The sequence below is a fragment of the Bufo bufo genome, chromosome 9 (assembly GCF_905171765.1).
Source record: "Bufo bufo chromosome 9, aBufBuf1.1, whole genome shotgun sequence".
NCBI classification, from domain to species: Eukaryota; Metazoa; Chordata; class Amphibia; order Anura; family Bufonidae; genus Bufo; species Bufo bufo.
In genome coordinates, this window is record NC_053397.1 from 33,863,601 (window position 1) to 33,996,308 (window position 132,708).

The 132,708-nt window shown below is 44.4% G+C and overlaps 2 protein-coding genes across 3 annotated transcripts; both read left to right on the top strand.

Moving 5' to 3' along the window:
* Positions 1 to 6,316: 6,316 nt before the first annotated feature.
* On the top strand, positions 6,317 to 60,219 carry LOC120978977 (interferon-induced very large GTPase 1-like). The gene is made up of 4 exons (XM_040407453.1): positions 6,317 to 6,479; positions 30,441 to 30,546; positions 52,203 to 52,311; positions 54,108 to 60,219. Exons 3-4 carry the CDS (start codon positions 52,220 to 52,222, stop codon positions 57,973 to 57,975), a joined length of 3,960 nt encoding a protein of 1,319 aa, XP_040263387.1. The 5' UTR covers positions 6,317 to 6,479; positions 30,441 to 30,546; positions 52,203 to 52,219; the 3' UTR covers positions 57,976 to 60,219.
* Positions 60,220 to 75,670: 15,451 nt separating this feature from the next.
* Positions 75,671 to 98,128, top strand: LOC120978978 (ficolin-1-B-like). Of its 2 annotated transcripts, XR_005774218.1 has the most exons (10): positions 75,671 to 75,812; positions 78,176 to 78,289; positions 78,591 to 78,635; positions 79,661 to 79,696; positions 80,379 to 80,417; positions 85,003 to 85,130; positions 95,896 to 96,025; positions 96,219 to 96,353; positions 97,307 to 97,648; positions 97,863 to 98,128. XR_005774218.1 is itself a non-coding variant. In XM_040407454.1 (9 exons), the coding sequence occupies exons 1-9, from the start codon at positions 75,725 to 75,727 to the stop codon at positions 97,552 to 97,554; spliced, it is 963 nt and encodes a 320-aa protein (XP_040263388.1). In that variant the 5' UTR covers positions 75,671 to 75,724; the 3' UTR covers positions 97,555 to 98,128. The 2 variants fall into 2 exon arrangements, 1 of the variants encoding a protein (XP_040263388.1); XM_040407454.1 differs by having other exon boundaries at positions 97,307 to 98,128.
* The last annotated feature ends 34,580 nt before the right edge of the window (positions 98,129 to 132,708 follow it).

The following is a 132,708-nucleotide window of genomic DNA, read 5'->3' on the forward strand; positions in this document are numbered from 1 at the left end:
GTTTTTCTTCTTTTAAATATGCTCTCCTCCTTTACCGAGTTGATTCCCTTTATGTATTTAAAAGTTTCTATCATATCCCCTCTGTCTCTTCTTTCTTCCAAGCTATATATGTTAAGGTCCTTTAACCTTTCCTGGTAAGTTTTATCCTGCAATCCATGTACCAGTTTAGTAGCTCTTCTCTGAACTCTCTCTAGAGTATCTATATCCTTCTGGAGATATGGCCTCCAGTACTGCGCACAATACTCCAAGTGAGGTCTCACCAGTGTTCTGTACAGCGGCATAAGCACTTCACTCTTTCTACTGCTTATACCTCTCCCTATACATCCAAGCATTCTGCTGGCATTTCGTGCTGCTCTATTACATTGTCTTCCCACCTTTAAGTCTTCTGAAATAATTACTCCTAAATCCCTTTCCTCAGATACTGAGGTCAGGACTGTGTCAAATATTCTATATTCTGCCCTTGGGTTTTTACGCCCTAGGTGCATTATCTTGCACTTATCCACATTAAATTTCAGTTGCCAGAGTTCTGACCATTCTTCTAGTTTTCCTAAATCCTTTTCCATTTGGCGTTTCCCTCCAGGAACATCAACCCTGTTACATATCTCTCATATACATGAGAGAGCAGAAGATAAATTCCTGCTAACCATTGCCAATACCTGCTGGGACTTCAGACTAAAGCTGTATCTTGCTTGGATGAAAGTTACCATCAGTAAAGACAAGTTTGAATGTTGCCAAGGGTCTGGATCTCAATTACTGCTGCAAAATCCCTCTATTACTCCTACTAGCACTACACTCAATTTTTTGCAAGTGAGACAGGATCCAGGAGTCCAGCCGTACCCAGGTAGGAGACACCGTTGACACCATTACCACTACCATACAGAGACATTACATTACTCATTCCTAACCTGGTGCGTGAATTACAACACCTTAAAAGGCCCTGCGACAGTACCCTGCGCACGCTGCAATTGACATCACAAACAAAACTATAGACTGTTATACCCATATCCTGACCCACTGCATAATTTGGTCGTCCGTGTAACCGTACCATGGTCCTGCTCTATTGCACCTGCCCCTCACAGCAATCATCTTCCATCACAGCCCCCTCCCTCCCCTCCTCCCCTTCACATCAGGTCTAGTATCCCCCTCAACCGTCCACACGGGATGGTGAGAGTTTTTGGGGTAGTCGCAGACACTCTTCACACTTATGGAGCCCAGCAAACAGAGCCTGCTACTCACAGCAATCATCCTCCATCATAGCCTCCTACCTCCGCCTGTGCCCGGTGTACATGAGTGCAGGGCCACACACCAGCCAGCCCACGGCTGCATCCAGGTGCTTGCTCCCCTCCTGCACAGTCCTGTACTCATTAACCTCAGCACTGCCAGATGGGGCGTTGCTAGGGTCTCAAAAGATCCGGGGCCCAAGCCCCAATGAATATAGCCCAGTTCTCTAAGTCGACCTCCCTCCCCCCACACACCGAATTTTGCTGCACTTGCTATACAGCAGCACATACCTGTCACATCCAGTGCCTCCAGGTGAAGTCTCCTCTGATGTAGATCTTCTCTGTCATCATCTTCTTCATTTGGTCCATACAACTTCTTTCAGCCGTGGCTCGTTCTCTTAGCTTCCTCACATTTCTATCATCATCCCCCAGTGTTATCCTGCTGCTCACTGTGCTCCCCAATACCCCCAAATACTATCCTGAAGAAATATTAGTGCCCCATAGTAATAGTGCTCCTCCAAGTCCCACCAATAGTAATTCCCTTCTAGAATGCCCTCATTAGTAATAAAGCCCCTACGGTGCCCCCAACCGTGATAACGTTCCCCAAGAAGAGCCCTCCAGTATTAATAATACCCTCACAGAGTCCCCAGTAGAAATAAGGACCCTTATTATTCCCCCAGTGGTAATAAAGCTATCTACAGACCCCTCAGTAGTAATAACCCCCCCATAGTGCTCTTAGTAGAAATAAGCCGAATCTATAAGTCCAATATACAGCCCCATGCAAATAGCATCCCTCTCTATCTACAGCCCCCTCTAAATTACAGTCCCATGTAAATAACATCATCTCCTCCCCAGCCGCTTCCAACATGCAATCCCATATAAGCATCACCCCTTCAACATTCAGTCCCATATAAATAACATCATTCCCCCCACCAGCCACCTTCAACATACAGTCCCATATAAATAACATCACTCACTTTTTCAGACCTCTGTAACATTCAGTCCCATGTAAATAACATCACTCCCTTCCACAGCCGCCATCAACATACAGTCTCATGTAAATAACATCACTGCCTCCCCCAGCCCCCTCCGACATGCAGTCCCATGTAAATAACATCACTCCCTCCCACAGCCGCCTTCAGCATACCAGCCCCATGTAAATAACATCACCCAGCCCCCACCAACATTCGGTCCCATGTAAATAGCATCACTCCCTCCCACAGCCTCCATCAACATACAGTCCCATGTAAATATCATCACTTCCTCCCTCAGCCCCCTCCAACATACAGTCCCATTTAAATACCATCACTCCCTTCAGCCCTAACATACAGTCAAATAAACCACAACTCCCAGCATTGCTCTGCCTCTCCATTCACTTACCTCTCCTCATGTACAGACTTCACCACAGCTTCTTCCCCCAGGACTTCTCCTCTTCTCTGCCGTCCTCTCCTGCAGTGGTCACATGATGGTGACATCATCGCAGGTCCTTCTCAACCACTGCCTGTTTTACTGGTCACATGACCTGTGATTTCATCAAAGGTCCTTCAGCTCTTCCAGTGCATTAGATTCAATTGTTCGGAAAAACTGCTGTATCTAGCTGACAGGCAGGACATTCGAGGCCTGGGACAAAATATCAGGGTCCCAAGCCCCGAATGTTTTAACTTAGCAACGCCCCTGCTGCCAGCAATAGGTCTGAGGCAGCAGCACGTTACAGAGCCTCTTCTATAGGAAGTCCCATCCTAAGGACAGAAGTGGGTCTGACAGTTGTCACGCATGTCACCAGTTCTCTCTGTATACGGATCCCCATGTTAGCCCACCACATGTGCATCTCAGCACTGTTAAGGGTCCATTCACACATCCGTGTGTGTTTTGCGATCCACGGATCTGCGGATCTGCAAAACATGCCCATCTTTACTTCATTATTTAGACTATTTCTTTTTCATAGGCCCAGTAGGTACGGATGTAACATTACATTTGTAAAACACCTTCCATTGCATGCTCAACTATTTCGGAGTCCCTATTGCTGAAGAAAAAACAGAGGGTCCACTATTTGTCCCTACATTCTTAGGCATCGAAATCGATGCAGATAGGATGGTATTCCGCTTCCCCAACAAAAAATTGGCCGACTTAAAAGGCCTCTTGTCCCAAGTCCTGTCTTCCAAACTGGTTACCTCTACTAGGACATCTCACATTTGCCAGCAGGGTGCTTCCTATGGGCAGAGCATTTTGCCACAGGCTGTCCCTCGCTACTAAGGGTATAAAGGAGAGGCACCGTTTTACCTTTCAGTGTGGCCACTCCTTTCTGTCAAAATTTAATGGCTCCTCTTGCTGGCAGGAGCCTGATATTCTAAATACCCGTTTGGAACTCTTTACAGATGCAGTGGGCAGCACAGTCATGGGGGGGCTACTTTCATGGTAAATGTTTTTGCTACAGCATAGCCACAGTCGTTGGAAGGGTCACCGTTGCTCCATAATCTGACATGCTCTATCCCATAGTTGCAGCAGTTAAGGTTTGGGGTAAGGAGATGAGAAAAAGACAGACAATATTAGCGTGGTATACGTCCCGGTGCCCGCATATTGCAGACCCAGGCCACGGCCGTGTGCATGAGGCCTAAGGCAAAACAAGTTCCCGGGGTACGCAATGATATAGCAGACTCTCGTTGACCCCCTTCCAGATGACCAAGTTCCGCAGTCCGGCTCCACATGCGAAGCAGTCAGCAACTGCAGTGTCACCCTGCTTATGGGACATCGTTTTCAGAGAATTGTTGAACCTGGTGAAGCAATCCATAGCTCCTACCACCTTCTGATCCTATTACAGCACCTGGCTCTGATGGCTCGATGTGACAAGCAAGGGACGGAGAATACGGGATCCGCACTAGCTTACCTGTGTCAATGAATGGAATGGGAAGGGAGTACATTCCCATTTCTTGGATAAGATAATTGTTTAGGGCCAAAAAAAAAAAAGTTAAAATAAAAGAAATAAATAAAATAGTTAAGCTTATAAATCCTGCAAAAATACTGACAAACGCAGACCAATTTCCCCTGGCATTTTAAATCAGCTACTACTAGCCCTTCAAGGTGCGTGTGCTGGTTCTTTCGAAACACTCCTTTTATTTTTCAGGCGCTTTTCACATTAATGAATTAATATCACAACGGATCGACTTAAAAGGCAGTTTACAAAAAGTTGGCTGTTGAAATCCAAAACGGATCAGCAGGGAAATGGCTGCATTGTCCCATTGTACGCTCAGCTCTTTCGTTATATGAATTCCCCCACATTCTAGCAGCCTGTTGTAGCCGGGCAGAGCTGTCAAAATGCCTTTTCACTGCACATTCTTTTTGGATAGGAGCTGACAACCACGGCTTTTCTACACAGTTTGTCTGAAGTAGAGATCGAAAAAAATAAGTGGTGGGAGATCTAACCGATACAAAAGCCATATTCGTCCCAACATGGAACATAGCCAGTTCGGGTGTGGATCATAGGACATTCTTTCGTATACTGGGCCTTAAGCGAGCAGCTGTGAGTCCTTAGTATTCCCCTCTGTCGCAGGTACAGGTGACATAGAGGGGCATCAGGGTTTTTTGTTGGTCTCAGTTTTACTAAGAAGTAGCCCACATACGGAATCTCTGTCCTTGCCCCTTCATTCTTATTATACATAACGGGGGGGAATGAAATGGACTCTCAAAAGAACCAAAACAGCAGATTTAGCCAGATGTTGTGCCCTAGTCATAGGCGTTTTACTGGTTTGGTCAGAAATACTTTCCAGATCTTCCTGGTCTGCAGCTAAAACTGAAAACTGAATATGGCTTTTGTCCACTGCATGGGTATTTCCATTGGACATAGGGAGATTGAGAGTGGTGGTAATTACCTGAAAAGACTGGATGTTGTCCACAAACCCAAAAGGCCTAGATATATTGAATATGGATTTTCGGAATGGTATTGACTGGGTTCTGGCCTCGTGGGGCCGTCTCTCAGGTTAGGTTTAACCCTTAAGACGTTGGCGGGGTTATGAGGCCAGAACTTATGGAGTTTGGGGAGTTAATACTGAGACCTGGTACCCCACGGGTTCATCTCTCAGTTGGAGACTCTTGGAAGTTGGGTTATAATATTGTGCCCACAGCGGCTCGCTCTGGCAGGTATACCATTTTCACGAGTTATGTGTTGTTATAATTCAATAAAGCTGTGGCCAGTTTAAATCCCAAATGGTGTGTCCGCTTGTTCTTTCGGTTGCACCACAGCTTCAGTAAAATCTAGTAGGACATATAAGTATTGGTTATGGTAGTGCCTATTTGAGATGCATCCAATTCGGCGGTCATGAAACTGGGACATCTGGTGCAGCTCCTGTGTCCACTTCAACTGGGTCCTGTTCTCCGACCTCCCATTTGGATTCCCCAGACACTGGCGCTGCAGACCAGTGGCACTTCTGCCTGCCAGTAACAAAGTTCTTCTGCCTTAGTGCTACCTCATAGTCTGCACTGCGGTGGCCGCCTCTGAGGTAATCATGTCAGGCTGGCAGGCGGTACATCCTCATACGCTGGACCAGTCAGCTGCTGGTTGTCCATCTGGGTCTGTATCAATGTGGCTCCTCCCTTCCAAATTCCCACCACCGATGCAGGCATCTAATCCTCCTGCCCACTTCCACCAGCACCAAACCAAGGAGGGTGGACGGTAAAAATGATTATGCCCATGTGCAAACCATGTCAGAGAAAATTACCAGCAGTTATAATTGCCAGTAAAAATAAAATACCGGCACCGACCTTCTGGATGAAATACTGGTTAGGCCGATTGTTTACCCGTCAGGTGGCAAACCTAGTTGTATGCCATGCTGTATTTTCTGCTGTGTGTGTCTGAAGAACTGTGCCCAAAATATGAAGGGTAGAAGAGATCCCTGTTTTCCCCTGTGGCTCTGACTCTGTGTAGCTTTTATAAAACTGCATTATGTTTTCTGTTATTACTGTGACTTGTTATTTTGATGTTAATAGTTAACGTTGGAAATTATTTCAGGTTTTCCTCCTGTTTATGTGCTTGGTATAGGAGTTATTATTATAATGTGCTTGCTCCTGGTCGTGAACAGACTGGTCGTGACTGGAAATCTAAGAGCAATTCCACAGCACAATGCAGAAGGTCAAAGACCAGAAAACTCAGATCGAAAGTGAAACCCGGGTCTGTCCTGTATAAATAGGAGACGATTTCCTTTCTATCCCAGAGCTCTGCAGAAGATCACAAACCTCTGCATCCTGCTTGAAGGACTCCAGAGAAAGGTAAATCACGTTAGGAACTAAAAGGTCATTTGTTCTTTTTTTTTTTTCTCCTTTTCGCTCTTCCTTTCTTCTGTTGCTCTTATTTCTCTGTTTATAAAATCCTGGCTGCAGCATTTTATGTTATTGATAAAACATTAAGGGTGTCATTTACTAAGCTGAAATATGCCTAAATTAGGACTATTTCAGGCGCAGATAGCGGCGCAACAGTTAAGGCTACTTTCACACTTGCGTTCAGAATGGATCCGTCTGCATTATATTGTTAAAAAAATTTCTAAGTGTGAAAGTAGCCTGAACGGATCCGTCCAGACTTTACATTGAAAGTCAATGGGGGACGGATCCGTTTGAAGATTGAGCCATATGGTGTCATCTTCAAACGGATCCGTCCCCATTGTAAGTCTGGACGGATCCGCACGCCTCCGCACGGCCAGGCGGACACCCGAACGCTGCAAGCAGCGTTCAGGTGTCCGCCTGCTGAGCGGAGCGGAGGCTGAACGCTGCCAGACTGATGCATTCTGAGCGGATCCGCGTCCACTCAGAATGCATTAGTGCTGGACGGATGCGTTCGGGGCCGCTTGTGAGACCCTTCAAACGGAGCTCACCAGCGGACACCCGAACGCTAGTGTGAAAGTAGCCTAAGCCTCATTCACATGTCAGTGTTTTCCCATCAGTGATTGTGAGCCAAAACCAGGATTGGAGCCTCCACAGACATAAGGTATAAGGGAAAGATCTGCACCTGTCCTGTATTTAGAGCCGCACCTTGTTTTGGCTCAAAATCACTGATGGAAATCACTGACCGAACACTGACGTGTGAATAAGGCTTTAGTCAGGTCTAACATTGTGAGTGTGGCATGGAAGGGACCATGCCAAGAGGACTATTTAGAAGTGACGGAATGTTAGGGATGGGATGTAGGTGGTTTGGTGGGTATTTACCGAGGCAGCACCCTAAAGCAAAATACACCTATACCTGCTCCTCCCCCTCCGAGATCGCTTGTCAGATGGTATAAACTTTCCTCCACATCCCAAATGATGGTAGTCAGGGTTCCAAATGGAGAGTTTTTTATTGCATAAATGAATAAAAGCTCAACGCGTTTCGGGATATCTTCCCCTTTCTCAAGAGCAGTGTGGGTTAAAAACACATAACCATGGTAGGTGTATTTTGCTTATCCTATATCTGCCTCCCTGGTGAAGTAAGTCACCTTCCGTTTCTTTCTCATATAATTCTTTTAACATTATTTATTATTATCCATATTATTTATTATCTTTTAAATACCCGCACAGTGATACATGTGTCGCCATATATCGATACTGTAAAATAGAATCAATATAACAAAATATAAAGAGACACAGTGATATATAGGCTTTCCATATACTGAGACTGTGAAATAGAACCACTAACTATATAGACACAGTGATATATATGCCTTTGCAATATATCGATACTGTGAAGCAGAAGCACAAATCCAACTAGCAAAGTAGTAACCTTCCATAGACTTACTACACCGCCCTTATCTGTTTTCGCTTCACCTTGGCGCCCCTGTGCTACTGCCCACTACCCTCCCCGGTCCACTATCCTTGGGCAAGCCCCCCAGCACTTTTTTAAATTTCATCTCCATATTATCTTGCAGTGCACTGACGTACACTGCTTTAGGGTGCTGCCTCGGTGAATACCCACCAAACCACCTACATCCCATCCCTAACATTTCTTCACTTCTAAATAGTCCTCTTGGCGCTCCAGAGAATACTTTTCCTTTTTCCCTTTTTACTGCATTTAATCCCCCTTCTTTTTTTCTCTTCTTCTTCAACATATTAGACAGACGGTAGGGATATGTATCTTGTGTAGTTTGGGTATCAGGGTGAGTAAGGGGTATATATCTAGTGCTGATACACGTGTAGGTGAAGAGCCGCTCGGACATAATTCGTCATAATTTAGCTCTCCTTATATATAATTTACTTACAGTTCTGGAGACTCAGGGGTGCTGGGAGACTTGGCCTCAGGGGTGCTTTGCAGGCTTGGCCTCAGGGGTGCTTTGCAGGCTTGGCCTCAGGGGTGCTTTCCAGGCTTGGCCTCAGGGGTGCATTGCAGGCTCGGCCTCAGGGGTGCTTTGCAGGCTCGGCCTCATGGGTGCTGGCTGGCTTGGCCTCAGGGGTGCTGGCTGGCTTGGCCTCAGGGGTGCTGGCAGGCTTGGCCTCAGGGGTGCTGGCAGGCTTGGCTGGGCAGAAGCGGTAGGGGAGACTGTGAGGGATTTTTTCTCAAAGCTGCTCCGAAAAAAAAAAATTTTTCATTACACCTCAGGTCAGACCACCAATCAGACCCCCAATGTTAATCAGACCTCAGCTAACAACCCCAATAAGATCCCCAATGTTAATAAGACCCCAATAAGACCTCAGATAACACCTCAGCTCAGACCCCAATATGAATGACCGCCAATCAGACCTCAGATAAGAGCCATATGCCTCATAGCAGCCCCCAGTAGCATTATAGAATCCCCCAGTAGCCTTATAGCAGCCCCCAGTAGCCTCATAGCAGCCCCCATTGCCTCTCACCAGCCCCCAGTGCCTCTCACCAGCCCCCAGTGCCTCTCCATCAGCCCCCAGAACCTCTCACTAGCCCCCAGTGCCTCTTCATCAGCCCCCAGTGCCTCTCACCAGCCACCAGTGCCCCTCCATCAGCCCCAGTGCTTCTCACCAGCCCCCAGTGCCTTCCACCAGCCACCAGAGCCTCTCCATCAGCCCCCAGAGCCTCTCCATCATCCCCCAGTGCCTCTCCATCAGCCCCCAGTGCCCTCTCCTTTATCCCCCAGTGCCTCTCACCAGCCAACAGTACCCTCTCCATCAGCCCCCAGTGCGCCCTCCCCGGTATTAAAATCATTGGTGGGCAGTGCACCCTCCCCCCCTCGGTATTAAAATCATTGGTGGGCAGTGCACCCTCTCCCCCCCCCCCCCGGTATTAAAATCATTGGTGGACAGTGCGCCCCCCCTCATAATAAAATCATTGGTGGGCAGTGCGGACCCCCAACCTCCCCCCCATCATTGGTGGCAGCAGCAGTTCCGATTGGAGTCTTAGCAGTGTTATGCTGGGGCTCCGAGCGGTTACCATAGCAGCCAGGACGCTACTGAAGTCCTTTCTGCCATGGCCAGTTACTCTGCAGCATACTTACATGCGCTGTGGCTGCCTTGAGCTCCTTCTTCTTGTAATACACAGATCTGTGCGGCCCATTTCTTATGCTTATAGCAATGCGCCGTACAGACCTGTGACGAGTTACAAGAAGGAGGAGCGCCCGGTGGCCACAGCGCATGTAAGTATGCTACAGAGTAACTGACCATGGCAGCCAGGACTTCAGTAGCGTCCTGGCTGCCATGGTAACCGATCGGAGCCCCAGCATTACACTGCTGGGACTACGATCAGAACTGCAGCTGCCACTGCCACCAATGGGGGGGGCCCTATCCCACCGCCACTTGAATTAGAATTTTTTTTTAAATCCTCAGCCGGCAGCCCGGGCCCCCAGTGGCGTAGGGCCCCATAGCCATTGCTATGGCTGCTATGGCGATCCCTACGCCACTTTAACCAGGAATGTTACATGTAATACAATGTTATAAAGGCACAATATCAGAGGACCTAGAATCAAATACACAGATGACATTTGTTAGCCATTAGAGACAGTAGTAAGGTGTAAGAATGGTAGTGCCCCCTCTGGGGTACTACAGATCTTCCCTCCTCATCCTGCACACACAGAGCTGACAGATTAGAGGAGTTCTGCAGAGCATTGCACAAAAACATGTAGGGGGAAGATCCTGAGTGTATCAGCAATGTCATTGTACAGCTGGGACTTGTAGTCCTACACATACAACATGATGCGGAGTCTCCCAGCAGTCAGACATGTCACTCAGGGCAGCTCTGTTATTCACTACCTTTGCAGAGCAGGGTTTGCAGAGATTGTTGTTATTGCAGGTAAATAGAGGCCAGAAGAGAATGAGGGAAATGAGGATATATATATATATTTTGCCTAAAACTTGCTTAGATTATGTATATATTGCAGACCATAAGATTTACAGTGCTATATTGTTTTTGACATAACTCGGACAACTCCTTTAAGCATACATAATGGCATACATAGACAGAAGGGTGCCCATTACAATGATTAGAACAGCATGTTCTGCAACACGCCAGACCTGCAGGGTATAGCGAAGTGAGGTCACGGTTATGGGCAATCGAGGGTTGCTCACTGTATTGGAGAACCCTGGGCAGGCGCGTGGCAGTGAAGGAGAGGTAGACACGGTTCCTCTGGGGCACACTCTGTATGTAGGGACCAGGCCTGATCAGGGCCGTCTTTAATATTGATTGGATCCTGGGCAAGAATTTACTTGGGCCCCCTGGATCCCGCCTTCCCACACCTTAAAAAAAAGCGAAAATCTTATACTCACCTGTGTCCTTTCACTGGTGCTCACTAGCTGCTGGTACGACGAGGGATGGTGCAACACAGACGCGCACACCTCACCGCGTCCTGGCACAGGCGGGCGTGATGACATCATCACGCCTGCCTGCGCTGGGATTTCACTACCAAATAGACCTCAGGCCTGTAGCCTATGACAAGTCTTGTTACCATCTGCAAATTTTAAGGCGCATTGGCGACCATTTTGCTCGCCATCTGGAGCGCTGTATTGCATCAGTGACATGAACACTCTCCACATATAATGTTATATTACATCAGTGACATCACCGCTCTCCACATATAATGTTATATTACATCAGTGACATCACCGCTGTCCACATATAAGTGATATTTTACATCAGTGACATCACCGCTGTCCACATATATGTGATGGGCGGTGATGTCACTGATGTAATATATTACTTATGTGTGGAGAGTGGTGATGTCACTGATGTAATAGATCACTTATAAGTAATATATTACATCTGTGACATCACCGCTCTCCACATATAAGAGGCATATTACATCAGTGACGTCATCCCTTGTCGCTGGGGTGCGCGGCCAGGGCCAGCCTTAGGTGTTCAGGCGCCCTGTGTGAGCTAACCTTGTGGTAGTGTTACCTGCAGTCCTATGTAAAACCACAGATAACACTAGTGCTAAATAATGTAGTAGTGTTACCTGCAGTCCTATGTAAAACCACAGATAACACTAGTGTAGATCATGTGGAAGTGTTACCTTCGTCCTTAGTGTGCCTCCCTGTGTCTATCGCACGGACTCCATGCTGGCGCTGCCTCCTCTTCCATCTTCTTCCTCTTGCCCCGCACAGAACGTTCTGAAGCAGCTGCGTCAAGACATAGGAACACTGTGGGCATGGTGATACACACAGGGAGAGACACACACAAAGGGACAGGGACACACACAGGGACGGACACACACACACACAAAGGGACAGACACACACACAAAGGGACAGACACACACACACACACAAAGGGACAGACACACACACACACAAAGGGACAGACACACACACACACAAAGGGACAGACACACACACACACAAAGGGACAGACACACACACACACACACACACACAAAGGGACAGACACACACACACACAGGGACAGACACACACACACAGGGACAGACACACACACACACAAAGGGACAGACACACACACACACAAAGGGACAGACACACACACACAAAGGGACAGACACACACACACACAAAGGGACAGACACACACACACACACAAAGGGACAGACACACACACAAAGGGACAGACACACACACAAAGGGACAGACACACACACAAAGGGACAGACACACACACAAAGGGACAGACACACACACACACACAAAGGGACAGACACACACACACAAAGGGACAGACACACACACACACACACAAAGGGACAGACACACACACACACACACAAAGGGACAGACACACACACAAAGGGACAGACACACACACAAAGGGACAGACACACACACACACACAAAGGGACAGACACACACACACACAAAGGGACAGACACACACACACAAAGGGACAGACACACACACACAGGGACAGACACACACAAAGGGACAGACACACACACACAAAGGGACAGACACACACACACAAAGGGACAGACACACACACACACACAAAGGGAAAGACACACACACACACACACAAAGGGACAGACACACACACACACAAAGGGACAGACACACACACACACAAAGGGACAGACACACACAAACACACACGGACAGACACACACACACACACAAAGGGACAGACACACACACACACACACAAAGGGACAGACACACACACACACACACAAAGGGACAGACACACACACACACAAAGGGACAGACACACACACACACAAAGGGACAGACACACACACACACAAAGGGACAGACACACACACAAAGGGACAGACACACACACACACAGGGACAGACACACACACAGGGACGCCCCCTTCCCCCCCCCGGGCTACCAAATACCTGTAAGTTCTGTCAGTTGCTTGGCTGGCTCAGGCTGTGTGTTGGGGCTGCTGGCTCGGGCTCCGCCTCCTTCCTCTCTCTCTGCCTGTGCGGCAGCTCAGCTGCGTCACGCTCCAGCAGCCACTGGTCTGCTCTGTTAAAGAGACAGGAGGCCAGGCAGCAGAGCGGAGCGCAGAGCGGCCGCGGCCCCCACGCCCCCTCCTCACTCTGTCACTCAGTCTATTTCTGTAGACCGGACCGTGACTTTGTGCTGTTAGATGGCCGGCGGGCGGCGGCGGCAACAAAATATAGGGGGCCCAAGTAAAATCCAAGTAAAATGCTGCTTGGCCCCCCAGGAGCAACTGGGCCCGGGGCAGCTGCCCCTTTTGCCCTGCGGTAAAGACGGCCCTGGGCCTGATGGTGGATGAGGTGCCCTGGATGTTACAGGTATTTTGTGTGCCTGGGGCAAGGTCCCTTTTGGATTCGTGACGCCAGTGCCTTTGACGGTGGCACACCGGTTGGTAGTTGGAATGAGGGAGGCACACAGATGGAATAGTGAACCAAACGTTTCTTTACTTAACAGTCCAACTTTGTACATGCAGGTGGTACACAGTCTCTTAAATCACAGCTTCACAAGTAGGCTTATTCACAAGATGGCAGGTATTGATTATGCAAGATACTCAGAGGGTAAATCCACAAATGCTCTCAGAATCAGGTTGTACCTTTCCTCAGAAATAGCGTACACTTGTTCTTTCTAGAACTCCCGTCTGGCTTTCTATCCCAAGGCCCAGATGCCAAAAGGGTGGCTTAAATCCTTGGTAATTATATCTTCCTCTGGTATTAATTAAATCCTTGCTCTACTTTCTACTGCATCTGCCCATCAGAGTTACTTATCTTTCCCTGGGATTTCCTTACTTGTTTGGTGGATGACTGTGGGTTTCTCCCAGGAGGTTCTGTCCTGCAACTGGGGTATCTTCAGAGCTAATTAAGGCTCTCTTGGCTTCAGGCAGGCTAGGTCTCCTCACTAGCCTCCTGGTCATAGCTAGCAGCCAGGGCTATCAAGCTGCATGTCAGGAGGAGGCTTTCTAACCTCTGTCTTCTCAGACCCCTGACTCTGCACTAGCTCTCCCTGTCTGGGCCTGGACATTTATTGCAGCGTACTCAAGTTGTGTGTAGTAGGTGTTTCTGGGTGATGTAGTGCAATATACACTAACCTGGTACAGCTGACTCTCTGCAAGGGCAGGTATAGGTAAGGAATAGTTCGTGACGCCAGTGCCAAGTAAACGGTGGCACGCCGTTTGCGGATGCAGGAATAAATCGAGGAAACGTAGTCTTAAAACAGAACTCCAACTTTAGTAGTTTTCCAAGCAGAGACAATATAGGAAATGCAGTTCCTAAGCATACAGTTGATTTTGCAATTCGGTCGATGCAGGCAATTCAGTTATAGCAGGGTAATTACAGAGTGTTGAACACAGGACTTGCAGCACAGGAGCTTGCACTCTAATTCTGTCTGATCCTGGAATACAGCAATTCTTCACCAAGGCCCATTAACCTAGTTCTGGCTTTATATCCTTGGCTATGGCTTCTATAAGTACCTCCTCTGTCTTTCTGAGTACCTCTGGCTTTCCTGATCTTTGCCTCTGTCTCTCTCAGCTTCTGGACACTTCCTCAGGCTCTAGAAACTTCTGAGCTGTGGTCTAGACTGACTTCTGCACTCCACACTAGATCAGGTTACACTGACTTTCCCTTCCTTGTCTGGCCCTTATATAAACTAGGGCTCCCTAGCTCCCTCTAATGCCTAAGAGCTGGAATGACACCCCTAGCCGGCCTGTACTTGCAAGTTTCATAGCAACAGGGAAATACATGCATTACATTACATGACATTTTATAAAACTGACATATACCAACTTCTCCATAATTAAGGAGGGACGACAGCACACCAAGTGACCTTTTGGTAGTGACGGGTATTACAGTTCCCGTACACTACATACCCCACTGCTTTAAGCTGAGTACGACCTCGTACTCCATCATGGGTCGCCCAACTGGAATCTCTACCGGAAATAGAAAATAGAGACATGCAGGCATACATACATGTAATTCATCTGCATTTACATTTACATCAGGTCCAATTGGCAAAAGTGAAGTGTGGTGACAAGGGGCGTCGTTCTCTTCTCTCAGGATAGTGAATGGAACGGGGGCGCTGACCTGGCACAGCGTAACATTATAACCAGGATAGTCCATGACAATGAATAAGTCCATGATAGAACAGCAAAATGGATAAAACAGTATAAAACGGTATAAAAGTTCTTGGAGGCTCAAATAACAAACATGAGTCCGTACCCAGGCTATTTCTTATTAAATCACAGAGGCTCTCATGCAGTGGAGTCCATCTCTGGGCACATTACTTTTAAAAGAGTAAGAATCTCAGAGGCTCAGGTACTTTTGAGTCTGTCTCCGGGCACGGTTCCTTAGTATGAAGTTGCACAATAACGGACGGCAAGAAAAGTGCTGTAAAACCCCTGATCAACCTGAAAAGGGGGTCCTCTGATGGACCGTGCCGGCCCTGGCATGATCACTGCAGGGTGTGACGTGCTTGGCACCACCGCAGCAAGCGGTCCGGTGCTCGGGGTGCAGCAATTTACGGCAATCGCGGGTCCGGTCTGGGGCACTGACGGAGCGGTGGCTACAGAAGGCGGTCGGCGGGTGGTGACAGGCACCCTTACCTCATCCTTCCTCGGCGGTGTCTGGATCCTGGCGGTGTATGTCTTGCGCAACTCCCGCAACTTCTCCTCCAGCCGGACGATCTGCTCACCGATGCTGTCTGTGTCGGAGTCGCTGTCCTCTGCTGGCGCCGCCGGCGCAGGTACAGTCACCGATGACGCGGACTCGGCCTCTGCAGGTTCTGGCGATGCGTCTGGTCTCCGTCCCATCCGGATGTTCTGGAAGGTAGCACTAAGTCCTTTTAACTGCTCCAGCTCAGATATCGTCTTCTCCCGACGAGGCAGCTCGGGGGAAGGGTAAGGGCTCACCCATTTTTCCAACACGGTTGGCTGCCAGAAGACGTTTGGCCCAATGAAGGAGCTCCGCTCCTGAAAGGCGTGATGGGCCGGCTCTGGAGAGCGTTCCGGTTCTCGCTCGCAGCCAGAGTAGTCTTCTCTTTCTTCTGCCTCCCAGTCCTCAGGTGCTCGCTTGGGACGGGTCACAGCAGTCGCATAAGGGCCTCGCAGGCCCTCGGCAGGGGTGTACTCCACTTCCTCTCCCTCGCGGAGGCTGTGCTGGTACGAAGGGAGGTAGTCTCTTTTGACAGACCTTCGATTAACATAGAGGTCTCTGCCAGTTAGATAGTCCTGAATAAACCCGTAGCCACGGGGTTTGTCAAACGACAGCACCACTCCCTTTCTCCTTTCCAGGCGGGGTTGGGTGTGCGTATGTTTCTCATGTATGGTCTTGGTTAGTTCCTCATAGACGATTTTAGTCCTTGTGTTCCGCTTTATAGCGGCCTCTCGGATCTCCGCCATCAGGGAGGACCATTTAAAAGATGGTTGGAAAAAGTCCCTCCACGAGCCATAGCAGGGCTCGGGTTCTTTCTCCCTTGGGCGGCAGGCGGGTTGCTCCGGTCCCGGAGCGTAGGCCGGTGGAGCCTCCTCTGGCTCTACACCAACATTAGACATCTGTGTAATTTCAGGTGCGGACATTGCAGCAACGCTCTGTTCACAATCCAACATGCTCGATCCTTCTGAGGAGAGCGATAGGGTCGCGTCAATTAGAGTAGCCAGCTCCTCCCATTGCATTGGGGAGCCGCCCCCCAGGTATTCCAGTATATGGAAGGCGGTGTCCATGCTGGCAGACATGCAAATGTCCAGATAAGCCGTGGCGCCTGCCCTTGACCTTCTTCCCGCTTTTTCCTCAGAAAGGCGCCAATTTTTCCCGCCTTTTCGGGATGAAGGTGACGCAGCAGTAAATTCAGCAAGCTCAGCGGCCATCTTTAGGTACAAACGCTGTCTATTCACTGACAGCAAGCAGGATTGTAAAAAGTCCACAAAACCACACTCCAATGCGGCGGTTTTCTTCCTCTGTGTAGCGCAACACTGCACAGCGCTTTTTGGAGGTTTTTGGTACACTTTGGGTATGATTTTCAGTCCACAAAGTCCACTTGCAATAAACAGGCAAATTGTCACTTTGGTCACAGGGCAACTGTATAAGGCACAAAGTTCACGCTTCTTGCACTAGAAAGCGTGCGTATCCTGTTCGTGACGCCAAAAGAGATGTGCAGCGTACTCAAGTTGTGTGTAGTAGGTGTTTCTGGGTGATGTAGTGCAATATACACTAACCTGGTACAGCTGACTCTCTGCAAGGGCAGGTATAGGTAAGGAATAGTTCGTGACGCCAGTGCCAAGTAAACGGTGGCACGCCGTTTGCGGATGCAGGAATAAATCGAGGAAACGTAGTCTTAAAACAGAACTCCAACTTTAGTAGTTTTCCAAGCAGAGACAATATAGGAAATGCAGTTCCTAAGCATACAGTTGATTTTGCAATTCGGTCGATGCAGGCAATTCAGTTATAGCAGGGTAATTACAGAGTGTTGAACACAGGACTTGCAGCACAGGAGCTTGCACTCTAATTCTGTCTGATCCTGGAATACAGCAATTCTTCACCAAGGCCCATTAACCTAGTTCTGGCTTTATATCCTTGGCTATGGCTTCTATAAGTACCTCCTCTGTCTTTCTGAGTACCTCTGGCTTTCCTGATCTTTGCCTCTGTCTCTCTCAGCTTCTGGACACTTCCTCAGGCTCTAGAAACTTCTGAGCTGTGGTCTAGACTGACTTCTGCACTCCACACTAGATCAGGTTACACTGACTTTCCCTTCCTTGTCTGGCCCTTATATAAACTAGGGCTCCCTAGCTCCCTCTAATGCCTAAGAGCTGGAATGACACCCCTAGCCGGCCTGTACTTGCAAGTTTCATAGCAACAGGGAAATACATGCATTACATTACATGACATTTTATAAAACTGACATATACCAACTTCTCCATAATTAAGGAGGGACGACAGCACACCAAGTGACCTTTTGGTAGTGACGGGTATTACAGTTCCCGTACACTACATTATACTAGGGGCTCCCTATCTCCCTCTAGTGTCTGGGATGTCTAACTACACCCAACTAGGCCTGCTATTGCATCATACAGGGGAACTTTGCATATGAAAACACATTAGAAAATACATTAAATGCACAATTAAATATAACATTTCTGTCCCTTGTGAGTAGGAGTAACGCGCACACCAATTGAACCTTGTGTAGTGCCCACCCCTACCTAGTGGGACACTACATACCCCACCTGATACTGGATACTGCACCTGAAAAAGAGAAAATAATGCAAAGCAGGAAAATTTCATCTACATTTGCAAAAAATACATTATATTTATATATCAGGCAGTTCCACTGGCCAAGGAACAAGTAATGGTGAAAAGGGGCGTCGTTCTCTTCTCTCAGGATAATGTGAGGGAACAGGGGCGCTGACCTGGTGCAGCGTATCAGTGATACCAGGATAGTCCATAAGTGCAAATTGTCCATAATAGAACAGTTGTAGTCCATAGAAAATGTAAAACATTAAATAACAATTCTTGGAGGCTCAAAGGATATAAAATGAGTCCGTACCCAGGTTCTTTTCTCTTCACCAGTAAGGATTTCACAGACAGCAAAGCAATAGGAATAGGATCACAGAGGCTCGCATATGGTGGAGGCCATCTCTGGGCACATTTCTTTAAAATAGTAGCAAAATCTCAGAGGCTCATGTGCATTTGAGTCTATCCCTGGGCCCATTCTTTTCAATTGGAGTTGCATAACAAAATGACAGCACATAAAATAGTCCACATTATTTAAATGGCATACATATAAAAGTAAGTGCTGTAGTACCCTTAATCAACCTGAAAAGGGGGTGAAAGGGTTAAAGGTGCAACTTATCAATAGGCACAACTGGTCTCAAATATTGCAGAAGCAGGCAGGAGGTCCTGTAAACAATATGGCCTTGCTGCACGTGGTATTTCAGTGGTTTGCCGCCTCCACTGAGCCGTGGGTAACTGGCAGCAGCAACAGAGGGCCAAAACAACGAAGGACTCCTGTCATGAAAGGGTTAAATCTTCTTTATAGGATCCCTTGGCAAAAAAAATCAAACATCAAGGGCCTAGCAGGCCAATTCACAGGGGCAAGTCATATCCACTAGGCATCTCAGTGGTGCTCCCTGGCTCCATTTGTAGACTGGGCCTGTATTGAGGATCAACAGACGGATGTGCCCACAACACTGTATTGGGGGGCAACTGCAGCATAAACGGACCCCTAATAGGTATAGGCCCCATAGGCCTAGGGGTGATCAAAGTTGCTGACCGCACCGGTGCAGGCATGACGATAGTGGGCTGCTGCACTGGCCTGGGTACCGCTGCTGCAAGCGGTCCGGTGGGTTCTTGGACGACTGGCTCTGTGCGCCGGTGCACAGCGTAGGAAGACCTCACCGCAGGTGCCGATACTAAGGAGGGCCGGCTGGAAGGGACAGGTACTCTAACCTTAGACCCGGAGACGTCCGAGTCCTTACGTCCACTTTCTTTTAGGTCAGGTGGAGTCTGGATCCTGGCGGAGGCAATCTGGCGTAGCTCCCGTAGTTTCATCTCCAGCCGCACGATCTGGTCGTCCAGGCTTTCGGAGTCGGGATCGCTGTTCTCCGCTGTCGCCGTCGGCACTTGTAAGGTGGGTGGCACGTCCTGAGCAGCCGCTGCAGGCTCAGGTGAGGCGTCCGCTTTTCTCCCCCTTCGGATATTCTCCAGGGTAGCTCGGAATTTTTCTGCATCTTGTAGTTCACGTACAGTTTTCTCCCTGCGAGGCAGCTCAGGTGAGGGCCATGGGCTTACCCTCTTTTCCACCACTGTTGGTTGCCAAAATACATTCGGGCCAATGAAGGAGCCCCGTTCTTGGAAGGCATGATGGGCCGGTTCTGGAGAGCACACAGGTTCGCGCTCGCAGCCAGAGTGGTCCTCACCAAAGTCCCAGTCCTCCGTCTTCTTTTTAGGACGGGACACGGCAGTGGCGTAGGGGCCTCGCAGGCCCTCAGCAGGGGTGAACTCGACCTCCTCTCCCTCGCGGAGGTTATGCAAATGCTCTGGGAGGTAGCTCCGCTTGACGGACCTCCGATTAACATACAAGTCTCTTCCAGTAAGATAGTCCTTTATGAAACCGAAGCCTCGGTCCTTGTCAAAGGCCACAACCAACCCCATTCTCCTTTCTAGGCGGGGTTGGGTGTCAGTGTGGCACTCATGAACGGTCTTTGCCAGTTCTTCGTAGTAGATTTTAGTTTTAGTAGTCTTCTTTATTGCGGCCTCCCGAATCTCTGCCATCAACGCTGACCACTTGAATGAGGGCTGGAAGAAGTCTCTCCAGGAGCCATAGTAGGTCTCCGGTTGCGTCCTCGGTGGCGGGCAGGCGGGTCTCTCCGGTCCCGGAGAGTAGGCCGGTGGAGCGTCCTCTTGCTCTACACCAACAAGGTTCATGGTTAACAAATCAGGCGCAGACATCTCAGCAGAGCAGTCCTCACTCCTCAACATGCTCGATCCTTCTCTGGAGAGCGACAGGGTGGCACCAACAATTTCAGACAGATCCTCCCATTGCACTGGGAGGCCGCCCCCCAGGTACTCCAGTATGGGGGAGGCGGAGTCCATTACAGCAGACATGCAAACGTCCAGACAGGGCGGTGGCGCCAGCATATAGCCTTCCCGCACTTTTCAGCAGAAGGCGCCAATTTTTACCGCCAATTAAGTATGAAGATGACGCAGCAAACAAATCCAATCAAGCTAAGCGGCCATCTTTTGTGCAAAATCGCTGTCTATTCACTGACAGCAAGCGGTGGCTTAAATAAGCAGAGAACAGTCCATACAATACAATCTTCACACCGCAATTATCACAGTTCACTTTGGCCCAGCAATTTTCAATAAAACAATTAGGGCTTGTCACTTTAAGGCAATTTACAGCACACAGTTTTTGTATCTGGAATGGCGCAGGAATGTTCGTATCCTGTTCGTGACGCCAATTTATGCAACACGCCAGACCTGCAGGGTATAGCGAAGTGAGGTCACGGTTATGGGCAATCGAGGGTTGCTCACTGTATTGGAGAACCCTGGGCAGGCGCGTGGCAGTGAAGGAGAGGTAGACACGGTTCCTCTGGGGCACACTCTGTATGTAGGGACCAGGCCTGATGGTGGATGAGGTGCCCTGGATGTTACAGGTATTTTGTGTGCCTGGGGCAAGGTCCCTTTTGGATTCGTGACGCCAGTGCCTTTGACGGTGGCACACCGGTTGGTAGTTGGAATGAGGGAGGCACACAGATGGAATAGTGAACCAAACGTTTCTTTACTGAACAGTCCAACTTTGTACATGCAGGTGGTACACAGTCTCTTAAATCACAGCTTCACAAGTAGGCTTATTCACAAGATGGCAGGTATTAATTATGCAAGATACTCAGAGGGTAAATCCACAAATGCTCTCAGAATCAGGTTGTACCTTTCCTCAGAAATAGCGTACACTTGTTCTTTCTAGAACTCCCGTCTGGCTTTCTATCCCAAGGCCCGGATGCCTAAAGGGTGGCTTAAATCCTTGGTAATTATATCTTCCTCTGGTATTAATTAAATCCTTGCTCTACTTTCTACTGCATCTGCCCATCAGGGTTACTTATCTTTCCCTGGGATTTCCTTACTTGTTTGGTGGATGACTGTGGGTTTCTCCCAGGAGGTTCTGTCCTGCAACTGGGGTGTCTTCAGAGCTAACTAAGGCTCTCTTGGCTTCAGGCAGGCTAGGTCTCCTCACTAGCCTCCTGGTCATAGCTAGCAGCCAGGTCTATCAAGCTGCATGTCAGGAGGAGGCTTTCTAACCTCTGTCTTCTCAGACCCCTGACTCTGCACTAACTCTCCCTGTATGGGCCTGGACATTTATACTAGGGGCTCCCTATCTCCCTCTAGTGTCTGGGATGTCTAACTACACCCAACTAGGCCTGCTATTGCATCATACAGGGGAACATTGCATATGAAAACACATTAGAAAATACATTAAATGCACAATTAAATATAACATTTCTGTTCCTTGTGAGTAGGAGTAACGCGCACACCAATTGAACCTTGTGTAGTGCCCACCCCTACCTAGTGTGACACTACAGTTCGATATTCTGCGTTTCTCACGCTGCCCTAGTCCCATAGAAGAGAATAGGGCATTATTGAAAAACGCATTGCATCCAGAAGCAAGTGCGAATGCAATGCGTTTTTCACTGATGGTTGCTAAGAGATGTTGTTTGTAAACCTTCAGTTTTTTATCATGCAAGTGAAAAACGCATCAAAATGCATTGCACCCACGCCGAAAAAACTAAACAACTGAACGCAATCGCATTCGTGTAAATGAGGCCTTAGGAGACACAGCTGAAAAATATTAACTAATTGTAACTGTATTGTTTATGTGGTCTTCATTGTTAACAGCTGCGCAGTAAGGGGACTGTGCTTTGGATGCAGCCAAAAACGACATCCACATGCGGTTTTTGCAGCAACATAACTGCGGTTATGGTGCTTTTCTTCCAGCAAGGAAAAACACACAGCAGACTTTAATTACATTAAAGGGGTATTCCCATATCAGACAATGGCGGCATACCTCTGGGGCCCTCACCTACACCTAGAATGTGGTGGCCGGAGGACCCCAGGTTTTCCAGGGTCTGTCCACCGCCAAGCGCTCTCCCCATGAAGGTGAATGGGAAGGCACCACACTTGCGCAGCCACAGCTCCCATTTATTTCTATGGGGCTGATGGAAATAGTCCAGCCAGTGCTCGGCTATTTTTGCCAGCACCATAGAAATGAATGAAGGGCGGCTGTGCATGCGTAGTGCGCTCCTATTCACCTTTATGGGGAGAGCGCTTGGCGGTGGCCAGACCCCGGAAAACTTGGGGTCTCCAGACCACCACAACTTTCAGGGCTCCGTTCTCGGTGTAGGTGCGGGTCCCAGAAGAGGGACCTGCACCTATCAGACAATGGGGGCATATCCTAGCGATATGCCCCCATTGTCTGAGATGGGAATAGCCCTTTAAAGAGGATCTTTCATCTGTTTAACCGTAGTCTAATTGGGGTCTTACCTTATAGGGCAGGTCCCACTGATGTCATTGCACTTTTTTTTTTTTCAAAGACTCCACCGTTCGTCCGCTGTTGTCCCCCGTTGATTTCGTCGCCTTATATTCCAATTAGCTGACTTGGTTATACTAGGCGGAGACTGGAGCGTTTCTCTTCTCCCTGGCTGTGAGCACATCCAATCAGAGCGCACCACTCATAGCCAGGGAGGAGCAGCCAACAAATGTGTGGGGAGGCCAAACACCGCCATTTGCCGAGCAGATTCTCGAGTCAAAATGGTGCTCGCCCAACACTTCTAAGAACCTTTAACTCTGCCCTCCACCTCGCCAAACCTACTTCTAATCTCCTAATCTCCTCACTGTCTAACAACCCAAGAACTCACATTTTTCAATCCCTCCTCAGTCCTAAAGTGCAGACGCCTATCACAGACCTCTGTCCTGAAGATCTGGCCGCCTACTTCACAGAGAAAATAAAAAACATCCGACATGAAATCAGCTCCCAGCCACTAAGTGTAATTAATCCCCTTCCCCTCTGCATCTCTTCTGGCTCATAGTCCACGTTTGAACTAGTCATGAAAGAAGAACTTTCCAGGCTCTTCTCTTCCTACCACTGCACTTTTGACCTCATTCCCTCACAGCTACTCCAGTTTCTCTCTCCAGCTGTCACCACTCCCATAACAAAAATCTTCAACCTCTCTCGCTCTCTCTTGTGATATCTTCCCCATCTCTTTCAAACACTCTCCATTATTTAAAAAAAAAAACTTCTCTTGACCCTACAGACTAGTCTCCAATCTTCCCTTTATCTTTAAACTCCTGGAGCAGCTGGTCAACTCTTGCCTCATCTGCTGTCTCTCTGCTCACTCTCTCCTTTATCCATTACAATCTGGTTTTCATACCCTACATTCTACAGAAACTGCCCTCACCAAAGTGACAAATGACCTCTTCACAGCAAAATGCAATGTTGACTACTCTCTTCTCATTCTCCTTGACCTTTCTGCAGCTTCTGACACTGTAGACCACCATCTCCTATTCAGCATGCTCTAATCTATCAGCCTAAAGGACACTGCCCTCTCCTGGTTTTCTTCATATCTCACTGATCATTCTTTCAGTGTATCATTCGCTGGCTCCACTTTTCTCCTCTCCCTCTTGCTGTTGGGGGTTCCTCAGGGTTCAGTCCTAGGCCCTCTCTTCTTCTCTCTCTACACAGTCCCATTTGGGCAGACCATCAGTAGATTTGGTTTCCAGTACCATCTCCATGCTGATGACACACAACTATACACTTCATCCACCTGCTAAATTACTGAACAACAGTGACTGTCTGCCATCTCTAACATCATCTCCTCTTCTATCTACTAACCGACCTAAACCATATATCTCCATCTTAGTGTGTGGCACTACCATCATGCTTAGGCAGCACACACATCCACTATAATACGAACCTCTCATTCCCGGCTACGAGACTTCTCCCGAGCTGCACCAGTTCTCTGGAATGCCATTCCCCAAGAAATTAGGTTAAATCGCAATATGCACAGTTTTACACGCTCCCTAAAACAAATCTTTTTAGGGTGACCTTTCACATCTCCTGATCTGACTCCTCTCCATATATAGACCATCTATCATAAGTTCCTGAACGTGATTCTCCGCCAAACTCTCCACCGCACCCATGCACCCAAAAGCACTACACTATCTGCTGGTTACTGGCTCGTGCAGCTTTATATCTACTCCACTATTTTCCCAAGATGGCTGGACCATTGTACAAAACTAGCACTGTTACCTTTTGTGTCACCCCTTTCCCCTCATAGATTGTAATCTCTTGCGAGCAGGGCCCTCATTCCTCTTGTTCTAATTATTGACTTGTCTGTTGCTATGTTATCTATCACTGTTTGCACATGAACCCCTGAATTGTAAAGTGCTGCGAAATATGTTGGCGCTATATAAATAAAGATTATTATTATATTACTAGCAGAAGGATCCGGCTTCGCACGGGTATGTTTCATCTATTTCATTTCATGTTTGTGTGTGTCGTTAAGATATCAACAGTATCCACTATAACAGTGACCTCCACAGCGGCCTGCCCCCTTAACAGAGACCTCCACAGCGCCCACCCCTTTAACAGTGACCTTAACAGCATTCTGCCCCCTTAACAGTGACCACCACAGCATCCTGCCCCCTTAACAGTGACCACCACAGCATCCTGCCCCCTTAACAGTGACCACCACAGCATCCTGCCCCCTTAACAGTGACCACCACAGCATCCTGCCCCCTTAACAGTGACCACCACAGCATCCTGCCCCCTTAACAGTGACCTCCACAGCAGCCCGCCCCTTTAACCGTTCCCTACACAGCGGCCGCCCCTTAATTAGTGACCTCCACAGTACCCCATCTCCTTAAGGCCTCATGCACACGGGCGTTGGTCGGCAATCCACGGCCGCCGGCCGTGTGCACCCCGCATCACCCTGATGCGGACCCATTCACTTGAATAGGTCCGCAATTCCGGAGATGTGGAACGGAGTAACGGAACAGAACACCGGAAGCACTACGGAGTGCTTCCGTGGTGTTTCTTTCTGTGGTTCTGCACCGCAAAAAAATATGACATGTCATATTTTTTTGCGCTGAGGACTTACCTCGGACTCATTCAAGTTGAATGGGTCCGGCCCGCTGCACGGATGTTGCACAGTGCATTGGGGGCCGTGTGCATGAGGCCTAACAGTGATTTCCAAAACACCCCTTCCCATAACAGTGGCCTCTACAGCAATCTGCCCCTTAACACTGACCTCCATAGTGGACCGTCCCCTTAACTGTGACATGCACAGCAGCCTGCCCCTAGGGTGGCCAGAGGTCCGGTTTTAGGCTGGACAGTCCGGCTTTCTGACTCCCTGTCCTCTGTCCGGCCCAGGGCCTGGACGGACACAGGGATGTCCTTTTGAACAGCTCACTCTCAGACAGCAGCACTGTAAAGTCACCCTCCCTTCCACCCCTGCAGCTGACAGAAGTTGATTTTTACCTTCATTTTTTCAATCCCCGTCGGCTGTGAAATGGGATGGGGCGTGGTCTATCCAGGTCAGAGGCGTGACTTGGTAGGACCTGGGGGTGGGGGCTTTAAGTCTGTCTTTTGAGGGTGGCCTGAATGGCCACCCTACCTGCCCCCTGAACTGTGACCTCCACAGCACTCCGCACTCTTAAAGGGGTTATCCCGTCTTAGACTATATCCAGAACGGAGCCCCAAAAGTGAATGGGAGCGCTCTGCGCATGCGCGGACACCGAACCTATTCATTTCTATGGAGCCGACGGACATAACCGAGCCATCGCTCGGCTATTTTCGGCAGCTCCATAGAAATTAATGGAGGGCGGCTGCGCATGCCCGGTGCGCTCCAATTCAATTCTATGGGGGAGCTGCGCCTGGTGGTGGCCGGAGCCCGGGAAACCTGGGGTCGTTCAGGCGAAACTCTCCCCGCTCCGTTCTCCTTGTAGGTACGGGTCCCAGAGGTGGGACCTGCACCTATCAGAAAATGGGGGGAATATCCTAGCGATATGCCCCCATTGTCTAAGATGGGATAACCCCTTAACAGTGTCATCCACAGCGCCCTACCCCTCTTAAGGAAATCTGTCACCAGGATAATCGCTATTAAAGTAAAGCCATGGCCTAATAGCACTTATTACCTTATTTCTAGATGTGCCTTTGTTTTAGCAATAGATGTTTTCTATCTTCTGAAAATCCAGTTTACTGGGTATGCAAATGAGCCAGTAAGGTGCCCAGAGGGGCGTCACTCTTGCAGGAAGGAGCCCAGGCACGCCCTCTGCTAGTGCCCAAGCCTGCCCTCATGCTGGGAACAGGGAAAAGGGGGGCAGAGTTATGGCTTGGATGTGATGTAGGAGGGGTGGGTGGACACATTGTGGCAGAAGGCGTGCCTGGGCTCCTTCCTGCAAGAATGACGCCCCTCTGGGCACCTTACTGGCTCATTTGCATACCAAATAAACAGGATTTTCAGAGGATAAAAAACATCTATTGCTGGAACAAAGGCACTTCTGGAAATAAGGTACTAAGTGCCGTTTGGCTAAGGCTTTACTTCAATAGCGATCATGTGGAGACTAAGGGCCTGCGAGCTTCTATTGGCTGATATGGGTCTTGTGACCAGGCTTCTATTGGCTAATGCATTTTTTGGGAATATCTCAGGAACGGTATGTGCTAGAGAGCTGAGGCCCGGTCTAAAACCTTCCCGGACACCTGATGTGCCAAATTTTCTGATTGTAAATGAGACGGTGCAGATTCCTTTAGCGGACATGCATACACACATACATACACTCAGCTTTATATATTAGATAACAAATTTCCCTCGCCGGAGCCCATACATTTGAATGGTATATGGATCCAAACCTCGCTTTGCTCAACGCTAGTCGTAACCCCTTGATACGAGCAGTGTATATGTGATGGAAAAATGAATCAAGCCAGCAAAGGAAACAATATGTACAATCACAATACATTAGTAAGCAGCTTGTATTTACTTTCTCCTTACCTTTTATGTAATTCAGGGTTCCTGTGTGCTCCATTTGCTAGAAGAAATTGCACCATAAATACATGTATGATTGCAAACACTACATGAGGGGGGTTTTTATGCACCAAAAATGTAGCACAGCCAAATGTTTTTTAGGGTGGTTACACACTTAGGAGGACATTTATCAAAGAATGGCTTTTTACCCCAGACTATGATTCCCTCTGTGCTGGAGGAGAAAGTGTCTAATTAATGATGAAAAGCAGGCCTAGTCATAAATTAGGCACACCTCCGGCAGTCTGTGTGCCTGGTGCAAAAACGAATCCAGCCCCTGACTGGAATAGTTTTTACTCCTTTTTTACACCAGGTGTAAATGTTATTAAAAACATGTACGGAGGAAGTTGTTCCAAAAAGCAGAGGACCAGGGCTAATGTCTGCGATCGGAGAAAGCATCTAATATGACCACAGCATCTGAAGGCTAAAAACGCAGAAGTACTGCATTTACAGGCCTAAAACTCCTACCCTGGTTGGTGAACAGGAGAGCCATGTATTAGCTCGGATGTACTGGGTTTCTCTGAAGAAACCCAGTTTATTAGTGCTGTAGCCCGTATGCAGGCCTGCAGGAGGCAGGGCTCCATAGGATAACAGCAAATAGGGATAACCATGCAGTGCTAATGCCATGCAATGTAAGCTAAAAGCAATCTGAAGATCGTATATGTAACGGATCTCCTGGCACCCCAACCAGGTAACTCCGTCGATAGATGCTCCTAGTGCTTTCCGAGGACTCCAAGCACTCCACTTGACACCGTACGCACTGCAGACCCCACGAACCGCCGCAGCTTGGTTGGGGTCTCACCGTCCTCCACCCACGCTGGACCCAAGACCGGGCTTCAGCTTCCAGTGGGTGAACCTCTCCTACATCTAGAGAGCAGGAGCCATGAACAAGCTCTTACAAGAGCTTATACTCAGGGGAGTATTGTAATATAGTAATCCCCAAGAGTGTAGTTATCGCATTCCCCAAACATGAGCCAAAACTTCATGAAGGTATAAAGCAGCCTCTTTATTTTAACACACAAGCATTTTATACACATCTTCCAACAAGGTTACCACCCACAGGGTTTTGTAAAAACAGCCAATAACCACATACAATACACTCAGACACTCCCACACAAAATCTTCCCCTCTGCCCGTGATAGAATTACCTCACACTGGGTTGATGCAATCATCACAGGCAGGAGAATACACAATATCCTCTGTCCTGGAGACAACCGAGAAGTAATTCAAATATCTCTCAGGACAAAGGACATCGCCAATACACACAGAGAGACAATGGAACAGACCTCACTACTCAACGTATACAATGTCCCACCCTTTTCAATACACATAGACATTTAACATCCCAAAATGGCACGAATTAGACCAGGGGTTCAAGTTAGTCCAAGTCCTTTGTGAACAAAGGAGGCCTGGCTGATGAGAGGGCCCATAATCCTGGGGCAAGAGGCTAGTAGCCAGGCCCCTCCAAAACCCAGTGGCGAGGTTGGTTTCGCCAAGGTATATTCTAGCCTCCCAAGGGGGGTAAAAAAAAAAATTAAAAAAAGTTTTCAAAAATATTCAAAAAATATAAAAATTCAAATCATCCCCCTTTCTTCAGTATTAAAATAAAACGTAACAAAAAAAAAAGCATGAACATCATAGGCAATGCTGTGTCCCCAAAAGTCAAACTAACAAATCATAAATCTACTATATATTTCGCTCCATAAGACACACTTTTTTCCTTCAAAAGTGGGAGACATGTGGCAGTGCATCTTATGGAGTGAATACTAGTGAGCTCTTCCATTATGAAAGTTTTAACTAGTACTCAGTACTCAAGACCGGGGAGCGGTGAATACAGCAATCCTAGTTGCGTTTTATGGTCCAATGCATCTTATAGAGCGAAACATACAGTATGTTGAAAAATTATGTACCGTAGTGTGGAAAATTTTTGACCCTCGTATTTCCTATAGACTTCCATGTAACATCTGGAGTTCTGCAAAAATGCCAAAAAGGCAAGTATTTTAGACAAGGAGTATATCATTTGCAATAATATAATATCATAGTAAATGGGATAAAGAATGGATATGCGCAAAGAACTTCCAATTTTCATATAGTAAGTATAGCAGTGATGCAGCTTACATTTATTCATGTTTTCAGTGTTTGCATGTGTCTTTGTGCATAAAGCAGTGTGCTGCTACGTGTAGTTCTTAAAGGTTTAAAGTTGGCCATACACATGATAACCGAACAACTATTCTTCCTGACTCCACTTTGAACATGGTCACGTGGTCAGCTTAAAGGGGTTTTCCAATTAGCATCAACATCCTCTAAAATAATTTATGAAGATAGCTGTAATTTTGTAATGTATTTCATTTACATTTTACCTATTGCTCCTATCTTCAGTTCTGGTCTGTGGACACATGACCACGTCCATGTAACTCTTTCCTGTGATGTTCATGGGCGTGTCAAAGAAGCAACAGGGGCAGTGATAGGGGAGTGTCTATGTAACTAGCTAAGGGAGGAGCTATAAACTAGCTGGGCGTTGTTAGGGGTGGTGCCAGAGCTGCGGCAGAGAAAGGAGAAGTGCATCATGGGTTTGGTTGGATACAGGAACAGGAAGTGCTACATACAGGATAGAAACAAACCAGAGGGATTGGTTTACATGGTAAAAATGGGTCGGGAAAGTTCAAACTGAAAAATAAAGTCAGGGAGAAGATGTATATGAGCAACTACATGAGCATGTAGTAATCCCAGATAACCCCTTTAAGTTAAAGTGCAGCTGTTGAATTGCAAATAAGCATTCTGTGCATTGTAGGACTGAAGTACATAAAAAGGTAACCAGATTTTAACCTGAAAAAATGTACACTTTTTATTTACAGATGCTGATTATAACGACTTAAAAAATAATCCTGCTGGAAACCAAATCTTTCTCTGCTGCATTGGCGTCATCTACTTGCCGCCCTGGTATTACAGACTTTACTTGCAGTAAGTAAATAGGTTACTACTTACTACTTCTTCATTACTTTTTGAAACTAAAAGATTTATGGCACATCGCATGGTTGGTCATAGACTATGGAACCTCTGAAAGACGCTGAGTAGAAATAGGATCGGTATTGACCATTCCAATTATTTTGAGGACAACTTGAAAGGGAATCAGGCTCTGCTTATCTGAGTCAGGTCCGGTCTGCCATCCTAGCTACTGTATTGTGACTTTGTATGAACCTTTCACAATATACTCTTCTTTTTAGGAATTGTTATGGATCAAGATGAGTAGAAATATCTGATCCGATGCTGGCGCTGTGATCGGGGAGAAGGAGGAATTCATTCCAGTGTATGTCTAATAAAAGACTTCATTGGACTTGTATTAACAACACATTTCAAGGGTGAATTTCCCTCTTCCTGAGATCACTGTACAATGTTTTTTCTCCTTCTTTGGAAGGCCTAGAACATAGAAATATGACGTCCACCCCAATCCTCTTTGGCTATAGGACATATACGTAACATATGGCCAGAGGGGATAGTATCGTTGTTGATGTGGGAATGGAAAACCTAAAACATGTTTTTTAGATCATTTGATATATTAATGGCTGTGAAAATCCTGTTTATAGAAACCTGTTTAACATTTGTTTATTAAGTGTATAAGACCCTCTAGAACCAACTGGAGAGAACCTTCTTGTTAGAAAGAATCCTCAATGATAAAAGTACCTCATTGCTGGGACCCTCATCCATATGCTGCATCAATGGGGGAACTTGGCAGCAAGTGTTTAATTCCCTTGCAGCACCTTTTCCAGTTAAATAATGCATCTGACCAGTGTCAGACTGATGTTCCTTGGGCCCAGCAGAGGAAATGGCCCACCCTCTGTGTATATAGGACCTTAAGGGCCCTGTTTTATGAGGGGTCCATTGTTGTCAGATCCTGGGCCTGACGGAGAGGAGAGAGTAGTTAATGGCATAGCCACTTCTCCATTATTTTTATGCCTGGTCACCTCATGGCATTGGATGGGGGATTCTGCAGATAGGTGCGGGTCCCAGAGGTAGAAACTGCCTCTATCTGACATTTAGGCTACATTCACTAGTCAGTATTTTCCTATATCCCGATTTTCGGTCCGTTTTTTGCGGATCCGTTGTTCCTGAAAATGTTTCCGTATGTCATCCGTTTTTTGCGGATCCGCAAAAACGGAAACATATATAAATTTCAATAATCAAATAAAGTTGTTTGGATTTCTTTGAAAAAAAATAAAAATAAAAAAAATGTAAAAAAATTTGTTATATGTTTCCAGGAACGGATTCCGCATAAAACGGATGACATACGGAATGACATCCGAATGTCTTCCGTTTTTTGCGGATCCATTGACTTTGTATTGTACCAGGATCCGAATTTTGCGGAAAAGAATAGGGCATGTTTTATATTTAAACGGACATGCGGAACGGAACAACGGAAACGGACAGCACACATTGTGCTGTCCGATTTTTTCCAGGACCCATTGAAAATGAATGGGTCCAGATCTGGTCCTGATCTGTTCCGCAAAAAACGGAACAGATCAGGAAAGAAAAAACAGACGTGTGAATGGACCCTTATGGCGTAACCTGTGAGTATGCCATGCTGAAAGTGTTCAAGAATATGCCATAACTTACTGAATATAGGGTTTCACAAGTTATGACCTGCCCCTCTAATTCCCGAAATGGTCAGGAGTAGTGCTGTGTAATTAACCCCTTAAAGCATAATCACATACATGTATTGCACGACATTAGCGGTAAGGGGATGTATGAAATGAATGTACATGCTGAGTTTGCATCATATAATACAACCAGCACCTGGCAGCAACGACTCGGGTCAAATATGATGCAGAACCGGGTCTTTGAACCCCCCTTAGATGCTGCTGTCAATACCAGCTGTGGCATATGTGGGGTTAGGCAGAGAGAGGAGGCTCCTTCTGCCTTCCAACTGGAGCTCCCATGGAGAAATAACTGGGTTCCCAGGCCTGTCATGGCTAACTGCCTGTAGCTGCCTGAAAAGCCGTGCCCAAGGCATGGCTCAGCAGGCAGTCTCTCAGAAGCCCATAGACTGTAATAGTATTCAATTGCAGTCTATGGGACAAGCGATCAAAAGATAGAAAGTTTAAGTTCACTAAGGAGACTAAAAGTTACTGTATAAAAAGTAAATAAACAGGAAAAGAACAAACATAATAAGTATTGCCAAATCCCAAAATGCCCAAACTTATAATACACGGTAAAAATATTTTTCCTGCATAGTTTCCTGGACCTTGTCCTAAAGGGCTTAAACAATCAAAGTGGCCTTGGAGATTTAGTAGTATTGTAGCCAACTTATCCAAACAGTTGGACACACTAGTCAGCAATTCATAGTACATCCTAGCCCCCGGGTCTTGTGGAGAGCGGGGGCTTGACAGAGGCGGTCTCCTGCTCTAGCGGTCAAGATGGGAAGAAGCACCTATTCGGACCATTTAACCCCTTAGACGTTGCAGTCAATAGCAACCACAGCTTGTAAGTGGTTTAGAGGGAGGCGCTACCTCTGTCTCCCATCAGCACTCTAAAAAATTAGATCTCTGGATGCTGATGTATTTGCATTGCAGCCTGGTTCATAATGAAGGCCACAGGACTGCCTGCAGTAAATCCGGATCAGGGTGCGCCTCTCTGGCGCAGCATGCTGGTGAAGATCAGTATTGCACTGACTATAATACCCTGTACTGCATAAGCAGTAAAGTATAATAGAAGCAATCAGAAGTTGAATAAACTTTTATTACATTTTTAAAAAAATCTGCAATTATAAAAAAATTAACAATTTGCAAAAATAAAATCCCCACCACATATTTGGTATTGACCTGTTTTTTGCTTATTTGCCACCAAAACAGAAACAGAATAAAAAGCGATCACAAAGTGTTCTGTACCCAAAAATGATACCTAAAACTACAAAAAAAAAAAGTTATGAAATAAAGAGTTTTTTTAGTGCAAAACTAGTAAAACGTAAAAAAAAAAAAAAGGTTAGTGTTGCTGTAATCATACTGACTCAGATTAAAATCATAATGTTATTTATGCCTGAAAAATAAACGCCTCAAAAATGATTATGTAAAATTCAGTGGCTGTATTTCAGTCTTTTTCCCATCCCCCCAAAAAATAGGTTGATAAAAGTTTATCAGAAAGTTATGTGTATCCTCCAAAATGGTGCCATTAAAAACTACAACTTGTCCCGCAAGAAACAAGCCTTCATACTGCTTTATCTATAGAGAAAAAAAAAAAAGTTATAGCTCTTGGAATGCGACAATGAAAAAATAAAAATGCCTGGTCACTAAGGCCCAAAACATGCTGGCCACTAAGGGTTTAAATCATGTTTATTTTACAGCTTATTCCCATTTGCTTTTATTATTTTTATACTTCGCACCTCTATGCATTGACTTATGCACCACTAGGGGGAGCTTACTGCATATCAATGCATCATCATTATGATCATAGGATAATAAAGCTTAGAGTGTATGGGCTCACAGGAGATTTATCAAACTGGTGTAAAGTAGAACTGGCTTAGTTGCCCATAGAAAACAATCAGATTCCATCTTTCATTCTTGACAGCTCTTTTGGAAAATGAAAGGTGGAATCTGATTGTTTTCTATGGGCAACTAAGCCAGTTCTAGTTTACACCAGTTTGATAAATGACCCCATTAGTTCCTGCGAGGAGATCCGATGACGATGAGACAGGAGGTAGTAAAAAGTAGTGTTTTGGAAAGCGGTAATTTTGCAATGTCTGTGGGACTTTTTAAAAGGAGTTTTGTGTGGGGTTTTTTGCACGTTATTCACCTGACCATGTACACAACTAACCCCCCCCCCCACTGAGGTGAATATATGAAACTGGAGATAGAAATGATATGTCATGGAGCCTGACAGATATAAAGCTGAGGTAATTTAACATCTTCATTTTATCAGAACCCCATTATTCACACCTTCCAATCATCCCGGATCCGGCAGAAAGTCCTGATTTGCAGTGGCGGTCCTGCAGTATGTCCCTCTCTCAGCTGTCTCAGTTCTCGATTTGTTCAAAAACTTATGTTTTTAATGCTTTTTCCGTACAGCATTAGGGCACATGCACACAAACGTATTTTCTTTCCGTGTCGGCTCCGTTTTTTGCGCACTGTATACGGAACCATTCATTTTAATGGGTCCGCAAAAAAACGGAAGTTACTCCGTTTACATTCCGTTTCCGTATGTCTGCATGTCCGTTCTGCAAAAAAATAGAACATGTCTTATTATTGTCCGCATTATAGACAAGGATAGTGCTGTTCTATTAGGGGCCAGCTGGCTAGTTCAGCAAAATACGGAATGCACACGGACACGGTCATCCATATTTTTTGCAGATCTGTTTTTTGCAGACCGCAAAATACATACAGTCGTGTACATAAGCCCTTAAAATGTATTGACTCCGTGTAGGCAAACTTCGTATTGCCCGAATTTGCACGAGACTTCGGTGAATAACTACGGTATTCCTATCTGCATATTTAATTTTAAAAAAATATAGGAATCCGAAGTGGGCTTTGGTACTGGCTGGTAACCTCGGTAAGAACACTTCAGATTCCTATTTTAAAATGTTTTTATAGATGCAGATAGGAATAACGTAGTAATTCACCGAAGTCTCGCACAACTTCAGGCGATACGAAGTTTGCCTACAAGAAGCCAATCCATTTTAATGCTGTATGGATGAATCGTCTTCGGATCTATGATCCAAGTTTTTGAATGAATCGTCTTCGGATCTATGATCCGAAGCTCCATTTGCTCAAGCCTAATTGTAATGGTGAAGTCGGGGGCCATCCGCTCCCTGCTTCAAGATTCAGCTGCCGGTGCTCCCCACAGCATCACGCTGCTGGTCTGTGTAGGAGAAGAGTGCTGGTCGGGAATCAGCTTCTGCTCCTCCTACAGAGCAAGCATGATTTGTGACAGCATCCTTCTACTGCTGAGGAATGCTGGCAGCTGAGCTGTGATCATCAGGGGAACCAGGTGAGTATTTACTGGTTTATTTATTTTTTACTTCTTGTGAAGGGGGCAGATACCTGAGCATAACTACTGTCAAGGGGCACACCTTGGCATAACTACTGTGAGGGGGCATATCTGGGTGTAACTACTGTGACAGGGGCACATTCCTGGGCATAACTACTGTGAAGTAGGGAACATCTAGGCATAACTACTGTGAGGGGGCATATCTGGGTATAACTACTGTGATGGGGGCACATAACTTGGCATAACTACTGTGAAGGGGCATATATGGGCATATCTACTGTAAGGGGCATAATGTGGGCATAACTACTGTGAAGGGGGCACAGTGTGGGCATCACTACTGTGTGGTGGCACAAAGGGGGAATAATTACTATGTGGGGGGCATTAAAGGGACTAGATGTGCATAGTGTAGTGGAAAGGTTTGGGGTGGTCCCAATGGTAGGCTGGGTACCTTGGACACCATCGAGGTGTCACCATGTGTTGCTGCTCTCCGGAAGGGATGGTATAATGTGGTGCAGCCCAATTGGAAATAAGTCCATAGAGTCAGCAGGGGCGTACATAGAAATCACTGGGCCCCATAGCAAGAATATGAATTGGGCCCCCTAACCCCACCCACTACCCATGCCTGGCCCATCCCACCTCCTGTCCTGGCTCCTCCCCCGCCACACCCCCATTTGCCAATAAAGAAATGTATACATACGTTCGTACGTATTCGTACTGACCCAGAGAATGAAGGGCACAGGTCAGTTTTGCGGTAAAGGGAATGCCGTAGGAACAAAACCCTGTGGTATCTGAATCTATGGGACTTCTGTGGATATTCCATAAAAGTTTTATCTGCAGTCCTATGTAACACTACAAATAACACAGTGATAACTATCTAAGTACTGATAATGTAGTAGATGTCACCTGTAGTCCTATGTAACAGCACAAATAACACAGTGATAGCTCTCTGAATACAGATAACACAGTGATGGCTCTCTGATTACCTAAAATGTAGTAGTATTACCTGCAGTCCTATGTAACACCACAGATAATACTAGTGTAGATAATGTGGTAGTGTTACCTGCAGTCCTATGTAAAACCACAGATAACACTAGTGTAGATAATGTGGTAGTGTTACTTACGCCCTTAGTGTGCCTCCCTGTGTCTCTCCCACGGGACTCTATGTTGGCGGCGCTGCCTCCTCTTCCATCTTCTTCTTCTTCTTGCCCCGCACAGAACGTCCTGATGCACCTGTGTCAAGACATAGGAACACTATGGGCATAGTGATGGATGGTGACACACAGGGACAGAAACACACATACAGGGACAGACACACACACACACACACAGGGACAGACACACACACACACACATACATAAAATAAATATGATCACATCACACATCGCTGCTCCTGCCTGTCTGCTTTGGTAAAGCCGGGCATAGATGGGCTATGTTAGGATTTCGCAGAGTGGGCACAGGACAGTGGATACAGGGCACGATATGTATGTGAGCACAGCTGAGCGAGTGCAGGGTAGGAGCACGCATACATATCGCTCCTCCTGTCTGTGTCATAACCCTCCCCCGGGCATTTTGGGGGGCATTAGAGGTTGGATAACCCCTTCAACTCTTTGCTGCTGATGCTAAGTGTGCCCAAAGCCACCAATCATATCCCCCATCAGCGTCAAGGAGTTAAAACCCCTATAATGCCCCCCGAAATGCCCAGGGGTGGGGGGGGGGTGAGGAGTAGGAGGAAAGCACACTGGAGCACACTGTCCTCCTGAATCCTCTATTAGCCTACAGACCCCCCCCCCTTAAAAAAACACACACAAAAAACCACTGCTTGCTGCTGCTGCCCTCCCCCATCAAGAATACCCTTATGATCCAAGCACATTGTCCTCCTGACTAAGTAATCTCTACGAGCCTACAGGGCCCCCCTCCCCCTCTTACTGTGGCACAGGCACACTAGACAACAGTGTGTTTATGTGCACTGTTCACTGTCCGGACGGAGCGATCCTTCAGTCTAGCAGCAGGAGGGGGGGGGGGGGGGGTCGGGACTGCAGTTGAACTTACTGTGATGAATTGAGGCAGACATGAGCGGAGCAGAAGGATACTACTCTGGCTGCACGCCTCTGTCTGTGCTTCAGCGGCGCCTGCTCCTGCTGCCTGGCCAATCAGCAGCAGGATCTTTGCTCTGCTAAACGGCCAGTGTAAAATGCAGGGAACGAGCGAGCCCGCAGCCCGGATCATGGAGCGGTCGGGGGAGGGGGGAGCTGGACGTCCGGACCCGAGGGAAAACAACTTTGTGAATAAACTGTGCAGAGTAGACAAAGGGGGCGGAGCCTTCCATGCGCTCCGGGCCCCCTTGTGCAACGGGCCCCATAGCAACGGCGTGGTCTGCCTATATTGGCGGTACGCCACTGAGAGTCAGGGTCTGCAGTAAACCAGTATGCTTTTGTACTGGAGGAATTCAAGTGCAAAACAATACAGGCAAGGCACAGAGCTGGCTTCTGATTTAGCTGTCCCTATCTCTCTCTCTCTAAGAAGCCTGGTACCCTGGACAAAGGCTGGTTATACAGGGTCTGTGGCTCAGCATCCCCATCTCAGAGGCTTTTTCTGGTCATGCAGTCTGGAAGAGTCTCTTCTTCTATACACTGATCCCTAACGGCAGAACACTAGGGGCTCTGACTGTTCTCCTTATACATAGTTTCTGGCTGAACTAGAACCTTCTAGTGGGAGAGGTGGAGTGGAGAAACACAACCCAAACAAATACAATGTTACAATTCTAGTCTCTCAAAGAACTGGATTTGAACTTCAATAATACCTAATGACAGTATTTTTTTTCCAGACAAAAACAAGTCTTTAGACATAATAACATAGCTAAACCAGACATCCAAAAAGTCAGTCTGTCTGGTTTAGCTTTTTACCTCTAAAACATGCTCTGCATTAAACCTTATGGTAACTATGGAAAATTACCAGCTTCTCATTATTAGGTAGAAAGTCTCTCAGTATTCATTAACCCTTCCACAGTGCTGTGCAAATTTAGTGCAAATGAACAGGATATATATCACAAAATACCGTACATATAAAATGCATTTATACGGTATTAAACAGTATAAGTCAGTGCAAGTTAACCCTTTAATGTGAAATAAAGTAAGAAGCTGATGACTTGGTAAAGAGAAAACGGGGGCAAATGTCCACAAATGTCCAAACTTCAAAGTATCCCTGCTCCAGGGCACTACAATAGTTATGCTATTAGAGGCGTGGCCTAGTATGAAAAAAAAAATATGTGCACCGCACATGTTGTCCCTCACATCCTGCTGCTGGGAAGTGTAGTTGGAGCATGCAGGCCCGGGAAAAAGTACTGCATGTCGTAGTTTTAGTCCGGCTGCCCGTCGCCAGGCCCTGCTGTGGTGCCGCCGGAACTCTGCCACCTCCCTGATTATAGTCAATGGGGACGGAGCGGCAGTCTGGGGGCACACGTGAACTAGCGGCAGGACGGATTCACTCGCTAGAACAGCCTGCCGGACACCCCTTCTGCTAATGTGAAAGTACCCTTAGACCAATGAGGCAGGCAATTGGCTGCAGTGGTGTATGAGACATCACCACTGCAGCCAAAGTAATATGTCACTGGCTGCAGCCTGGGAGAGAGGAATTTCTTGAAAGGGAGAAGGTGAAGATTTATCAAAAATGGTGTAAAGGAAAAATTTCTTAGTTGCCCATAGCAACCAATGAGATTTGACCTGTCTATTTTTCAAGGATCCTTTGGAAAATGAAAGGTGGAATCTCAATGGTTACTATGGGCAACTAGGCCAGTTTTCCTTTATACCAGTTTTGATAAATCTCACCGCTACGTGCCTTTATTATTTTATCAGGCTCCCAGCAGTTCCCTATAATAAGAACATATCTTGGATAACGCCTTTGAAGGAGTATTCCAGTTTCATGACACTGATGACATATCTTCAGGATACATAATCAACATTGGATTGGTGGGCTTCCAATTCATGGCACCCCCACTGATCAGCTGTTTGAAGGGGCGCAGCGCTCGTGCTTTTCATTGTTTACCAGCACAGTCTGCACCCTAGTGCCAGTGCAGTGGAATTACAGCTTTATTTTCATTATATATTTTTTTATTTGAAAAATACATTGGAAATACATTACAATATGCTTGTGCACATCACATAACGGAAAAGTTTCATATGTAGAGGACTGGCGAACATTGTATAGTTACTTCTAATATATCCCCTCAATATTGTTATATATCAGAGGAACACTGTTCGCCAGACTACCCTCAACTTAATACATTCCATTTAGTTTTCCAGGTTTATACCCTTGCTCCCACCCTATAGCCCATCACCCATCTACCCATGATCACCTCAAGAGCCCATGAGCTAAACTTTAAACATTTGTATATGATTTCCCCCTTTTCCAATGGATCCAATCCGACGTGTACATCGCCACTCATATGTCGCTAAGTCCAATTTGCCCAGATTGTTTCCCACTGTCTAAGCCGTTGTTTACCCTCATATAGGACCCCTTCATAACTCATTATCTTGTTCATTAACCCTTTCCATTTATCAAATTTGGGGCATTTATCCGATCCTCAATTCTGAACGATTACTACTCTAGCAATCATCAAACCTTAAAGCCATAGGCTATTCATCTTCTTGCCCGAAGTTTCAGGAACAAACTGTCCAAATATTGCTAATTCTATTCCTGGGGGGATTTTTAGGGAGGTCCTTGTGCCCATTTCCTCAAAAATCTTAACCCAGTACCGTTGTATTATAAGGCAAGTCCAGATCAGGTGTATAAAGTCTGCTTGCTCACTCTGGCACTTTAACCACTTCAACCCCCCCTAGCTGAAACCCCCTTAATGACCAGGCCACTTTTTACACTTCTGCACTACACTACTTTCACGGTTTATTGCTCGGTCATGCAACTTACCACCCAAATGAATTTTACCTCCTTTTCTTCTCACTAAAAGAGCTTTCATTTGGTGGTATTTCATTGCTGCTGACTTTTTTACTTTTTTTGTTATTAATCGAAATTTAACGATTTTTTTGCAAAAAATGACATTTTACACTTTCAGTTGTAAAATTTTGCAAAAAAAAACGACATCCATATGTAAATTTTTCGCTAAATTTATTATTCTACATGTCTTTGATAAAAAAAAATGTTTGGTTAAAAAAAAAATGGTTTGGGTAAAAGTTATAGTGTTTACAATCTATGGTACAAAAATGTGAATTTCCGCTTTTTGAAGCAGCTCTGACTTTCTGAGCACCTGTCATGTTTCCTGAGGTTCTACAATGCCCAGACAGTACAAACACCCCACAAATGACCCCATTTCCGAAAGTAGACACCCTAAGGTATTCACTGATGGGCATAGTGAGTTCATAGAACTTTTTATTTTTTGTCACAAGTTAGCGGAAAATGATGATTTATTTTTATTTTATTTTTTTTCTTACAAAGTCTCATATCCCACTAACTTGTGACAAAAAAAAAAGCTTCCATGAACTAACTATGCCCATCACAAAATACCTTGGGGTGTCTTCTTTCCAAAATGGGGTCACTTGTGGGGTAGTTATACTGCCCTGGCATTTTAGGGGCCCAGATGCGTGAGAAGTAGTTTGAAATCAAAATCTGTAAAAAATGACCTGTGAAATCCTAAAGGTGCTCTTTGGAATGTGGGCCCCTTTGACCACCTAGGCGTCAAAAAAGTGTCACACATGTGGTATCGCCGTACTCAGGAGAAGTTGGGGAATGTGTTTTGGGGTGTCATTTTACATATACCCATGCTGGGTGAGAGAAATATCTTGGCAAAAGACAACTTTTCCCATTGTTTTATACAAAGTTGGCATTTGACCAAGATATTTATCTCACCCAGCATGGGTATATGTAAAATGACACCCAAAACACATTCCCCAACTTCTCCTGAGTACGGCGATACCACATGTGTGACACTTTTTTGCAGCCTAGATGCGCAAAGCAGCCCAAATTCCTTTTAGGAGGGCATTTTTAGACATTTGGATCCCAGACTTCTTCTCACGCTTTCGGGCCCCTAAAATTCCAGGGCAGTATAAATACCCCACATGTGACCCCATTTTGGAAATAAGACACCCCAAGGTATTTAATGAGGGGCATAGCGAGTTCATCGAATTTTTTTTTTTGTCACAAGTTAGCGGAAATTGATTTTTTTTGTATTTTCTCACAAAGTCTCCCTTTCCGCTAACTAACAAAAATTTCAATCTTTCATGGACTCAATATGCCCCTCACGGAATACCTTGGGGTGTCTTCTTTCCGAAATGGGGTCACATGTGGGGTATTTATACTGCCCTGGCATTTTAGGGGCCCGAAAGCGTGAGAAGAAGTCTGGAATATAAATGTCTAAAAAATGTTATGCATTTGGATTCCGTGAGGGGTATGGTGAGTTCATGTGAGATTTTATTTTTTGACACAAGTTAGTGGAATATGAGACTTTGTTAGAAAAATAAAATAAAAATAAAATATCTATTTCCGCTAACTTGTGACAAAAAAAATGTCTAAATGGAGCCTTACAGGGGGTGATCAATGACAGGGGGGTGATCAGGGAGTCTGTATGGGGTGATCACCCCCCTGTCATTGATCACCCCCCTGTAAGGCTCCATTCAGACGTCCGTATGTGTTTTGCTGATCTGATCCATGTATCCGTGGATCCGTAAAACACATACGGACGTCTGAATGGAGCCTTACAGGGGGGTGATCAATGACAGGGGGGTGATCAATGACGGGGGGGTGATCAGGGAGTCTATATGGGTGATCACCCCCCTGTCATTGATCACCCCCCTGTAAGGCTCCATTCAGACGTCCGTATGTGTTTTGCGGATCCGATACATGTATCCGTGGATCCGTAAAAATCATACGGACGTCTGAATGGAGCCTGACAGGGGGGTGATCAATGACAGGTGGGTGATCAGGGAGTCTATATGGGGTGATCAGGGGTTCATAAGGGGTTAATAAGTGACAGGTGGGGGGTGTAGTGTAGTGTAGTGGTGTTTACTTTACTTAGCTACCTGTGTCCTCTGGTGGTCGATCCAAACAAAAGGGACCACCAGAGGACCAGGTAGCAGGTATATTAGACGCTGTTATCAAAACAGCATCTAATATCCCTGTTAGGGGTTAAAAAAAATCGCATCTCCAGCCTACCAGCGAACGATCGCCGCTGGCAGGCTGGAGATCCTGTCTCTTACCTTCTGTTCCTGTGAACGCACGCGCCTGTGTTCACAGGAAGTCACGGCTCTCGCGAGATGACGCGTATATGCGTCACTCTGCGCAGAGCTACCGCCTCCGGACCGCAGATCTGCGTTAGGCGGTCCGGGGGCGGTTAAACATCTGTAATCCGACTTTCTATATATCCTAGAGAGAAGTAGGGGAGTGTAATATAAGTAGTGAACTATTCTATATTGAATAAGCCTGTAAATACTGGATATTGATGCCCTTTTAATTTTCCTACACCCCCCCCCCCCCAATTAGGTACAATATCGTGCCTAAGCTCTGCTTGCCATTTATATTCGCTCTTGAATTTAGTCACCTTCCCCAAGCCTAACTTTATTCTCTTATATAATTGTCATAAAGTGACCCTAGTATCTTTAAAATTATAACAAAAGTTAGTAAATTCCTCCTCTTTAATCAAAGTGTAATCTTTATTTTTTAACTAGCTAAGAGCGTGTTTTAATTGTGTGTATCTAAACTTTGTTACTGTGTTTATCTCGCTATCTACCCAAATTTCCTCCAGAGGTTTGGTACTTTGGTACATTAATAATTTGTGATAATTGAGCAATACTCTTCTTTTCCCAAAATTTATAATCTAAAAACCTAAGCTCCCTTAGGCGATAATTGTGCCATAGTGGAGTAAAACTTAAGCCATTTTAAATACCCTTGATTTTCTTCCAAACCATGTGAAGCATACTACTAATTGTACATTGTTTTCCAACCACGCCTAAATATCCAGATTCTAGTGCACTAAATATATCTCGTGAAGAACCCTCAAAGTCCCGTAAAAGATATTGAACAGGGGAGGTAAGCCCCTGTCCCATACAGAATTGGATTTGGGCCGCTAGGAAGTATCCCTGTATAAATGGGAGGGATAACCCCCATTGCTCTTCTGCGAGCCAAAGACATTTCTGTTTAATTCGGACTCTCTTTCTTCCCCATATTAAGTCGTTTATGATCTGCTAGAGTAGATTAAAAAAAAGAAGCCTTGATCCAAATTGGGCATGTGGTAAGTGTATATAAAATCTGCGGAAGGAGAAACATTTTCACCAAAGTCAATCTATCAGATTGATTTAGTGTTAACTTTTGCCATACTCTTATTTTACCCTTAATTTTCTCCGATAATGGTGCGAGATTCAATTTATCAAATCCCGGTAATCTACCTCTGATCTTGTTCTTGTTACAATCCCGGCAATGGGGGTATCTGCCCAATTCACTTTTTTATTTTAATAGAGAGAAATAACGGTTTACCAAAGTAATCTGTATAAAGTCACTTTAAGAGGCAAAGTTAAGACTCGGGCAGTCACAACAGCACCCGGTTATATATAGAGCATGTGGTGAAAATGACATTAAAGAGATTTCCCAGCAGTCCAGCATCGATGTTCAACCAGAAACTCTGTCTTCAGGAATTTTTTGCATCCAGTTAGTATGTGGTAAGCAGAATAGAATATGGGCCAGTTCAAACTAGAAGTAACACTTGTGCATAATACCCAGGACTTAAACTGGGGCTGAATAAAATACTTTATAGCACGAGGCGAATGACACGTAACCAGCAAAGCATGGGGACTCAGTTTTTACACATATCACATATTTCCTCCTTATAACCAGGAATAAGAAGTCGCCTGCGTGCTACTTAACCCAATATATGGTAACTCCACCACTCTCCGTCTCAGACACCCGACTGACCTGCAGCTACAATCTTCTCCCTTCTCAGGATCACTGTGTGGCAGTAAGACCGTAGCAAGGGGCTTGTGGAGGGCATAAGACAGATAAGTTACTCACGCCCCAGAGTACTGCCATGTACTGTCCTCGTCCCTTTAAAATTGGGCTTGTCACACGCAGTGCAATAATTCCTGCCAGTACGCTCCTTAGACCGGCAAATTAAAGCTGAGGGAAACCCAGGATATCGTGTGTGATTATACGACATTTACCAGTACTCACGATACCCAGTCCCGTTCTTGTGTCTGGCAGGGTCTTTAATGGCTTATTTCATCGAATTTCCTTCCTGGGATTCTATGGGCTCTATGAGGATATAGAAGAATAGAAATTCATGCGCCCCAGGCGTTCGGCGCGGCGGAGATAAACAGGGGCACACACAGTATCATGTGCAGGCTGGTCTTCCCCACTATCAAGTGCCCCTGGTCCTCAACGCTTTTACCGCCGACAAGTTCTTTTCCCACTCCGAATCAACTTGTCCGATAGGCTCAGGTCCGGGTGTATAGGTGAGACGGTGGCCAGATGGAGGCAATCTTCCTTCAGCGTGGAGGACGGCGGTCCCCATACCGCACGCATTGTCGGAGCGGCGGGGAGGGGGAAGGGGAAGAGGGAGGGATTGCGGCACGCCTATGTCTTACGTCATGCCACTACGCTCCTTTTATTCTATTTACTTGATAGGTCATGAGTATCATGAAAACGAAATACCACTTTTACCCAATGCCTTTTCATTCTCCCTACCAGTTGCTGATTGAAGTAGGCACCTGTTCACTACAATTCAAGACTTTAACTACATATGTAACAGGCACCTACTTCACTGTAGTGCAGAGGAAGGTGCTCATTAGCACCAACAAAAAATATAACTGGCTGCTAAGATACATTGCTGAGCGACTCCAGACAAAATGTTGTTACCGACAACGGGTGTGGAACCACTGTGTCAATCAATAAGTTTGACTTTGTACTAAACCTAAGAGTGTTAGCCTGGCAGTCCCCTGGTATTCTCGCTTTAACTCTTATACAGGGATCTGGACTTATGGAGTAGCCCCTGTGTTGTTAACAGCTCACCCATGGAGGGGTCAGAGACACTGCTGTAAAGCACTGAAGTATTGTCACAGGTTATGGGGAAGGGAAAACACCAAATTCACACAACAACAAATAGACAACAATCTAGGCCTCAAAAGCTGAGGAAGAGGGGTGTGACCTCCTAGTAATCCCTAGGCCTTTCCCTGACTCCTGCAAGTATGAGCAGATCCTGATGGTGAAAATACTCATACGCTGGATACCTAAATGCCTGCTAAAACCGACAAGCCCTAGGCTAGGTAGCAGGAGATGAGACAGCTGGTTCCTTCTCAGATGAAGGAACCTGCATCTCCCTGAGGCCTAGAAACAACTCACACCAGACAATAACAAACAGCGAAGGCAGCAAGTACAAGCAGGAGATCCAAGACAAACCAGCTCTAGCAACTCTAAGCAGAAACTTTCAACCTTTCATGGTCAGCAGTGTGAGGCGGATCTAAATAGAACCTCATCACTGATAACGAGCAGCACTTGAGGAGAGATGAGCTCCTGCAAAACAACATACATAGAGGAAAACAGAGAGAACTGTCAGATAGCCTCACGTGCAGCAAGTCTATCCGATCGTCTCACCTCTCTCACAGGAGGGACTGTGACAGGTATCAGGCAAAATCATAGTCTGGGACATTCCAAGTTAAGGGCAAGTGGAGTACATGCAAATCCAAGAAAAGGTCAATACAGTGATGAGGCACTGATTGGATCAGGCAGAGGTGAATCATACTCAGAGGTTAGTATAAGGGCAGACTAAGGGAACAGAACACCTTTGCCCAGAACAGGGACTAGCAAGATACAAGCACCTATTGCTCAGGCACCCTCACATAGAGGGAGGTGCCTTAAAAACTTAGGGATGGGGAACCTAAGGCTGGTAAAAACATTAGAGGGGGTGGTGTCCCTTTAAAAGGCAAAGGAAGTATGTGCTCCCTAGAGACAGGATGGAGAGTCCTATGCTGGCAGGAGACAGGCAGAAGCTTGCAAGAAAGAGGAACAAAGGACCCGCTGCAGGAGGGCAGTAGAGGACTAGCACCTAAACTGCAGCAGTGTAAGTAGAGCTGCGCTGTGACTGCCCGCTATTAAAAAGGTTGTCCAGCTTTAATAAAAAAATCTTAAAGTCTTAACAGAGTGAAAAATATAAGGCCTTTAAGTCGTATTTGCCAGCTTACAGTAGTTGATCTCCAGGAGGAAATCGATTGCGGTGTATGACGCACACCACCTAATTCTTTCATGACATGCACTGTCCCCTTTTCTGAGGCTCTATCCCTCTCTGGGAAAGTAATTACCTTTTTTGTAACATATCAAGCCATCTCAGAGCATGTACCGTATGGGCACCAGGACTATATCTAATGAGGTAGCATCCTGGTACCACATACAGTTAGAGCTCAGGAAGCGCATAAGTTATGAGGGAGATTTGACAGCTCCTCTGGGAGTCCAGGATGTCTTACCTTTTTCCAGTAGCCTGCTAGATGTTCTAGGAGAGTTGGGAAGAATTCTATAAATGTTTAAATTGTGCCTTCTCAAACCTGAGGTTTCATGGCGCCCACAAAGGGTGCCTACACTACCTACCCCATGTCCCAGCCTTGCTTGTCTGCCTCTTGATGGTTTTAAAAAGACAGCCACATTCTCCTGATAAAGAGACCAATCATTAGATGGCTGGTCTTTTTTTGGACTCCTGCAAAATCAGAGGAGCACCCAGGAAGTTAACTAGGGAATTGCAATGATCCCTGAGCGGGCAGATTTTCAGTTCCTCCTTTTACAACATGGCGGCCATCCTCAGTAGCCATGGTTTGTCCATCTCTTATTTAATAAGATGTGAAGGCTGAAGATGAGAGACAAGAGTGTAGAGGTGGAATTCAAACGTTTAACAACAGGTTTCCTACTTTATCGACAAAGGTATACGTGTGGGTAGCACACTGCGGAAAAATATTTGTACTTTCATTTTAACTAAAAAAATTAATTGAAATACTCAAAAGTCACAGTATAGTAATGTGGACTCTAAATAATATTATATAAATAATATTATGGTACATAATGTAACGGATCTCCTAGCACCCCGACCGGGTACCTCCGTCGATAGTTGCTCCTAGTGCTTTCCGAGGACTCCAAGCACTCCACTTGACACCGTACGCCCTGCAGACCCCACGAACCGCCGCAGCTTGGTTGGGGTCTCACCGTTCTCCACCCACGCTGGACCTACGACAAGGCTCCAGGCTCCAGTGGGTGAACCTCTCCTACAGCCAGAGAGCAGGAACAGCTCTTACAAGAGCTAGTAGTTATGCCAGGGGAGTATAGCAAATCGTCAGCGTATAGCAATCCCCCAGTTTGATCAGTTATCCAAACACCAGTCTCAACATGATGAAGGATAAAACAGGAACACTTTATTGAGGGCTACCCGCCCGTATTTATGCAGGTCCCCATCTGGTGGACATGCCCCCAGGGGACCAGAATGGAGACTGCGACACACCGAACAGAACAACACATCCCCACAATGCATCATGGTTTCCTCCTCTCTGCCCCAGAGACAACCGAGGAATAATCCAATTATCTCTCAGGACAAAGGGGAGATCGCCAATACACATGTGGAGACAACAGGACAGACATCACCATTTAAACACACAATGTCACACCCTCCCAGCAACCACAGACATTTAACATATTCCCAGATAGCTCAAGTCTGAGTGCATATCATTAGGCGAATGGCACTCAGACCACACGAATACAATTAAACTAGCCATCTGGGTACCCTCACATAACAAAATACAATTCCAAAGACAGATTTAAGCTGTGCGGCCGGCCTGTCTTCTTTAAAGTTAGTATGGGCCATAATCCTGAGGCAGGAGGCTGGCAACCAGCCCCCTCCAAAACACCGTGGCGAGGTTGGTTTCGTCACACATCTCCCCCTTCCAGGGAAGACTAACCAGATACCTGACCTCACGGTCAGTACCTGAGTTAGTCTGGCAGTCCAACCACAACCCCATACTGGACCTGTTGAATTTTGGGGCCTGGCTCTGTTCTGTATGTCCCCAGCTGTTGAGTGGGCATCTGCGACTCCTTGCTGCCTTGTGGTTCTCCAGCTTGGAGCTGTAGGTACTTGGTGGGCAGAGGCCGACTGCGCTCTGCCCAGATGCCAGCTCTTCCGCGGGGGTAGCCTGTGGAAAGTCCGGCTCTGAAGAAGAGGGTAGGGGAGGGCAGAGGCCGACTGCGCTCTGCCCAGATGCCAACTCTTCCGCTGGGGTAGCCTGTGGGATGTCCGGCTCTGGAGAAGAGGATAGAGGAGGGCAGAGGCCGACTGCGCTCTGCCCTGATGCCAGCTCTTCCGCTGGGAAGAAATCAGTGGGTAGCGCAGGCTCATCCCCTGCCCCCAGAACTCTGTTGGGAAGTAGCTGGGAAGGGGAGGGCTCGCTTACCTCCTCCTCCTGGTATCCCTGCGGAGATGGATGGGGATCTGGACCGACTGTTCAGCATCCCTGTAGGACTGGCACCGAGCCCGCGGTCTCATCTGCGCCCATGCAGAGGGGCTTGTGTTCCCCTTTTCCCGGTATCTCCGGCTGCTGGTGGAAGGTGAGGCCGGTTGCCTCTCCTCCCCAGGACTCTGGTTGCTGTAAGGCAGAGGGACCCCGCATCTCCTCCCCCTGGAACTCAGGTTGCCGCTGGGGAGAGAGACCGGTTGTCTCCTCTCCCTGTGATATGCACTGCTGCTGGAGATCTGGGCAGGCGGCCTAGCATCCCTGTAGGGCCAGTAGAGAGACCTCGGTCCCATCTCCACCTGCCATCTGTGGGTCATCCCAGGACCAGTCTGTGAGGTCCCTCAACATTTGCGAGTCTGGATCACCTGCGTCCACACCTGCCAACTCCGGCTGCTGCTGAGGGTCTGGGCCAGCATCCCAGCATCCCGGTGGAGAGCCCTCGGTCCCGTCTCCACCTGCCTGTTGTGGTTCCTCACAGGACCAGTCTATGAGGACCCCTACCTCTGTAGCTGGTACTGAAGCAGGGGATACTTCAGTCGGGTCTTCCCAGCTGTAGGGTTGTAGGTCTGGGACTGCCACCCAGCTCTCTGGCAGTGTATATTGGGACCGAATTGAGCTGAAGAAGTATTGGTAGTCCTGCTCCAGCTCCCACTCCTTTGTCACTAGAGATGCCAGGTCTTGTCTCACCTCTCTCGCTGTAGCCCAATCATGCATAGCCTCTCTGTAGTCATAGATATCCCAGAACCGGGACCCTCCAGCATCTTCGAACTCCGGTTCTGCGAAGGCCTCAAACAACAGGCCAGGGCCATCATAATCCTCACCCTCGGGTCTGTCGTGCTCAGCCATCCAGGGAGAGTGCCGAATCACATACCACCAGAGTGCCTGGTAGGCGTCATCTAGCCAAAGCTCCTTCCATACCAGGCTCTCCAGTTCTGTCACCCACTCATTCAGGGGCTCCTCTCCCAGAAGGGGCATTCGCAGGGCCACTCGCATCCGCAACTGCTGCTCCTCACTGGGGAGACACTCGCCCCGCCGACGCTGTACATCTTCCAGGGCCTCGTGCCAGACGCCTTTCCGGACTGCATCCCTCCAGTCCGGGTCATCATCCTCCTCGTAGTGGAACGCTGTTCGAAGACTAGCCGATTCCATCCTGCTGTAGCCAGGGGCGCTGTACGGATACTAGCGTTGCCCTCAATATACTCCACGAACGGTGTCTCCGAGCTGCTTCTCCTCACACTAGGACGCCATCCCACTGCTTGCCACCAATGTAACGGATCTCCTAGCACCCCGACCGGGTACCTCCGTCGATAGATGCTCCTAGTGCTTTCCGAGGACTCCAAGCACTCCACTTGACACCGTACGCCCTGCAGACCCCACGAACCGCCGCAGCTTGGTTGGGGTCTCACCGTCCTCCACCCACGCTGGACCTACGACAAGGCTCCAGGCTCCAGTGGGTGAACCTCTCCTACAGCCAGAGAGCAGGAACAGCTCTTACAAGAGCTAGTAGTTATGCCAGGGGAGTATAGCAAATCGTCAGCGTATAGCAATCCCCCAGTTTGATCAGTTATCCAAACACCAGTCTCAACATGATGAAGGATAAAACAGGAACACTTTATTGAGGGCTACCCGCCCGTATTTATGCAGGTCCCCATCTGGTGGACACGCCCCCAGGGGACAAGAATGGAGACTGCGACACACCGAACAGAACAACACATCCCCACAATGCATCATGGTTTCCTCCTCTCTGCCCCAGAGACAACCGAGGAATAATCCAATTATCTCTCAGGACAAAGGGGAGATCGCCAATACACATGTGGAGACAACAGGACAGACATCACCATTTAAACACACAATGTCACACCCTCCCAGCAACCACAGACATTTAACATATTCCCAGATAGCTCAAGTCTGAGTGCATATCATTAGGCGAATGTCACTCAGACCACACAAATACAATTAAACTAGCCATCTGGGTACCCTCACATAACAAAATATAATTCCAAAGACAGATTTAAGCTGTGCGGCCGGCCTGTCTTCCTTAAAGTTAGTATGGGCCATAATCCTGAGGCTGGCAACCAGCCCCCTCCAAAACACCGTGGCGAGGTTGGTTTCGTCACACATAACTAATCTATATATATAAAAAAGGACATATATATGTGTATATGTATGTTCCGTGATCACTCAAAAACACAACCATCGCTTTCAACGGAACTTGGTATACACATCCCTTGCTACCTGGAAAGAAATCTTGTGGGGGTCACAGCTCTCTAGGGCATACCGTTCCTGAGATATTCCCCAAAAATGACCTGCATTAGCCAATAGAAGCCTGCAAGTGTTTCTCTTCATATCCCAACTGCACATGGTCACATGACCCTTATCAGCCAATAGAAGCTCGCAGGCCCTTAGTCCCCACATACACACAGTTTTACTCCAGGTTTCCATAACAACCCAGCCATTTTTCTTCATTGCTGTAGGTCAGCTTTAAAGGGGCAGGGCACTGTGGATGACACTGTTGAGGGAGCTGAGTGCTGTGGAGGTCATAGTTCAGGGAGCAGGTAGGGTGGCCATTCAGGCCAGCCTCAACAAAAGATGGACTTGAAAACCCTGTTTCCAGGTCCCCTGATCCGGTTAGGCCATGCCCCCTCCCACTCCACAGCCGACAGGGATTAAAAAAAATGAGGGTAAAAATCAACTTCTGTTAGCTGCAGGGGTGGGAAGGAGGGTGACTTATATACTAATAAAAGTATATACTCAATTCTGGTCCTGGATGCCATATACATGGAGTTTGTATGATCAACCTAAGTTTGTGTGGATTATGAGATATTGTTGTTTGATCTATTCCTTACAGGGTACAATTACATGAATAGTGACACTGTAAGTACTAGGATCACAGTTTCTATTCTTATTTCCAAGGTCGTTTACATAAATACTCACACTTGCAGGACTAGGAACACAGGTTCCATTCTGACCATGGAAAATATCTACATAGAGTTTGTATGTTTAACCTGTGTTTGCTTTAGTTTCCAGATAAGGGGTTGTTTAATTGACTACTGATACTTATGCTTATATTAATTTTATGTTCTACATTCTACAAGAACAATACATTTATTTGCTCACTGATGTGTCTTTTGCGTGTACTTTTACACAAATCTTTTTGGACTCTTTTACAGATTTTATTGTTACAAAAATGCCTAGAAGAAAACGTAAGGCAATTGCTCAAGTGCCATCAAAAGCTAAAAAGATAAAACAACAACGTACAGAAGAAACTGATGAACAGAGGTATATAAGACTTGACAAACTGCGCCAGAATGCTGCTACATCTAGAGCTTCAGAGACAGTACAGCAGCGTGCTGCCCGACTACAGGCTATGAAAGAGTCAGCTGCTACAACCTATAAAAAATATTTATTTCATTTACCACTATATCTTCATTTCATTCCTATTCATGTATAATATAAGATTGCAATAAATAAATATCCAAGCAACGTTGGGTCATCAGCTAGTTTCCTATGAATTATTCAAACTTGGGTCCACCCTCCACCATGAATACATACCCCTTCATGCAGGGGCAGACTGGGAACTTAAAGTGGCCCTGGAAAAAATACTAAAAGTGGCCCTGTTTTGTAGTCAGGTCCAAATTGATGGAAGGCAGGGCCAGCAATACCATATTGTTGCACATTATACCACCCCAACAGAGGCAAATACCGCAGTCAATCACAAAATAACTTCCACTGACCGGCCATGAGGAGGGCTCAGGCAGCCCCCTGGGCATCAGCCCACCTGGAAATTTCCCTGTAAGGTCTATGGCCAGTCCGCCCCTACTTATTACATAAATAAAACACAAGACCCAAGTTCATAACATATATACAGCACCAGAACCAAACTCAGTACATACATAGAGCCCCAAAATCTGGGTCAGTTCATAAATACAGAACCATGTTCATAACAGTAATACAACACCAGAACCAAGTTCATAAATACAGCACCAGAAGCAAATGGCCCTCACAACTAAATAAAAAATATGATCTATATTGTGCCCCTGAAAAAAATATATTCTCCACAAAGTGCCCCTGAATAAACATATATCCCACATTGTATCCCCCCCAAAAAAATATGCCTCACACTGTACCCTTGAATAAAAAAAATGTCCAACTCTATGTGCTACTGCATAGTCAGTTTAACCCGCTGCCATACTGCAAGGCTACTTTCACATATGCAATTTCCTGTTTTGAGATCTAAGATGCACTTGGCAGCTGAAGGCATCCATGTTGGTCCCATGTTCATATGGTGCTCGAATTGCTGAGAAAAATTATATACAATTGAGCCTCTAGGAGCAACGTGGGTGTAGCTGTTACACCTAGAGGCGCTGCTCTCTCCGCAACTGCCGCACCCTCTGCACTTTGATGAATAGGACCAGGCAGTGTAAATGTGATTACGCCTGCCTGGCCCTGTCAATCAAATTGCAGAGGGCATGGTAGTTGGAGAGAGAGAGCTGAGCCTCTAGGTGTAACAGCGACACCCACGTTGCTCCTAGAGGCTCATTTGCATATATTAAAACAACATTTTTCTTAGCAATATGGGCACATATGAACATGGGACAAACACAGATGCATTTAGCTGCCAAGTGCACATGTAACAGGTCAGCCGGTGTCATAGGGACAAATCTGCTGACAGATGCCCTTTATAACAAGAAAATAACAGAAATGGATATGCTGATGTTGGGCATGGCTCCTCCACACACAGGTCAGGGACTGTGCCCCTGAAGATAGATGCTTATATGAGTTTTGATTAATGCATTTTTTAATTAGGTCATAAAAGCATCCTAGGTTTAAAAAATAAAACATTCTCATGATCTAGATCCACAGTGGGGCACAGGTATTCAGTAAGGAAGACATAACATTATCGTGCCTACACTTTAAAATCTGCTATAGATAGACTATTGTAAGAAGAACATATTTATCTCTTGTGGTGAAAACAAATTTTAATTATTATTTTAAATTACTTTTTGATCTCATATCCTTATAAAACATTTTGGGAATTCTCATTATCGTAACCTTTTTCATTATTTCCTTTTTAGCTCAGATGAAATTGCGAAGGAGATTGACAGCAGCAACATGGACAAAGACTTTTTGCAATTGTTAAAGAGGCTTGATCTTGTAAACTATTATCCACAAAAAATGAAAACGGCTGATTTTCATAAGATATGTAGATCTTCTATGTCTAAAACCCTGACTTTAGGAGAACGTCAACTTTCCATCCATTATCTACAAAAGTTGCTCATGTTGGACTATCGTGCTAGAGATACACAGTACAAAAGTGCTAATGATCTCGCTCAAAAGAATATAGTGACCATAAATGATAAAGTTGATAAAAATGACATATCAGAAGATTTCTTAGATCATTTCCTTGATGACAGCAAGGAGGAATTTGAAAGCCAAAGTGCAAACCAAGAGCAACCTATTCACCCTATGGATGTGCAGATGGCAATTTTTCATTGTGCTAATGACTTTATGAGACAGTATATTTACACAAAACTTTCACTTTGTCAGTTTGCTGTACCAATGTTGGTAAGAAATCCCAGCACAAAGCTCATTGAGTTTCCTCTTTGGTCTTTTCAAGAAGTTAAAAAGAAATGGAAAGCAAAAAGTGGCGCGAACAGGGATGATACATCCAGCAACAAATTTGTTACTGAAGCTGAAACTCCTATTGTATCTTTCATTCGCTTTGGTCCATCAGCTTCTTCTAAGTCACAAATAATCAACTGGCTGATCAGTAAACAAAGACATGACATCTTCTATCACCGCCATTGCAAGGGAAGTACAAAGAACTCTTTGCTAATGAATGGCATTACAGAAATTGCTTGGTATTGCCCAGGTGGGAAGGATGATGATGCATTTGATGACTGCATTGCCTTTACCAATCTACATGGTGATGCTAGAGACCATGACAAACAAGTACAATTTTTAGAGCAGATTTCCTCAGTCATTGTAGTTTTGTTCAATGATAGAGATGCAAGGGAAGGACATGGTAAAATAGTTTTGCAGCGATTAGTGAACTCTCCCACACCATTAATCTGTCTTATTGCAGACAAGGAATGTCCTCCACCAAAACCTGGTACTAAATTAAAAATAGGTTTAAGAGACAGAAATGAAGCAGATATGGTAGACATAGTAGCTACTACAATACATTCATTATTGACCCGTTCAAATCAAAGACACTCTCTTAACAAATGTGCAAGCATTGCCAGAAGTCATGGATTTATAGTGGATGTGGACAAAGAGCAGTGCAAGCAAGGAAGAGATGACGCAGATCGTCTACTGTCCCTACTAAAAGAAAAAAAACTCTCAGCTATAAAGGAGGCATTTCTGCCATTGCAAGGTGATCTGTGGCATAATTGGTGCACAAAAGATAAGGAACTCACTAGACTTAAGGGAAAAAATAATTTGAGCATTGAGGAACAGCGGAGTAACATTGAGTCTGAAAAACAAGCGCTAAGAAACAGTCAAATACAAAAAGCTTTTCCTTTAAATGACTTTATGAGATCTCTCCTAAATATTCTACACTCAAATGCTCAGGGCTCAAAATTATATTTTCTGCAGTGGTTTAAAATGTTTTTGGATGATTTGTCTTCAGAAACATTATCAACTCTCTATCATGAATATCAAAATGTTTGGTCAGATTTAACAGTGGAAAAGCAAAAGTGCAAAAATAAGCGTAAAATACAAAAACTTGAAAACAAACTGGAAGAACTATCAACCAAGATCAACGGCTCAACATTTGGGCTTGAACATATTCTCAGAGAACTTGGACAAATTTATGAAGCATTAGAAACATCCCCTGAAAAAGATCAAAGCTTTTTAACTTTGCCTAAAATTGCAGCACATCTTATGGTTTCAGGGTATCCAGTAGAGCTTATGGATGGCGACGCTGCACATGTACCATTGAAGTGGATAGGAGCAGTTCTGGATGAATTGATAGGACTGTTAGGAGATAAAAAGCTGTATGTCCTTTCTGTACTAGGTATTCAGAGTACAGGTAAATCCACTTTACTCAATGCTATGTTTGGCCTCCAGCCTGCAGTGAGTGCTGGTAGATGTACACGAGGAGCGTTTATGCAACTTATTAAGGTTGATGAAGAACTTAAACAAGAACTAAAATTTGAATACGTGCTTGTTGTAGACACCGAAGGATTAAGAGCTGTAGAACTATCAAAGAAGAATTCAGTGAACCATGATAATGAATTGGCTACATTTGTAATTGGCCTGGGTAACATCACTATAATTAATATTTTTGGTGAAAATCCTTCCGAAATGCAAGACATTCTACAGATTGCTGTTCAAGCATTTCTCAGAATGAAACAAGTGAACTTAAGACCAAGCTGTTTATTTGTTCATCAAAATGTTGGTGAGATCACAGCCAAAGAAAAAAACATGGAGGGAAGAAGAAGATTGCAAGAGAAACTGGATGAAATGACATTGTGTGCAGCGCAGCAGGAGCAGTGTGGTGTCACTTGTTTCAATGATGTCATTCAGTTTGATGTCAACACTCATATTCACTATTTTGCCCATTTGTGGGAAGGTGACCCACCTATGGCCCCTCCAAATCCAAGTTACAGTGAAAATGTCCAAGAGTTAAAGAAGATCATACTCCAGTCAGGGAAACAGGAAGACCATGCAAATATTTTGAGCATTTCAATGTTTAAAGCACGTGTTAATGATCTATGGAATGCGCTGCTTAACGAAAACTTTGTTTTTAGTTTTAAGAATTCTCTTGAAATTGCTGCTTATAACAAACTGGAAACTAAATACAGTCAATTGGCATGGTCTTTAAGAGAGCACATGCTGACGCTTCAAAGCAAAATCAACAACCAAATTCACAACGATGTGATAAAATCTGTAAATGTCGGTTCGCTAACCAAGGAATTTAAACCGAAATACAAAACTATTCAGGAAGAGCTGAATACATTTTTTACAGAAGAAAGAGATAGTGAAATGTTAGTGCAATGGAGAGCAAAGACTGAAATTAGACTCTCTACTCTTAAAAGTGATATCATAGAAGAGATGAAGAAAAAAACTGATGAACTATTGACAGCAAAAAATAATAGTGCAAAAATGAACTCTTTTAAGGAAAAATATGAAGATGAAATGTTTAAGAAAAGCAAAAACCTGGCCTTGACTTTGAAAGGAAGAAACCTTAATGATGAGGAATTGCAGGAAAAATTTAATGACATGTGGAATGCCTTGATTACTAAAGTAACTAAAACAATAAACATGCCTGAGCGTCCTGAGATCCACCTAGACTTAGAAAATGTTTTCCTAGAACGCTTCAAAACAGAAAACAATCTTGTTGATACAATTCGTGATTCTTATAATTGGAAGGATTTTCTTCCAGCGTTCTCCAAGTATATTGAGGGTAAACGAGGATTTATGTCAAAGGTGTTTTTCTCTGGAACACTCAGCCATAATGATCAATACAAGATAAAACATACAACATATGCTCTAGAGAAGCGAGTTAATGAATATATTGAAAAAAAAGAGCAAGAGATAATGGATTATCAGTGTATCTATTTTCATGAAATTTTGAATACGATTAACAAGGAAATATACACCATGCTGGATAAAAAGTTTAAATATTTGACAGAATATAAGCTGTATGTGTCACTGTTCTTGTGTCAAATTGCCGCCAGAAGATTTATCCGCATTTCAGATGCTTTTAGAGAAGCTAACAATCCTCTTGTTTACTTGGAAGGTAAAAAGGATCAATTCTGGCAGAGTTTTAAAATCTCCTGCAAAGAAAAAACTGAAACAGCATTGCTAGCTGATTTATTGTGTAATACATTAAAAGGGTCCATCCAACAAGAAGTGACAGAAAAGGCTGCACTTGAGTTAGCTGGGGACATGAAATGCAATGATCCTTCTTTAAATGGGGGAACAGATCGAAACTAGACTACTGTTTACTTAAGTCACTGGCAGAAAAGGAATGTTTCCAGGATTACATTAACTACATCAAAGATCCGAAATCAGCAGTTCAGGCCTTTATCAAAGAACGTGTTCACGTGATTTGTAAAGAAAATGCAAAGATTTCAGAGATTTTCAATATTAAAGTGGATTTTTTTAGACGACTTGTATCAAAAGCTATCGATAAGTCAACTGCTGAGGTTACAGACAAGTGTGGAAATGTTAAATCCTGGCTGGAAAGATTCTGCCAAAAGCTTCAGAATGAAATGAAGCTGTCCTCAAATGACCTGAAAATTGTTCAATATCAGGACATAACCGACTTAGGATTCCTTAAGGAGGCAATGACAAAGGCTTTACAGATAGTAGTGAAATCCCTCAAAGAGGAGTTATCTGTATGTGATCCATAATTCCTTGAAAAAAAGATCTTCACCAATTTATTTGACCAGTTTTCCGGATGCTGGAAAATGTGTCCATTTTGTGATGCTGTTTGTACACATACTACAAGTACACATGATGGAGACCACAGCATGAAGTTCCATCGTCCTAGAGGTTTAACAGGCGGCTCTTGGCATAATACCAGAAATTTTAGCACAAATATATGCACTTCTCTTGTAGGAAGTGATCTGATCTGTGTAGTAAATGATGACAAACGCTTTCCCTTCCAAAACTATAAAAATGAAGGATCCCCTTACAGTGAGTGGTCTATTACTCCCGACAACTCTGCCTTATCCTACTGGAAATGGGTGACCTGCCGTTTTGAATCTGATTTAGAAAAATATTATAATTTAAAATTTGAAGATAAAGGAAAGATCCCTTTACAATGGAGAAATATAACCAAGCAGGATGCCATTAGAGAGATAGAGAAACTGATGTAGTCAATTAAAAAATCTAATAATATATTAATAAAGAGGTTTTCCCATTATGACAACTTATCTCCTACCCATAGAATGGTGGACAAGTTGCGGACCGGCGGGGGGATGACTTCTAGGGCCCCTACTAATCACTAGAATAAGGACCAGTGCTCACAGTTTGATTGCATCGGCAGATATGAATGCATGCTGCCACTTCATTCAACTCTATGGATCTGCCAGAGATACAGTAGCTGAGTGCTATCTCTGGGAGCCCCATAGAGTTGAATGGAGAGTAGGAAACACATGCGTATCTGCCACTTCTAATGGGGAACATCCACCCTTGTTTTAGTATTGGCAGGGGCCCCAGCAATCGGCAACAAATCCCTTATCCTATGGATAGAAGATGAGTTGTCATAGTGGGACAACCCATTTAAGTTCAACTACTGCATGTATTCAGCCAATAGACAGATTGATCAGGGAAGCCACTATGGCATCATAATATAATACTGGAATTATTACTGATATTGAATAGGTAATATAGGTTAAAGGGGTTAGCCCATCTCACCCTTTGTTGGCACATATCTAGGATATGCCACCAATGTCTGATAGGTGTGGATCCCACCTCTGGGACCTATATCTATCTCTAGAATGGGGTCCAAAAGTGAACAAGGGCGCAAGCGTGGGCTCTCTCCATTCACTTCTATGGGGGTGCCAAAAATAGCCAAGCTCCTTAATTCTATGGGCATTCTAGAGTTAGGTGCAGGTCTCAGAGTGGGACCCACACCTATAGGACATTAGTGACACATCCTATCGATAAGCCACCATGATGCAAGATGGGCAATCCCTTTAAGCATATTGTCTATGATACAAAACATTGATGATACTTGTAAACAGATCAAATCTTAAATGGAATATGAATATTGAAGAGTGATCTTAAAACAGTTGCCCATCTTAGACCTTTATTACAAGGATCCATAAATAACCATAAGCCGATCACAGTGTTTCCTGGTGCAGGAACCCCCAGATATCAGCTTTTACCTGCAGGAGAATTCAGCATAACCACAGGGAAAACTAATTATTACACCATGGCCACTAACATCAATGGGCTGTTCAGCTGCTCTCCACAGTACTTCAGGCTTCTGAACAGATGACCCCCATCTATTAACTCCCTAATTGGGTTTCTTTTAACAAAATTCAAGGTGAGATTTGAAAGAACATTCAGCAAGTTATATAAAGGTCCCTGATAATCAGGGTGAAGATCATTATTAATACCAGTTCCTATGATTTTTTTTTTTTATCCTTCAACTTTCTTTAAAAAATATATATATATATATAATTATTTGTATTTATTGTAAGTAAAAATAAAACAATATACCCGGCAGCAAGTCTTTAAAGGGGTTTTCTGAGACTTTACTACTGATGACCTATTCTCAGGATAGGTCTGTCAGTATCTGATTGGTGGGGTCTGACCCCCGGCCCCCCCGCCGATCAGCTGTCCGAGAAGAGATCAGCACTCACAATACCGCTGAAGCCTTCTCTCAGCTTTATCTAGGCCAGTCCATTTTGCCGTCACTGTATCAGTATTAAAGTCTTGGAGAACCCTTTTAAGTATTTTTCTTTAACCCCTTAGTGATTAGCTGGTTTTGGGCTTTACTAACTAAGCATTTTTCTTCCCTTTTTTTTATCGTCGCGTTCCAAGAGCTATAATTTTTTTTATTTTTCCGTCTATATAGCTTTATGAGGGCTAGTTTTTTGTGGAACAAGTTGTAGTTTTTAATGGCACCATTTTGGGGTACACATAACTTTCTGATTAACTTTTATTAACTCTTTCTGGGAGGAAGATGGGGAAAAACAGCGTTTTTACGTTATAACTTTTATGCTGTTAATTTTTTGGTATAAATAACATAATATCTTTATTCTCTGGGTCACTACGATTACAGTGATACTAAATACGTATCGTTTTTTTTTCTGTTTTACTACTTTTTTGCAATAAAACACCCCTTTTTTTTAAGAAAAAAATGTTTTAGAATGGCCGCTTCCCAAGACCCATAACTTTTTTATTTTTCTTTCTATGGAGTTGTGTGAGGACTTGATTTTTGTGGGATGACTTTTTTTTTATTGGTATCATTTTGGAGTAAATGGCGCTTTTTGATCGCTTGTTATTATGTTTTTCGGTGGCAACTAAGAATAAATTAGCAATTTAGTATTTTTTTTATGGCTTTCACGGTAGGTGATAATTTACGTGATATTTATGTAGTCTGGGTCATTACGGATGCAGCTATACCAAACATATGGGGGAGATTAAAAAAAAATAAAAAATTTCACTGAAAAGCGTATTTTCAATCGGAAAAAAGTGTATTTTTTATGGGATTTTTTTATTGAATAAATGTGGGTTTTTTTTCTTTTTATTTACCACTTAATAGTCCAACAAGGGGACTATAACAGACAAAATTCTGATTGATTTTAAAATTCAATGCATTAACCCTATAGTGCATTGCATTTTAATATCAGTGCGGCTGGTCTGGGGCCTACACGAGACCCCAGCCAGCCTTCACACACATCGGCAACACGCAACGCATTTGCGGGATGCCGATGGGAGACAGAGGGTGTCCGCATCCTCTGTCAGCACTTTACATGCGTCAGGCTCCATAAAGTGTTAAACAGCCCGGATCAGCACTCCTGCCGGTCCGGGCTGTTAGAGCAGGGCCGTGGCTCTCATGTGAGAGCCGGGCCAGCGCTCCCCGCGTGACACATGCAGCCCTTAGACTGGACCGCTATAAAAAAGCGGCGGCCCAGCCTAAGGCCCCTTAGTGAGTGGTCACTAAGGGAATAAAGTGGTTTTTAGGATTCAGAATTTTGATGACCTAACCACAGGACAGGGCATCAATATCAGATAGGGGGGTCTGACTCTAAGCACCCCCCACATATTAGCTATTTGAAGGGGCTGTGGTGATCATGCTAACACTGAAGCATTTCCATTGCTTAGATGAAGCTGTCTAATGGCACACCTACATAGTTTTGGCAGTGAAGGGTCTTGCAGTTTTGTCCTTTTTTGACACAGCTGAAATATCCTGCACCACCGCTACTAAGTAGACAGCAGGCAGGTCGATGGCCATGTGCAAACAATAAAGAGGCCTTGGTGTTCATATAAGTGCTGTGGCCCCTTCAAACAGCTGATCTGCTGACGGGTCAAGTTTTGGACCCCCACTGATCTATCGATGGTCTATCTTGATGATAGGCCATCAAAATTCTCATCTCAGACAAACCCTTTAAATCTATACCTAATGCGTAAAGATAACCATATGTAACTTTAGTTTGGTGATTGTTCTTTCCATTTTATGTCAGATTAGTCTTTTCTCACTATTTGCTGTGTTTTCTTACGAAATGATACAATGTTGAGTAAGCCTGTCCATATGATTATGAGTATTCATGGTAATGCTTGTGTGTTATGGAAAATTAACTAATTACTGAAACTTGATATTAAATTTCTTTCTTTGAAACATTTGTTGCGTTTTTCCAAACAGAAGAGAAATCCCTCAGGAATCTTCTATAAAAGAGAGAGATCTGTTTTATTGAGTAGAATGTACACAGTGCAAACGAGCAATAGGGAGGAAATCCACAGGATGCGGCTATTGGCCGTTTCGTGTCATCCAACAGTTTCTGAAGGTTTCCTGAGATTCAGCATCAGTGCACTTCTATCCCAACATTATGTGGTGCAGATGAAACACTCTCTTTAAAAAAAAAATAATACAAAATATTACTATTAATATAAAATACATGATAAATATATACAAACTATTACAATTATTTTAAAAGGTTGTGTCTTTCATTGAGTTCACAGGGTCCTACAGTCTGCATTCTACAGGGTGGCCCACAAAAAAGTATCCCGCCTCCAGCGACAATATGACAAGATGAACGAACAAGTGAATTGTTTTTTTATTACAAAAAAAGAGGGTCAATCAGCACATCCCAATGTGCAGGTGCACGCCGCCATGGCTAGAAACACAAAGAAAAAAAAATTTGATTCTTGACAAATACATTTTGTACAAAATGATTTGGGCCCGTTTGCCAAACGTCAAGGCGATCTCTATAAGATGGAAACCTAACACTAAATCCTACCTGTTATGTGCCATAATGGCCACCATAGAATTCAGGGAGTGCAGGTTCCACATGCATGCTGGGTCCACTCTGCTTTATACCATTTTTAGTGCCATAATGGCCTCCATTAAATCCAGGGATGCAGGTATCAACATGCATGCTGAGCCCACTCTATACTTCTCCTGGTGCCAAAGGGCTTTCAATAAATACAATGAGAGCAGGCTACAGCTTTATACTTACTCTAATTAAAATCAGCCTATGGGGAAGACAGGCTAGTCAGGGGTGCAAGACCAACTGGAGTCAGCCACACCTCCAGCTCAAGTAAAACTGCAAAAAAAGGGGGTCAGTCAGCACATCCCAATGTGCAGGTGCGCGCTGTCTGCTCCATAGGCTGATGGATTTTATATATATATAATACAAGATTACATTAACTACATCAAAGATCCAAAATCAGCAGTTCAGGCCTTTATGAAAGAACGTGTTCATGTGAATTGTAGTAAAGGCATTTACTTATTTTGTATCAGGATGCCACAATATTTAAAATTCTCCAAACTGGTTGCCATTTTGTTGCCAGACATGTTCGCACACTAGACAAAATGCTATCAACTAGTGATTGTAGAGTGAACATAAATCATGCATAAACTTGGCTTAAATAGCAAGGCTGTTATCTTTGTAGTGTGGATAGGCAACAAGTGTATAGATACATGGAAAAGGAAAAAGAATTCACCACGCCTCATACAGATCAGAATCATACTATAGGAACTCACATACCTTGTGAATGTGACCTATAACATATAGGTTGCAACACAGGCAAACTTAAAAATATAATCAGTGATCATATATATGAAACAAAAACTGATACCTACAGTATCTAAACACTTCAGAGAATCTTTTCATGTAAAGGCATAGAGTAACTAGCCCCCAGAGAGGGGCAAACTGGAGGAAAAAACTTCTCATGTGTTAAGCATTTTGGGTCCTCACACTGGGCACATTTACAACATGGACTAAACTTAAAGGGTAACTGTCATGTTTTCATAAAAAAAAAAAAATTTTTAGCATATGTTACTGCAGCATTATGCATCAAACAATCTTTAGTTTCTTCACATACCACTGTTTTTCTTGAGTTTTTCCCTTAGTTATGGCTGTTTAAACATTTACAATATGAGGACCTCCTCAAGATAGCTCCACTGCTAGTTCTCTGAGGCCAAAACTGCTTTTCCTCACTTCCCATGCACACTTGCTGTAGCCAGCAGCTTCCTGCCAGCCAATCAGATTGGATTACTGAGAGACACGCCTCCTCACTCTGGAGCCTTATGCAGGCATGTCTACTGTTTATACTAAAAGGAAGACAGACAAGCCCTAGCAACGGTCTTAAGGGAGCAGTGGAAAGGGACAGAGGACATTAATGAAAGCAGTTATTATAAGGTAATTACAGATCTTTTGACAATCTTTGACAGACTAACTCAGGTATACATGCCTAGATCTAATAAACTAGCAAATAAAAAAAATATGACAGTTACACTTTAAAAACAGATCTAATGTATCTATGTTGTCTGCTGACCAATGCCAATCAACATACATGGCCTATACAACTACCCGGAATCATTAGGTTTAAGTAACACATGATGTAACCGCACACTTATGGATACAAAACAGTGTCACATCTGGTGAACTTTTTGACAAGATAGGATTAGGAAACCATATATAGAAATGTGCACAACACATGGTTTTAACAATTTTTAATGGAATTACCTACAATAAAAGTTTGTTCTTAACTAGAATTTTTGGGTCCAAGAGCTGAAAGATGAAGAAAGTGGCTGGACCACATGCTCCACCAAGTCCTCATCAGCATTAATGTATTCCTTTGCATCTAAAACCACCATTTCCTCATAACTTCTTGACCTTGTTGTATTTTTACCTTCAGTTAAATGACCACTGAGGCTGGGTTAAACGGCTCTTGCTGCCACATACATCCAAAACCCCATTGACCTGTAGTAGCCAATGGCTGCACGATTTTGTGGGCAAAATTGAGTTATTACCTTCGCAATCACATGCCCATTGGTCGCTGGGTGAGTGGGGTTTTGTCTGAATGGGGTGGTCACATTTTATAAATTAAGCCTAATTAAACTGCAGTAGGATAGATGTCTTATTCTTTTTTTTTGATAATCGATAATTTACCTAAATGAGATTTTCCTGAAGTGTTATTTAGAAACAAAGAAATGACTTATGAGCCTGCACTTCCTCTGACCCCATGACATTGGGTGCCATTTATCAAGGAGCGGCACTTTACAACAGTCTTTTATCCCCCTGAGCTTCTGGAGCAGCTTAAACCCTTTTCCACATCACATGTCAATGTAACATCTTCCAAAGTAATTCTTTAATTTCTTGATACAGCAGGGAAATGTTATAGTATTGCTCTCGAACTGGAGCAGCATGTCCAGTGCACATTGTACAGTCTGCTTGAACTCGTCTGTGCAACATTACTCCTCATCATGTTGGGTGAACATGGTTGGATGCCAAGTTAGGAACAGTCATACAGTCTGCTCGAGTTCTTGGCTGAGTTCATGCTGTCCTAGGCCCAACTGTTCTGAAAGCCCCACCGCCTCTGTTCAGTACATTGTCTTACTGTTAGATTCAAGAAAGCAGGAGCAATGGCCCCACTCTAGACTACATGCACCTCTGCTAATATTAGCTTCCAGGGAAGTATGGATAATTCCTGGCCATTCATGTTCATCAGCTACAATGCTGCCATCCTTTTTCAAGTTTGGAAAATATACAATATGTAGGACGACCACCAAGCTTAACATATGCAGTGACCCCCTACAACCTGTTGTGCATGTTGACCTAATTGGCGTGAGGAGTCTTATAGGCCTGGCAATGCTCCTCTGGAATTCTGAAAAGAGGGTATGCAAATAAGCTCTTAGCAACCCATTCACCATAGTCTGTTGCCACTTTTCTCATGAGTATTCCATTTAGTTTCTGTAGAACATTTCCTCCCACAATTATGTGGAAACCAGTTTTGGCATAGTCTCTGACCACCACCATGTCTGTGTGCCAGAATTATGTATTTTTTTTCTAAGAGCTCCATGTCCTTACAGATAACTGCCACCATGGACATGGGGAGACTGTTGGCAGCCATAAGGTTAATCCACAGATGCTTCAGCCCCTAAGAGTTCAGGAAGCATGCCTGATATAGCTTACTGGTTATCTTTGTGACCTTGAAGCCCATGTAAATCAATCAAGCAACTTGTAGTCAATTCATCTGTGATTGTACTATTGGACATCATCTGACAATTACCCCTGAGGTGGGCTCGGGTCCTCTGAGTTTAAAGGCTGCTGTTCTGAAATGGGGCCATGCAGAGGGCCACTTCCTGGCTAAGGGACCTGGCTCACCACACCATCAACACCTCTGTACTACAACCCTTCTGGGATGGACATTGCATCTTATCTGACTTGCAGGTAGACTATGATTCCATAAAAGTGTGATTTCTGCCTTCACCTCGGAAATTGACTCACAAAGATACCTGGTAAATTTTTTCATTTCTCTTCCAGTTTTATCTTCCACCATCACATGGAAAGCTTATATAGATTTGACTCCTTAAGCAGCTACAACTACACATTCGTCTTCATATCTCACCAACTCTATGGCTTCTCACACTATGTCCTGCAGGGAGGCATTTTCCTCTTGTCTCATATATTGTCCTAATGTGGTATACGTTGTGGAACTCTAGGGCGTGACCATGAATTTGTAACAGAGCAATGGATTTGTGTCAGGCACTGCCACTCACAACTTTAGATCATTTTTCAGAAGCCAACGCTACAGGGTTTGGTAGCTATAGAAAACTGCTCAACCACCCATCCATTTCTCTGTATTCAGGTGTATAATTTCTTTGTCATATTAATGATGGTCGTTGCATCACCATAAAGAGATTCAGTGTTTATAGAGTCAAATAGTTCAATGATGGCATCCATAGTTTTCCTTAACTCCTAGAGCAATATTAGAGGCCTCCAGGGGTACACCTAGCCTTTCTGCTGCCTGAGGCGAAAATGTGATGGCGTCCCAACCCCCCCCATGCCAATTTCTTAACCCAACCCCTTCCCTCCAGCCCTACTGTTAAAGACAGGGGCGTTGCTAGGGTCTCAAAAGATCCGGGGCCCAAGCACCAATGCATATGGCCCAATTCTCTGCACCCCCCCCCCCCCCCCCGCAAACACTAACACTGAAGACATTGTGCTCTACTTGCTATACAGCAGCACGTACCTTTTACATCCAGGGCCTCCAGGTGACGTCTCCTCTGATGTAGATCTTCTCTGTCATCATCTTCTCCATTCGGTCCGGACACTGCTCTCAGCCACCTCATCTCTACAGAGTGTAACGCACAGACATATTAGCTTCCTTACTTTTCTGTACCCCCAAATAATATCCTGAAGTAAAATGAGTGCCATACAGATAATCCTCCCCATAGTAATAGTTCTCCTCATAGTCCCACCAATAGTAACTCCCTTCTAGAATGCCCTCATTAGTAATACTGCCCCCTACAGTGCCCCAACCATGATAACACTGCGCAAGAATGCCTCCATTAGTAGAAGAGCCCTCCAGTATTAATAATACCCTCACAGAGTCCCCAGTAGAAATAAGGCCCTCCATTGTTCCCCCAGTGGTAATAAAGCTCTCTACAGACCCCTCAGTAGTAATAAGGCCCCCATAGTACTCTTAGTAGAAATAATGCGGATCTATAAGTCCCTCCTATAGAGCCCCCAGTAGTAATAAGAACGCCTAATGTCCCCTGGATTTAAAATGCCCCCATAGAGCCCCCTGTATTTATATAGCCCCCTACTGTTATTATGCTTGCCCTGAAGCTCCCCCAGTATTTATAATGCCACCTGCAGTGCCCCCTGTGGTTATATTCCTCCGTTTAGTGTCCTCAGAAATTATAATTCCTCAGCACCTCCGCCATACAGTCCCATGTAAATAACACTATTTATCCCTCTCTATCTACAGCCCCTCTTATATACAGTCACATGTAAATAACATCCTTATCTACAGCCCCCTCCAAAATACAGTCCCATGTAAATAACATCACACCATCTCTCCTGCCCCTTCCAATATACAGTCCCATGTAAATAATATCACCCCCTCCCCAGCCACCTTCAACATACAGTCCCATGTGAATAACATCACCTCCTCAAAAAACAGAAATCCAACTTCCAAACATGAACTCAGTAATGAGTAGCTCCGCCGTTATTGTTTATCACTTCAAAAATTAGTTTCGGCATGCTTGATGCAAGCGTTTCCATGTGGTGAATGGGAACATTTCTCCAAGTGGTGAAGACGGCCGCACGAAGGCCATCTACTGTCTGGAACTGTTGTCCATTTTTGTAAACTTCCCTTGCCATCCATCCCCAAAGGTTCTCAATTGAATTTAGATCAGGGGAACACGCAGGATGGGCCAAAAGAGTGATGTTATTCTCCTAGAAGAAGTCCCTTGTCCTGCGTGCATTGTGTACTGTAGTGTTGTCCTGTTCAAAAACCCAGTCGTTACCACACAGACGAGGGCCCTCAGTCATGAGGAATGTTTGACGCCCCTGCACTTCCTGAAGCTCCATTGTTCCACTGAAGGAAAAAGCACCCCAGACCATTATGGCGCCCCATCCACTGTGGCGCGTAGAAAACATCTCAGGTGGGATCTGCTTGTCATGCCAGTAAAGTCGGAAACCAGCAGGACCATCAAGGTTAAATTTTTTCTCATCAGAGAAGAAAACTTTCTTCCACCTTTGAATGTCCCATATTTGGTGCTCTCTTGCAAAGTCCAAACGAGCAGTTCTGTGGCGTTCAAGGAGACGAGGTCTTTGAAGACGTTTTTTGTTATTGAAGCCCCTCAGTTTCAGCCATCTGATGGTTATGGGGCTGCAGTCAGCACCAGTAAGGGCCTTAATTTGGGTCGAGGATCGTCCAGTGTCTTGACGGACAGCCAATTTGATCCTCCTGCTCAGTGCTAATGACATTTTATTGGGTCTTCCACTTGACTTTTTTGTTCCATAACCCTCAGGATTACTGCGTCCCACCTCAGCAGTGATGGCACGCTGTGAGAGACCCTGCTTATGCAGTTCAACAACCCAACCACGTTCAAAATGGGAGAGTTTTTTTGCCTTTGCCATCACAACGTGTGACTACCTGACAGAAAATGACAATGAATCCACATCTTTGCACAGATTTAGCCTTTTAAAGGCATGTGGTCCTAAAATTTGGATCAGCTGAAAAACAGCCTGTTTCAGTTTAATCGTTATTTTCAATTAATTGAATGCTAAAAAAATGTTTTGTCTCACTCTCATTTCTTCTTGTTGCATGTTGAAGCTCTACTTGGAACCTTGTTAAGATCCAACAATGTAAAATATGATTTTTTGCCATTTTTCAACTGGTCTTAAACTTTTGATCAGGACTGTATATATATACTGCTCAAAAAAATAAAGGGAACACAAAAATAACACATCCTAGATCTGAGTTAATTAAATATTCTTCTGAAATACTTTGTTCTTTACATAGTTGAATGTGCTGACAACAAAATCACACAAAAATTTAAAAATGGAAATCAAATTTTTCAACTCATGGAGGTCTGGATTTGGAGTCACACTCAAAATTAAAGTGGAAAAACACACTACAGGCTGATCCAACTTTGATGTAATGTCCTTAAAACAAGTCAAAATGAGGCTCAGTAGTGTGTGTGGCCTCCACGTGCCTGTATGACCTCCCTACAACGCCTGTGCATGCTCCTGATGAGGTGGCGGATGGTCTCCTGAGGGATCTCCTCCCAGACCTGGACTAAAGCATCTGCCAACTCCTGGACAGTCTGTGGTGCAACGTGACGTTGGTGGATAGAGCGAGACATGATGTCCCAGATGTGCTCAATTGGATTCAGGTCTGGGGAACGGGCGGGCCAGTCCATAGCATCAATGCCTTCGTCTTGCAGGAACTGCTGACACACTCCAGCCACATGAGGTCTAGCATTGTCTTGAATTAGGAGGAACCCAGGGCCAACCGCACCAGCATATGGTCTCACAAGGGGTCTGAGGATCTCATCTCGGTACCTAATGGTAGTCAGGCTACCTCTGGCGAGCACATGGAGGGCTGTGCGGCCCTCCAAAGAAATGCCACTCCACACCATTACTGACCCAATGCCAAACCAGTCATGCTGGAGGATGTTGCAGGCAGCAGAACGTTCTCCACGGCGTCTCCAGACTCTGTCACGTCTGTCACATGTGCTCAGTGTGAACCTGCTTTCATCTGTGAAGAGCACAGGGCGCCAGTGGCGAATTTGCCAATCTTACCAATCTTGGTGTTCTCTGGCAAATGCCAAACGTCCTGCACGGTGTTGGGCTGTAAGCACAACCCCCACCTGTGGACGTCGGGCCCTCATATCACCCTCATGGAGTCTGTTTCTGACCATTTGAGCAGACACATGCACATTTGTGGCCTGCTGGAGGTCATTTTGCAGGGCTCTGGGAGTGCTCCTCCTGTTCCTCCTTGCACAAAGGCGGAGATAGCGGTCCTGCTGCTGGGTTGTTGCCCTCCTACGGCCTCCTCCATGTCTCCTGATGTACTGGCCTGTCTCCTGGTAGCGCCTCCATGCTCTGGACACTACGCTGACAGACACAGCAAACCTTCTTGCCACAGCTCGCATTGATGTGCCATCCTGGATAAGCTGCACTACCTGAGCCACTTGTGTGGGTTGTAGACTCCGTCTCATGCTACCACTAGAGTGAAAGCACCGCCAGCATTCAAAAGTGACCAAAACATCAGCCAGGAAGCATAGGAACTGAGAAGTGGTCTGTGATCACCACCTGCAGAACCACTCCTTTATTGGGGGTGTCTTGCTAATTGCCTATAATTTCCACCTGTTGTCTATCCCATTTGCACAACAGCATGTGAAATTGATTGTCACTCAGTGTTGCTTCCTAAGTGGACAATTTGATTTCACAGAAGTGTGATTGACTTGGAGTTACATTGTGTTGTTTAAGTGTTCCCTTTATTTTTTTGAGCAGTGTATATATATATATATATATATATATATATATACAGTTGCAAGAAAAAGTATGTGAACCCTTTGGAATGATATGGATTTCTGCACAAATTGGTCATAAAATGTGATCTGATCTTCATCTAAGTCACAACAATAGACAATCACAGTCTGCTTAAACTAATAACACACAAAGAATTAAATGTTACCATGTTTTTATTGAACACACCATGTAAACATTCACAGTGCAGGTGGAAAAACTATGTGAACCCCTAGACTAATGACATCTCCAAGAGCTAAATGGAGTGAGGTGTCAGCCAACTGGAGTCAAATCAATTAGATGAGATTGGAGGTGTTGGTTACAGCTGCCCTGCCCTATAAAAAACACACACAAATTCTGGGTTTGCTTTTCACACGATGCATTGCCTGATGTGAACGATGCCTCGCACAAAAGAGCTCTCAGAAGACCTACAATTAAGAATTGTTGACTTGCCTAAAGCTGGAAAGGGTTATAAAAGTATCTCCAAAAGCCTTGCTGTTCATCAGTCCACGGTAAGACAAATTGTCTATAAATGGAGAAAGTTCAGCACTGCTGCTTTTCTCCCTAGGAGTGGCCGTTCTGTAAAGATGACTGCAAGAGCACAGCACAGACTGCTCAATGAGGTGAAGAAGAATCCTAGAGTGTCAGCTAAAGACTTACAAAAGTCTCTGGTATATGCTAACATCCCTGTTATCGAATCTGCGATACGTAAAACACTAAACAAGAATGGATTTCATGGGAGGATACCACAGAGGAAGCCACTGCTGTCCAAAAAAAACATTGCTGCACGTTTACAGTTTGCACAAGAGCACCTGGATGTTCCACAGCATTACTGGCAAAATATTCTGTGAACAGATGAAACCAAAGTTGAGTTGTTTAGAAGAAACACACAACACTATGTGTGGAGAAAAAGAGGCACAGCACACCAACATCAAAACCTCATCCCAACTGTGAAGTATGGTGGTGGGGGCATCATGGTTTGGGGCTGCTTTGCTGCGTCAGGGCCTGGATGGATTGCTATCATCGAAGGAAAAATGAATTCCCAAGTTTATCAAGACATTTTGCAGGAGAACTTAAGGCCATCTGTCTACCAGCTGAAACTCAACAGAAGATGGGTGTTGCAATAGGACAACGACCCAAAGCATAGAAGTAAATCAACAACAGAATGGCTTAAACAGAAGAAAATACACCTTCTGGAGTGGCCCAGTCAGAGTCCTGACCTCAACCCGATTGAGATGCTGTAGCATGACCTCAAGAAAGCGATTCACACCAGCCATCCCAAGAATATTGCTGAACTGAAACAGTTCTGTAAAGAGGAATGGTCAAGAATTACTCCTGACCGTTGTGCACGTCTGATCTGCAACTACAGGAAACATTTGGTTAAAGTTATTGCTGCCAAAGGAGGTTCAACAAGTTATTAAATCCAAGGGTTCACATACTTTTTCCACCTGCACTGTGAATGTTTACATGGTGTGTTCAATAAAAACAAGGTAACATTTAATTCTTTGTGTGTTATTAGTTTAAGTAGACTGTGATTGTCTATTGTTGTGACTTAGATGAAGATCAGATCACATTTTATGACCAATTTGTGCAGAAATGCATATCATTCTAAAGGGTTCACATACTTTTTCTTGCAACTGTATATATACATACACAGAGCAGTGTATTGATGTAAGACATACAAGGTATAATACTGTAGATGCAGTGTTTAGAGAAATATGTGGTCAGTTATACATTATGGTCACTGTGTGTGTGAGGTACATGAGTTAGTGGTCACTGTAACTGTCTGAAGTATTATACATGAGTGAGCAATAAGCAAAAACAGGGCATGGGGGGTGGGGGTAAATGACGAGAAGTGGAGTACCTCCTCTTATCACTCCATTCCAGTCTGTATGGATCAATGCAGAGCTGATTGTGAACTTCTAATACTTGCTGTTTGGGGTTTGAAGGACCTGTGATGATGTCACTACACCATTTTGGTGCGGTTCCTTTGCTAGATCCTGAAGGACCTGTGATGTTGAAGATGGTGTCATCACAGGTCCTGGCAGATGCACTGCTCTAACCTAGGAACTAGTCATTACACAATTTTGGTGCAGTTCCTTTGCTAGATCCTGCAGGACCTGTGATGTTGAAGATCATGTCATCACAGGTCCTGGCAGATGCACTGCTCTAACCTGGGAACTACACTTTACACTGTGCAGTTCCCTTACAGGACCTGTGATGACATCATCAAAGGTCCTTTAGCTTTAGAAAGATAGACAGGAGCAATTAGGGGGCGGTGCCTCTCCTCCACTGTGGGCCCCACAGTAGGTACGCCACTGCCAATACGCTTGATCTTTTAGAGTTCTGGAGGCGAACACCACTCTTCAGTGGTCTTAACTCCACTCAGCTACCCACAAGTCTTCAGGGAAAAGCAGTTCTGCACTGCCGACCAACTTCTTTGTTGCTTCCCACCTACTGGATCTCACTGTGCAAGCGGCAATGCAGACTCCATTACCAGCACTTACTTTTCCACAATTATAGCTATCTTCTGGTGAAAGACATGCTATTTTATAGGCTCTACTAACATATCCATCCAAATATCACCAGTGCCTAGAGAGGAACCAAAATCCTGTTCACAAATAGACATAACAAATGATGCACCATGTACACCCTCCTCAACCCCAGGCAGTCTATCCTGAAAACGGAGCACACAAAGAACATACACAACAGTTACATCAGTAAATCATGAAACAGTAGAGTTGTGTGACAAATAGTTTTTTGTGGGGCAAGCTGTAGTTTTTGTTAGTACTATTTTGGAATATGACTAATATAAGGCAACATTGACACTTCCGGTTTTCACTGACATGTCCGCATTTTCCACAGACAGCACTCTTATCCATTTATATATGTGTGCACATATCACTATTTTTTTAATGAACGTAGGTCAGTTTAAAAATTATGGCGACATGCACTACTTTGGTCCGTGAAGCGGACCAGATACGCCCATTGAAGTCTTTTGGTCCGTAAAAAACCATGGACCCATAGACTTGGCATCTGTGTTGCGTCCATTTTTCACTGACCACTGATGGTTGATGCTCTGGAAATGAATTTTCAGCTGAGCAGTGTCCATGGAATACGGATGACATGTAGGGTATATAATGGACATATGAACCAAACACGGATCCTTCACGGACATGTTCAAAGATGTAATGCAGACAGTTTTTTTTTTTTTTCGGGCAGAATCGATTCAAACCAGAATAATTTTTTTTTAAATATTTTCTGAATCGCATACAAAAGGAATTTCAAGAAATCTGTAAGTTCAACACATTTTTTTCATTTTACAATATTTATTAATCCCACAAGGGGACGTGTACTTGCAATCCTTTTATTACTTACATAATATACTACAATACTTGACCACAGACTGTGAGGGGTTAAACTAAAGGGATGAAAGTTATCTCTGTTCTGGCAGCTACTGCCGGAGCCCAGATATGAGCATCGGCCATGTTCCTGCTGCCGATGCTGCAGTTACAGTAGCAGTTAGTGTTGAGCGAATCGAAGTTCACGCGCTGGACTTGGATCCGAATTTCAGGAAAAATTTGGATTTGCAGCAAAGCTAAATTTCTTTGTGCTCTGTGGTAATGAATCGATTTTCCCTGAAATGGCGGTAAAAATGAAAAAAAAAATCATATTTACCTCATCCATTTGAGCATGAAGAGGCCGCCGCGGCCATCTTGCTTGAAGATCCCACTTGAAATCGCGTGCAGGGTGACGTATGACATCACCACGCCGGCTGACGTGATGACGTCATCACACACTGCACGAAATTTTGTGCTTGATTCTCAAGCAAGATGGCCTCGGCCCCTTAGCGATTAAATGGATAAGGAAAGTACAATTTCAGTTTTACTTTTTAATGAGCAAACACTAAAATGATTTAATATGGATCTCAGATGCAGCGATCATCGATGAATGTGGCATCTGAGTGGTTCAATGATGGGGGCAGCGCAATCGCTGTTCCCTGTGATTGCATCCGCTATTTACAAAGAAATGCGCTTCATGGTGAAGTAATTCGTCAAAAAGCTACTTTTTTTTTGTAAAATTCAGCAAAGCAGCCAAATTTAATTTTAGAGAACTTCACTCAGTACCCACAAGATCAGTATAACATATATATCTGTCATAGAGCGCAAACTGACCCTTTCTCGTAATGAAGTTTTAAGAGGTTATATATCTATCCGTAAAAAAGTATACATAGCGCCCATACAGCTGGTTTAAAGGAAGACATTAACATCTTCACTTATCCCTTGAAATTGAATTTTGAAAAGTACAATGTTGGCAAAAAAACAAGGAAGAAAAAGGAAATAAAAAAGGAAAATAAATGAGCGGTGGTGAGAATGGAAAGTCATTTGAGGCTGATTTGTGTACTGCATCTGACTGATGGATATGTTATATTCATTTTATTTAATTCATGTGAACCCAAGTAACTGGAAAATGTAGTAACATCATAAATATCTGGTCTTGTGGATGCTAGATTATTACAATTACCGTACATTGCAAATGTCTTGAACAGAAAAGGAAAAAAAGAACAGGATTGAGACACACCAGATACTCCACAGATATTTACTTTAGGGATTATTTCTATGTTCTGTCAGATAAGAGTTGTGTAAGTAATTGTGTAACATTCAGTAAAGAGGAACATCGGACAGGATAGAAGCACATATAAAAGCCTAAGCCTTCGGGAAGCTGGAGGTCAGATGATGAGGGTAGTCAGTATGTGGACTTCTATGGTTACTGTTCTCTGCCTGGCAACCTGTATTAGTAATGCTGAAGACTCATGTCCAGGTGAGTAATCTCTAATAACGGGAAAAATTATCTGCCAATTTTTGCCAACTAAAAACTTCCAAACCAATTCTTCTTCTAGTATCAGTAATATTATTAGTAATATGGGACATCACTGAACTAATATCTAGTACATCTACTGTAGCCTTGTAGTGATGTCTCTTCAGGACTGGGCGCCACTAAAATGACAGGATTCTTTAAACAGAATTTAATTCTGCCATATTTTCAATATCTTTAACTGAATATTTGCTGTTTAAAGAGGCTATCCCATGAAAATGATGTTTTACCTGTCCACAGAAGAGGTAATATCCGATCGAAGAGGGTCTGGCTGCTGGGACCCCCAGGGATACTGAAAATGAGGAGTCCCCTGTCTGGATGGAGCAGTAGTGCATATGTGGATCCACTGTTCCATTCACTTCTATGGCAGATGGCACAGATGTAGACCCCTTTTGATCATTTTCATGCGATGCTCCCTTTAAGCTAGTGAAATGTCAGCATATAGCATACTTGCCAAATCTTCCAAAATGGGGGAGATCTCATGGACTCTCATCAGAGCTGGCATGTCTTGGCTGCTGACGGCCACCACTCAGAGGACATGGCAGCAGACGGACATATTTAGTTGTATAAATCTGTATGCATTAAGCCCCTCTTGTGGCGGCTCCAGGCAGATAGATACATGACATTTCTGGTATATCAGCATAGGATGGCCGAGCTACCTGGACAGCAGAAAGGGGTCTGTGCTCATCTGCATATCAGTAACAGAGCAGATATCTCTCCGGATGTTTAACATACAGACAAAAGGAAAGTATTGTAATCAGCATAATGAGTCCTACCAGGCAGTATGTCAGTTTTAATAGGGTTGGTTATGCTGACAGTGGCTGTTTAACATAGCTGTGTAGCCTCAGGAGGAAGTACAACGCAAAACACGTGTTGGCGTTGTTTTGAGGCGCCATACTGGGTCTGTATTACTTGAGTGTGCAGTTTTGTATATCAATTTGGAAGTATGTCCTGCTTTACTTGATTATATCTTGCTGTTATTATTGTGCCATTTTTTGACCACATATTTGGTGCCTCATCTGTGGTGTGTGTCAATACCTTATATTTGTGTTTTAATTGTGCATCATAACAAAGTATCTTAATTTTTACAATGATATATGTAGAGTGCATTCTTTATCGATAGTTTAATATACAGTACAGACCAAAAGTTTGGACACACCTTCTCATTCAAAGAGTTTTCTTTATTTTCATGACTATGAAGGCATCAAAACTATGAATTAACACTTGTGGAATTATATACATAACAAACAAGTGTGAAACATCAGAAAATATGTCATATTCTAGGTTCTTCAAAGTAGCCACCTTTTGCTTTGATTACTGCTTTGCACACTCTTGGCGTTCTCTTGATGAGCTTCAAGAGGTAGTCCCCTGAAATGGTCTTCCAACAGTCTTGAAGGAGTTCCCAGAGATGCCTAGCACTCGTTGGCCCTTTTGCCTTCACTCTGCGGTCCAGCTCACCCCAAACCATCTCGATTGGGTTCAGGTCCGGTGACTGTGGAGGCCAGGTCATCTGGCGCAGCACCCCATCACTCTCCTTCATGGTCAAATAGCCCTTACTTTCAAATTTTCCCAATTTTTCGGCTGACTGACTGACCTTCATTTCTTAAAGTAATGATGGCCACTCGTTTTTCTTTACTTAGCTGCTTTTTTCTTGCCATAATACAAATTCTAACAGTCTATTCAGTAGGACTATCAGCTGTGTATCCACCTGACTTCTCCTCAACGCCACTGATGGTCCCAACCCCATTTATAAGGCAAGAAATCCCACTTATTAAACCTGACAGGGCAAACCTGTGAAGTGAAAACCATTTCAGGGGACTACCTCTTGAAGCTCATCAAGAGAATGCCAAGAGTGTGCAAAGCAGTAATCAAAGCAAAAGGTGGCTACTTTGAAGAACCTAGAATATGACATATTTTCAGTTGTTTCACACTTGTTTGTTATGTATATAATTCCACATGTGTTAATTCATAGTTTTGATGCCTTCAGTGTGAATCTACAATTTTCATAGTCATGAAAATAAAGAAAACTCTTTGAATGAGAAGGTGTGTCCAAACTTTTGGTCTGTACTGTATGCATCTACATGGTTTCCAATGGGCCCTATGTTTATGGGTATGCAGTTTTGGAAGCCAAAACCAGAAACATAAGTTATATCTGCCCTTTATACTTTCTCTCCTTTTATGATCCACTTCTGATTTTGGCTTTCAAAGCTGCATCAGGAAACCTGACCGTGTGGCCGTACCCTAAATGTCTACATTGTATAGCAAGTATACTGTACATCATCCATTATCTTGGAACATCTTGCTTACAGAAGTAAAATATGTGGCAATTGGAGAAACTGAGAAGTTGACTATTCTCCGAGGATGTCCTGGTCTGCCTGGACCTCCTGGACAAAAAGGAGAAGCCGGTCCATCAGCAGAGAAAGGTTATTATTTATGAGCAATTGACTATCGGGCTAGGATAACTGGAACCAGGGCCTTCGTGTGGTTGATATACCGTAGATAGATATGAGATAGATAGACAGACAGATAGATAGATAGATAGATAGATAGATAGATAGATAGATAGATAGATAGATAGATACGCTAGATAGACAGGTAGATAGATAGATAGATAGATAGATAGATAGATAGATAGATAGATAGATAGATAGATAGATAGATAGATAGATAGATAGATAGATAGATAAATAGGATAAAAAAAAATAATTGACGTTTTTGTTTCAGGACCCAAAGGAGACCCCGGAAAGGTTGGACCTGCAGGGCCGCCAGGTTTGCATTCAGATAACAGGGGTTTATATCGTAAATAAGGCTACTTTCACATCTGCGTTGTTAATTCGGATTGAAACGGATTTGTGCGATTTAATACATCCAGATGCATCGGTTTCAGCAGGATCCTGTTGTTTTAAATGGAAACTGAACAAACCGAATCCGGTATGAAAATCATTTTAAGTCAATGGGCTCCGGATCCATTTTTTCTGCCGGAACTCAAAAGCAGAATTGAAACTCAGATGTGAAAGTAGCCGAGACTGTTTGTTGGCCGGTACCTCTAAATTATGTGTATCTACAATATTTTACATGCAATGTCCTCCATCTGTAAAGAGATTACATTACAGTGGTAGCAAACTTTAAATTGAGAATTAATACAACAAAAGTCATTGGAAAGGTCAAGTTAAAGTCTGCTGTATGCTGGTTGTTTTTTTTTTTTTTTTAGTTTTTAGGGTTATATTAGGGGGTTGCTCTTTATTGCTCATCTAAACAGAATGAATCCACAAGTGTGAGTGAGCCTGTGATATCCTCTGCGGCTCCAGGGGAATTTCATATTGCCTATTGCCCCGCATGAGCGGTCAGTAGAATACGGGCGCTATTTACACCCTCCTGTATAATATTATAATGCATGGCTTGGCTTGCACAGATTAAAGGGGTTATCCAAAACTACAAACTGCCCCCACAGGTGCCGGGCCCCTCACACGGAATATACTTACCCCGCTCCCTGCGCCGCTCCTGATCCCCACACCGCCGCTGCTGCTTCTCCCAGTGCGTCGATGAAAACATCCGGTGTTTGGGTGGGGGGAGCAGCCTCACTAGCATCGCAGGTGACACTAGGGAGGCTCGTCCCCATCCCCGCCTGCCATTGGCTGCCCCCCCCAACACTGGATGTTTTCATCAGCGCACTAGGAGAAGCAGCGGCAGTGTGGGAATTGGGAGCGGTGCAGGGAGCGTAACACATCAATATACGGTAACACATCCTACACAGGAATATGGACCAGTACTCACTGCTGTATTATTTATTACAGGATCTGCAGGTTCTCCTGGTTTAAATGGACAAAAAGGTGAGTGAATTTAAAAATATTTCGTCTAGAGATTGAGGGAGATCTATCAGAACTAGTGCAAAGGAAAAGTGGTGCAGATACAAATAATAACCAGTCAGGTTGCAAATTGTATTGAAAAAGAGCGCTGGAATCTGATTGGTTGTTATGGTAACTGCTCCACTTGTCATCAGTTTTATTAATAAAAGGATCAGAACCGATAAAAAAACAAACTCATTCATCATCAATTTTCTCATCAAAGGTTATATCGGTTTAAGGGGTCGCCCCTTGAAAAATATTGGATCTGAATACTTTTGTGATTGCATGTAATTAAAAATTTAGTATATCCAGTGAGTTATTCACTAAAATCTATCTGTATAGCGCCACCTGCTGTTTGTTCTTTTTCTAATTTCTCTGTCCTGCTCACTGAGATGGCCGCACATGCTCAGTTTCATCCTTCAACTGCCACCAGCTGTATTTGAAAGAACGCATCCTTGAGAGATCCCCCATGAGCTGTCAGCTGGATATAAATCTAGCAGAGCAATGAATGGGGAGATCTCTGGATCCATGTGAGGTACAGAGCTGGTTCTAAGTTTCTTATAAAGAGATTGTCGTGTACTATATGATTTCTGATTTCGTTTTGCATTAATTATGGGATAACCCGTTTAAAGTAAAAACTATTTTTAAATGTGTTTCCTTTTTCCAGGAGAGAAGGGGGAACCTGGCTCCTCAGCTCCAGTATATGGTGAGTCGTGAAAGTCTTGGGTAATAGAAAGTTTTGTTCTGTACATTTATTCTTTAGTTAACCCCTTGGGGGTTGCTTATACATATACATTCTGAAAATATCACAGCTATACCGCTGGTGTCCATAGGTTGCAGTGACCATTTTTTTCCAAGATGAAACCCAATTTTCCCTTTGTTATATTTACTTCATATTTAATGTCCACCTTCTAAAATCAGGTCAATTTCAGATCAACATGCTCATTAAATTTTGTCAATACACATGTATATTGCCTTGCTGGCCACAAGGACATGCTGCCAGTGCCCCTTCTCCTTAAATAGGTTCTCCAGGTTCAGTGCTGAACCCAGATATAAGCTATTCTTTATTCTTTTGCTATATATGAGTAGAGCATTGGAGCATTTCCTTGCTCAGATGCCCCCCCTTGCCTTGCGCTGCATTGCACAGGGCAAGGTCTGTTTGCTTACTGCTGGTGAAGTACCGCGCTTCTCCTCACTATGCTAGGCGGAGACTTCCACCTAGCAGTTAACGTGGTGACATCACCGACACAAATGGGTGGCCTATTGCGCTGCCCTAGGATGTTTTGGAGGCGGGTACTATGCAAATTAGCATAATACCCAGCCTCTGGCAACGCTAGAGAACACCCATTTGTGCCGGTGAGGTCACCAGCTTTCTGCTAGGCGGAAGTGCTCCACTCATTATGTAGTAAAAGAATAAAGAATAGCTTATATCCGGGTTCAGCCCTGAACCCAGAGAACCCCTTTAACCATTGAGCAGAGAACTTCATTAGATCATAAAGAGAACTATGCAGCCGTACAGTAGCTGCACAGTCCTCCCTATCCTCCGTGCACTCAGCTATATGATCAGTGCAAAAAGGAAACAAACTTGGCGCACATGCCTTGTACCACATTTTTTAATAGTTTTAGGCGTTTTTAGACACTTTTTCCACTTCATCCGACAAGAGGTGTGGTTTTAAAGAGTGTTCCGAGATAATGAAAAATCTTGGACAAACCCCCCAAATACTTAAAAATAAAATCATCAATACTCACCCCTTGCTCGGTATCAGGAAACACTGTGGCCCTTAAAAAGAAATCAGCACAGCATTTTGGTTATAGAGTATTCAGATTGCAAAATCAAAATGGTATTCGGTGATGGGACCTTTTTTAAGGGGTCGAACCCAACGTCACCTTTAGATCCAGGTGAAAATTTATATACAACGTATTGCAGTAAATCTTCAATTAAACTATATATCACTGAGCTCAGCGGCTCGGTCTGAGGATAAGACAGCATTCTTCATGATAACATTGTGACTACATTATCAATACAATAATCCATTTGCAGTGGTCTAATAAACCAGAGGACACAGCATATCAGCTGTTGTTGTGAATGCAATTTGGTGATTAACCCCTTAAGGACTCAGCCCTATTTCACCTTAAGGACTTGGCCATTTTTTGCAAATCTGACCAGTGTCACTTTAAGTGCTCATAACTTTAAAACACTTTGACTTATCCAGGCCATTCTAAAATTGTTTTTTCGTCACATATTGTACTTCATGACACTGGTAAAATGAAGTCAAATAAATTAAATTTTTTGCATAAAAAAATACCTAATTTACCAAAAATTTTGAAAAATTAGCAAATTTCAAAGTTTCAGTTTCTCTACTTCTGTAATACATAGTAATACCCCCAAAAATTGTGATGACTTTACATTCCCCATATGTCTACTTCATGTTTGAATTATTTTGGGAATGATATTTTATTTTTTGGGGATGTTACAAGGCTTAGAAGTTTAGAAGCAAATCTTGAAATTTTTCAGAAATTTACAAAAACCCAATTTTTAGGGACCACTACAGGTCTGAAGTCACTTTGCGAGGCTTACATAATAGAAACCGCCCAAAAATGACCCCATTCTATAAACTAAACCCCTCAAGGTATTCAAAACTGATTTTACAAACTTTGTTAACCCTTTAGGTGTTGCACAAGAGTTATTGGCAAATGGGGATGAAATTTGCGAATTAAATTTTTTTGCCTAATTTTCCATTTTAACCCATTTTTTCCACTAACAAAGCAAGGGTTAACAGCCAAACAAGACTGTATCTTTATTGCCCTGACTCTGCCGTTTACAGAAACACCCCATATGTGGCCGTAAACTACTGTACGGCCACACAGCGGGGCGTAGAGTGAAAGGTGCGCCGTATGGTTTTTGGAAGCCAGATTTTGCTGGACTGGTTTTTTGACACCATGTCCCATTTGAAGCCCCCCTGATGCACCCCTAGAGTAGAAACTCTATAAAAGTGACCCCATCTAAGAAACTACACCCCTCAAGGTATTCAAAACTGATTTTACAAACTTTGTTACCCTTTAGGTGTTGCACAAGATTTAATGGAAAATAGAGATACAATTTCAAAAATTTCACTTTTTTGGCAGATTTTCCATTTTAATATTTTTTTTCCAGTTACAAAGCAAGGGTTAACAGCCAAACAAAACTCATTATTTATGGCCCTAATTCTGTAGTTTACAGAAACACCCCATATGTGGTCGTAAACTGCTGTACGGGCACACGGCAGGGTGCAGAAGGAAAGGAATGCCATACGGTATTTGGAAGGCAGATTTTGCTGGACTTTTTTTTTTGACACCATGTCCCATTTGAAGCCCCCCTGATGCACCCCTAGAGTAGAAACTCCAAAAAAGTGGCCCCATTTTAGAAACTACGGGATAGGGTGGCAGTTTTGTTGGTACTAGTTTAGGGTACATATGATTTTCGGTTGCTCTATATTACACTTTTAGTGCGGCAAGGTAACAAGAAATAGCTTTTTTGGAACATATTTTTTTTTATTTACAATATTCATCTGACAGGTTAGATCATGTTGTAATTTTATAGAGCAGGTTGTCACGGACGCGGTGATACCTAATATGTATACAATTTTTTTTTTTTATGTAAGTTTTATACAATGACTTCATTTTTAAAACCAAAAAAATGTTTGTGTCTCCATAGTCTAAGAGCCAAAGTGTTTTCCGTTTTTGGGCGATTATCTTAAGTAGGGTCTCATTTTTTGCGGGATGTGATGACGGTTTGAGTGCCACTATTTTGGGGTGCATATGACTTTTTGATCGCTTGCTATTACACTTTTTGTGACGTAAGATGACAAAATATGGCTTTTTTTACACCGTTTTTATTTTTATTTTTTTACGGTGGTCATCTGAGGGGTTAGGTCATGTGATATTTTTATAGAGCCGGAAGATACGGACGCGGCGATACCTAATATGCATACTTTATTTTTATTTATGTAAGTTTTACACAATGATTTCATTTTTGAAACAAAAAAAAATCATGTTTTAGTGTTTCCATAGTCTAAGAGCCATAGTTTTTTCAGTTTTTCGGCGATTATCTTGGGTAGGGTATGATTTTTGCGGGATGAGATGACGGTTTGATTGGTACTATTTTGGTGTAAACCGGTACGCCCTATGTCCTTAAGGGGTTAAACAAATCACGTAAAAAAATATACAAAACATCCTGCACGATATGATAATGAATGTTGCGGATGTACATAGCTACATTTATACAGTCACAGAAAATAATGCACTGTAATAGTAGATGCAAGCATAACATATAGACTAAGCCCTCACTCTATTGATAAAATCTGGTCAATACATTTTGATCAAAACACATCTAAGCCCACCTACCAAGCGACAAGGTGGTCTCAGTTCCTATTTTGGGAGTAGTATTCATGTGGACTTTTGCCCCACCTATCTAATAGGTGACCTTGATTTAAGGTGGTACATATAGGTGTGTGTCCTCCTCCTGCCATCGGTTGCTGCTGCACATGGAAGTAACTAGGAGCAACACACTATATTTGCGGGGTCTGCGCTCTTGAACATAAATGCATAACAGCCTAGGCAGGTTTAGTGTAGGACCCGCCTGAACTGAGACCACCTTGGCGCTTGGTAGGTGGGCTTAGATGTGTTTTGATCAAAATGTATTGACCAATTGTCTAAGATTTTATCAATAGAGTGAGGGCTTAGTCCATATGTTATGCTTGCATCTACTATTATAGTGCATTATTTTCTGTGACTGCAATTTGGTGATTACATTACATACAATAGGCATATACAGAATATAAGATGACATTGCTGGCTGTATAATTAATATATTGGTCCCTTTCTTTTGCTATACAAAAGTCTTAAGAACCCTATATTAAATGAATTGTTGCATCGTAGGATAGTTGATAAGTGTCTGAGCGCTGAGGATTTGATTACTGGAACCCCCACATCATACATGGTCATATGTCCTCCCAAATGGAGTGGTGTTCGAGCATGTGCACTCTATGGAACTGCTGGACATAGTCAAGCGCTGTTCTCTGCCTCTCTTCAGCAGTCCCATAAACTTTGGATGGAGCATGGGTACGCGTACTTGACTGACACTCCATATACACAGGGGACACAGCACCCCTGTTCTTGTGATCGGTTGGATCCTCAGTAATCAGGATAGTTATCACCTATTCTGTGGATAGCTGATAAGTTGGTATTGTGCGACAACACAGTATTCATTGTATCTCTTTGAACAAGACCACCCAAAAAACTATTTCTTCCAGCTCATCGAAATTGCAAGGAACTGCGGGACCAAGGGACTTTCCTCACTGGTTGGTACAAAATATATCCAGATGGCGAGAATCCGCTTACAGTCTTGTGTGACATGGATACAGATGCAGGAGGATGGATTGTAAGTGATAATGCAGCTTTAGTTTTTTTTCTTAAAGTGAACCTTGTGGGGATTCGCTCTGGTAGTTGGGATAATCGGGGGCAGTACAGAGGCAAAGTACAAGTTCGTAATTCAAATGTCTGTGTTTATTCACACATAAGGTCAAACAAAAACACTCTTTGCAAGGTTGGTGTTTGTTCACACCAAGTAGAAAGTTTGTACATAACAAAACAAGTCACCTTGTTGGCAGTTCTGCCTCCAGCAGTCAAAAATGCAGGCTTTAGGTGGCCTGCTCTCCCAACACACAGGTCTCAGCTTTTCAGCCCAGCACAGGGCTCAGTTACCACACAAGCGATTGCCAGAGCTCCTCTGTCAGAGAGAGGTAATCACTCACAGCTGACACTGCTGGCTGGGTTTTTTATAGACCAGTCAAGACCCGGCCTGGAACGTGGGGAGTAGTCACCCACCCATCACTTTGACTACTCCCAGTAAGAGCCATCCCGGATCAGCTATACAGCCATACTAAAATAGCAAAGTGTCAATCAGCATTAGCTGCCGCTGGCACCTAAAAAGGCAGGCTCTTACTTCACCGAGGCCAGGAACCTCGATGACACATACCTTTCATCAACAACAGACTCTTGCGCTCTAGGAAAAAGCGGCACCTGTACCACCAAAGTTACAGTGGTACTTAAAAGTTTGTGAACCCTTCAGCATTTTCTCTATTTCTGCATAAATGTGACCTAAAACTAGATCAGAGTTTCACTTGAGTCTTAAAAATAGATTGAGATAAGCAAATCAAACAAAAGAGCCAAGAATATAAGACTTGGTCATTTATATATTGAGGGAAATTATCCAATATTACATGTGTGTAAGCGACAAAAGTATGTGAACCTTTACTTTCAGAATCTGGTGTGACCCCCTCATGCACAAAAACTTTAGCTAAACATTTTCGTTAATTTCATTGATGCTGCACATCGGCTTGGAGGAACTTTAGCCCATTCATCATTACTAGGGATGAGCAAGTCGATTTGCATAAAACTTTGTTTCAATACTGTACTGCGTAAACGCTCCGTACAGTATTAGAATGTATTGGCTCCAATTAGCCAAAGTTATTTCTTCACGATTTCTCACGAGACTTCACATAATAACTTCAGAAATTGATTTATACTATAAAAAACATTTCCCGAACATTTCTGGTTCGGTTCCATGTGGTACCTTGCAACCGATACTTCAATATTTTTTTTTACATTTCTACTAGGCGTTGTTTTTTTTAAAATGGGATCACTGACTATCCTCGTCACGGGTGAACTGGGATCTAGGAAGAGAGTTCTTAGTGTTCCTGGGATGACAACTAGAATACAGTAGAAGTGTATTTCTATCGGTGGGTTTGGTGTATAGATCTATACTTAAGGTTCCATCTGGGTTTTTGATGATAGTAGTGTACAAAAAATTAATCTTCCGAGCGTCCTGGACTCGGAACGATAAGATATTGATTATGAAGAAGGGCTGGAGTCTGTATCTTCACCAGGGCAACTGAGAAACTATCTTTTTAATATTTTCATACCTGTTCACTAGTTGGCAAGGGGGCCAGCTGCATGTGTAATGTAGCTTGGCCCAGAGGGGCTAATCTAGAGGTAGGAGTGAGAATCCCCCTCAGGCCTGCCCATGGAGGGAAGGCATAAAAATGCAATCCCTGGATATTTGGGTGTCACAAAGTGGGAGATCCAATCGAATTGGTTTGTGCACCATTACTCTGCACAAATCTCCTGGGAGGAAAGGACTTTTACCACACAAATGTTAAGTATTAGAACTTTCTTTGTTTTCTCCTTTATATTTTACAATTGATTGCCATTTATGTATGTCTCTTGTTAATCATTTTTTGTAACCAAGTACTGTCTATTTTTTATACATTAAACCTAAAAGTTTGATGGTTTGTCTTGTACCCTTAAGAACCTGTTAGCTCCATGAAGAGTATGTGTGCAGTCTGAGGCTGTATGTTGTTTTTCCGTGAGGCTTGCTATCGTGTGGGAGTCTGCTTGCGAGTGAAAAACTCAGGGGTGTCCTGTCGACCTTATAACTGACGGGTGGTGGCAGCGAAAGTTTTATGTTAGTGCGTGGGTGTGCTTGCAGGCTTCAGGTGGTGATTGATGCTCTTTGCGGCCCGGCGTAGGGCATAACAGCGTGTGAGGGCGTGAGTTGAATCGGCCTGAAGGGCTTGGGCAGCCCTTGTCACGTGACGCGTTAGGCCAGTCTGATACCCAGTACGTGACAACTAGTCTCATTGATATGGGACGTAAATTGGAGGTCATTATCAATACTATTGAGGTAAGTGTTGAAATATATTAAATGACTCTCTATCACCTGTCCAGATACAGAAAATATTATCAATGTATCTGTGCCATGATGGCACATGTCTCTGATATAATGCATGGGGGTATATAAAATCATCCTCAAACTCTGCCATGATGATGTTGGCGTAGGGAGGGGCTACATTAGCCCCCATGGCGGTCCCCTTCTTTTGAATGTAATACTCGTCACCAAACATAAAAAATTTGTTGTACAGAACAAAACGCAATAGCTGAATGCAAAAGGACTGTTGGTTGCGTTTAGTGAGGATGTTTGTACCGTATTCCTTTTTCGTGTTGAATTGAGGTGTACAGGCTGTTTACATCTATGGTAACTAGTAGAGAACCAGGTGTAATACACTCACCTAAAGAATTATTAGAAACACCTGTTCTATTTCTCATTAATGCAATTATCTAGTCAACCAATCACATGGCAATTGCTTCAATGCATTTAGGGGGGTGGTCCTGGTCAAGATAATCTCCTGAACTCCAAACTGAATGTCAGAATGGGAAAGAAAGGTGATTTAAGCAATTTTGAGCGTGGCATGGTTGTTGGTGCCAGACGGGCCGGTCTGAGTATTTCACAATCTGCTCAATTACTGGGATTTTCACGCACAACCATTTCTAGTGTTTACAAAGAATGGTGTGAAAAGAGAAAAACATCCAGTATGCGGCAGTCCTGTGGGCAAAAATGCCTTGTGGATGCTAGAGGTCAGAGGAGAATGGGCTGACTGAAATAACCACTCGCTACAACCGAGGTATGCAGCAAAGCATTTGTGAAGCCACAACACGCACAACCTTGAGGCGGATGGGCTACAACAGCAGAAGACCCCACCGGGTACCACTCATCTCCATCTCCACTACAAATAGGAAAAAGAGGCTACAATTTGCACGAGCTCACCAAAATTGGACTGTTGAAGACTGGAAAAATGTTGCCTGGTCTGATGAGTCTCGATTTCTGTTGAGACTTTCAAATGGTAGAGTCCGAATTTGGCGTAAACAGAATGAGAACATGTATCTATCCTCTGATGGCTACTTCCAGCAGGAGAATGCACCATGTCACAAAGCTCGAATCATTTTAAATTGGTTTCTTGAACATGACAATGAGTTCACTGTACTAAAATGGCCCCCACAGTCACCAGATCTCAACCCAATAGAGCATCTTTGGGATGTGGTGGAACGGGAGCTTCGTGCCCTGGATGTGCATCCCTCAAATCTCCATCAACTGCAAGATGCTATCCTATCAATATGGGCCAACATTTCTAAAGAATGCTATCAGCACCTTGTTGAATCAATGCCACGTAGAATTAAGGCAGTTCTGAAGGCAAAAGGGGGTCCAACACCGTATTAGTATGGTGTTCCTAATAATTCTTTAGGTGAGTGTACATTGTAATGTGGAGATCATTTTAAGAAAATGAGAAGTATCCAATAAATAGGATTTAGTAAGTCGTGTCAATGGAGTCAATATTTTTTCCAAAAAGATTAAAAGTGGTGTAAGAATTGAGTGTGGATGAGACTATTGGACGTCTTGGTGGTTCCTGAAGGTTTTTGTGTATTTTAGTTAAGATATAAAAAATTGAATGCTCATTACGGAGAAAGGAAAAGGTAGCTTTATCGATTGTACCTTTGTGTCAGGTGTAGATCTAGGAATGCTTCTATTTCTTTTTGTATTCTGAAGGTGGGATTGATATTAGTCAGTTCATATGTGTCATAATCAGATAATTGCCTGCAAATTTCTCGTATGTAGTATGAGGTGTTCATAACTACAACTGCACCCCCTTTATCGGGTTTAATGGTGATGGACTTATCTTTTTTTAAAGTATGGAGTGCAGTGGATTTGACATTGGAGAGGTTGGAGTAAAAAGGATATTTGCCTTTTTTAAAAGAGTTGATACTGTTCTGAATCTCCTTATCAACTAGATTAATAAAGGCTTCTACTCCATGATATATCTTAGGTAGCATAAAGTAACTTCTGTTTCTAAGACCCAATTTAGAAATCGATAAGCAGTTCAACATTTGTGATGAATCAGATCCATTAGAGTCCTGAGCGTGCATAAAATGTGCTTTAAGGTGTAATGACCTGTAAAACCTATTAAGGTCTTGGTCAAACGAAAAATGATGGAACGAGTCCTTTGGACAGAATGATAGTCCTTTAGATAGAACACTATGTTCGGCCGGCGACAAAGTCCTAGAGGATATGTTAATTACTAAGTCCATACCTGTGACCTGGTCTGGATTGTCATTGGTTCTTGTGTGGCGAGAGCCTCTTCGCCTGCGAATCCGTGTGGTCGGCGTCTTGATCTGTGTCCCCGCCGGGGGAAAAAAATGTTGAGGTCGACGGTGTGTAGATCTCTCGCTGCCCGGTGACGAGGAGGCATAATCCGCAAATGAGGGATAACCACGTGTAGAATCTGTATCTTGCCATTGCCAACGGTAGACTCGTTTTAATTAATAATCCTCTGTGTCATGTATAAATTTAGATCTTTTGGTCTATTCAATGTATTTCTTGTGGTCGTCAATAATTTTTTCAGTTTTCTTTTCGAGCTCGTTCCAGTCCTGTGAGTTGTGTCTCGATTGCTAATAACTTTTCTCTGGTATCAGCAATTGATTTTTGTAGAAACTCTATGCTGAGTACATTAATGTCGAAGAAACACTTGTTGAGAATAGTTTCGAACTTGTCACAGTAGTCTTTGTCTGTGGGAAACAAATTAGGGTAAAGGTGCACTCGCGAACCTCTTGGAATTCTACCACTCTTCTAATATTCGGCAAGAGTAGTGCAGTGTAGTTCGGATGCAATTAGTTTCTTTGATTCTATCACGTGTGCTATATTCATTATGCGATACGTGTAAAAAGTTACTAGAGGTTTTTACCTGAGAGACTATTCCATTGTGTCATAAGAAAAAGTAGAAGCAGACATGGGTGGGTGCTCAAGCTCAAAATTTGTTATTATCAAAATGGTATGACTGGCTGGCACTCCACCGTATTCAAAGGGCCCAGTGCTCAGTGATGGGATAAGATGTCTCGTAAATATGAAGAAAAAATTCACGGCACTCCATCCACATATAATTTTCAATATTTATGGCCAATGTTTAGGTCCATCCCTGGACCTTGATCACAGCCTATAAAAAATGTATACAGTACAAAGAAAAAACTGAATTACTACCATATATCACAATTGTAACCATGTTCTTCTACCCCTTTTTCTTTCTTCTATTCCTCCTTCCCCCTCTTCTTTTTTTTTTCTCTAGCTATTATTTGTCAATATATGTAATTCCGTTTTTCCTTTGTACTGTATAAATTTTTTATAGGCCGTGATCAAGGTCCAGGGATGGATCGAAACGTTGGCCGTAAATATTGAAAATTATATGTGGATGGAATAAATATTCTACAATAAGTTGCATCACATATCCGAGTGCAGTGAATTTTTTTCTACATATTTATGGGACATTTTATCCCATCACTGAGCACTGGGCCCTTTGAATACGGTGGAGTGCCAGCCAGTCATACCATTTCCCATCACTGTGACAGACTGAGCCAAGCATTGAATATGTACTCACGCCTGGCCCTTTAGTCACCATGTTGGAGGAGCGGCCTGGAAACAAGATGAGTAGAGCCTTGGGTGCAAAAATGTGCAAAGACAATGTCCTTGTTGCACCAAGGGGTAATTAACATAAACCTAAAAAGCGTATTTCTCTGTATTGGGAACATGTATAAAGAACCATTGCAATAAGCTGCCAAGCACACACTTGCACATTGGGAAGGTTTAAGCCCTTGAGGACCATGCGATTTTCCTTTTTTGCGTTTTAGTCTTTCACTCCCCGCCTTCCAATAGTCCTAACTTTTTTATTTTTCCATTGACATAGCCTTATGAGGGCTTATTTTTTGCAGGACAAGTTGTACTTTCTAATGGCACCATGTACGGTTGCATATCATGTAGTAGAAAGCGGATAAAAAATTCCAAATGGGGTAGAATTGGGAAAAGATGCAATTCTGCTAAAGTTTTAGTTTTACTCTTTAAAGAAAAAAAATCACGAATGTACGCATTCTAAGCTCCCTAATATGCTTAGCAAGCACGTAATCACCAGAAATGGATAGATTAGCAAATCTATTTCTCTGGATTAACAGTCCTGCTGGAAGCTTTTATTAATAGTGTTAAAATATGTGAGTGACTAGACAAACAAAGCAACACAATGTTGCCAATGCTGCAGGTCGTAAGCAGTGTTGATCGCGGAAATTCTAATCGCGAATTTTTATCGCGAATATCGGCACTTCGAGAATTCACAAAGATGTACAGGGAGTGCAGAATTATTAGGCAAGTTGTATTTTTGAGGATTAATTTTATTATTGAACAACAACCATGTTCTCATTGAACCCAAAAAACTCATTAATATCAAAGCTGAATATTTTTGGAAGTAGTTTTTAGTTTGTTTTTAGTTTTAGCTATTTTAGGGGGATATCTGTGTGTGCAGGTGACTATTACTGTGCATAATTATTAGGCAACTTAACAAAAAACAAATATATACCCATTTCAATTATTTATTTTTACCAGTGAAACCAATATAACATCTCAACATTCACAAATATACATTTCTGACATTCAAAAACAAAACAAAAACAAATCAGTGACCAATATAGCCACCTTTCTTTGCAAGGACACTCAAAAGCCTGCCATCCATAGATTCTGTCAGTGTTTTGATCTGTTCACCATCAACATTGCGTGCAGCAGCAACCACAGCCTCCCAGACACTGTTCAGAGAGGTGTACTGTTTTCCCTCCTTGTAAATCTCACATTTGATGATGGACCACAGGTTCTCAATGGGGTTCAGATCAGGGGAACAAGGAGGCCATGTCATTAGATTTTCTTCTTTTATACCCTTTCTTGCCAGCCATGCTGTGGAGTACTTGGACGCGTGTGATGGAGCATTGTCCTGCATGAAAATCATGTTTTTCTTGAAGGATGCAGACTTCTTCCTGTACCACTGCTTGAAGAAGGTGTCTTCCAGAAACTGGCAGTAGGACTGGGAGTTGAGCTTGACTCCATCCTCAACCCGAAAAGGCCCCACAAGCTCATCTTTGATGATACCAGCCCAAACCAGTACTCCACCTCCACCTTGCTGGCGTCTGAGTCGGACTGGAGCTCTCTGCCCTTTACCAATCCAGCCACGGGCCCATCCATCTGGCCCATCAAGACTCACTCTCATTTCATCAGTCCATAAAACCTTAGAAAAATCAGTCTTGACGTTTCAGCTTGTGTGTCTTGTTCAGTGGTGGTCGTCTTTCAGCCTTTCTTACCTTGGCCATGTCTCTGAGTATTGCACACCTTGTGCTTTTGGGCACTCCAGTGATGTTGCAGCTCTGAAATATGGCCAAACTGGTGGCAAGTGGCATCTTGGCAGCTGCACGCTTGACTTTTCTCAGTTCATGGGCAGTTATTTTGCGCCTTGGTTTTTCCACACGCTTCTTGCGACCCTGTTGACTATTTTGAATAAAACTCTTGATTGTTCGATGATCACGCTTCAGAAGCTTTGCAATTTTAAGAGTGCTGCATCCCTCTGCAAGATATCTCACTATTTTTGACTTTTCTGAGCCTGTCAAGTCCTTCTTTTGACCCATTTTGCCAAAGGAAAGGAAGTTGCCTAATAATTATGCACACCTAATATAGGGTGTTGATGTCATTAGACCACACCCCTTCTCATTACAGAGATGCACATCACCTAATATGCTTAATTGGTAGTAGGCTTTCGAGCCTATACAGCTTGGAGTAAGACAACATGCATAAAGAGGATGATGTGGTCAAAATACTCATTTGCCTAATAATTCTGCACGCAGTGTAGAATATAGTGCTATATATTTGGAATCTCAAATATTCTAGTTTTTTTTTCCTCCCTTCTTGCTTGTGGGCCAATGAGAAGGCTGCAATATCTTTGTCAGAGCTTAGCAACATCCCTAGCAACCAATAGGAAAGCTGCCTACCCCTTACTATATAAGAACCTCCCCAGCAGCCATTTTCTGCAGTTTTTTTGCAGTTCTGAGAGAGAGAGAGCAGTGACATTGCTGTGCTCTGTGCTTTCATCTGGATCCTATTCCTTATCCAATTACATTAGATAGTTAGTTAGCTCATATATATAATACAGATAGTTAGTGGGAGATAGTCAGTGTCACGGCCTTTGGTTTGCACTGTGACACTGTTGCCACACTTGCGGTTGCCCGTGGCAACGTGTTGCTGTGAGAGCATGCGGTGGCAGTGTCTCGGCCTTCTGGGTGATTGCCGGGACATGGTTGCCACGCATGCTGTTGCCGGTGGTAACATGTGGCTTAGTTTGCTTGTGTGTGCACTTCCCCATTAAGTGGCTTCCTTCCTGTGTTTGGTGATGTAAGGGTTAACTGTCTTGCTGGGTGTGGTCATTTGGGCTTCTTATACCTGTGGCTTTAGGTCAGGAGTCAGTTGTACTCCAGCCTTGGTGTGTGCTGGAGTTAAGCTCCTTGTCTGCTTTACCATCTTTCCAGTGAGGGCCACCCTTGTGGTCATCAATGTTATCCCGGTGTCTCCTTCCCTTCCTGTCCCTATGTGTATGGAGTGGGTTATGTTCAGGGTGTTGATATGTCTAGTTTTGGTGTTACATGTCTGCTGGTGTTTGATGTCCAGCATGTTTGTAAGACATTCCCCTGTCTCACATTTATTGCAGCTTTGGGTGTCCTGGGTCCCTGTGTCCCTGTGTGGTTCGTGGTGTGTGCTGTGTCCTTTTAATGTTGATGCGGACAGCAGCACTAGTGCACGGGTTCCAGTGTGTTACTGGTTTTACTTACCTGCCATCTCCTTTAGCTGTATGTGTTCTCCCTCCTTGCAGCCTGACCTTAGTTAGAGACTCTTGTTCCTCCGTGTTGTGGATGAACAGGTAGTCTCTCCCCTGCTCCTAAGTGAGGGATTTCCAGGGCAACTCAGGATATTAGGTATGCAGTGTATGAGCCGTCCCACCATCGGGGTCCGCTCATATGGTGAGGAGTCAGGGAGAGGATTAGGGACGCGGTAGGAGGTGACCTGCTCCCTTATCTCTCCTTTTTGGCCAGGCTGATCCCCTTTACCCTCTGACACCGCACGGGCCAGATGGATGGGCCCATGGCTGGATTGGTAAAGGGCAGAGAGCTCCAGTCCGACTCAGACGCCAGCAAGGTGGAGGTGGAGTACTGGTTTGGGCTGGTATCATCAAAGATGAGCTTGTGGGGCCTTTTCGGGTTGAGGATGGAGTCAAGCTCAACTCCCAGTCCTACTGCCAGTTTCTGGAAGACACCTTCTTCAAGCAGTGGTACAGGAAGAAGTCTGCATCCTTCAAGAAAAACATGATTTTCATGCAGGACAATGCTCCATCACACGCGTCCAAGTACTCCACAGCGTGGCTGGCAAGAAAGGGTATAAAAGAAGAAAATCTAATGACATGGCCTCCTTGTTCACCTGATCTGAACCCCATTGAGAACCTGTGGTCCATCATCAAATGTGAGATTTACAAGGAGGGAAAACAGTACACCTCTCTTAACAGTGTCTGGGAGGCTGTGGTTGCTGCTACACGCAATGTTGATGGTGAACAGATCAAAACACTGACAGAATCCATGGATGGCAGGCTTTTGAGTGTCCTTGCAAAGAAAGGTGGCTATATTGGTCACTGATTTGTTTTTGTTTTGTTTTTGAATGTCAGAAATGTATATTTGTGAATGTTGAGATGTTATATTGGTTTCACTGGTAAAAATAAATAATTGAAATGGGTATATATTTGTTTTTTGTTAAGTTGCCTAATAATTATGCACAGTAATAGTCACCTGCACACACAGATATCTCCCTAAAATAGCTAAAACTAAAAACAAACTAAAAACTACTTCCAAAAACATTCAGCTTTGATATTAATGAGTTTTTTGGGTTCATTGAGAACATGGTTGTTGTTCAATAATAAAATTAATCCTCAAAAATACAACTTGCCTAATAATTCTGCACTCCCTGTATAGGAAGGATTTGCACTGTGTACAGATTATTGCTGGATGTACTACAACTTCTATTTTGTACACAGTAAAGAGAAAGACTTTCATTTTGGTTAATCTGGCCTGGTTACGGACACCAAACATTGGCAAGCCCAGTCTTGCATCCACATGGACATTTAACATCAGGGGCACCCCCAAACTACCGTCAGGCAGGGAAACTTACGGATACAGGGAGTGTCTCAAGGGAATATAGAATGCCCCTCCTTCACTGTACCGACCCCAGGTAGCGACGGCCTGAAGGAGTAGACTGTGACACATCCTCCTCAGAGCTACAAGCACCTCCTCAGGGGCTCGCTGCACATGTCTCCACAGATAGTGCTGAGTCACGTAATATGTGGTTCAAGGTAAAAGTGACTTACCCTGCCTATTCCATTGAAATTTTTTTATCTTTTCCATCTCTTTCAACTCTTTAGGTTTTCCAGAGACGTTATGATGGCAGTGTGAATTTTTTTAGAGAGTGGAAAGACTACAAGCAAGGGTTTGGTAACCAACTAAGTGAATTCTGGCTGGGAAATGATAATATTCATCGCCTTACGTCTACAGGTAATGACTTCTTCACCTTCAGAGCTTTGTCATCATGGTTCACAAATCTGCTGATGGTTATCATGACACGCTAGTTACTACAGAACTGCAAATCTCTGCACTCCCTACCCTTAAAAGAAACCCAGCTCAGTATGTATGATCTGCTAGGACTCCTTCCTCCATGCACTGACTTTGCACATGTTTGACCTTGCAGGAACTCATCAGCTTCGAGTTGATCTGACAGATTTTGAAAATAATTACACTTTTGTCACATATGCTTCGTTTGCCCTATCAGGAGAAGATGACAATTATAAGCTGAACATTGGCGCTTTCACTGGAGGCAGTTCAGGTAGAGTCTTTTCTGTCCACAGATATACCTATGAAATGATCTCTTATGGGACCCAAAATCTAAAAACTTTGTCAAGGCTTTTTTTCTAGCATGAATAGTGAAGCTGGGCCTTGTACAGCATACTACATTTATTTGAATGCCCTTAATTTAATGAAGCATTTCCCCTGCAGAGTTCGGTAGGGGTGGAATCAGCCAATGTGGAGCCCCCACGACAGGAAAAAGCCGCAGTGGGGTACCTATCATAGAGGCAGACCATGCGATTGCTATGGGGCCTGGAGGTAGGGGTGGCTGGCGATGAGCTGCTTCTCCACCACTAGTGGAAGCACAGTGCATAGAGATTGTACAGCTTTCATTGATTTCAGTAGTAACTGTATATATTCCAATGCACGGAGCTCCCCCTTGTGGTGGCTACAGGCAGCCAGTTTTATAATACCCTGTGTGAAGGGCTGCAGGAGAGAAAGTTATGGTAGTGTTCTGGTGTAAACTACATTGAGCAATGTGGTATTCAGAAGGAGGACCATGTTTATGAAGAGCTGTTCAACTTTGTCCATCATAGTAGTCAGATTAAGTGGGTGAGGCAACTATTAAAAATGTCTTGCTATTAATAAAAAGAGGCAGATGTCTGGGGGGTCGGCTTTACATGACATGTTACCTGGGAGAGTTTGATGCACATGTACTGGGGGGAAGGGCTGCCCATACTCAGTTTTGCAATGAAGCCCCATCAGATCTGTGTACGTCCCTGCTCTGGCATGCAGTTTTACCCCAAGTCATACACTTGTTCATGATTGCACTTTTTTTTCGTAAAACAGTTTATTTTATACATGAAAAAAAAAAAAATAACGATTTACAGTAAAACCGCACACCAGTGTGTTTTGCTGCTGTGCTTCTGTCGCAATGTGTCGTCTTGGAGGGAAATTCTGATTATTGATCCTTTTTCTTTTCCCTGCATGCAGGTGACTCTCTCTCTTATCACAACAATCGTCCGTTCACAACCAAAGACAGAGACAATGATGAATATCCACAAAACTGTGCGGTATCGTTCAAAGGTGCTTGGTGGTATGGAAGCTGCCATAACTCCAATCTGAACGGGCAGTATCTGAGAGGAAAACATGCCAGCTACGCGGACGGAGTTAATTGGGAAAGTGGACAAGGGCAGTATTACTCCTATAAAATCACAGAAATGAAGTTCAGGCCAGTTTAATACATACTGTATAATGTGAACAGAGACCTTATGAATCACGTCATTGAAAGATTAAATTACTGCATCTGACGTATAATAGAACCAGGTCATAAGGGTCAAGTCTAAGTAATAAAGTAATGAGGCACTCAGGTTGATTTGCAATTCAAGTGAGGTTTATTTCATAATCTCTGCATCATCCATTTGCCCGTAGTATATATGAATCAACAAAATATTTCTGACCAGACGTTTCGGTCACGGTGGACCTTCTTCAGTGGTCATGTTATCTGAGTGGTGGGTAGCGGTATTTCTGGGGCGCTGGATGCATAAGGGTCAAGTCTGTGATCTCGGACCTCCACAAATTTTTAGCCTACAAATAAAATAGTAAATTTTTGGGGTGAATACCATGAATTTTACCAGTGATTTGTGGCATATTAACATGTGTATTCGCAATTATTGATGGGCTTATAGTGTAAGGGTGTTTGTCTCTGTGTATGATGCACCCAGAATTCATAAAAATATCTTTTATATGGCTGATATGTACATGCAACCTCATGTATAATACACAACTTCCGACAATAAATGTTTTCTACTACTAAACGTCGTCCTCCGTTTTCTCTCCCACCAAAACTATGACCTTAATCTTTTATACATAAACCAGCTTGTCGCCATATTGAATATTGAGCTCCTCAGCCTAAATGAGAAGAAATCCTGTCTGAAGTCATTACACTATAGGGAAGGGAGTACAAACTCTGCAGGTAGACCATGCGGCTGCAGTAGGGTTGCCACCTTTTCTTCAAGCCAAACCCGAACAGAAGGGAGGGAGGGCCCCCTTCCAGGCCCCATCCATGTCCCGCCTCCAGCCACGCCAGTGTCCCGCCTCCAGCCACGCCCATGTCCCGCCTCCACCCCTGGTTGCTGTCACACCGCGATCGTTACGCCCCTGAAGAGGCTCATTAGCATATTATAAGTCTTTATTTTAAGAGAACGGCGGCAGCGGCAGGCAGGGAGTTATAAAACACACTGTTATGTACTGCTGACATCAGCCCATCGCTAATGTCAGTCAGCTACATAACGTAACGTTTTTTCTGATGATTGACAGATTCTGAAACCTGTTTAAAGGGTTTCTACCACCAGAAATACTGTTATGTAGCTGACTGATATAGCGATGCGCCAATGTCAGCACTACATAACAGTGTGTTTCTAACATTAGTCCCTGCAGCCGTTTTTGCTAAAAAAAAGCACTTTTATTATATGCTAATGAGCCTCTAGGTGCTATGTGGGCGTAAAATCAGCACCTAGAAGCTCCGTCCGCTCACCCTTTATCCCGCCCAGGTCCCCTGTTCTGCCCGACCAGCTCCTTTTGATTGATGCCACTGTTCCCTGCATCGATGGCGAAATCCCGCGCCTGCGCCGTTCACTTCTGTCTTCGGCGCAGGCGCAGTGAGTGAATGATGCGATCCTGGTGCCGGATTCCTCACTGCGCTTGCGCCGACGGCCCGACTACGTCACAGTGAGGAAGTCGGCATCAGGAGAGCGGCCTTCACTCACTGCGCCGAAGACATTGTGAACGGCACAGGCGCGGGATTTTGTCAACGCTGCTGCGAACCGTCACATCAATCAATCAGGAGCGGGGCGGGCAGAACAGGGGACCTGGGCGGAAAAAAGTGTGAGTGGACTGAGCCTTTAGGTGCTGATTTTACGCCCACATAGCACCTAGAGGCTCATTAGCATATAATAAAAGTGCTTTTTTAGAAAAAACGGCTGCAGGGACTAATGTTAGAAACATACTGTTATGTAGTGCTGACATTGGCGCATCGCTATATCAGTCAGCTACATAATGGTATTTCTGGTGGTAGAAACCCTTTAAACACTGTTACATTTACACACTTCAAATGTTTTATATACCTTTTTAGAAGTGGTCTTGGTCACACACAGGTTGAAAAACCACTCTGCAGGCAGGGCACAGTGGGCACTGGGCTGAGCACTACTTGGGCAGGCTGCTGGAGCTGGACTGGAGTCTGAAGAAGAATGATTTTAATTCTCCCTCCCTGCCTCTCTCTCTGATGTCACTTCCTGTGTGGACCTGACTTCCTTATCAGAGAGAAGGAGGGAAAGACTGGGAGGCAGGGGAGGAGCGAGGAGACCGGAGACTGAACAGTGAGTGAACCGCTGCGCTGACTGGCATCACTGTAGTGTAGACTAGAGGAGGGAGGAGGGACTCTGGGAGGCTCGGGAGCGCTGCGCTCAGCTGATCACCCGGCCGCCGCAGTGAGTGACAGCTTAAATATGCGATCGGATCATCGGAGTCTCGGTCGGTCGGACGTCCGTCCACACACACTGCAGTTTACTTTGAATGAATAATCCTGTGCCCGGGTCTAAGAAAGGCTTGTACCCGGGCACAGGATTACAAACCCAGACTGTCCGGGTCAATCCCGGACGGCTGGAAACCCTAGGCTGCAGTGGGGCCACTGGCGAGGGGGCCCGGCACTTGTTGGCCCTATCCTCTTTCATACATTACATAGCACAGAAGAGTTTTTATCCTTATAGACCCCATGCAGAATCTGTGTATTGTAGAGGTATACATCTAGGGAACAGGTCTATGGTTCTGTACTGTGACGCTGCTGTGTGCATGGCTCCTAAAAACAACATAGATCCTTATAGACTAAGCAGAATTGCTAATTTTGGGCAGTGGAACAGCCAGATCAGGGGTGCACCACCAATGAGGCCAGGTGAGGCAATCACCTCAGGAAGCACCAGGTAGGTGCAAGAGGGGGGCAGCGGAAGGGCCAAGGGAATTGAGCACTTTCATTGTGGAAAAGGGGTTAGGTTAAGAAAAAGCATTGGGGGGAGGGGGGCATTTCAGTTTTCACCTCAGGCAGCAGAAAGGCTAGGTGCACCCCTGAGCCAAATATAAGCCTTCATGCACACAACTGTATTTTTCATGTGCTATCTGCATTTTTTGTGGATAACACACTGCCCCATTTATTTCTGCATTTTTGTGGATCCGTGTGGCCATTCCACAAATTATAGAAAATACGTATTATACACTAATGAAATGGCTCACCCGATCAGTCTATGGGAAAAAGAGGGTGCTCTATCTAAAGGCTCACCCAAGCCGATAATGAAGGATAAAATAAATATATGAAAAATGATAGGCACATTTTTTCACAGAATTTATTAAGTAATAAATTATAATACAAATATGTAAATATGTAGTTAAAAATAAAACTAATGATGAAATGAATAAAAAATTCCTAGGTATATACCATTAATTCATAACAGTTCATAATAACTTACACCATTCATCTATATAAAAAAGACGATTTCATTCATATTATTTGATCTCCTGATTTATGACATTTTAGAATATGTTAACTGTCTTCATGATTAAATCTAAAAAACATCCAAAAAGATATTAAAAGAATGAAAAATGGTATCAAAATAAAAATAGATAAATAAGATCAATTCATAGGTCCCATAAGAATGACACTTTAGACTATAAAACTGTTTGATATCCCACTAGAATATGGAAATCCAGTCCATTTTTTGGTCTCTACATACCAAAAAAGAAGGGTGGAAAATCAACAAAACAATATGGCCACTGAGGAAGGAGAGAGTACACTCCGAAACGCGTCTGGCAGTTTGAGTTTTATAACCATTTTGTTTGCATACAAGCACTTCGTTTATGCAAGATACCAGCAGAAGAACTTTTATTGCATTTTAACTTGAATGATTATCGGAACCAAAAGGTATAATCCAAAGTGGTAACCCAACACCATCGCGGTGGATTTCAGCGCTGTATATTTACAAGATCCGCATTGGAACAGCCAAACACTGCTATTTATTACCCGACACGAGGTACGAGTGAGGCACGAGCAGGCCAGTTACAGAACCCGGAACAGCCAAGCACTGCTACCTATAACCCGATATAGGGAACGAGCGGGCAATTTACATAACCGATATAAAGTTCCAGCAGGTAAGTCACAGAACCAACGGCTACAATCTGCGCAACATTAAGTAAATGCATGAGTGACCACAGCACACATTGTAACAAACTAACAGAATATGAGAGCGAGCTCCGGAGTAGGACGCTGTAGACACATGTCCAAAAGATATGGCCGCATGATTAGAACGGCGCAGGCGCAAGGGATAAGATTAGGAATACGAGAGTGATTATTTCATCGATTCAAGTATATACAGTGATCCCTCAGGATACAATATTTTCAACATACAATGGTCTTTTCTGTTAGCAGCTGTTCCTGACTGTTATATGTAAGGACTTATTTTATCTGTCCTAATTATTTTCTTAAATCTTTATTTTCTCTTATCTTGGATGACATTTTGAGGCTTTGGAACTAATTACTCAAGTTACAGTGGTTTCAACATACAGGTGAAACTCGAAAAATTAGAATATCGCGCAAAAGTCAATTTATTTCAGTAATGCAGCTTAAAATAAAGTTTTGTGAAAAGGTTCAATATTCTAGGCTCAAAGTGTCAGACTCTAGTCAACTAATTAATCCATATCCCCTGAGCAAAGGGGACCTCAAAATTGTGACTTTGGGGGTTTTATAAGCTGTAAGCCATAATCAACCGAATTATAACAAATAAAGGCTTGACATATCTCGCTCTGCATGTAATGAGTCTCATATGTTAGTTTCACCTTTTAAGTTGCATTACTGAAATAAATGAACTTTGCACAATATTCAAATTTTTCGAGTTTCACCTGTACAATGGTCGTTCTGGAACCAATTAATATTGTAACTTCAGGGACTATTGCATAATGTGGAATACAGTTCAACTTAGAAATAAGACTACATATGGGCTCTTTCACACCTGCGTTGTTGTGTTCCGGCATAGAGTTCCGTCGTCGGGGCTCTATGCCGGAAGAATCCTGATCAGGATTATCCTAATGCATTCTGAATGGAGAGAAATCCGTTCAGGATGCATCAGGATGTCTTCAGTTCCGGAACGGAACGTTTTTTGGCCGGAGAAAATACCGCAGCATGCTGCGCTTTTTGCTCCGGCCAAAAATCCGGAACACTTGCCGCAAGGCCGGATCCGGAATTAATGCCCATTGAAAGGCATTGATCCGGATCCGGCCTTAAGCTAAACGTCGTTTCGGCGCATTGCCGGAGCCGACATTTAGCTTTTTCAGAGTGGTTACCATGGCTGCCGGGACGCTAAAGTCCTGGCAGCCATGGTAAAGTGTAGTGGGTAGCGGGGAGCAGTGTACTTACCGTCCGTGCGGCTCCCCGGGCGCTCCAGAGTGACGTCAGGGCGCCCCAAGCTCATGGATCATGTGATCACATGGATCACGTCATCCATGCGCATGGGGCGCTCTGACGTCATTCTGGAGCGCCCGGGGAGCCGCACGGACTGTAAGTATACCGCTCCCCCGCTCCCCACTACTACTATGGCAACCAGGACTTTAATAGCGTCCTGGGTGCCATAGTAACACTGAACGCATTTGGAAGACGGTTCCGTCTTCAAATGCTTTCAGTACACTTGCGTTTTTCCGGATCCGGAGTGTAATTCCGGCAAGTGGAGTACACGCCGGATCCGGACAACGCAAGTGTGAAAGAGGCCTATGTGACACTGGACCCTATAACCACAACAAATTAGTGGCGGTATTATAAACACTGACATCGACAGCATCAATACCACTGCAGTAGGAAATACCTTTATGTGATCTATGAATTAACACTTCATCAGACTGCAGCAGGAAACATTCCTATGGGACCTATGAATTTATCAGCTTTATTAGAATTTTTTATATCTTTTTGGAAGTTTATATTTAACCTCCTCAGGACCGCCGTACGCAGGATTGCGTCCTGGCGGCGGCCCTGCTCTTCTGGGTGGACGCATATACGCGTCCTCTCGCGATAGCCGAGATTTCCTGTGAACGAGCGCACACAGGCGCGCGCGCTCACAGGAACGGAAGGTAAGCGAGTGGATCTCCAGCCTGCCAGCGGCGATCATTCGCTGGCAGGCTGGAGATGTGATTTTTTTTTTAACCCCTAACAGGTATATTAGACTCTGTTTTGATAACAGCGTCTAATATACCTGCTACCTGGTCCTCTGGTGGTCCCTTTTGTTTGGATCGACCACCAGAGGACACAGGCAGCTCAGTAAAGTAGCACCAAACACCACTACACTACACCCCCCCCCTGTCACTTATTAACCCCTTATCAACCACTGATCACCCCTGATTACTCCATATAGACTCCCTGATCACCCCCCTGTCATTGATCACCCCCCTGTCATTGATCACCCCCCTGTAAGGCTCCATTCAGAGGTCCGTATGATTTTTACGGATCCACTGATAGATGGATCGGATCCGCAAAACACGTACGGACGTCTGAACGGAGCCTTACAGTGGGGTGATCAATGACGGGGGTGATCACCCCATATAGACTCCCTGATCACCCCCCTGTCATTGATCACCCCCCTGTAAGGCTGCATTTAGACGTCCGTATGTTTTTTACGGATCCACAAATACATGGATCAGATCCGCAAAACACATACAGACGTCTGAATGGAGCCTTACAGGGGGGTGATCACCCCATATAGACTCCCTGATCACCCCCCTGTCATTGATCACCCCCCTGTAAGGCTGCATTCAGATGTCCGTATGTTTTTTAAGGATCCACAGATACATCGATCGAATCCGCAAAACACATACGGACATCTGAATGGAGCCTTATAGGGGGGTGATCACTCCATATAGACTCCCTGATCACCCCCCTGTCATTGATCACTCCCCTGTCATTGATCACCCCCCTGTAAGGCTGCATTCAGATGTCCGTATATTTTTTACGGATCCACGGATACATGGATCGGATCCGCAAAACACATACGGACGTTTGAATGGAGCCTTATAGGGGGGTGATCAATGACAGGGGGGTGATCACCCCATATAGACTCCATGATCACCCCCCTGTCATTTTTCACCCCCCTGTCATTGATCACCCCCCTGTAAGGCTGCATTCAGATGTCCGTATGTTTTTTACGGATCCACGGATACATGGATCGGATCCGCAAAACACATACGGATATCTGAATGGAGACTTATAGGGGGGTGATCAATGACAGGGGGGTGATCACCCCATATAGACTCCCTGATCACCCCCCTGTCATTTTTCACCCCCCTGTCATTGATCACCCCCCTATCATTGATCACCCCCCTGTAAGGCTCCATTCAGACATTTTTTTGGCCCAAGTTAGCGGAAATTTTTTTTTTTTTTCTTACAAAGTCTCATATTCCACTAACTTGTGTCAAAAAATAAAATCTCACATGAACTCACCATACCCCTCACGGAATCCAAATGCGTAAAAATTTTTAGACATTTATATTTCAGACTTCTTCTCACGCTTTAGGGCCCCTAGAATGCCAGGGCAGTATAAATACCCCACATGTGACCCCATTTCGGAAAGAAGACACCCCAAGGTATTCCGTGAGGGGCATATTGAGTCCATGAAAGATTGAAATTTTTGTCCCAAGTTAGCGGAAAGGGAGACTTTGTGAGAAAAAAAAATAAGAAATCAATTTCCGCTAACTTGTGCCAAAAAAAAAAATATTCTATGAACTCGCCATGCCACTCATTGAATACCTTGGGGTGTCTTCTTTCCAAAATGGGGTCACATGTGGGGTATTTATACTGCCCTGGCATTTTAGGGGCCCTAAAGCGTGAGAAGAAGTCTGGGATCCAAATGTCTAAAAATGCCCTCCTAAAAGGAATTTGGGCCGCTTTGCGCATCTAGGCTGCAAAAAAGTGTCACACATCTGGTATCGCCGTACTCAGGAGAAGTTGGGCAATGTGTTTTGGGGTGTCATTTTACATATACCCATGCTGGGTGAGATAAATATCTTGGTCAAATGCCAACTTTGTATAAAAAATGGGAAAAGTTCTCTTTTGCCGAGATATTTCTCTCACCCAGCATGAGTATATGTAAAAAATTCTCCTGAATACGGCGATACCACATGTGTGACACTTTTTTGCAGCCTAGGTGGGCAAAGGGGCCCACATTCCAAAGAGCACCTTTAGGATTTGACAGGTCATTTACCTACTTACCACACATTAGGGCCCCTAGAATGCCAGGGCAGTATAACTACCCCACAAGTGACCCCATTTTGGAAAGAAGACACCCCAAGGTATTCCGTGAGGGGCATGGCGAGTTCCTAGAATTTTTTATTTTTTGTCACAAGTTAGCGGAAAATGATGATTTTTTTATTTTATTTTTTCTTACAAAGTCTCATATTCCACTAACTTGTGACAAAAAATAAAAACTTCCATGAACTCACTATGCCCATCACGAAATACCTTGGGGTGTCTTCTTTCCAAAATGGGGTAACTTGTGGGGTAGTTATACTGCCCTGGCATTTTAGGGGCCCGAATGCGTGAGAAGTGGTTTGAAATCAAAATCTTTTAAAAATGGCCGGTGAAATCCGAAAGGTGCTCTTTGGAATGTGGGCCCCTTTGCCCACCTAGGCTGCAAAAAAGTGTCACACATCTGGTATCACCGTACTCAGGAGAAGTTGGGCAATGTGTTTTGGGGTGTCTTTTTACATATACCCATGCTGGGTGAGAGAAATATCTTGGCAAAAGACAACTTTTCCAATTTTTTTATACAAAGTTTGCATTTGACAGAGATATTTATCTCACCCAGCATGGGTATATGTAAAATGACACCCCAAAACACATTGCCCAACTTCTCCTGAGTACGGAGATACCACATGTGTGACACTTTTTTGCAGCCTAGGTGGGCAAAGGGGCCCACATTCCAAAGAGCACCTTTCGAATTTCACCGGCCATTTTTTACAGATTTTGATTTCAAACTACTTACCACACATTAGGGCCCCTAGAATGCCAGGGCAGTTTAACTACCCCACAAGTGGCCCCATTTTGGAAAGAAGACACCCCAAGGTATTCCGTGAGGGGCATGGCGAGTTCCTAGAATTTTTTGTCACAAGTTAGAGGAAAATGATGATTTTTTTTTTTTTTTCTTACAAAGTCTCATATTCCACTAACTTGTGACAAAAAATAAAAACTTCCATGAACTCACTATGCCCATCACGAAATACCTTGGGGTGTCTTCTTTCCAAAATGGGGTCACTTGTGGGGTAGTTATACTGCCCTGGCATTTTAGGGGCCCGAATGCGTGAGAAGTGGTTTGAAATCAAAATCTGTAAAAAATGGCCGGTGAAATCCGAAAGGTGCTCTTTGGAATGTGGGCCCCTTTGCCCACCTAGGCTGCAAAAAAGTGTCACACATGTGGTATCACCGTACTCAGGAGAAGTTGGGCAATGTGTTTTGGGGTGTCTTTTTACATATACCCATGCTGGGTGAGAGAAATATCTTGGCAAAAGACAACTTTTCCAATTTTTTTATACAAAGTTGGCATTTGACAGAGATATTTATCTCACCCAGCATGGGTATATGTAAAATGACACCCCAAAACACATTGCCCAACTTCTCCTGAGTACGGAGATACCACATGTGTGACACTTTTTTGCAGCCTAGGTGGGCAAAGGGGCCCACATTCCAAAGAGCACCTTTCGAATTTCACCGGCCATTTTTTACAGATTTTGATTTCAAACTACTTACCACACATTAGGGCCCCTAGAATGCCAGGGCAGTATAACTACCCCACAAGTGGCCCCATTTTGGAAAGAAGACACCCCAAGGTATTCCGTGAGGGGCATGGTGAGTTCCTAGAATTTTTTGTCACAAGTTAGCGGAAAATGATGATTTTTTATTTTTTTTTTCTTACAAAGTCTCATATTCCACTAACTTGTGACAAAAAATAAAAACTTCCATGAACTCACTATGCCCATCACGAAATACCTTGGGGTGTCTTCTTTCCAAAATGGGGTCACTTGTGGGGTAGTTATACTGCCCTGGCATTTTAGGGGCCCAAATGTGTGGTAAGTAGTTTAAAATCAAAATCTGTAAAAAATGGCCGGTGAAATCCGAAAGGTGCTCTTTGGAATGTGGGCCCCTTTGCCCACCTAGGCTGCAAAAAAGTGTCACACATGTGGTATCTCCGTACTCAGGAGAAGTTGGGCAATGTGTTTTGGGGTGTAATTTTACATATACCCATGCTGGGTGAGATAAATATCTTGGTCAAATGCCAACTTTGCATAAAAAAAAATGGTAAAATTTGTCTTTTGCCATGATATTTCTCTCACCCAGCATAGGAATATGAAAAATGACACCCTTTCGGATTTCACCGGCCATTTTTTACAGATTTTGATTTGAAACTACTTACCACACATTTGGGCCCCTAGAATGCCAGGGCAGTATAACTACCCCACAAGTGACCCCATTTTGGAAAGAAGACACCCCAAGGTATTCGCTGATGGGCATAGTGAGTTCATAGAAGTTTTTATTTTTTGTCACAAGTTAGTGGAATATGAGACTTTGTAAGAAAAAAATAAAAAAATCATCATTTTCCGCTAACTTGTGACAAAAAAGAAAAAGTTCTATGAACTCACTATGCCCATCAGCGAATACCTTAGGGTGTCTACTTTCTGAAATGGGGTCATTTGTGGGGTGTTTGTACTGTCTGGGCATTGTAGAACCTCAGGAAACATGACAGGTGCTCAGAACGTCAGAGCTGCTTCAAAAAGCGGAAATTCACATTTTTGTACCATAGTTTGTAAACGCTATAACTTTTACCCAAACATTTTTTTTTTATCAAAGACATGTAGAACAATAAATTTAGAGAAAAAATTATATATGGATGTCGTTTTTTTTGCAAAATTTTACAACTGAAAGTGAAAAATTTCATTTTTTTGCAAAAAAATCGTTAAATTTCGATTAATAACAAAAAAAAGTAAAAATGTCAGCAGCAATGAAATACCACCAAATGAAAGCTCTATTAGTGAGAAGAAAAGGAGGTAAAATTTATTTGGGTGGTAAGTTGCATGACCGAGCAATAAACGGTCAAAGTAGTGTAGGTCAGAAGTGTAAAAAGTGGCCTGGTCATTAAGGGTGTTTAAGCTAAGGGGGCTGAGGTGGTTAATCATGAAGACAGTTAACATATTCTAAAGTGTCATAAGTCAAGAGGCGTAGGAAGCGGGGGGGACGGATCCCCCCCAGGAAATAATGCGGGGGGGACAGGTTTGGTCAAATCCCCCCCAGCGGCAGTGTGTGCGGCGGCGGCGGGGCAGGCACTGAGATGAGCGCTTCCATTGTGGAAGCGAAGCGCTCATCTCCAAGGTGATCTGTTTCTGTTTATATCGCTGTCCTCAGGACAGCGATACAAACAGAAGGCTGCGGAGGAGCAGGGCAGGGAGGTGTGTCCCTTTCCTGTTCCTCTGATAGGCTGCCGGCACTACTAGGCCGGCAGCCTATCAGAGGCCGGCGCAGGCGGCGCGATGACATCATCGCGCCGCCTCAGCCGTACAGCGCTGGAGTCAGGACACAGGCCGGAAGAGTCCTGCATCGCATCGCTCCAAAGAGGTAAGTATAAGTGTTAATTATTTTCTTACTGGCACATAATGGGGGGGCCCTATTATTGGCACATGATTGGGGGGGGGGGGGGGGGCCTGTTATTACTGGCACATAATGGGGGGGCCTGGTTATTACTATCACATAATGGGGGGGCCTGGTTATTACTGGCACATAATGGGGGGGCCTGATTATTACTGGCACATAATGGGGGGGCCTGGTTATTACTGACACAAAATGGGGGGGGGCCTGTTATTGCTGGCACATAATGGGGGGGGGCTGTTATTGCTGGCACATGATGGGGGGGGGCCTGTTATTACTGGCACATGATTGAGGGGGGCTGTTATTACTGGCACATGATTGGGAGGGCCCTGTTATTACTGGCACATGATTGGGGGGGCCTGTTATTACTGGCACATGATTGGGGGGGGGCTGTTATTACTGGCACATGATTGGGAGGGGCCCTGTTATTACTGGCACATGATTGGGGGGGGGCTGTTATTACTGGCACATGATTGGGGGGCCCTGTTATTACTGGCACATGATTGGGGGGGCCCTGTTATTACTGGCACATGATTGGGGGGGCCCTGTTATTACTGGCACATGATTGAGGGGGGGCTGTTATTACTGGCTGATGAGAGGCGCTGCGGGGCTGATGAAAGGCGCTAGGGGGCTGATGAGAGGCACTGGGGGCTGCTGGAGAGGCACTGGGGGCTGCTATGAGGCATGGGGCTCTTATCTGAGGTCTGATTGGGGGTCATTCATATTGGGGTCTGAGCTGAGGTGTGATCTGAGGTCTTATTAACATTGGGGATCTTATTGGGGCTGTTAGCTGAGGTCTGATTAACATTGGGGGTCTGAATGGTGGTCTGACCTGAGGTGTAATGAAAAATATTTTTTTCTTATTGTGCCCACTTCCAGCCCGGAGCCCAGAGCACTGATCCGGAGCAGCTTGGAGAAAAAGGCCTCACAGTCTCCCACACTCCTTCTGCCCGGCCAAGCCAGCACCCCTGAGTCTTCAGAACTGTAAGTTTATACCCAGCGAGCAAAAATGCTGTCCCCCCAGATTTTTGGGGGTTCCTACACCCATGGTCAAGAGGTCAAATAATATGAATAGAGATGAGCAAATCGAATTCCACAAAGTGGAGTTCGATCCGAATTTCACGATAAATTTGATTCTCCTCAAAGCTGAATTTCCTTGTGCTTCGTATTAGAGAATCGATTTAACTTGAAAATTCTTACTTATCTCCTCCACTTGCTCACGACGGGCCGCCAGCCGCCCTCGTGATTGAAGATCTCAGCTGAAATCCCATGTGTGGTGACGTATGATGTCACCACGCTGACCGGCGTGATGATGTCATCTCGTGCCAGATCTTCAAGCAAGATGGCGGCGGCCGCCCCGTCATCAGCAAATGGAGGCGGTAAGGTTGATTTAATTTTTTTAATGTTAATTTTACACTGTTTTTACACTCAGATGCTGCGATCATATATGAACGCGGCATCTGAGGGGTACAATGATGGGGGGCAGCGCTATCGCAGCTCCCTGTCATTGTACCCGCTACTTACAAAAAAATGCGCTTTGTGATTTATTCGTAATTTGTCACGAAGCTAATTTTTTTTTAATTCGGCGGAGTAGCCGAATCGAACTTTCTAAAAATTCGCTCATCTCTAAATATAAATGAAATCAAGTCTTTTTTATATAGATGAATGGTATGAATTATTAGGAACTGTTATGAATTAAAGGAAACCTGTCACCAGGATTTTGTGCATCCGAATCTCCTCCTTGCTGGCTGACGTCACAGAGCTGGAGCGCCGAAATCTCGCGATGCGCGAGCTAGCGCATGCGCAGTGTCGGCATCATGTTCATTCCCTGTACTGGCATCAGCACAGGGAACGAACTACGCATGCGCTAGCTCGCGCATCGCGAGATTTCGGCGCTCCAGCTCTGTGACGTCAGCCAGCAAGGAGGAGATTCGGAGGACGCGGGGCGGTGCTGGGCTCCTTTCCGCTTGACTCATCTCCGGATACAGGACTCATATCAGGTCATTTGCATATGGGTCAAAACTGTTTTTTAACACAATAAAAGCGCAGAGAGCTATGGGGACTGGGTATTGCGGATGTGCTAGCGGCCATCTAGCAGCCCATGTTCCCAGCTCTATGCACAAAATCCTGGTGACAGGTTCCCTTTAATGGTATATACCTAGGAGTTTTTACATATTTGTATTATCGATTTTTACTTAATAAATTCAGTGACATATCATTAGGTGTTAATCTAGTCAGTTTCATTAAGAGATGTGCCTATCATTTTTCATATATTGAAAATACGTATCTTATTCTGTTCCGCATTGCAGACAAAAACAGTCCTTTCTATTGATGGTAGTGAGATTTCCTGAGCCAAATACAGATACGGTCGTGTGCATGAGGCCTACTGGAAATGGCAATGCATCTTTCACATTTTATAGAATCTGCATTTTTCATTTTTGACACTAGATGGCGATGTTCTCAAGAAAATCCTCAAGAATTCTCAAGAAAGCATGGACTCCTAGGAGAATCCTCAGAGACAACATGCGCCAACCCCAGCAACCCTCACCCTCCACTAACCCTAACAGACAGGACACCCCATAGGACCCCTCTAACCCCCCTTCACACATAAATTTAGTTTGATGGGGGGTTTTAGTGCAAAGACCACCAGACAAAAATGCATGTGCTTTGGAATTTCTTTATTTATTTTTTGCGAATAGTGTATTTTATCACCCATGTTTTTTTGCAAGTCATGTTTTTTAAAAAGGAAAGTATATACTCCTTCTGAGGGGTTAATGCCTTTGGAGAGCTCTATAAAAAAAAATTGACATTGAAAAGAATGTAGGTCTGGAGTCTCTGATGACCAGTGTTCTTCAGTCGCCTTCTGAAGAAACCAGCCAGCAGCAGTGGCACATCCAGCAAAACATCTACCAGCAGGTGTTGGCATACTTGGACTGCACCCTGTCACCCATGATCCAAGATATCCCCTGGAGTACTGGGCATGCAAATTTGAAGTGTGGCCGCAACTAGCCGAGTTTGCCATGGGCATGATTTCCTGCCCAGCCAGTAGTGTGGCATCAGAGCGGGTGTTCAGTGCGGAAGGGGGTATAGTTACCCCTATGAGAACACGCCTTTCCATCCAAAATTTGAGAGACTGACCTTCATAAAGATGAAGATCGGTGTCTGATGCGACAGAATAGATCATTCTGCCACCAATGATCATACTGTAGTGTGCTGCCACACCAGAATATTGTGCAAAATGGGCCGTTACTTCCGCTCATTGCTGCTGCCACCATTCTGATGCTGCCGTCCACCTTATGCCACCACCTGCTGCCTCTACTGCCATTCCTACAATGGGGCCTCCTGGCTACTGATATGTACATGTTACATTTTTACAAGGATATGCATGTCACTGGGCCTTGCTATCACACTGCTACTACTGTGATCGGCCACCACGTACCTTCCAACTTTTGAAAAGAGGGAAGCACGCCACGGCAAATTATTCTGCACGAGGCCACGCCTCTAACTCCGCCCAAAATCCCACGACATGTCCTGCTTTCTGACAGCCGCTATTCTTTGGCCGTTAAAGAAACAGCCGTGTGACCAGCCTCATAGATTATAAAAAAGGTCATGTGACGACTGTTACTTAAACTGCCCTCACACCGCCATTTATCGCGTCCATGTGCAACGGACGGGAGTTAACGTCCATGGGATCCCTTTAACCACCTCAGCCCCCAGTGCTTAAACACCCTGAAAGACCAGGCCACTTTTTACACTTCTGACCTACACTACTTTCACCATTTATTGCTCGGTCATGCAACTTACCACCCAAATGAATTTTACCTCCTTTTCTTCTCACTAATAGAGCTTTCATTTGGTGGTATTTCATTGCTGCTGACATTTTTACTTTTTTTGTTATTAATCGAAATTTAACGATTTCTTTGCAAAAAAATGACATTTTTCACTTTCAGTTGTAAAATTTTGCAAAAAAAACGACATCCATATATAAATTTTGCTCTAAATTTATTGTTCTACATGTCTTTGATAAAAAAAAAATGTTTGGGTAAAAAAAAAATGGTTTGGGTAAAAGTTATAGCGTTTACAAACTATGGTACAAAAATGTGAATTTCCGCTTTTTGAAGCAGCTCTGACTTTCTGAGCACCTGTCATGTTTCCTGAGGTTCTACAATGCCTAGAAAGTACAAACACCCCACAAATGACCCCATTTCGGAAAGTACACACCCTAAGGTATTCGCTGATGGGCATAGTGAGTTCATAGAACTTTTTATTTTTTGTCACAAGTTAGCGGAAAATGATGATTTTTTTTTTTTTTTTTTTTCTTACAAAGTCTCATATTCCACTAACTTGTGACAAAAAATAAAAACTTCTATGAACTCACTATGCCCATCACGAAATACCTTGGGGTCTCTTCTTTCCAAAATGGGGTCACTTGTGGGGTGGTTATACTGCCCTGGCATTCTAGGGGCCCAAATGTGTGGTAAGGAGTTTGAAATCAAATTCTGTAAAAAATGACCTGTGAAATCCGAAAGGTGCTCTTTGGAATATGGGCCCCTTTGCCCACCTAGGCTGCAAAAAAGTGTCACACATCTGGTATCTCCAAACTCAGAAGAAGGTGGGGAATGTGTTTTGGGGTGTCATTTTATATATACCCATGCTGGGTGAGAGAAATATCTTGGTCAAATGCCAACTTTGTATAAAAAAATGGGAAAAGTTGTCTTTTGCCAAGATATTTCTCTCACCCAGCATGGGTATATGTAAAATTACACCCCAAAACACATTCCCCAACTTCTCCTGAGTACGGAGATACCAGATGTGTGACACTTTTTTGCAGCCTAGGTGGGCAAAGGGGCCCATATTCCAAAGAGCACCTTTCGGATTTCACAGGTCATTTTTTACAGAATTTGATTTCAAACTCCTTACCACACATTTGGGCCCCTAGAATGCCAGGGCAGTATAACTACCCCACAAGTGACCCCATTTTGGAAAGAAGACACCCTAAGGTATTCCGTGAGGGGCATGGCAAGTTCCTAGAATTTTTTATTTTTTGTCACAAGTTAGTGGAAAATTATGATTTTTTTTATTTTATTTTTTTTCATACAAAGTCTCATATTCCACTAACTTGTGACAAAAAATAAAAACTTCCATGAACTCACTATGCCCATCAGCGAATACCTTGGGGTCTCTTCTTTCCAAAATGGGGTCACTTGTGGGGTAGTTATACTGCTCTGGCATTCTAGGGGCCCAAATGTGTGGTAAGGAGTTTGAAATCAAATTCTGTAAAAAATGACCTGTGAAATCCAAAAGGTGCTCTTTGGAATATGGGCCCCTTTGCCCACCTAGGCTGCAAAAAAGTGTCACACATCTGGTATCTCTGTATTCAGGAGAAGTTGAGGAATGTGTTTTGGGGTGTCTTTTTACATATACCCATGCTGGGTGAGATAAATATCTTGGTCAAATGCCAACTTTGTATAAAAAAATGGGAAAAGTTGTCTTTTGCCAAGATATTTCTCTCACCCAGCATGGGTATATGTAAAATGACACCCCAAAACACATTCCCCAACTTCTCCTGAGTACGGAAATACCAGATGTGTGACACTTTTTTGCAGCCTAGGTGGGCAAAGGGGCCCATATTCCAAAGAGCACCTTTTGGATTTCACAGGTCATTTTTTACAGAATTTGATTTCAAACTCCTTACCACACATTTGGGCCCCTAGAATGCCAGGGCAGTATAACTACCCCACAAGTGACCCCATTTTGGAAAGAAGAGACCCCAAGGTATTCGCTGATGGGCATAGTGAGTTCATGGAAGTTTTTATTTTTTGTCACAAGTTAGTGGAATATGAGACTTTGTATGAAAAAAAAAAATCAGCATTTTCCACTAACTTGTGACAAAAAATAAAAAATTCTAGGAACTCGCCATGCCCCTCACGGAATACCTTGGGGTGTCTTCTTTCCAAAATGGGGTCACTTGTGGGGTAGTTATACTGCCCTGGCATTTTCCAGGGGCCCTAATGTGTGGTAAGTAGGTAAATGACCTGTGAAATCCTAAAGGTGCTCTTTGGAATATGGGCCCCTTTGCCCACCTAGGCTGCAAAAAAGTGTCACACATGTGGTATCGCCGTATTCAGGAGAAGTTGGGGAATGTGTTTTGGGGTGTCATTTTACATATACCCTTGCTGGGTGAGAGAAATATCTTGACAAAAGACAACTTTTCCCATTTTTTTATACAAAGTTGGCATTTGACCAAGATATTTCTCTCACCCAGCATGGGTATATGTAAAATGACACCCCAAAACACATTCCCCAACTTCTCCTGAGTACGGCGATACCAGATGTGTGACACTTTTTTGCAGCCTAGATGCGCAAAGGTGCCCAAATTCCTTTTAGGAGGGCATTTTTAGACATTTGGATACTAGACTTCTTCTCACGCTTTGGGGCCCCTAGAATGCCAGGGCAGTATAAATACCCCACATGTGACCCCATTTTGGAAAGAAGACACCCCAAGGTATTCAATGAGGGGCATGGCGAGTTCATAGAAATTTTTTTTTTTGGCACAAGTTAGCGGAAATTGATATTTTTAATTTTTTTCTCACAAAGTCTCCCGTTCCGCTAACTTGGGACAAAAAATTCAATCTTTCATGGACTCAATATGCCCCTCACGGAATACCTGGGGGTGTCTTCTTTCCGAAATGGGGTCACATGTGGGGTATTTATACTGCCCTGGCATTCTAGGGGCCCTAAAGCGTGAGAAGTCGTCTGGAATATAAATGTCTAAAAAATTTTACGCATTTGGATTCCGTGAGGGGTATGGTGAGTTCATGTGAGATTTTATTTTTTGACACAAGTTAGTGGAATATGAGACTTTGTAAGAAAAAAAAAATAATAATTCCGCTAACTTGGACCAAAAAAATGTCTGGAGCCTTACAGAGGGGTGATCAATGACAGGGGGGGTGATCAATGACAGGGGGGGTGATCAATGACAGGGGGGGTGATCAGAGAGTCTATATGGGGTGATCACCACAGTCATTGATCACGCCCGTGTAAGGCTTCATTCAGACGTCCGGATGCGTTTTGCGGATCCGATCCATCTATCAGTGCATCCGTAAAAATCATGCGGACGTCTGAATGGAGCTTTACAGGGGGGTAATCAATGACAGGGGGGTGATCAGGGAGTCTATATGGGGTGATCACCACAGTCATTGATCATGCCCCTGTAAGGCTTCATTCAGACGTCCGGATGCAGTTTGCGGATCCGATCCATCTATCAGTGGATCCGTAAAAATCATGCGGACGTCTGAATGGAGCTTTACAGGGGGGTAATCAATGACAGGGGGGGTAATCAATGACAGGGGGGTGATCAGGGAGTCTATATGGGGTGATCACCACAGTCATTGATCACGCCCCTGTAAGGCTTCATTCAGACGTCCGGATGCGTTTTGCGGATCCGATCCATCTATCAGTGCATCCGTAAAAATCATGCAGACATCTGAATGGAGCTTTACAGGGGGGTAATCAATGACAGGGGTGTAATCAATGACAGGGGGGTGACCAGGGAGTCTATATGGGGTGATGACCACAGTCATTGATCACGCCCCTGTAAGGCTTCATTCAGACGTCCGTATGTGTTTTGCGGATCCGATCCATCTATCAGTGGATCCGTAAAAATCATGCGGACGTCTGAATGGAGCTTTACAGGGGGGTAATCAATGACAGGGGGGGGGTAATCAATGACAGGGGGGTGATCAGGGAGTCTATATGGGGTGATAACCACAGTCATTAATCATGCCCCTGTAAGGCTTCATTCAGACGTCCGGATGCGTTTTGCGGATCCGATCCATCTATCAGTGCATCCGTAAAAATCATGCGGACATCTGAATGGAGCTTTACAGGGGGGTGATCAGGGAGTCTATATGGGGTGATCACCACAGTCATTGATCATGCCCCTGTAAGGCTTCATTCAGACGTCCGGATGCGTTTTGCGGATCCGATCCATCTATCAGTGCATCCGTAAAAATCATGCGGACATCTGAATGGAGCTTTACAGGGGGGTGATCAGGGAGTCTATATGGGGTGATCACCACAGTCATTGATCACGCCCCTGTAAGGCTTCATTCAGACGTCCGGATGCGTTTTGCGGATCCGATCCATCTATCAGTGGATCCGTAAAAATCATGCGGACATCTGAATGGAGCTTTACAGGGGGGTGATCAGGGAGTCTATATGGGGTGATCACCACAGTCATTGATCACGCCCCTGTAAGGCTTCATTCAGACGTCCGGATGCGTTTTGCGGATCCGATCCATCTATCAGTGGATCCGTAAAAATCATGCGGACGTCTGAATGGAGCTTTACAGGGGGGTGATCAATGACGGGGGGTGATCAATGACAGGGGGGAAATCAATGACAGGGGGGTGATCAGGAAGTCTATATGGGGTGATCAGGGGCTAATAAGGGGTTAATAAGTGACGGGGGGGGGGGTGTAGTGTAGTGTAGTGGTGCTTGGTGCTACTTTACTGAGCTGCCTGTGTCCTCTGGTGGTCGATCCAAACAAAGGGGACCACCAGAGGACCAGGTAGCAGGGGTTAAAAAAAACACATCTCCAGCCTGCCAGCGAACGATCGCCGCTTGCAGGCTGGAGATCAACTCTCTTACCTTCCGTTCCTGTGAGCGCGCGCGCCTGTGTGCGTGCGTTCACAGGAAATCTCGCGTCTCGCGAGATGACGCGTATATGCGTCCAGGCGGAATGAATCAACCACCTCCAGGACGCGTCTGTGCGTACAGCGGTCCGGAGGTGGTTAAGAAGGTGTAAGTGTTTGTCGTGACACCAGTTGCATTGCAGCAACGAGGGCACAAGGCCCCCTTTTAGTAATATTGTGGTACCCAGGGTAGGAATGCCAGAGTGCGGTAGGGTGGCCTAACGTCCCTTATAGGTGTTGCACTTGTCACGGTGCTCCTCCCTGGATACACAGGAACCCCAGGCCTCCGTGGTCCGCTGCAGCAAAAGGGGAGGTTGGTGAAGGGGATGATTAAATAAATTGTGAGTCTAGACTTTGTGATGAACTTGAAAACAGCTTCACTTGAATAAACTTTCATCAGGCAACAATCTTCCAACTTTACCTTGGTCACCAGCAGGCTTTGGCATAAATTCTGGCAGGCAAACTTACTCAGCTCTGCTACATCTACTCTTTGGCTCTGCTGTGCTGACAGGGTTAAATAGGAACCTTTCCTGTCTGCTGTGCTTAGCTTTCTGTAGTCTGACTCTCTCGCTCTCTTTATCCAGGGAACTTTTACTCCTGGCTCCTGAGGCTTGTAGCTTGGGCCTCTAGGTCCAGCAGAGCTGATGGTGCTCTGCTGGCTTTAGCAGGGCCCGTCCAGCCGGGGCGAGGGCCTGCTTCTGTCCCCTTAGATGGGGTACTCTCAACTGACCTTCAATAACTAAAACTCCTCCCTCTCTAGAGAAGGCTAGAATGGAAAGAGGGGTTACATTCTAGGCAAACTAGCTCTGCCAATGTTGTCGCCATCTGCTGGAGAACCAAGCACATCACATATAACATAACAGTTGCATAGAAATGAATACACACATTTTGCAGGATATGGAAATAAGTGCAAGGATGACGTTATATTAACCATATGAGATAGTGGGGAGGTGTAAAAGGTGGTACTGCACCTCTGGGGCGTTACACATATGCATATAGATAGTGATGAGCTAACTTCCATACAACATACAGTCCCATGTAAATAACATCATTCCCTCCCTCCAGCCCCCTCCAACATACAGTCCCATGTAAATAACATAATTCCCTCCTTCCAGCCCCCTCCAACATACAGGCCCATGTAAATAACATCATTCCCTCCCTCCAGCCCCCTCCAACATACAGTCCCATGTAGATAGCATCACTCTCCTCCCTTCAAAGCTACAGTGCTAGGCAAATAACCACTCCCTCCCTTCAAGCAGGAGAACTACAGCTCCCAGCATATCCCAGGCTCTCAGCCTCTTAGGCTACTTTTACACTTGCGGCAGAGTGATCCGGCAAGCAGTTCCGTCATCAGAACTGCCTGCCTGATCCGTCAAAACGTATGCCAACTGATGGCATTTGTAAGACTGATCAGGATCCTGATCAGTCTGAAAAATGCATTGAAATGCCGGATCTGTCTTTGCGGTGTCTACTGACACGATAAGTTGACAATTTGCAAATATTAACTGGGATGGAAGAGGTTGGTGGTAGGTCTTACTTCCTCTCTTGAATAGGATACATTCACACGGTCCGCAAAACACGGATGCCACGCTTGTCCGATCCGCAATTTGCAGAACGGTACGGGCGGCCCTTTATGTTAATGCCTATTCTTGTTCTAGGACCTGCTCTATATTTTTTGCAGGAACGCAGAACGGAACATAGGATGCGGACAGCACACGCGGTGAGCTGTCTGCATCTTTTGCGGCCCTATTGAAATGAATGGGTCTGCACCCGTTCCGCAAAATTGGGGAATGGATGCGGACCCATTTATACGGTCAAGTGAATTTACCCATAGTCTGATATTGTATGGGTTTTTCCTAACCGTTCCCCGCTTGCTTCGCCTTTTTTTTTTCACTGTTTTTTCTACTGTTTTGTCTCCGAAGAGTTAGTGTCCCTGAGTCTCTCTCTTTATTCTAGGTCTTAGAGGGATTTTCTGGGTCAGTGTCACACTCAGGTGACAGCCGCTATGTCTATACCTCTAAGGCCACATGCACATGACTGTGTGTATTTTGCGGTCCATAAAACCCCAATCCACCAAATATGGATGAGCTCCATGTGACATCCATGTTGCATCCATTTTTGATTGTTTGCAGACTCTTTGACTCCAGGTCCATGATCCACATTTTGTGGCCAAGAATATGACATGTCCTATCTTATATGGAACGGATATATGGATGCGGAAAGCACATGGATCATCCTTCGTCTTTCTGCATCCGTATGTCCATTCCGCCAAACGATAGAACATGTCCTATACTTGGCCACAAAATGCGAACCACAGACCCATTGAAGTCATTGGCTCTGCAAAAAATGAATGCAATGCGAACATTATAGAGACGCCATTGTAGTTTGAGGATCCTCGTTTTGCTGAATGAAAAATAAATACAGTCGTGTGCTTGAGGCCTACGGCTGTGGAGGTTTTGTTGATGCCTACTAAGGGCACTTTCACACTAACGTTATTCTTTTTCGGTATTAAAATCTGGTAAAGGGTCTCAATACCGGAAAAAAAAAAAAAAGCTTCCGTTTTGTCCCAATACATTCTGAATGGAAACCAATCCGTTCTGCATGCATCAGGATATCTTCCGTTCCGTCCCTTGTACGATAGTTGACCGGACAAAATACCGCAGCTTGCTGCGATATTTTTTCCGGCCCAAATTCTGGAACACTACCGCACTTGCATTGAAATGTTTTAATGCCGAGTGTTCCGGAAATTGAGGCATCACCGGATCTGGTTTTCCGTTCTGCGCATGCGCAGTTTTTTCTAGCTTTAAAAAAATTTAACACCGGATCCGTTATTCCGGGTCAGACCGGAAAGACGGATCCAGCATTTCAATGAATAAGTCTACCGGATCCGGTAAAAAAATGCATTGAAATGCCAGATCTGTCTTTCCAGTGTCATCCGGCAAAACGGATCCGGCATTTATTTTTTTCACCTTTTTTTTGGAAGGACGGATCCGGCACTAATACATTCCTATGGAAAAATTTGCCGGATCTAGCATCCAGGCAAGTCTTCCATTTTTTTGGCCGGAGATAAAACCGTAGCATGCTGCGGTTTTATCTTTGTCCTGATCAGTCAAAAAGACTGAACTGAAGACATCCTGATGCATCCTGAACGGATTACTCTCCATCCAGAATGCATGGGGATATACCTGATCAGTTCTTTTCCGGTATTGAGCCCCGAGGACGGAACTGAGGGCCAGAAAAGAAAAACGCAAGTGTGAAAGTACCCTTATTTTGAATCAGTCCAGTATGTTCTCTCTACTTCTAAGCCCCGCCTCTTCATCCACTGATCACATGGACATGACATCATCGCAGGTCCTTGAACCGCTGAGCTCTGCCTATTGACGTCATCCAAGGTCCTTCAGCGACTGCAGACAGAGGAGGAGGCTGAAAAAACAAGTCCTCCTCAGAGCTCCCCCCTCCTGATGACGAGGTTAGTGGAAAGGGGCAGCTGATGTGAAGTGGGGAGCGGACGGCTCCTAGGGTGACCACGTGTCCCGGATCGCCCGGGACAGTCCCGCATTGGGAGATTCTGTCTCGGGTCCCGGTCACCCTCATTCCGGGACAATGCAGTGTCCCGGTCTGGAAGCGCAAGCGTTCATCTCCAGTCATCTGTATCGCCGTCCTCAGGACACTTGTGCAGCAGGGCAGGGGAGGGAGAGGTGTGTCCCTTCCCCTTCCTCTGATAGGCTGCAGGCACTAGGCCGGCAGCCTATCAGAGGCCGTCTGAGCCGTACAGCGCGGGACACAGATGACAGGCCGGAAGAGGCTGGCTGCATCACAGTGCCAAGGAGGTAAGTATAAGTGTTTTTTTTTTGTCAATACTGTACTGGTGGCTACTGGGCCTTGCACATGATGATGGGGGGGGGGGGCTAATATGGCTACTGGGACATGATAGGGGGGGGGCCCTATGGCTATTTGCACATTATAGGGGGGGCCTAATGGCTACTGGCACATTATGGGGGGGGGGCCTCAGGCTACTGGCACATGGTAGGGGGGCCTATGGCTACTGGCACATGTTGATGGGGGGGCTCAGGCTACTAGCACATGATGGGGGGGCTCTGGCTACTGGCACATGATATAGGGGGGGCTCTGGCTACTGGCACATTATATAGGGTGGGCTCTGGCTACTGGCACATGATATAGGGTGGGCTCTGGCTACTGGCACATGATATAGGGTGGGCTCTGGCTACTGGCACATGATATAGGGGGGGCTCTGGCTACTGGCACATTATATAGGGTGGGCTCTGGCTACTGGCACATGATATAGGGTGGGCTCTGGCTACTGGCACATGATATAGGGGGGCTCTGGCTACTGGCACATGATGGTGGGGGGGCTCTGGCTACTGGCACATTATTGGGGGACATCTATGGGGGCACTTATTACTGGCACATTGGAGCACTTCTTACTGGCACATTATTGGTGGGCACTACTGAGGCCACAAAGAACGGTTATTTTATATGGGGGCTCTGTATAGGGGCATTTTATACTGGGACACATTATGGTGGGTACTATGGGAAAGGTGGGAGAGGAGTACTATGGGGTCATCTACGGGGGCACTGAGAAGGGATATTTTATACTTACAAATTATGGGGGACACTGAGGGCATCTACTGGGGCACTATATATGGGGCATTTTATACTGGTAAATTATGGGGGGCACTAGGAGGGAGAGGGGAGAGGAGCACTATGGGGGCATTTACTGGGGGCACTATATAGGGGTATTTTATACTGGCACATTATGGGGGCACTATGGGGACATTAGATCAACTGGGGACATTACAAGGGGGTATTTTTTACACTGTCACATTATAAGGAGAATTATTTCTACTGGGGGAGGGGCATTATGGTGGGCTTTATTACTCCCCCATGGTATGACCCCCTAGTAGCAGCACCAGCCTCTCCCCGCTCTTCTATCCCTCTGCCCCTTCTCCAAATCCTTATTATGAAATCTTTCTCATTAGGATAAAACACAACATCAGCTCCGCCGAGCCCCCGACCAAAGTGTGGAAGTGGTGTCCGAGATCCCCAAGGGCCAAGCCAAGTAATTGTAAGTTTTCATATGAAATATGTTTGTTATACACATATAGCCTACACTGTGCCCCACAATATACAGTTTCTTCTGTAAAAGTCATCAAGTGTCATGAGGAGGGGGGGGGGGGCCTTGTTGTTTTTTGCCCCAGGGCCCCATTTCACCTAGAACCGGCCCAGTCTCAAGTATAAGTTTAACGAAATGCACCTGAGAAAGTAAGTGTCCCTGAATGGCAGTTAGGAAATGTGGTCACCCTAACGGTTCCCTGCTTCACCATTATAATCAGCTGAGTCCTATGGAAGCTGAGACAGATGAAAGTGGGATACCCCTCCCTCATCTGGGACCATGGGACAGCCACTAAAATCCGGGACTTTCCCGCTGGATCCGGGATGATTGGGAGGTATGCCACCATCTTGTGCTGTATGCCACCCCTCCCCACTATGTCATGGGGCCACTATTGTCACGTTACTGCTACTGCTGCCGTCCTCCCCACTATGTCATGGGGCCACTACGTTATACTACTTTTTATTATCTTTATTAGACACATGGCCAGTACACTGGGATTGGGCCCCCAAGTTGGTTAAAAATACTGCGTTATACAGCCGTAACTTCCAAGCCTTCACACTGGGATTGGGCCGCCAAGTGGGAAGAATATGCCTTAGGGCGGGTTCACAACAGCATTTCGCTGGTTTTCAGACTTCCGTCTGAAGGATCCGTCTGCCTGTTCTTTAAAACAGAAGCAAGCTTTTCCGTTTTATTTAATCTACACTTCAATGGAGGACGGATGTCATTGTATTGCTCCAATTCCGTCTGAAATCCATTTTTATGGCAGATTAAAAAATGCTGCTTTTAGGCAGATTGGCCCGGGTATAACTTATTTATAGCGATTTGTGACAATTTAATTCATAACTAATCAAATATCTTGTCAAACTTTGGCGAAGCTGCTGAATCAAATTTTTCAAAACTTCGCTCATTTCTACCCCTATTCATAGCAATTGGTCAGAACTCGAATGTCTGCTAAATCTTGCTAAACCCGTTAGGCTCGGGCTACACCGCGACTTTTTGTAGCGCGTCTGATTGATTTTAACTATTGAATGACAGCAGCAATCCAAATGAATGCGTTCAGTTGAATGCAATCTTATGGACTGCTGCTGTCATTCAATAGTTAAAATCAATCAGTCGCACTACAAAAAATTGCGGTGTAGCCCGAGCCCAATTCCTGACATTTCCGTCTGTCAAGCGGAAGATTTTTTTTTTCCATTTTAGTTTCCAAGCGAAAAGATGTAAATCTGTCACCCAGTTGAACAAGTTGAACTTCTGTAAAGGGACAAATGTCAGAAAACACATTTCTACTGACACAATAAGTTGACAATTTTCAAATATTAACTGGGATGGAAGAGGCTGGTGGTAGGTCTTACTTCCTCTCTTGAATAGGATACATTCACACGGTCCGCAAAACACGGATGCCACGCTTGTCCGATCCGCAATTTGCAGAACGGTACAGGCGGCCCTTTATGTTAATGCCTATTCTTGTTCTAGGACCTGCTCTATATTTTTTGCAGGAACGCAGAACGGAACATAGGATGCGGACAGCACACGCGGTGAGCTGTCTGCATCTTTTGCGGCCCTATTAAAAAGAATGGGTCTGCACCCGTTCCGCAAAATTGGGGAATGGATGCGGACCCATTTATACGGTCAAGTGAATTTACCCATAGGGCTCATTCAGACGGCCGTGTGCTATCCGCAAAAATGCGGATGCGTTTTTTTGCGGATTAGATGCTGACCCATTCACTTCTATGGGGCCCTTTTCTATTCCACAGTTCTGCAAAAAAAATGAAACATGTCCTATACTTGTCCGTGAAAATCAGGACATGGCCCCATTGAAGTCTATGGGTCCGCAAAAATACTGAATGCTATCCGTTTTTTTGCATATCCGTTTTTTTGCGGATCCGCAAAAAAACGGATAGCATTCAGTATTTTTGCGGACAGCATACGGCCGTCTGAATGAGCCCATAGTCTGATATTGTATGGGTTTTTCCTAACCGTTCCCCGCTTGCTTCACCTTTTTTTTCACAGTTTCTTCTACTGTTTTGTCTCCGAAGAGTTAGGCCTCATGCACACGTGACCGTTTTTTCGTCCGTGGGTCTTCCTTCCAAATGGATCCGTCCTGACTTACAATGCAAGTCAATGGGGACGGATCCGTTTGACGTTGACACAATATGATGCAATTGCAAACGGATCCGTCCCCCATTGACTTTCAATGTAAAGTCAGGAGTTAATATACCATAGGATCTGAGTTTTCTCCAATCCGATGGTATATTTTAACTTGAAGCGTCCCCATCACCATGGGAACGCCTCTATGTTAGAATATACCATCGGATTTGAGTTACATCGTGAAACTCATATCCGACAGTTTATTCTAACACAGAGGTGTTCCCATGGTGATGGGGACGCTTCAAGTTAGAATATACTACGAACTGTGTACATGACTGCCCCCTGCTGCCTGGCAGCACCCGATCTCTTACAGGGGGCTGTGATCAGCACAATTAACCCCTCAGGTGCCGCACCTGAAGGGGTTAATTGTGCGTATCATAGCCCCCTGTTAGAGATCAGGGGCTGCCAGGCAGCAGGGGGCAGACCCCCCCTCCCTCCCCAGTTTGAATATCATTGGTGGCCAGTGTGCGGCTCCCCCTCTATTGTATTATCATTGGTGGCCAGTGTGCGGCCTCCCCCGGCCCCCCCTCCCTCCCTCTATTGTTTTATCATTGTTGGCCAGTGTGCGGCCTCCCCCGACACCCCCTCCCTCCCTCTATTGTATTATCATTGGTGGCCAGTGTGCATCCTCCCCCGGCCCCCCCTCCCTCCCTCTATTGTATTATCATTGGTGGCCAGTGTGCACCCCCCCCCGGCCCCCCCTCTATTATATTAATATCATTGGTGGCCAGTGTGCGGCCCCCCCCTCTATTGTATTAATATCATTGGTGGCCAGTGTGCGGCCTCCCCTCTCCCCCCCCCCCCCCGATCATTGGTGGCAGCGGAGAGTTCCGATCGGAGTCCCAGTTTAATCGCTGGGGCTCCGATCGGTAACCATGGCAACCAGGACGCTACTGCAGGCCTGGTTGCCATGGTTACTTAGCAATATTACAATATTAGAAGCATCATACTTACCTGCTGCGCTGTCTGTGACCGGCCGGGAGCTCCTCCTACTGGTAAGTGACAGGTCTGTGCGGCGCATTGCTTAATGATCTGTCACTTACCAGTAGGAGGAGCTCCCGGCTGGTCACAGACAGCGCAGCAGGTAAGTATGATGCTTCAAATATTGTAATATTGCTAAGTAACCATGGCAACCAGGCCTGCAGTAGCGTCCTGGTTGCCATGGTTACCGATCGGAGCCCCAGCGATTAAACTGGGACTCCGATCGGAACTCTCCGCTGCCACCAATGATCGGGGGGAGAGGGGAGGCCGCACACTGGCCACCAATGATATTAACACAATAGAGGGGACCCGGGGGGGGCGCACACTTGCCACCAATGATAATACAATAGACAGAGGGAGGGGGGGCCGGGGGAGGCCGCACACTGGCCACCAATGATATTACAATAGAGGGAGGGAGGGGGGGGCGCACACTGGCCACCAATGATATTACAATAGAGGGAGTGGGGACCGGGGGGGGCCGCACTGGCCACCAATGAAATTAAAACTGGGGGGGGAGGGGGGTCTGCCCCCTCCTGCCTGGCAGCACCTGATCTCTTACAGGGGGCTAAGATACGCACAATTAACCCCTCAGGTGTGGCACCTGAGGGGTTAATTGTGCTGATCACAGCCCCCTGTAAGAGATCGGGTGCTGCCAGGCAGCAGGGGGCAGTCATGTACCCAGTTCGTAGTATATTCTAACTAGAAGCGTCCCCATCACTATGGGAACGCCTCTGTGTTAGAACATACTGTCGGATTTGAGTTTTCACTTCGTGAAAACTCAGCTCTGAAAAGGCTTTTATGCAGACGGATGTTCGGATCCGTCTGCATGAAAGTAGCCTACGGCCACGGACCACGGACACGGATGCCAATCTTGTGTGCATCCGTGTTTTTTCACGGACCCATTGACTTGAATGGGTCCGTGAACCGTTGGCCGTGAAAAAAATAGGACAGGTCATATTTTTTTCACGGCCAGGAAACACGGATCACGGATGCGGGTGCCAAACGGTGCATTTTCCGATTTTTCCACGGACCCATTGAAAGTCAATGGGTCCGCGGAAAAAAACGGAAAACGGCACAACGGCCACGGGTGCACACAACGGTCGTGTGCAGGAGGCCTTAGTGTCCCTGAGTCTCTCTCTTTATTCTAGGTCTTAGAGGGATTTTCTGGGTCAGTGTCACACTCAGGTGACAGCCGCTATGTCTATACCTCTAAGGCCACATGCACATGACTGTGTGTATTTTGTGGTCCATAAAACCCCAATCCACCAAATATGGATGAGCTCCATGTGACATCCATGTTGCATCCATTTTTGATTGTTTGCAGACTCTCTGACTCCAGGTCCATGATCCACATTTTGTGGCCAAGAATATGACATGTCCTATCTTATATGGAACGGATATATGGATGCGGAAAGCACATGGATCATCCTTCGTCTTTCTGCATCCGTATGTCCATTCCGCCAAACGATAGAACATGTCCTATACTTGGCCACAAAATGCGAACCACAGACCCATTGAAGTCATTGGCTCTGCAAAAAATGAATGCAATGCGAACATTATACAGACGCCATTGTAGTTTGAGGATCCTCGTTTTGCTGAATGAAAAATAAATACAGTCGTGTGCTTGAGGCCTACGGCTGTGGAGGTTTTGTTGATGCCTACTAAGAGCACTTTCACACTAACGTTATTCTTTTTCGGTATTGAAATCTGGTAAAGGGTCTCAATACCGGAAAAAAAAAAAAACGCTTCTGTTTTGTCCCAATACATTCTGAATGGAAACCAATCCGTTCAGCATGCATCAGGATATCTTCCATTCCGTCCCTTGTACGATAGTTGACCAGACAAAATACCGCAGCTTGCTGCGATATTTTTTCCGGCCAAAATTCTGGAACACTACCGCACTTGCATTAAAATGTATTAATGCCGAGTGTTCCGGAAATTGACGCATCGCCGGATCTGGTTTTCAGTTTTTTTTTCTAGCTTTGAAAAAATTAAACACCGGATCCGTTATTCCGGGTGAGACCGGAAAGACGGATCCGGCCTTTCAATGAATAAGTCTGTTTGCACATGGATTTCCGGATCCAGCAGGCAGTTCTGGCAACGGAACTGCCTGCTGGATTCTAACAACGCTAGTGTGAAAGTACCCTAACCAATGTTCTAGTTGGTAAATTCAGTTCATCTAAGCGCACTCCCTGTAACGACTGACTCCTCATAAGTAAGCTCACTGGTGGGGTTTACGTTAGCCATACTTTTGGCCCAGGACAGACCAAACTTGCTAGGGCTGTCTCTGAAAATCAGGGACGATCCTAGCAAATTCGGGACAGTTGGCAATGATGTTGGTGTGATCAAATATCCACCCCTCTTTAAAGTCCTAAAAATTGGAAACGCTTTCTGTCCTTAAGGTGGGACGTGAACTTTTTTACTGCCTGTTGTAGGGCTCCTTCTTTTCTTTAAAACCAGGGTTTTCACTAAATGTTTTTGTTGCCTCAATGCATTCTCTAAGCTATATTTTGTTTTTTGTTTTTGAATAAACTTTTTACTTTCTCTAACAGTAATTTCATCATTCATAGTTAAGATTCTACATATTCCTTCTGCCACTTTTTAATTCAGTCCCCTTAAACGTAAACGACCTGCTGGTAATATTGGATTTCTCAGGCCCTTTGGAAGAATCTTATATTTAATGTACATCTCTAGTGTCTGGATGTTGTTCTTATATACTCTGGTTAGGTTCTGTAATGCTTGCAGAGTCACTGCACTTTCACACAATTTAATTTAACAGAGAATACTCTAATTTGTAAATAACTCTTTTTAAATACACTGATAAATAAAAGCTTAACAATATTTTGAACTTTTGACTTTCAGGATCCATATCTCACCATCCACTGCAGCCTCGAATGTGAGACTGCCATCATTTTATAGACAATCATCTTGGCTATATCATACATAAATTGGACTTGCAACTATTTAGCATATGATTAGTGATGCAGATTTTTGTACTGTTTTGCTCCTAAAATTCAAAAATGTATCATTTTGTCAGTATTTTGTAAATCCACCTTTGGCTTTCAATACTTCCTGAATCTTTTTGGGCATGCTCTCAATCAGATTTAAGCATGTCTCGACCAAAATCTGTTCCCAGGTCTCTTCTACACGTTCAAAATGTTAGTGCATACTGGTTGACAGCTTTTTCTTCAACTCTACCTACAAGTATTTTATTGCGTTGAGGTCTGGGGACTGTGGGAGACAATCCAGCACCTCTACTAAATTGTCATTGAACCAAGAAAACAGAAAAAAATTAATAAAACAATCTTAGGAGAAATGAGAGCTTGAGTAATTGATGAGAATGATCTTTAGTAGGGATCAACCGATTATCGGTTTTACTGATATTATCGGACGATATTCAGGATTTTAAAAGTTATCGGTATCAGCATCTATTTTGCCAATATACCGATAATATATCGGGAACAAGGATCGGGCTGCTGACAGCGCTCTCTGCGTTCCCTCAGCAGCACAGGGGAGAAGGAAGCAGTGTCTCCCTCCCCCTGTGCCGCTGCTGCCACCAATGAGAGGAGGTAGGAGAAGAAGAGGGGAGGGGCTGTGGCCACTGCGCCACCAATGAAGATAACTCTCTCATTAATTCAACCCAACCCCAGGATTAAAGACATTGGTGGCGCAGTGCGCCCCCCCCACCCAAGCCCCCCAGTATTAATCATTGGTGGCAGTTGCCACAGGGTCCCCTCTCCCCTCCTCATTGGTGGTGCAGTGGCAGCTTCTGATCGGAGTCCCAGCAGTGTAAGCCTGGGGCTCCAATCAGTTACCATGGTAGCCAGGACGCTATTGAAGCCCTGGCTGCCATAGTCAGCTCCCTGCTGTTGTGTGCACAAAGCACAGAGCAGCAGGGAGAGTGTGAGGTCCTATTCACCCTAATAGAGCTCTATCAGGGAGAATAGGACAAGGGTTCTAGTCCCTAAGGGGGGCTAATAGTTAGTAAAAAAAAAAAAAAGTAAAAAACCCAAATATTAAGTATAAATGAAAAAGAAAGATTTACAAAAAACTACACGTTAACAATAAACATATTTTTTTTCAGCAGATTTGTGTAGGAATTCTTTTTTTTTTTTTTTTAAATGAAAATTCACAGAATATCGGTATAAATTATCAGCTATCGGCCTAAAAGTTCACAGATTATCGGTATCGGCTCTAAAAAATCAATATCGGTCGATCCCTAATCTTTAGCGTGAAAAGTAGTTTATGGCAGAATCCTTTAACAAAAGAAAATCAGTATGTATGTTTACTAAAATAATCACTTTAACTGCTGGAATAGAACGTTAAAATAGAAATAACAAACTGACTGGTTTATTAGTATCAATGAAAAAAATTATATATGGGCCTTGTGCCCATGGGCGGGCTGGGAACCTAAAGTGGCCCTGGAAAAAGTACTAAAAGTGGCCCAATTTATGGTTGGCAGGGCCATCAATACCATATTGTGGCACATTATTTCACCCCAACAGAGCCAAAAACCACAGTCCATTACAAAATACTGCCAGCAGCACAAATTACATCCCCAAAAACTTCCACTGGTAGACTGGGACCCCTGGGCATCGGCCCACCGGGAAATTTCCCTGTAAGGTCTATGGCCAATCTGCCCCTGCTTGTGCCCTGATTGACTCCTAATCAGGCTCAGAGGCAGAGGGAACCTTTATCAATCAATACAGATGTCATTACTAAAGGGAAGTCCCAAGATACGGGAATGGTATTGAACAAGACGATGGGCAGAAAGATCATATCAAGGACCGAATACGATCATTATGATGATGTTTTGAAGGTCATTATGCATAAGCTGCCTGATATTCCCCTGTAACCAGAGAAGCCTTCAGGTGCTTCTCCACAGGGATGCTCACTACACACCAGTATGCGGTCCCTGACTGAATAAGGATCATCTGCTTCAGATATCAGATAACCATGCTTATTTAATGTGATCTTTGTGCTCGCCATTTTGTACATAACCATCCCCATATCTTGAGGCTTCCCCTCCGTAATGACATCTGTCTTGATTACTTCCCCGATTGGTTACTTGCACATCCAGGTAGTGGAAGTGGCATTGTCCTGTTAAATATCTGGCAGTGCAGCGGCCGTGGTCATCACAATGCTGGAGGCTCGGCAGACCACACATTACCAGCAGTGGTCAGTGCTTTTTACAAACTTCTACATGCATTGTCTCACATACATTGGTTTCTGCTTATCGCTCCTGAGGATATGTCTGGACACATTGACACAGATATGCATTGAGCGACATGGCAGAGGGAGCTAATCACTACCTCCTTAGTATTCCTAGAAGATAGAGGACAGTATATATAGTTCAGGTTGTCTTCCTCCTGAGCCTGATAAGGATTCACTGAGGGCAAAAGGCTCATATATACAGTTGTGTTCAAAATAATAGCAGTCAGACATCACTAACCTGATCAATCACAGTTTTTGGTAGAAATGATATTTCTACATGGCAAATAATTTACTAGCAAGTGTAGTAGAGTAATAGAAATCCAACAGACCCAACAGTCATGACATGGATGCTGCTGATTCTGTGTAACTGAAGCAGTGTGGAGTTCAATTAGTGAGGACATTCATTCTTTGAAAAACAGGTGGCAATTATTTCCCTTATTTAAGGAAGGAAGGCAGCAAATGTTGTACATGCTGGTTACAGTGCATTTCTCTCAGAAATTCTGAGGGAAATGGGTCGTTCCAGACATTGTTCAGAAGAACAGCGTACCTTGATTAAAAAGTTGATTGGACAGGGGAAAACATTTAAAGAAGTGCAGAAAATGATAGGCTGCTCAGCTAAAATGATCGCAAATGCTTTAAAATGGCAACCAAAACCTGAAAGACGTGGAAGAAAGTGAAAAACTACCAGACGACCCCCAAACACTGAATTCAAGCCACAGTACACTGTGAAGACAGTGAAGCATGGTGGCGCAAGCATCATGATATGGGGATGTTTCTCATGCTACGGTGTTGGGCCTATTTCTTTCATACCAGGGATCATGGATCAGTTTGAATATATCAGAATACTTGAAGAGGTAATGCTGCCTTATGCTAAAGACGAAATGCCCTTGAAATGGGTGTTCCAACAAGACAACGACCCCAAACACTAGTAAACGTGCAACATCTTGGTTCCAAACCAACAAGATTGATGTTATGGAGTGGCCAGCCCAATCTCCGGATCTTAATCCAATAGAAAACTTGTAGTGCGACATCAAAAATGCAGTTTCTGAGGCAAAACCAAGAAATAGAGAAGAACTGTGGAATGTAGTCCAATCATCCTGGGCAGAGGTCACGCTACATTTTTTCTGGAAGAGTAAAAATACTCCTCTTATTTTTAGCCGATGAGGAGTACGAAAGTTATAGTAATTCAAATAGTTAATACAAAGGCCTACAGAACATTAAGGGGCTGCTATTTATGCAGGGAAACCATTACTAGTATTCTAGAACTGTCTTCCATGCATAAATGGAAAATTTAGACAATTTTAAAATTAGCCAACATCATATACTAAACATAAGACCACTACCACCTCAGTGCCACATGACTGTGTACATTACCCTGCATTATTACATCACTGGGTGTACTATCCCTGCACTGTGACATCACTGTGCACATAACCTTGCCATTATTATTACATCACTTGTGCCCTGTTCTGTGACATCACTGTACTTAGTCAGGGACTGTTGAGAT

Excerpts from the sequence above, each read along its gene's own strand:
- LOC120978977 (XM_040407453.1), top strand. The coding sequence starts at position 52,220 with ATGCCTAGAAGAAAACGTAAGGCAATTGCTCAAGTGCCATCAAAAGCT. Across the intron at positions 52,312-54,107 it reads GAAGAAACTGATGAACAGAG|CTCAGATGAAATTGCGAAGG; the intron begins GTATATAAGACT and ends TTTCCTTTTTAG.
- LOC120978978 (XM_040407454.1), top strand. The coding sequence starts at position 75,725 with ATGATGAGGGTAGTCAGTATGTGGACTTCTATGGTTACTGTTCTCTGC. Across the intron at positions 78,290-78,590 it reads CGGTCCATCAGCAGAGAAAG|GACCCAAAGGAGACCCCGGA; the intron begins GTTATTATTTAT and ends TTTTTGTTTCAG. Across the intron at positions 85,131-95,895 it reads CAGATGCAGGAGGATGGATT|GTTTTCCAGAGACGTTATGA; the intron begins GTAAGTGATAAT and ends TCAACTCTTTAG.